The sequence below is a fragment of the Canis lupus genome, chromosome 13 (genome assembly GCF_003254725.2).
Source record: "Canis lupus dingo isolate Sandy chromosome 13, ASM325472v2, whole genome shotgun sequence".
NCBI lineage: Eukaryota > Metazoa > Chordata > Mammalia > Carnivora > Canidae > Canis > Canis lupus.
The window spans coordinates 10,397,524-10,541,702 of record NC_064255.1 but is presented as its reverse complement, the minus strand read 5'-3'; the positions used below and the strand labels follow the sequence as shown (position 1 = coordinate 10,541,702).

General features: G+C 37.5%; 1 long non-coding RNA gene across 1 annotated transcript; it reads left to right on the top strand.

The window, feature by feature from the left end:
* Nucleotides 1–45,347: 45,347 nt before the first annotated feature.
* On the top strand, nt 45,348–135,448 carry LOC125752419 (uncharacterized). The gene is made up of 3 exons (XR_007401908.1): nt 45,348–45,479; nt 106,764–106,812; nt 135,350–135,448. It is a non-coding gene; the product is annotated as an uncharacterized LOC125752419 (long non-coding RNA).
* The last annotated feature ends 8,731 nt before the right edge of the window (nt 135,449–144,179 follow it).

The window sequence follows — 144,179 nt, the reverse complement described above, 5'->3', positions numbered from 1 at the left end:
CAAGTGGTTTCATGATTTGTACAGAATTCAAAACACTGTTTACGTGTCTATTGATGTATCTTCAGTAACAAAGACAAAAATAATATTGAAGTTGTCTTCCTCAATAGTTGGGTTAATTTCAAGTTTCATATAAAAATGTATTTTTAATGGAATGCAGCAATCTTTAAATTTAATATCTATTTGTAAGCTTGTAAATATCTGCCTTGCAGTGCTGTGGCACTTTTTTAAAACAGAAATTCTAAACTTTTGAAGAATTGTAATGACTCTGATAGACTTTATTGCAGTGTCCATGTGTATGCTTTTATTTTGCAATAATTTGCTGACAGTTTACCGCCGGAGTGCCAACAGTTTCTGTCTTATTGCTGAAGCCAGGGAGTTACTATTCAGGCCCCACAAGGATGGGGTCTGGGGTCTAGGGACTAATGGCAAGCCCATTCTGCTCCCAGGTGGAGCCACAAGTCTTTCTTTCCTGGAGCTGTGGCAGGTGCCACTATTGCTGTCATCATTGCTTCTACTGCTTGCTGTGGCATTAAATATACTTTCCTTCTCTCCACACCATTCCACCTTTTTAAAATATCACTTTCATTATCTTACAGTCATTCTCAAATACAATGCACATAAATGAGAAAAGAATGAAAAATACCTAGCATTATACTTGGCATATGGTAGGTTCTTAATTCCTGGGATTTCTCAGCTCCTTCTTTTCCTTCTTGTGGGTTAGGACAACACTTCCTTTATTTTTATGGGAGTGAGGGTAGTAAACCAGTAGTGAGATGAGGGTGGGGGAAAGGGGCATATAGTGGGAATAAAAGAAATGGAAAATTTAAAGAACTCATCAATTGTCACTCAGCTAAAATAATATATAGGTCAAGCACAACGCTAGATGCTATGTACACATTGTTTCCTTTAGTCCACAAGTCGATCAGATGAAGTCAATCAGATCTGGGCTGAAAGACTCTACAACTTGAAAAGGGTATAATTGTAAGAAAGTTACCCAATGCCTTTTTCTTTGGAACTGTGTATCTCATCACTAAAGTGACAATGCACCCATTTTCAGGATTGTTTTGATGATTACAGGTACAAAGCGCCTGCCTTCTATCATGACCTCTGTGCACAGTGGTTATGGGAGTTAACTCCTGCAGCATCCCACACGGGATCAACAAGAAGCTGCATCATCATCCAGCCACATTGGTTTATACTTGCCATGCCTGTGTTAGGCAAATTTATAAGGATATCTTCCCATCCCAAGATTCCTGACACCTGGTTGTTCAATTAAACATTAACCTAGTTACTGCTGTAAAGATATGTTGCAGGTATAATTAAGTTATGGACCTGAAGATAAGATTATCCGATAGTATCCAAGTAGGCCCCATAGCATCACATGAGCCTTTTAAAGCAGAGAAATTTCTCCAGCTAGAATCAGAAAAGAGATCAGTAGAAGAGGAAGGCAGAGAACAGAAGAGAGAGAGAAAAGGTCAGGAAGAGAGGAAGCATAGAAAGGACTCAACTTTTCACTATTGTCATAAGGATGGACAAAGGGGGTTGACAAACCAGGGAATGCAAGCAGCCTCAGAAGCTGAGAACCACCAGCCAACAGCCAGCAAGAACATGGGACCTCAGTCTTATCACCCCATGAAATAAACACTTCCAATTATCCCAGTGAGTTTGGAAGCAGATTCATCCCTAGAGCTTCCAGAAAAGAATACACCTTGCCAACACCTTAATTTTGGTCTTGTGAAACCCAGATCAGAGAAACAGCTGAGCCACTCCATACCTGGACTTCTGACCTGCAGGACTAGGAGGTAACAGATGGATATTGTTTGAATACCCATTTGCGGCTAAATTCATGGTACTTTGTTATGGAAGCAATCTCCTCACAGAGAAGATTCAAAAGATTACTGGCAACAAGAAGTACTTGAATCCATTTAAAGATCCTGGAGTAATCTTTGTCTAATTCTTGCTATAACTATTGTCCATGTGCTGTCGTTAACAGAATGACATACAAATCCCCCATCCATGAAACTAATAAAAATGCAGCCTAACAAGATGATCACATGGTATCTTCCCTTCATTTTCACCAGTCTGCTAAATGTAGAAAAAGAAAAAATCCCTGAATAGATCTGTTGATACATTTAGTTTTTATGATTTGTCATTCCAGCAGATGAATCTTATAACATCCCCAGGTTTTCAGGAAACAGAAGGGAATTTTTACAGCTATATTTGATGGACATTTTCAGTCATATTATTAGGAAGCCAACTCTGGTATCTGCAAACAACAGGCACAGCAATTCCTGTGTGTGCCGAACAGGAGAAATTAACACAAATGTTCCTGACAGCTGAGACTGAACTATTAAAAACTGTGGGAATGCTCTCAGCAGAGACACTACCAAAATAGAATGTAATCTTTAATTGAAAAATGACAACTTGCAAGAAGGCTCTCTGTTTCCCCTCTGTCTCTAGTGACCCAATTTTTACTTTATATCATACATAGCAATTGTTCTCCCTCTAATCTGCTTATTAAGTATCGATTTTTAAATAAATATGCTGCAGGATTTGTTGATGATTTGCCATCTTCTTGTTTGAAAAAAAAAACAAAAAACCTTTCATTGGTGTTCTTATTCATCAAGCTAAAAGAAAAGCCATTTTATCATATCCCTTAAATTATAAAATGATCAGATCAGGAAACTGAAAGTGCCATGTCTTTGACCTAAAGCAATGTTCCTGGAGGCAGTTCTGAGCATGAAAGTGGAGAGGGCCTACTTGTCATCCATTCATTAATTCAAGAAATGATGATCAAGCAACTACTTTATGACAGGAACTAGGATAGGTGCTGGGAACACAAGGATAAGCACTGAAGACATAGTTCACTCACCATGCAGGGGAGATATGTAATGAGACAAGTATAATGAGACCTGTAGAGAGCTACATGAAGTTAAGATAGAATCCACAGTGACAAAAAAAAAAAAAAATGTTTTCTACGACTAAAGGGAGAATCACAATAAAGGTTAATTCCAAAGAGCGAGATAAAGAGGCTGACACCTGGGGAGAAGTCAAGACTGGTACAAGAAGCTTAGGGAGGGGGTCTTTGGTGGGATAACTAGAGATGCCAGAATTTCTACTCAAAGACATATAAAGTGCTTCAGATCTCTCCCCTAGGTGGGGAGAAAGCTACAGCCTGAAAGAGAACCATTGGAAATGGCCAAATGAAGAGAGGCTACTCCCAATTCAACTCTCTCCTCCTTTCAGGAGAAATAATGAGTATATCAGAGAGAACAGCTTCCTTACCTCACATTGACCTAGTGAGGTCACTGTAAATAGGCATTGAAAAAAGTTTTTCCCCAAATACTTTCTCTACTGTTTCTTCTTCAGAAAGCCAAAATTCTGTATCCCTAATCATAAAGAAAAGGCTCCCAAAAGAAGTGTCCTAAGCTGTGTTTAGCTAACATAACAGTGTTTAGTGAAAGGTAATTTATATTATAGCTCAATAGTGTAGAAAATTGGAAGCTGAAGCAATGAGATGTTGGGTTGGAAGGAGGATTGCTGGATTGGAACATTCCTAATCTCCTTCCAAATTCAGCCTAGAGTTGCCCACAGAAGCAGCCTTGAAAGAGAATATGTGAAGGTCATATTCACTACTAACAAGCACTTGCATCAGTAACTAGCCACCACTCCACTGGGAAGGGGTACAGTGAAACAGGTGTCACAACCATTCAAGTCATCCAAGTGCTGTGTTTCTGACCCCACTAAAGAAGACTTCATTGTGGACAAGGGCTGAAGGAAGAAGGGAAGTGATTGTTTGCATATTTTTAGCCCTAGAGCAAATTTTCTACAGCAAAGGATGCCAGTCTGAGTGTAATTTAGGAGGTTCCCAAGATCATGCTGGCCATCCATTGATTTGCTAAGAGAACTCACATTGTAGAAGTGAGTCCTATTATATTCAGAAAGTCATTATATCCACAGTTAACAGTTTATTTCAGTGAAATGATACAGATAAAAATCAACAAAGGGAAGAAGCACACAGAGCTGGGCTCAGGATAGGCCAGGGGCTGAGCTTACAGTTGTCTTCTCCTGAGAGTCTTGCAGATAGCATTTATTCTTCCCAGCAATAATATGTGGTAACTCACAGATATACTACCAAACAGGGAAATTCAAATAAACTTTCGTGTCCAAATTTTGTTGGGGGCTGGCACACAGACATGGATGACTTAGTCTCCAGACCCTCAAGTAGATACTGTGTGGTCCAAGGCCCTCCCCATCATAAATCACATTGCTGGCACAGAATGTCTGGCATGGTCCAATACCTTCTGGCAAGCAAAGACACTTTTATCAGGCAGGACATTCCAAGGACTTTGAAGCTTATCTCGCAGAAGCTAGTCAAGGGCTTAACCATTCTTTGGGCAAGGTTAATCTTTTACTACACACTAAATAAGTGAACAAGTGAGGTAGCATCACAAAAACTATAATCTTTTTTTTTTTTTTTTGGTATTTTAATAGTTAAACTTCATCTTGCTCATAGCATTAAGCCACTTGACAAGTCTTCAAGTCTTAAGTATTTGAAATGATGTATTACTTTTAATGTCAACTGTAGTGTAATTAGTATAAGAATATTTTACACTAAGAATCTCATATAACTCTTCTAAGAGTTTCATACATTCATAGGACTAAGATCTGGTCATAGACCTACCCTTCAAAGTAGATCCTAGGAGATCCAGTCTCTGGTCACATTCTCTAAGTGACCCATACTTTCCAGTCCTATGATAAACCAGTAGACCAGAGAAGCTGAAAAGAAGGCTGGATATTCAAGATCTACTGGATGTTTTGTCAAAGTGAAGCCACTTCAAAGTGAACCATAAATATGTCTTCCAAACTCAATGATCATGCAGAGTAAGGAAACAGCAACTTCAGCCCAACATTTAACGTATTGGAAACAGGGGAAAGAATTTGCATTATCAGTTAACCCCTAAGGAAAAAGAGAGCTATAAACATTAGCAGGCTTTGTATATTTCCATATTATTTAAGATCGTCAGGAAACAAAAAATGACTAGTGATTAGATTTTCAAACCAAATCAGAGGACAGCCCTCAAGTTTAGGAAAAACTGTTGCTGAAATGCCTATCTTCTCAGCCACCACCCCCATACATATGCTAAACACATTATACCATCAACGGAGGATTTTAAAGTATAAAAAGCAGCACTGATTTTGTATAATATACATCAAGAAGTCCAAATTAAAAGTGGAACTCTTCTAAAAAAGAGCATGCCATTTTAAAGACATTTATTTTAAAAAGAAGAAGGAGGATAAGAGCAGTACATGTGATTTCCCAAAAATGGAAAATATGAAAGAAAGTGAAAGTATAGTAATATGGATATAAAACTCAGAAACCCTATTATTTATTAGGATATTGGAACATATCACCAGTTGATTTTAAATCTCTGAAAGATCAATAAGGTTTGTACAATAACTGAAATCATAATCACTTAAGTCTTCAAAAATATGTAAGTCCCTCTAATATTTTTTTATGGAAGAGTATCATGAACAGATCAATATACTTCTCCTTCACAGCAAAAGGAAATGCTTGTATATGGGAAAAAGTGACTGATCAGATACATCTTGCCTCAGCCAGATTTTTGTTGTTTTTACTAAAGCCCCTATAACTGTATAACAGTTTTGGAAATGAGAACTAGCTCAAAAAATTTATGGGTTGGTATACAAAGTGGTACAGAGAATTATTCCAAAGGTAGTTTTCTATAGTTCATTATTGACTTGAAATGGAGATTTTGAGTTTATACCAATGGAGTTTGGCCTACTTATGACATTGTTTTCTTCTTTTGGAAAAGGACTTTTTTCCGATGGTGATTGTACCTTTGCTTGGAGCATACACTGTCAATTGCCTGCTTGCAATTCATTCTTCTTCCCAATTTCTGTTGAGGAGGCATTGTGTCCACTTCCACAGCTTCCCTTGTAACTAATGGAGCTCACTTAACTCAGTCTTGGCCAAGGAGATGTAAAGAAAATCTGAAGAGGTTCTCAGGTTTTTTGCCTTCTGGGTAAAAAAGAGTGATGTACCTGGTACACCCCTACTTATTGCTTCTCCTGCTTTGAATACTGAAATGATTCCTGGGGTTGTAGTAGCCATCTGAGAATATGACATAACAAGCATGGAGTAAAAACTGAAGATAGAAGGGATGCCTGGGTAGCTCAGGGGTTGAGCATCTGCTTTTGGCTCAGGGCATGATGCCGGGATCCAGGATCAGGTCCCACATTGGGCTCCTTGCATGGAGCCCGCTTCTCCCGCCGCCTAGGTCTCTGCCTCTCTCTCTCTCTCTCTCTCTCTCTCTCTCTTTCTCTGTGTGTGTGTCTCAAATAAATAAATAAATAAATAAATAAATAAATAAATAAATAAAATCTTTTAAAAAACAGAAGATGGAAAAATAAAAAAGATAAAGCTTGTGTCTTTCATGGCATCTGTATTAGTAAAGATATTCATTAGCTAGACATGCGGCAATGACAACTTCAAAAACCCAGTGACCAGTGAAGGCTCTGTTCCATCAGGTGATGGATGTGATATTTCACCAGTCACCATGCCAGGGAGAAGGTAACATGGCAGAAACACTAACTCTTAAACACTTCTGCCCAGAAATAACACAAGCCATGTCTTCTCAGGGAAGGTTCATGTTCCCTGGATCACTTCTCAACTTAACCACATGCATGAAAGTCTTTGTCTTAGGTTCTGTGTTCCAGTGAACCTAGACTAATACAGTCTGTTTAGAATTCCACATTTTCTTCCTATAAACAATTTGGAGTCCTTGAAGAATTTTGATCAGGAAAGTGAACTAATCATTTTTGCGAGAAAGAAAATACATTTTGCTAATAGTATAAAGGAAGAATTATAGAAGTCAAGGCTGATGATATAAAAGCTAGTCAGCAGATAAATCCATAAAGCAAGATAATAATGAGAAATTCAACTGCAGCAATGAAAACAGAGGGAATAAAACAAACTGAAAGAGAAAATATAGACTGTGAAATGATCGTGAGAATTTTACAAGGACTGTGAAGTTAAGAGTGGTAAGCTTTCACTGTTACATGACCTGTAAGTGCTAGAACAGCTATGGGGAAAGTACCGCCCATTTTATTGTGAGCATACTGTGACACATTGTCCACCACTCCTCAAAGAGTAGTGACATGATGAAATCCAGAAAGACTGTGGCACTGCCTCACAAGAAATTCCATAAAATAAGTACTTATTTTCCTGGGATACTTAAGACTTAGACTTCACAGAGATAAACTGAGAGCTCTAGAAAACCCTTCTAAATTTCAGAATCTATAATAAGACAATACTCTTACCAATTTTTAAAGTATTTTTCCTATTAAGTAATTTTTAATCTGTTTAATTTTTCAGTGCCATATATCATATGATGAATATGATTTCCAGTTTTATTTCACTTGTTAAGGACCTGGAGAGTGATTATGTTTTAAGTGTAACCCTATATATATGGATATTGACAGGTGCAAGGAAGAGTTGCAAGCTCAAAATGCCTAACTTTCAAAAGCAGTCCAATCAGGAAGGATGTGATAAATGTACAAGAAAGTCCACTAGAATGGCTTTTTGGCAAGAAGAAAGGTGGCAGAAGAACATAGGCTAACAAGAAACTGCAACTCATTGAATCTGATTGAGATCAGTAAGTGATGTACCTTCCATTCACCCACACCAAGCAAGGGTATCTTGGAGATCAATGAAAACCTCTTCCTATAAACATAACAGGAAAATATGCTAAATGGACTTTTAATATGAGTGAATGTTGACTATTACTTGTTGATAATCTCATTTCATTTGGTAGGAATAGCCAAATCTCAAAATAATATTGAAAAGTCTGACAAGAAAAGTCAATTATAAAATGTGGGAAAATATAGAGAAATTTTAGTGATGGATACAGTGCAGTGCTAGCTGACCTTTACATTCCTTAATTATATTGAATTAATAACTTCAGTACTAATGGTAATTTCTTAAAATGGCATAGTGAAAAGGCCATTATGTTACATAAAATCTCCATGGAAATGGAAGCCCACTAGTTTATCTTTTTAAAGGGCATTAATTTGTCATTATAAACACATTCATATTTAATAAATTCTGATTTTATTTGTGTTGATAAGTCTCCACACCAAGATATCCATTTCTCTGCTATCAATACAAATCCCTCGGCTAAGCTCCTGACTTGATCTTTAGGGTCAATAACCAGTCCTGAATTACACACAACTAAATATGAGCCAGTGTGTTTTATATCTGAGCTAGAGGTCTGGAAAATACTGACTGTGAGCCAAATCTACGAACTATTCTTGTAAATAAAGTTTTATTGAAACACAGCCATGCTCACCATTAGTGTATTGTCTATGGCTACTTTCATACTACAAATGTAAAGCTATTATGACAGAGAACATACAACCAACAAAATCTAGAATATTTATCCTTAGCCATCTACAGAAAAGGTTGGACTACCTCTTATCTTCACTAATCATCTAAAAAAAAACATTCATTACCCTCACTTGTGATCATTAAAGTAGTTACCAAGATGGTAGCAGGATTTTGGCAATATACAAAATGCTCTTTTTTTTAAATTCTAAGACTCTCGTCAAATCTTCAGATTTGAACATGGATAAGAGGTATGTATCCTTAAGAAGTAGAAACTCAGAACCTCCAAGATCTGAAGCATCATCGTGGGAAAATGACATCTTTATTCCTCCAAATTCCTAATTTTTTCCTCTTTACCCTACTCACTTTTCTGCTCATCATTCCACCAGTGATACCATTCATGGCAGGGCATATTGTGAGAAAAGAAGCAATTTCTTCAGAGTACAAATTTTAAAACATATAGCTACTCATATAAAAATTAAACCAACCTATCTAAAGGAAGAACAATTCCATTAAATCTTATGTACCTCTTATACAGAAAAAAATTACAATGAAATTACCATGTATATAAGTGCCAGTAGCCAAAGAGTGGTAAGGATTTCTGGAGAACAAATTGCAGCATCAACCTCTTAGAGGAATTATGGGTCTCTGTGGGGATTGCTGGGAAGAAATAAATCCTAATCTTTACTACAGAAATAGCTAGAGGAAAAAAACTATTTCAACCTCTCCCAGTGAGGAAAAGAATCTCCCAAAGACAGAGTGAGTTTAAATAGAGCTGGTATGAGACCAGGAATCTGCATTTTAAGCCAAGTTCTGACATATAATTTTTGAATTATGCCTTGAAAAACACAATGTTTATTTTCTCCACTGTTATTATACATTTTGCACACACATGCCCTACCTGACACTAATCATTTTTAATATTATAAAAACAATACACTCTGGTTTCTTGCGTGATTCAGTCAGTTGAACATCTAACTCTTGGTTTCAGCTCAGGTCATAATTGCAGATTCTGAGGATCTAGCCCTCCTTTGGGCCCTGCACTCAGGGGGGCATCTGTTTCTCTTTCTCTCCCTCTGCCACTCCTCCCACTCATATATTCTTGCTCTCTCTCTCTCTCTCAAATAACTAAATGAATCTTTATCAAAAAATATACACATATATGAAAAGAAAATTCATTTTTAAAAGACTTGGTAAGATTAATAGGATTTTTAAAATACATAGTATTTTAAATGACTAGGAAGTAAAATCTTAGTAGGTGTAAACTTTGCAAATCTCTTCTCCCATTGTATCAGCTATTAACTCTGTTCATGGTGTCCCTTTTATTTTAGTTTAGTTTAGTTTAGTTTTTAGTTTTTGTTAAATTCCAATTACATTTGGATGTAATTCAATTGATCAATTTCTTTGCCTTCTGGTTTATGCTTTGAAATTGTAAGGAGTTTTTCTTTATAACATAGGAGACTATTTTTTTTCTATTAACTATTATTGTTTTACCTTTCACAATTAGATTTAACCGAAATAAAGATTCTTCTTGGGTGAATGAATTTTTTATATAGAGTTAGACAGTTTCTTTGTAATACATATATTTCTGATTGATTTGTGGTGCTATCATTGATGTGTATGTGTGTGTGTGTCCACAAATTACCTAGATATACAGAAGAATTCAGTTCAGGTAAGATAAAAATACTACAAGAATAAGGAATAAGTTTTGCCCTAGGATTAACAAGAAGAAAAATCAAGGAATGACACTCATAAAATACAAAAAGAAATTATGAAATATGCATTTATGAATGACATAAGAAATAGATCTATAAAGAACCAATTAAAATCATTGATTGTAATGGGTCATAACCATTAATTTTTTGAAAAAAAATTAAATATATTAAGAGTTGTCAAAATAATATTTTAAAAGAAAGAGACCAAAATCTAACACAACCAAAACGATGTGAAAATTAAATAAGTTAATTAAAGACTAAAAAGGCAAAACAGAAAAACAGAAAGTGAGGGGAAATCAGAGCGAAATGCCCTTAAGGGAGAAATTTCTTAAGCTCATAGGGAATCCCCCTAGAGCATTTAGCAGCCCAGATCATTCACTTCAATTTTCTTTCTCGCTTGGAAGCTCACAACCCATCCCAATATCCAAATTTCCTATTTAAGTACCAGGCAAGCTCACCATCTGTCCACACTTGTTGAAACACCAATCCTCCCCACCTACTGCGTGTGCACATGTACACGCTCACATACACACACCATAACAAAGACATTCATAATAGTCATTTCCTTACACGTGTTAAATTACTCAAGTTTCTCTTGATTGTGAGAAGAGCAGGTGCTGAGTTAGAAAAATTTCAAGACTAGGATCTTCTTCAAGTCATTATAATTTTTGAACTTGATACCTTTAGTGGTTCTTGGCTCAGACTGGCACATCAAGAAGACTGGGGAAAGTGAGTATGAAGTAAAATATGCATTTTGTTGTTTGGTTTTTTCAATTATTTTTTTAATTTAAATTCAATTAGCCAACATATTACTTTCAGATGTAAAGTTCAATAACTCATCAGTTGCATATAACACCTAGTGCTCATTACCTCACATATCCTCCTTAATTCCCATCACCCAGTTACCCCCACCCACCCACTCGCCACCCCTCCAGCAATCCTCAGTTTCTTTCCTATAGTTAAGAGTCTCTCATGGTTGGTCTCCCTCTCTGGTTTCTTTCCATTCCGATTTCCCTCCCTTCCCCTCTGATCCTCTGCACTGTTTCTTATATTCCACATAGGAGTGAAACGATATGATCATTGTCTTTCTCTGATTGATTTATTTCACTCAGCATGATAGCCTCCAGTTCCATCCATGTCAATATAAATGGTAAGTATTCAGCCTTTCTGATACTGAGTAATATTCCATTGTATATGTATACCATATCTTCTTTATCCATTTATCTGTCAAAGGACATCTGGGCTCTTTCCATAGTTTGACTATTGTGGACACTGCTGCTATGAACACTAGGGAGCAGGTGCCCCTTGGAATCACTGATTTTTTATCCTTTGGATAAATACCTAGTAGTGCAGTTTCTGGGTTATCGTGTATTTCTATTTTGAACTTTTTGAGGAACTCCATACTGTCTTCCAGAGTAGCCACACCAGTTTGCATTCCCACCATCTACTTTCTCTGCGTCCTCACCAATATCTGTTGTTTCCTGAGTTGTTAATTTTAGCCATTCTGACTGGTGTGAGGTGGTATCTCATTGTGGTTTTGATTCGTATTTCCTTGATGCCCAGTGATGTTGAGTATTTTTTTCATGTGTTTGTTGGGCATTTTTATGTCTTCTTTGGAGAAATGTCTGTTCATGTCTTCTGCTCATAAAATATGCATTTTTTGGAACTCCTGGATACAAGTAGCCAGCAGGTTGTTGGAAGTGCTTGCTCGTTGCTAGTACATTCCTGATTCAAGCTGCCTTTTCTCTAAGAGTGGAATTGGTCGCTCTCTCTTCTGTTCCACGATGGCACTATTTTGGTTTTCCTAATGTAGTCATTAAGAAACATTGTAGGAAAATATTTGTTTTCATGTCTATCTTTTCTCTAGGCTCTGAGATAATAATGAGCAGGGATTGTGTTTTTTCATTTTTACTTCCTCATCACCTATGATAGATACATAGAAATTCTTTAAAATTTTTGATAAAAGAATGAATTCAAAATTGACAAAATGCATTATGTGTAGTTTAGTACAGCTTAAAGCTATGGAATTCACACTGTAACAATTATTGAGAAGAAATGTGCAGAAAAAAATAAAACACCAAAGAGTATCCCTAGGAGGGAGCCACATCTAAAACCCAAGAGAAAGAGGCACACTCTGAAAGGACATAAAAAGAGAAATGTGAAGGTTATTATAATAAAAATCATGAGACCTTCAGGCTTCCAGACTGAGGAGGTGATTAATGGTGTCAGTCAAAGTTATGGAAATTAGAAAGAGGATTTAGTGAAATCAGATATCTGTATGTGATTTCACTAACTTAGATTCATTCTTCATTATTGAGATAAAGTTTCCTAAGTAGAAATCTATTTAATGCAGTATTCTACACTAAACAATAGATGCTTATATCATTGTACTAGAAAATGTATAATCTCCCCAGATAGAATGAATATCTCTATATCTATATCGATATCGATATAGATATAGATATCTTCTTATAATGATCAAAACCCACGTACTTCTCTATATACTTACCTAGGAGAGCATTACATGCAAAGGAAACTGAGTAAATTACTTTTATGATGTTTAATATAGTCACCAGAAAACAATTTTAATTTTTCCATAATAGTAAGTATAGATAAAAAGAATGTCCTTTTTATTAAAGCTATAGCAATTCTTGAAGTGGAGAAATATTCAAACTTTACCCATGTTTACCCTATATCAACTTCATAAGTGTTCTTTCTTTTTTCCTTTATCATTTCTTGTGAAGACAATTTTCCATGATTTATGGTTTTAAAATATTATGTTAAAAGTATTCTGATGTATAAGACTCCTGGTGGCAGCAACATCTTTAGTGCTGATTCACTTTTATTTTTAAATTAAGGGTTGTTCTTCCTTGAAATTATTGGTGTTAAGACATTAATGATAATGTTGATTTTCATGATCTGTAGAGTCTTTGCCACATACTGGGCATGGCACCAAACATTAAGATGAAATACTGTTCCTCAATAGCTTTTAATACAATCTGTGGTTCTAATCTTAGTCTTTTTTGGGAGGAAAAGGAGGGTGAATGGAGAAAGCCACGACTGAAATGAAGCAGAAAGTAGCAAAGTTTAAAAGCCAAATGATTCTAAATCAATGCATTTTTATTTGTTTCAAATCATTGATGTTTAAATGAATAATACTACTACTGTGGCAGTAAAGATACATTTAAACTATCATTTCTGATACACAACAAAATGAAGTATCACATCCCAAAGAGACATATTTCTGGATATATAAACATGAGTTATGAACAATGGAATAAAAGAAGAATATGGAAAATATAATTTATGGTCCTTATACAATGTCAAATACTGGCTCTCTCTGAAGAGGTAAATGTATCACCATTTTCAAAAAATAATCTAAATACTTCAATTTAGGAACACCTGAGTGGCTTAGCTATTGAGCATCTGCCTTTGGCCCAGGGTGTGATCCTGGAGACCCAGGATCCAGTCCCACATCAGTCTCGCTGGATGGAGCCTGCTTCTCTCTCTGCCTGTGTCTCTGCCTCTTTCTCTCTGTGTTTCTCATGAATACATAAATAAATAAATAAATAAATAAATAAATAAATAAATAAATCTAAAAAAAAAAGAATTCTTTCTAAAAATAAATACTTCAATTTAAAAATTGTATTAATGTAACAAATTAAGAAGAAATAATCAGAATATTTATGATTACTGACAGATCATATTGTCTACATGGCAAACAGACATTATGCTTTCACATGTACAGCAAACTAATGAAGTATTTTGTTCCAAAATTATTAAAACACAGAACATGAAATACCCAAAGTGTTTACTAGATGCCCATAGAAGACTCTTGTAAGTAGAATAGGGTGACTCATTGTAAGTAGTCTAAGAAACTAAGGTGTTTTCATTCAATATCACCATTTGAAAAGCAGGCAGTTATCTTACAGAGAAACACAGATCTCTATATATCAAGTTTATGCATAAGTACTGAGAACTGGGGGACACAAGAAAAATGGTAAGAAGCACTTTTGGGGGAAAAATAGTGAAGCAAAGGAACAGAAAAAGCTTAAATAATACCTATATAGAAAAAAAAATCTAAGAGAAGCCAAGAAACCAATCAACACTGATGTGGAAATCCACAAGAAATAAGTAGTTAATCCTGATACAAGACTATTCTTAGATATTTTCTATTTCCCATCAAATGAGCAGTTTATTTAACAAATATTTTATTTTATTTTATTTATTTTTTTTAACAAATATTTTAAATTCACAAATAGTATCCAGGAGTGTGAGGAACTAAATGTTTGTGTTCTCCTTAAATTCATATGTTGAAATCCCAACACCCAATGTGATGGTATTAAGAGGTGGGACCTTTGGGAGATGATTAGGTCATGAAGGAGGAGATCTCATGAATGGGATTAATAAGAAAAGACACAAATACCAGAGAGCTTTCTGCCTGTTTTCGGTTTCTCTGTCTCTTTCGGTCTTTTTCTCTCTCTCTTTCTCCCTCCCTCCTTCACTCTCTCTCTCTTAATGCCAACACATTGAGAGGGATCTAGACATAGTCACAAAATCACCCAAAACAATCTTGTGGAGCATATTTCATGAGCTACTTATTCTTCATTGACTTTTAGTGAACAAACTGAAAATATAAGAGTATACTTCAAAAGGCCATATTTCTTTAGATGGTATTTATAAATTTAAAAAATGGCAGCTAACATGTGGGATCCTTGAGAAATCTTGCATACTATTTAAGAACTTAGACTCTGAAGCCAGACTGCTTGGTTTATTGACTCCTTCGCTTACTATCTGTTAGGTCCTGGGCAGGGTTTCACATCTTTTGAGTACTTCTTACGTTCAATGACTATTCTGTTTGTATTAATTAACCAATTTTTAAGAGATGAGGCAGTTGAGGTAGAAAGTAAAATAATATGCCTAAGGACACCCAACTAAGTAAATGCAGAACTGGAATTCCAAGCAAAACCACTTAACTCTGAGTCCAAAGTTAAGTTAAACTCTACATTGTACCTTTCATTTTAGTACTTTGAATATGATAATTATTTAGAAATGAGCAATTATGCATTTTAGGGCCAGTACCCAATTTTTCTTAAACAGAGAGGGGTCTGCTGAAGTGGTATAATGCTCTCTGTAGGGAATGTTTCTATACCTGTACCCTAACAACTTTATTAGGAGAAAGCTTTGCTGGAGAAAATGCTACAGTTTGGTGCCAAAATATATGACTAACTCTCATCTCCACAGACTTTTCATTAAAACTGCAAAGCAGGGATCCCTGGGTGGCGCAGCGGTTTGGCGCCTGCCTTTGGCCCAGGGCGCGATCCCGGAGACCGGGGATCGAATCCCACGTCGGGCTCCCGGTGCATGGAGCCTGCTTCTCCCTCTGCCTGTGTCTCTGCCTCTCTCTCTCTCTCTCACTGTATGCCTATCATAAATAAAATAAAAAATTAAAAATTAAAAAAAAAAAAAAACTGCAAAGCAGGGGCAGCCTGGGTGGCTCAGTGGTTTAGCACCACCTTCAGCCCAGGGCCTGATCCTGGAGACCCGGGATTGAGTCCCATGTTGGGCTCCCTACATGGAGCCTGCTTCTCCCTCTGCCTGTGTCTCTGCCCCCAGCCCTCTGTGTTTCTTATGGGTAAATAAATAAAATCTTTAAAAAAAAAACTGCAAAGCAGTATTCTACTGGTGTCTTTAATGATCTGCTACAATTACCAAGTCTCTTCTCCTCTTATGAAACCTACATGTGTATGCTATCCCCACACCTGCACCCTACAAGATAAGACACTAACTTGAACCTATCTGATAGGATCTCTTCCTCTTCTTGATTCCAAACATTCTATGTATACACAGAATTTGCATATGCTCTATCCTCCTCCTCTCCTAAATAAATGAACACTTATTCCTCCTCATAAGGCCTCTCCCTCCACCAGCATTCTGACTCCCATCCATTTACTTAGAAAACCTGCCTGTATTTGTGCCTTTTCCACCTTGTATTCTTAAGCATGCTCAAATTTCAATAATCTTCCCTATAACCTCACAGCCCTCTAATTAGCACTGTTCTTCCTCTCCGTCCTCAGGAGCCAAACTACTTGAGAGTGTTGCCTGTATTTTTTTATCTCCATTTCCACCTTACCACTCACTCTTTAGTCCAGGATTCCACTAATAAGATTCCATGGAAACCGCTTTTACTAAAGTTAATAATCTACAAATCGCTAAATTGAGTCCTGTCTTACCTGATGTATCAGCAGCTTTTTTGAAAAGATTTATTTATTTATTTATTTATTTATTTATTTATTTATTTGAGGCAGTGGGGGGAGCAGTGGGAGAGAGAGAATCTCAAATAGACTCCCCACTGAGCACAGAACCTGACAAAGGACTCCATCTCATGACCTTGGGATCATGACCTGAGTTGATATCAAGAGTCAGAAGCTGAACTAACTGAGCCACCCAGGTGTCCCTCAAACACCTACTTGTGAAACACAAATTTCAATCTCCAGCAAGGAACTTTTCTTGACTTCCATATCAATATACACAACTGCCTATATGATGGCCCTGCTGATATCTCAAAGACACATGAAGCTGAACTCATGCTTCCTCCAAACCCATCCCATTGTAATGTTCTCTATTTCAGTGAATGGTTCAATGATCCATCTAGGTTTCCTAGTTATTAATCCATGAGTCCCTCTTCAAGCCTCCCTATCCTCCATCCCACTCCCATTTTCCACTGCTACTAATTTTATCTCCTAAGCATCTAGTCCATCCACATTCATGGTATATGCTATATATTATGAAACATCCCTGGCAGGGTATGGGACATCACCCTCCAATCAAACATATTGATATTTTTACAGTGAAACATTAATACATCACTAAATGAGATAGATAATAACTATAAGTAGTTTCATGTCAGTTCATTTCAGGCTTTGCTGTCATATGAATTAATTTAGGTCAGATTTTCCATCAAGTGTACTATTAGAGCTTCCAGCTATCAGAACTGAAGATCAAAACTGTGGCTAAGCAATTGTGAACCTGTGCCACCATTTGTCAAGAAGTAATGTAGATAGTGGTTAAGAGCATAGATACTGAAGCCAGACAGTCTGGGTTCAATTTCATCTATACTACTTAGCAGACTTCAGACAAAAGACTTAACTTCCCTGTACCTTAGTTTCCTCACTTGCAAAATGAAATAAACTACCTACCTCATAGGACTGCTATGGAGATTAGATAAGCTAATACATGTAAAATTCTTGAAGCAGTGTTTAGCACAAAGTAAGCACTCAATGAATATTAACCTCCAGGAAGTTTTTACTATTAACAGACAATGCTGTAGAGTTCAATGTGCTTGTATGTGTGCAACCATGAATACTTCCTAGAAGTAGGATTATTGGGTCAATTAAAATTTAGATAAATAGAGAGCAGCTCAGGCAGTGGCTCCGCCAGTGGCTCAGTGCAGAGGGGGCTGTCCGCCCTGGGAGCGCGATTCCAGCGGCACAGGCCCTAGAGCCCAGGGCGCAGGGGACACAGCCCAGGATCCTGCGCTCCCCCGGGACAGGTGGGGCGGGGAGGGCCCAGGACAGCGGGGACGCTCCTGCCCCGGGGCCCCCGAGCTGTGCAGGTCATCACCCCTGCCCCAGGAGTATCCAGGCCCCTGCGGACTGGGAGCTCGGTAGTTACTGGGGAGCTGACTCCAGAGCTGGGGGGCTTGTCACCGCCACTGTTGTTCCTCCTCTGTTGTTCCTCCTCCTCGTGTCATTTGTGCCTGAGACGGAGCAGGGACCTCACAGGATAAACAGTTTCCACTGAGCCCTGCACATGGCAGGGGGCTGGGCAGCTCCCCCAGGTGCACCCACCTAAGAATAAGCACAGCAGGCCCCTCCCCCAGAAGACCAGCTGGAAGGACATGGGAAGAGCAAGTATTAACCAAGCAGCACTGGAAAGTTCCAGGGGAAGTCGAGGGATTTACAGTATATATAATCAGAGGATACTCTCCCTTGATTTTTGTTTTCTGTTTGTCCCCCCCGACTACCACCTTTTTTTTTTTCTCTCTCTCTCTCTTTTTCTCCTTTTTCCAGTACAACTTGTTTTGGGCCACACTGCACTGAGCAAAATGACTAGAAGGAAAAACTCACCACAAAAGAAAGAATCAGAATCAGTATCTCTTCCAGAGAGTTACAAAATTTGGATTACAATTCGATGTCAGAAAGCCAATTCAGAAGCACAATTATAAACCTACTGGTGGCTCTAGAAAAAAAGCATAAAGGATTCAAGAGACTTCATGACTGCAGAATTTAGATCGAATCAGGCTGAAATTAAAAATAAATTAAATGAGATTCAATCCAAACTGGAGGTCCTAACAATGAGGGTTAATGAGGTAGAAGAATGAGTGAGTGACATAGAAGACATGTTGATGGCAAGGAAGGAAACTGAAGAAAAAAGAGAAAAACAATTAAAAGATCATGAGGATAGGTTAAGAGAAATAAATTTCCACAGAAGGAAAAAAAAATCTACGTTTAACTGGGGTTCCAGAGGGTGCCGAAAGTGAAAGAGGTCCAGAAAGTGTATTTGAACAAATAATAGCTGAGAACTTCCCTAACTTGGGAAGGGAAACAGACATTCAGATCCAGGAGATAAAGAGGTCCCCCCCTAAAATCAATAAAAACTGCTCAACACCTCCACATTTAATAGTGAAACTTGCAAATTCCAAAGATAAAGAGAAGATCCTTAAAGCAGTAAGAGACAAGAAATCCCTAACCTTTAAGGGGAGAAGTATTAGGAAAACAGCAGACCTCTCCACAGAGACCTGGCAGGCCAGAAAGGGCTGGCAAGATATATTCAGGGTCCTAAATGAGAAGAACATGCAGCCAAGAATACTTTATCCAGCAAGGCTCTCGTTCAGAATAGAAGGAGACATAAAGAGCTTCCAAGATAGGCAGAAACTGAAAGAATATGTGACCTCCAAACCAGCTCTGCAAGAAATATTAAGGGGGACTCTGTAAAAGAAAGACGATGCCCAAAGAAAATACACAAAAACAGGGACTGAATAGGTATCATGATGACACTAAATTCGTATCTTTCAATAGTAACTCTGAACGTGAATGGGCTAACTGATCCTATCTAGAAGACGCAGGGTTTCAGACTGGATAAAAAAGCAAGACCCATCTATTTGCTGTCTACTAGAGACTCATTTTAGACATAAGGACACCTACGCCTAAAAATGAAAGATTGAAGAACCAGTTATCATTCAAAAAGTCCTCAAAAGAAAGCAGGGTTAGCAATCCTCATATCAGATAAATTAAAGTTTATCCCAAACTGTAGTAAGAAATGAAGAGGGACACTATATCATACTTAAACGGTCTATCCAACAAGAAGACCTAACAATCATGAATATTTATGCCCCTAATGTGGGAGCTGCCAAGTATATCAATCAATTAATAACCAAAACAAAGATAAACTTAGATAATAATACACTAATACTGGGAGACTTCAACACGGCACTTTCTGCAAATGACAGATATTCTAAGTACAACACCTCCAAAGAATTAAGGGCTTTAAATGATACACTGGACCAGATGGATTTCACAGATATTTACAGAACTTTACATCCAAATGCAACTGAATACACATTCTTCTCAAGTGCACATGGAACTTTCTCCAGAAGAGACCACATACTGGGTCACAAATCACGTCTTAACTGATACCAAAAGATTGGGATTGTCCCCTGCATATTTTCAGATCATAATGCTTTGAACCTAGAACTTAATCGCAAGAAGAAATTTGGAAGAAATTCAAACACGTGGAGGTTAAAGAGCATCCTGCTAAAAGATGAAAGGGTCAACCAGGAAATTAGAGAAGAATTAAAAAGACTCATGGAGACTGATAAAAATGAAGATGCAACCATTCAAAATCTTTGGGATACAGCTAAAGCCGTCCTGGGAGGGAAATACATCACAATATAAGCATCCCTTAAAAAATTGGAAAGAACTCAAATACACAATCTAACCTTGAACCTAAAGGAACTGGAGAAAGAACAGCAAATAAAACCAATACCCAGCAGAAGAATAAAGTTAATAAAGATTTGAGCAGAGCTCAATGAAATAGAGACCAGAAGAACTGTAGAACAGATCAACAAAACCAGGAGTTCGTTCTTTGAAAGAATTTATAAGATAGATCAACCATTAACCAGACTTATTAAAAACAAAAGAAAAAAGACTCAAATTAATAAAATCACGAATGAAAAAGGAGAGACCACAACCAATACCAAGAAAATACAAATGAGTTGAAAAACATATTATGAGCAGCTATATGCCAATAAATTAGGCAATCTAGAAGACATGGACGCATTTCTGGAAAGCCACAAACTAGCAAAACATGAACAGGAAGAAATAGAAAACCTGAGCAAGCCAATAACCAAGGAGGAAATTGAAGCAGTCATCAAAAACCTCCCAAGACACAAAAGTTCAAGGCCAGATGGCTTCCCAGGGGAATTCTATCAAACGTTTAAAGAAGAAACCATACCTATTCTCCTAAAGCAGTTCTGAAAGATAGAGAGGGACGGAATACTTCCAAACTCATTCTATTAAGCATCACCTTAATTCCAAGACCAGACAAAGAACCCACCAAAAAGGAGAATTATAGACCAATATCCTTGATGAACACAGATGCAAAACTTCTCAACAAGATACTAGCTAATAGGAACCTACAGTACAGTAAGAAGATGTACTTCATCCCACCATGACCAAGTGAGATTTATCCCTGGGGTGCAAGGCTGGTTCAACACTCGTAAAGCAATCAACGTGATAGCTCACATCAACAAGAGAAAAAACAAGAACCATATGATCCCTCAATAGATGCAGAGAAAGCATTTGAAAAAATACAGCATCCATTCCTGATCAAAACTCTTCAGAGTGTAGGGATAGAGGGAACTTTTCTCAGCATCTTAAAAGCCATCTATGAAAAGCCCACAGCAAATATCATTCTCAATGGGGAAGCACTGGGAGCCTTTCCCCTAAGATCAGGAACAAGACAGGGATGTCCACTCTCACCACTGCTATTCAACGTAGTACTGGAAGTCCTAGCCTCAGCAATCAATGACAAAAAGAAATAAAAGGCATTCAAATTGGCAAAGAAGAAGTCAAACTATCCCTCTTCACAAATGACATGATACTGTACTTAGAAAACCCAAAAGACTCCATCCCAGGATTGCTAGAACTCATACAGCAATTTGGCAGTGTGGTGGGATACAAAATCAATGCCCAGAAGTCAGTGGCATTTCTATACACTAACTGAAGAAAGAGACTGAAGAAAGAGAAATTAAGGAGTCAATCCCATTGACAATTGCACCCCAAAGCATAAGATACCTAGGAATAAACCTAACCAAAGAGGTAAAGGATCCATACCCTAAAAACTACAGAACACTTCTGGAAGAAACTGAGGAAGACACAAAGAGATGGAAAAATATTCCATGCTCATGGATTGGAAGAATTAATATTGTGAAAATGTCACTGCTACCCAGGGCAATTACACATTTAATGCAATCCCTATCAAAATACCATAGACTTTCTTCAGAGAGTTAGAACAAATCATCTTAAGATTTGTATGGAATCAGGAAAGACCCCAAATAGCCAGGGGAATTTTAAAAAAGAAAACCATAGCTGGGGGCATCACAATGCCAGATCTCAGGTTGTACTACAAAGCTGTGGTCATAAAGACAGTGTGTTATCTGCACAAAAACAGACACATAGATCAATGGGATGGAACAGAGAATCCAGAAATGGACCCTCAACCCTATGGTCAACTAATATTCGACAAAGCAGGAAAGACTATATACTGGAAAAAAGACAGTCTCTTCAATAAATGGTGCTGGGAAAATTGGACAGCCATGTGCAGAAGAATGAAACTAGACCACTCTCTTGCACCATACACAAAGATAAACTCAAAAAGGATAAAAGATCTAAATGTGAGACAAGATTCCATGAAAATCCTAGAGGAGAACACAGGCAACACCCTTTTTGAACTTGTCCTCAGCAACTTCTTGCCAGATACATCAATGAAGGCAAGAGAAACAAAAGCAAAAATGAACTATTGGGGCTTCTTCAAGATAAGAAGCTTCTGTACAGCAAAAGAAACAGTCAACAAAACTCAAAGACAACCTACAGAATGGGAGAAGAGATTTGCAAATGACCTATCAGATAAAGGGCTAGTATCCAAGATCTATAAAGTACTTATTAAATTCAACAGCAAAGAAACAAACAATCCAATCATGAAATGGGTAAAAGACATGAAGAGAACTATCACAGAGGAAGACACAGACATGGCCAAAATGCACATGAGAAAAAGCTCGCATCACTTGCCATCAGGGAAATACAAATCAAAACCACAGTGAGATACCACCTCACACCAGTGAGAAAGGGGAAAATTAACAAGGTAGGAAACAACAAATGTTGGAGAGGAGGTGGAGAAAAGGGAACCCTCTTGTACTGTTGGTGGGAATGTGAACTGGTGCAGCCACTCTGGAAAACTGTGTGGAGGTTCCTCAGAGTGTTAAAAATAGACCTGCCCTATGACCCAGCAATTGCACTGCTGGGGATTTACCCTAAAGTTACAAATGCAGTGAAACTCCAGGACACCTGCACCCCAATGTTTCTAGCAGCAATGTCCACAATAGCCAAACTGTGGAAGGAGCCTTGGTGTCCTTTGAAAAATGAATGAATAAAGAAGCTGTGGTCTATGTATACAATGGAATATTACTCAGCCATTAGAAATGTCAAATACCCACCATTTGCTTGGACGTGGAGGGTCCTGGAGGGTATTATGCTGAGTGAAATAAGTCAATCGGAAGAGGACAAACATTATATGGTCTCATTCATTTGGGGAATATAAAAATTAGTGAAAGGGAATAAAGGGAAAGGAGAAAAAATCAGGGAAAATATCAGTGAGGGTGACAAAACATGAAAGACACCTAACTCTGGGAAATGAAAAAGGGGTAGTGGAAGGGGAGGTGGATGGGGGATTGGGGTGACTGGGTGAGGGGCACAGAGGGGGCACTTAGCAGGGTGAGCGCTCGGTGCTATGATATTGTTGGGAAATTGAACTCCAAAAAATTTTTAAAAAATAAAAATAAAAATAGATAAATAGTAGAAATTGCCCTGCTTCAAATTTCCAACAATTAACAAGTAACATCCCCAAAATGATAGAGGAGCTTATCATCCTCCCAATATCCTCAAAGCACTGTCTCAATTCAACCAATTTTGAAAATCTAAAAGGTACAAAAAATATCTCATTGTTTTTATGATTCCTTTAATCACAAGAAATTCCTTTAAAATTCCTTTAATTATGAGAGAAGAACATATTTCATGTATGGCTATCTGTGTCTCTCTATTTTCATGTTTTCTGCTCATTTTTATTTGTGATGCCATGACTGTATTTTTTTGGTGGTATCTCTTCTGCTTATTTTTAATTGTGCCATTCCTAAGACTTTTTTTCTTTTATTGCAGTATAATTGACAGTATATTGAAAATGTAATTGAAGTATATTTTATTTTCAGGTGATTTGATACATAATGATAACAGAATGACGTAACAGAATGGTCACCACAATCTGTACATATTGCAAAATGATCACTTATAATCACTAAACCAAGAAACTGAGGTTTCACAATATTTTAAAAATCTTATTAAAGAAATAATAGAAACTAAGAGGTTTCTTTCATATCCATACATATGTATGAGTGTGTATTTACATATAAAATATTTTTAGTATGTCATATACTAAAGTTGCTCCACACCTCACTAGAATGAGCTTACCTTAGAAGGCCTGCCACACTCAGTCACTAAGCAGGAGCAGCCAGCAGGAAGCATGGTCTCAGTGCAAACACTGTAGCCTCCAGGGGCAGCAGCCAGGGCCATCAGTCAGCTATGTTTACTATAGGAGATCTCAGTAGTATATTCTGGAGGTAGACCATGGTCTACCTTTGTATCTTACAGATCTGCTTCTCCATGAAGGATCCTCTGGGTCTTTCTCCCAGAGGAAGTTTAGTGGGATAAACTAGAACTTCATCACTGCAGTTTGACATAGGGCCACAAATGGCATTCAGCCTTGTTCCCTTCTACTTTTCATTCTATGGTCCTTGTACCTTCACCTATTATCTCAGGAGGTGTGGGTGCCTCACGTGTAGTGTGACCCAGGACCTCCTTCCTAAGGAGTGTGAACTCTTACCAATTATGCTTTTTTTTTTTTTTTTTAGATCACACCACTATAACATGTCCATTCATGTTCCCAGTGGGTCAAAGAAGTACCCACAGGTTCGCAAGGATCACCTGAGTGCCAAACATATTCTTTCCTGTCCCATTATGGGAAACTGTCCTATGTCTTCCCACTACCCAATGTTGTTAACCCCTGCCATGCTGGTAATCACCTGCCTCTGGTCTCTGGGCATAAAATGTCCAAAGAGCCCTGACAGTAGGTAAAGCTTGCAGCTCAATGAGACCCTTGCTGTGTCCCCTGCAAGAGTCAACCTATTTTGAGGATTAAGATCTTCAATGAACCCTGGAGTTACAGGGACAGGAAGTACAAATTCCCCCAATGGGCCATTGGAAATGGTGGCTTTTATTACAGGACTTGCGTGTTCTTACTGAAGACATAGCACCATATAGAGGCCTCTGGTTTAATATATGTATTGTATCTTGAAAGATGGAATCTCATTCTCTCAGAGTGTTACTTCTGAAAGTATGCCTTTGCAAGGGTGTTTTACCTGCTTCTGCATGGTGTGATATATGACACAAACTGTATATCCCATGGACCTATTCCTCCACTTCATGGGAAAGTGGGTCCCCTGGTCAGACACTATGTTGTATGGGTCAATACCTATGAGTCATCTCATAGCCCTAAGATAGTACTGCTGGCTGCGGTCCTATAGGCAAGAAGAGCAAATTTATATCTAGAATATATATCTATCCCTATAAAGGTGAACTGCTGGCCATTCTAGGACAGAGGAGACTAGTGTAGATAATTGCCATGAAGTGACTTGTTAGTCTCCTTTTAGAATCATGTCATACTGGGGGCTGAGCATTGGCCCTCGATTCTTCCAAGCTTCTAAGAGCCATCTTATCAGAGAGTTTGTCTCATCCTCTGTAGTCTGGACAAGAGACTTGTTCAGAGCAAGTACCACCAAATAAATGAATTCCTGGTTCTATCTTAGATTCCAGGTCCTTGAAAAATCGCCCTGGAAATCCAATCCCAGGCATAATACTCTGGCTCCTGCCAGTACAATACAGCTAAGTCTTAGAATGCCTTTGGTATATAGTCTCTCCATTATCAGACCCACCAGCTGGGATTTGCTGGAGTTTAATTAGCCTGGAAGCCAGGAAAGTAACTAGGAACCATTCCTAAGGGGGACACTTGTCACCTTACATGTGGCCTCTACAGAGTCCTCCAGCAAAGGGTGAGCTATTTTTTGAACTTGGAGGATTCTAGAGATTTGGCAGAGCCAACCTTCTTAGAAATGTCCATCTAAATCTTAAATGCTATGTGTCAGGGCTCCAGGGTCCCAACATTGAATACTGAACTTAGCATAACAGATCTGTCTTAAATGGGGTGCATTCAAATGTCTCTGGAGCTCTGTGACTCTCAAATCTTCATTTTGTTGTCCATCTGTCTTTGATCTTCTTCTCAGAAGATGTAACTCTCTGTAAGTTACCAAAAAGACCCCCTCCTTCCCACACTTAGCTTTTACCAGCCGTCAGTTTTTCATTATCCCTTGGCAGGATGGCAATACCACTTAGTGCTAACAATCCAGTGCTGCCATCGTCATAAACTTCGCCCCCATATCTCTCAAATGTCTGAATCATCCCACCTCCTTGAAGGCATTTCCCTGTACTGGAACATTTTATCAGGTTACCACGGGTAGAACATTTAGTAGTTGGGCAACCAAGTTGTGCCAGGGTTGATCTATGGGGGGGGGGGGGGCATCTTCTTTGCTTAATGCACTAGTCCCATATCCTCACCCTTCCACCTGTTTTCTTGAGCCACTCTCATAACCACTTGTGTTACTTTAGATCCACTGAGAAGCATATGCCAATAAGAGATGATGCACACAAGAGATTTTTGTGAGGAGGGAGCCTTCAGACCATAACTCCTGTGAAAGGAGGTAGGGAACTAAGAAGTAAAAAGGATAGGGTAGGAGGAGCCATTGATAGCATAGTTCCAAGAAAGATTGAACCCAGGGCAATTCTTGATTCAAAAGTGTTAGGAAGAGTCCAGCATCTTTCAAAAATGGATTTGCTGTAATACCTTCACCATGCTCAGTCATTGGCTGAAAGCTGCTCACAAGAAGTATAATCTCAGCACAAAGGCAGTGTTGGATCCATTGGGATGTCAGATGAAGCCATCGGTCAATTCAGGTCCCTGCTCCCTACAGCTGGAGACCTGAGCAACAAATTTTCATGACTGCCACATCTGTAATTCTACTCTACTACAGTCTATGAAAAATTTAAGAATCCTAATTTTAAAAGATTGTATGCTTAACCAAATCTTTATTTTAAGACAGGACTAACTCTAAGTCATCAGAGTCTTAAAGCACAACTTCACATCTCTCCTTTCTGTTTCATAACAGTAATTTTTCTCTCCTCTGAATACATTATATCAAGATTATGTTTTGAATTATGGAAGTTAACCAGAGCTTAACTATAAGATTAATGAATATTTACTGTACATGGAGTACTCAGGACATATTATAAAAAACCAGAAATTTTCTAAAACAAAAAGGTAATTTGTTATATTGATTTTCTAACAGTGGTAGAATTCTGCAAGATTCACAGAGGGCTTTCTTTATGTTGATCTTCCACCAAACCCTGATCAGTGTTCATCATTGAGCACTAATTGATTGCCTTATTGAATTAATGTATTAATATATTGAAGTCAAATTTGTATTTGAATTTTGAATGGGTACATTCCTAAATTTTTCTACATTTTCAATTCTTTTCAGTCTCAGGAGCAGCTTATACTATATACTTCAATGGCATAAGAAGCACTGTTTATAACAGCTGTTGTTTTTCCTATTAATGCTTTTAAATTGGCTTCTGTTTCTAGATTGACAACCTCTATTACAACTCAGGTTGTTGGGGATTTGAATATAAAAGGAACTCTGGTGGATAATTAGCATACTATACTACCTCTGGGAAGAAGGTATATTTTTGATCAACGTCTCTAAGTACAGGCAGTGTATGCTTAGTACTTATTTTCTGCTAAACTTAAAATTAACTCATGTCATGGGAAGCACAGCTATTGAGGATTTTTGTTTTGTCAGATATTTTCTTTTGAACTTAACAGTCCTTTGTAACCTTAGATGCTCACTTACTCATAATTGAAAGGCTGTTTTAAGATCCAGTGACCAGAAATACAAAGGTCTGAAGGCTCCCTCCTCACAAAAATCTCTTGTGTGCATCATCTCTTATTGGCATATGCTTCTCAGTGGATCTAAAGAAATACATCTTTTTGGTTGACCCTTGGAACTATTGCACATGCAGGAAAACACTACTGGTGCCCACCCTGAGGCCCTTTGTCCATCCTGCAGCAGCTGTGAGCACTGTCTGCCCACAGCTGTTCCTATATCTGGAAACATCCTCAATCAATGGGAGCAGACTCACCCTGAGAGTTGCACTCTGCCTCCCCACTTCCCGCCCCCATGGGAAATCCACAGACAGTGACTAACATAGGGATGCAAACTTCTGGTCTCCTTTCCTCAAAGCAGGAGCATCTCTGCGATGCAATTCATGTCCCAGAACTCCCTAAGTAAGTCACTTGCCCATCTTCAACTGCATCTGGGGAACCGGACCTAACATGGCACATAATATGATAATCTTAATAATTCCATGAGCTTTATATACGATCCACACTTTCCTTTAAATAGCATGGTAAATTTACCAGCAATATAGTCCTAGGAAAAAACTCAGATTGTAGGAAAAGAGGAGAGACGATATGGAAACCTTTGCAGGTAAATTCACCTACAGGACATGGTCAATGTGCTGCTGCTCCTGAAATCTGAGAAAAATGAAACAAACGAAACAAAACAAAAGACACTCAAATTAAATATAAACATTTTCTTTTCCCTCTACCTGTGAAGAAAAGATTTGGTTAAAGACCCACGCAACCATCCATAGAAATCATCTTGTCCTCAATACAAAGCAAACAACTCTCTGTATGGATCAGATGGTGAATGGAAGACACTAGTCATTGGAAAGACATTGTTTCAACAAAGACAATGGTGGAAGAATGAAAGTAAACCTCTCTTACAGAATAAAGTTGCCACAAGAATAAGAGACAACTCTTCAAAATTCTAACTTATCAGAAAGATATGGGACACAATCAAACTAGGAAATAATGAAAGCAGAGTATTCTAAAATCAGGAATTTTTTTTCAACATGAAAAGCATAGTTGCTAATTCTAAATCTAAACTGAAACACACCCCCTCAGTCCCATCATGAGAAATGTATTAATCATGTCTTTTTATTTCATATTTTTTATGCTTTGACACTTGGGGGTCTTACTGACCTTAGAGGGCAACCCTTCCAGGGCTGGTCAATTCCTAGAGATAAATAAAGGACTCATAGTGCACTTTTCATATGAAAACTAAATAATCTAGAGCTCATATCCCCACCACCAACTTTATCAGTCTCTCACACTGGACCGCTGTCAACCAGCCCACTCATCCCAGAGCCAAATCACTAGAGACAGTCCCCATGCCCCAGAGTCCACTGAAGTTATTCAAAATAGCCAATCCTGAGCCTGCTTGCCCTGCATATCCTGTTCCTTTCCATGGGAACCACAATAAATTCTCTTGCCCATGTTTCTCCCCAACCCCCACTTCTTGGACTTACTTCTGCTGCCTCCTGACCAACTGGTGCTTCCTGCATCGTGTAGCCAACACTCCCTGGCATGCCACACATTCTATTTCCAGGAATCTAATAATAAACTTCTTCCTTCATAGCAGTCATTTCCATGTTTGCATGTCTTACCACACCTGATTAAAACTAACCCTGGCGACTAAAACAAGAAATCATCAGAAAAATCCAAATTGAGAGACATTCTGCAAACTACTGTTCTACAAGGTATTCTTCAAAACTGTCGAGGTCACAAAAGATAAGTAAAATCCAGCAAATCGTCACAGATTTGAGGTGCCTAAAGAGACATAACAACTAAATGTAATGCAGTATCCTAAATTGAACTTCGAAACAAAAAAAGAACATTAGTTTAAAAACTGAAGAAATTCAAATTAAATCTATAACTGGTTAATAGTATTTTAGCAACGTTAACTAGTTAGTTTTGATAAATGTACTATGGCTATGTAAGCTGTTAACATTAGTGGAAACTCAGTGAAGGCTGTACAGGAACTCTCTGTTACTATCTTTGCAACACTTCTATAATCTAAAATTATTTTAAAATGAAACGACTAAAATAAAAAAAGCTAAAAAAAAAAAAAAAGCCCTGAAACCCGAAACCCTAAATTAAGTCAATGAACATCTTGGATGTGGTAGAAAATGAAATTACTGACAGAAGATAAGCCAGAATGATTCATTCAGAGGTCAAAAGAAAAGTATGCAATATTAAAATAAGCTAAAAGACAAAAAAGAGAATAAGAAAAGATAAATTCATAATATGTTACAAAAGGAGAGGTAGGAGAGAATAAAATGGAAATGATAACAGAGGAAGTACTTGAATTTCAAGTAATGCATGTAAGTAGTTACCAAGGAAAACTAATGGAAAGAAATACACTTGAAAAAAAATTTTCATTCCAAGATCAAGGAAAATCTTTGCATCCAGGAAAAACATAGAACAAAAGTCAAACTGACTTCAGATTTCCAAAGTGTAACACTAAATGCCAAAGTCAAAAGATTTTGAATAGAAAAATCCACACCAAATAAAGTTATGGTAGGTATAAATAATTATGTATACATGTACTCTTGTATATCCCTAATACATTCAATATATATAATATCTTGTTACATAATACACTCAAAATATAATTTCTGTATGTAATCAGAAGTCTTTAAAAATGTGTATTTTATACTTCCAGGACATCTCAGTTAGATTAGCCACATGTCAAGTGCTTGATAACCACATGGGACTAGTGGCCATCATGTAAGCACAGAGGTCACAACATAAGAAACCATCATGATGACCTTAGAGTAAGAGATAGTTCCTTTTTTTTTTTTAAGAGATAGTTCTTAAACAGACTCCAAAATAACTAATCACAAAAGAAAGATAATTAAGTTACATTTAAATTATTATTTTTTGTTCATCAAAATTAACCATAAGAGAGTTAAAAGATCAGTCATGGATTAGAAGGTGTATGAAACACTTTTAATCAAGTGTTCCCCAGATTATATAAAGAACCCCCAAATCAATAATAAAAATAAAAACAAACAAAAATATAATCTCTCAATACAAAAGGATAAGTCAAGATTTAAAAGGACTATATTAGTCTACTAAAGCTGCCATTAACAAAATACTACAGACTGTATGGACTAAGAAACATAAACTTATTTTCTCACAATTCTGGAGGCTGGGAAGTTTAAGATCAGGGTGTTGGCCAATTCTATTCCTGGTAGGGGCTCTCTTCCTGGCTTGCTGACAGTTGCCTTCTCACGGTAAAGAAAATGAGAATGAAAGAGAGAGGGAGAACATGCACCAGTTTGAGCTAATTAACATACCATCTCCTCACATAGCTCACTTTTGTCTTTTCTTATAAGGACACTAATTCTATTGGATCAAGGCCCACCTTTATGATGCCATCTAATCTTTGTAATCTCCATAAAGGCCCTGTATTCTCCAAATACAGTCACAATGGGGGGTTGGAGCTTAATCAGATGAATTTGGGGGGACACAATTTGGTCCATAGCATTCTGACACTGGCCCCTCAAAATTCATGTCCTTCTCACATGCAAATATATTCATTCCATCCCAACAGCTCCCAAATTCTTAAATCATTCCAGCATCAATTCTAAAGTTTAATCAGTCTTGTCTAAATATCATGTAAATCAGATATGGGGTGAGATTTGCTGTATAATTCATCCTAAGGCAATATTCCTCTACACTGTGAACCTGTGAGACCAGACTAGTTATGTTTTTCCAAAACATAATGGTGAGACAGGCACAGGATAGACATGCTCATTCCAAAAGGGAGAAATAAGAACAAAGAAAAGGGTGACAGGTCCCAAACAATTCTAGAAGCCAGCTAATTCCATTACAATGCAATGGGGCCCTGAAGGTGAGTGGTGGACAGAGGGTTGTTTGTCATTCACAGTACAAAACGATTCCTTGGTTATGATTCAGAAAACAAGGAATTCAAATGCCGAAGTAAATCAGAAGCAGCGCGTCATGGATGAGAACGTTGCAGATTATATACATTACCTAATGGAAGAGGTTGCAGATGCTTACAAGAAACAATTCTCTCAATATATAAAGAACTATGTAGGGACACCTGAGTGGCTCAGCGGTTGAGCATCTGCCTTTGTCTCACGGCGTGATCCTGGGGTCCTGGGATTGAGTCTCACATGGGGTCCCTGCAGGGAGCCCACTTCTCCCTCTGCCTATGTCTCTGCCACTCTCTCTGTGTCTCTCATGAATAAATAAATAAAATCTTAAAAAAAAAAAAACCAACAATGTAGCTCCAGGCATACGGGAGGAGATGTATAAGAGAGCTCAGGCTGCTCTACAGGAGAATCCAATCTATGAGAAGAAGCCTAAGAAAGACATTAAAAAACAGAGGTGGAATCATCCCAAAATGTCTCTTGTCCTGAAGAAAGACTGAGTAGCTCAGAAGATGACAAACTTCCTAAGAGCTCTAGTGTGGGCTGCTAAAAGCTGAAAAGCCAAACACGATTTTCTTATGAAGATTTCTCAGCTAAAGACAATAAATCTATTGAACAAGCAGCTTAAAAAAAAAAAAAAAAAGCAAATTCCATTAGGTCTAAAGGCTTTAAAATAACCCCTTTGGCTCAATATCCTGCCTTCCAGGCTCACCAGTATGGCAGTATCACCCTCATGGTTCCGTGGGGGCCACACTATCTCTGGTTCAGTGAGGCACGTTAGCCAATGTGAGAGCCCAGTAAGTAGGGCTTTCTGAAGGAAACAGCCAGCAACCTGGGCCTGTGCTGAGTGGCAGCCCTGATGACCTCTGAATCATTCTGGAGGTCATTCGTCTACCTCCCTGAAGAATAAGGCAGGCACGTTGACAGCCAAATAGCTGTAGGGTCCAGTCCTGTAGAATTCAAGAAGTCTGACGGCTTTCCTGCACTCTATCCCATTTTCTCTCTCCCCTTTAGTTCCAACTGGCAGCATCTCGGCTGGTATAATTGCATCTCTATTTCTGGCTTCTGTTGGCTGAGTAAGTCCATGAGTCACACCCATGATGTCCTTATCAAATGGCTTCGTCCATACCTTTACTGTGTTCATCAGAACAAACTTCCTTGGTTTTTGCAATATGGAGAGGCGCAGAGAATTTTCTAAATCTTTGAGTTTGGTTCCTTTTTGTTCAACCATTCCTTCATTGATTCATCTCTGTGCTCTTGCTTTTTATTATAAGGAGTCAGAAGAACCCAGCCTGCATCTTCTACATTTTGCTCAAAAATCGCCTCTGATAAATATCCAGTCTCATATTCACAAGTTCTATCTTCCACAGAACAGAACATGTCAGTCAAGTTCTTTGCCATTTTGTTGTGAGGGTTGTCTTTCCTGCAGTGTTCCAGCCTGTTCTTCATTTCTATCCGAGACCTCTCCAGAATGACCTTTAACATTCATATTTCTACCAACATTTTGTTCAAGATTTTTTATTTTTTCTCTAAAAACAGGGAGGTTTTCTCTCCAGCTCTCCTCTTTTCTTTCTGAGGTCTCACCAGAATCACCTTCAGTATCCACATTTCTGACCATAATCCCTTCATGACAATCTCTGTTTCCTAATGTGCATCTCAAAATCCACCTCCATATTTTTAGGTGTATTTGTTCTAGCAGCACTCTGCTTCTTTGTATTAGTCAGCTAAGGCTGCATATCAAACACCACAAATCAGGTAGCTTAAACAAAAGAAATTTGTTTTCTCACTGTTCTAGAGGCTAGAAGCCCATGATCAATGTGCCAACTGATCCAGATTCTGATGAGACTGCCTTTCTGGCTTACGGACTGCCACCTTTTTGTTGTTCCTTCGTATGGCCTTTCCTCAGTGCATGGCATGTGGGCAGGAGGAGAGAGAGCCAGAGAACTTCCTTGTTTCTTTTTATAAGAACACTAATCCAGCAGATCAGGGCCCCACACTTATGACCTCACTTAACTCTATATCCATAAAGGCCCTATGTGCAAATATAGTCACATTAGGGATAGAGGCTTCAATATAGGAGTCTGGAGGCACACAAACATCCAGTCCACAATGAGGACACTTCACAATAGAATATCCAAATGGCAAAAATGCATGTGGAAATGTAATCAACATCCTTTATCTTCAGGGTGATATAAATAAAAACCCAATGAATATTACTATTTACCTAGCAAAAGGGCTAAAATGAAAAGGACAGACAATAGCAAATACTGACAAAGATACACAGCAACTGAAATTCTCCAGCACTGTAAGCAACTATAATTTTCTTTACAGTATGAATTGTTACAACCACTTTGAAAAATATTTTGGTACCCTCTACTAAAGTTGAGTATATTCCATATACTCTGACCCAGAAACTCTACAATCATACATTTACCAAGAGATATAAAAAAAAAAAAATTCTAGCAATCTTATTAACAGCAGCCATATTTGGAAATAACCCAAATGTCCATTGACATAATAACATATAAATTATTAAGGTATATTCATATAATAGTGTACCACAGAACAACGGAACTGATCAAATTACTTGTTATTAGATCAAGTTTCCCAGAAACAGACCCTGAGATGAGAATTCAAGTCCAATTCATTTATTTGGAAGTTGAGCTCAGGTAACATTGCTAGAGAAGTGAGGAAATGAGACAGGGAAGGGAATATAGCCAACAGAGGGTACACTGGCAAGCCACTTAGCATCGTGACTGGGTAAAGCTTAATCCCCCAGCAGAACTCTAAGAATCAGTGAAAGGTGCGTGCCCCAGAGTTACTCCACTGTAGGACTGAGGGAGCTTTCTTATGCACAAGCTTCTGTCAGCCATTGACTGAGATCTACTGGCCAGTTATTAATCTCTCTGGACTTTAGGCTCTCAGATGCCCCCAGAAAGCCTTCAGGCAAGCGGGATTCTGTCTTCTTAACGACAGTGGTAGGTAGGTCTTAGAGAATGTGGGGAGAGTACTGATGTCAGAGTCTGCCATCAACCTGCAATACAACACAGAGGAATCTCACAAATATTATGCTGAGAAAATAAAAGCCAGACACAAAAAAGTACATACTGCCTGTTTCCATTTACATAGAGTTCGAAACCAGGCAAACTAACTGTGTTAGAAGTCAGGATAGGGGTTGCATTTGGGGAAGGAGAGAGGGGAGACCACGAGAGGGCTCAGAAAGATTTGGGATGCTTATAATGTTATGGTTCACACGACAGTAATTCATTAAACTATATATACACTTATAATTTATGCACATTTCTGTGTGTATGCCATTTCCTATTTAAAAGTTTGGTTCTTTTTAGGGGCACCTGGGTGACTCAGTCAGTTAAACATCTGCCTTAGGCTCAGGTCATGATCCCAGGGTCCTGGGATTGAGCCCCGTGTTGGGCTCCCTACTCAGCGGAGTATCTGCTTCTCCCTCTCCCTCTGCTCATACCCCCTACTACCCTGCCCACTCCCACCACGGTTCATGGTCTTTCTCGGTCTCTCAAATAAGTAAAATCTTTTTTTAAGTGGTTTTTGTTTTGTTTTGTTTTGTTTTTGTCTTTTTTAAATAGGACAGGAGAGGAAATAAGGTCTGCCTTTCAACGTGGGCTGCCCCTATATGGACAGTCACCTATAGGTGAACATTTGTACTCAAAATAATGTCTGCAAATGGAGCTTGCAATCAGTGTTTCTGGCTTTTTCATCAAAGATAAAGCTTAGGGGGCAAAAATATGACATTCAATTCCTATCCAACAATTCAAAATGTATTTTCTCCTCAATGCCGCAATTCCTTTCCTGTGAACAAGAACAGGGAAATAAGGGGCTCCTTCTTTCCACTTAGACAGATGACTCCTCTGTACAAATTAATGTGAATGTCCTATTTATTGAGTAATTATCGTCTTTAAATGATGTGTATAATTTGTGACACACGCACATCATCAAAGAAGAGAAGGTAGGGAAGACAAAAAGATAAGTATATGAAGATTTCTCTCCCAACGTGCAATCTGCCAATCAAAAAGTGCAACTGATTTGCTTACTTTTAAAGCTTCAATTCTTTCTGCTGGACACAGTATCAATAAGGAACCTAAAGCTCTGACTTTCCTAGCTGAAAGGAACAGTGTTTAATAGCCACACTTAATAGCTATAGCATATTTATTACACAATAGATGTAGGCACCAGAAGGAGCAAGAGTATCATGGAGTCATATAATGTTTAGTCATGTTCAGCATCCAAGACCACACAAGCTGTTGCAATTTCTTGCTATGACAGGCTCCTTCGATTAATCTGATTTCGGTTTGTCACAGAGAACAAATTCTAACATAACCCTTGTACCTCCCACCAAAGCTGAACTCATCTCCCAATATAATAATAACAATGTGGAGAAAAGTCTTAATGTATTCTGAGTCAGAATGCCACAATTCTGGAGAACAAGGCACATGGTACCCCAAATGTTAAGCAACTAATTTCAAACATCCTTCCACATTCTCCTTAAAAGTTAAAAAAAAAATCAGTGGATCAGCTTGGGGCTGTCACATTTTCCTGGAAAAATTAATGGCTACCTCGGCAGTAATACAATTAAGAAGAAAAATAGCTGACAATTTCTGAGAATTTAGGAAGTGTTAGGCACTATTCTCAGTACTACACGAGATAATTTGGTTAATCCGCACAACAACTGTGTGGAATTATCTCCATTTGACATAAAAGAAGTTGCAGAGTGGAGATGCTAAATGACCTGTCAAAGATCAGAGTGAGTGGCAGAAACAAGGTTCAAACCCAACAGCCCAGGTCCCAAATCCCTGCTCTTAACTATTACACCCATTGTCTTTCAACTCTTCAGTTGCATTACTGTTACTGAAGTCACAAGGCAAGCAAGCTTTGAAAAGAGAAAAAGATTTAATATAAATTCATTTCCTATTCTTATTCTGGGGGGGGGGGAAGCAAAAGGGGTAAACAAAGAGCTAAGAAAGATGATAGAGGGCTTCTTTCTGTCTCATTCTTTGTATAATTTTCATAAAACCTCTTGCTCATGACCTTAGGCTTGTATTGAATAATCAACGTTTTTCCAAAACCTCTTGGACATACAAGTCTCACTCAGTTACATAAGAAAAGAAGTTAGGCAGACATTATAAACCCTTTTATTTTTTTGCAGATAAGTAATAATGTATCCATAAAAATATACAGAGATGAAAGGAACCTAAGATCTCAAGTTCACAATTCTTTCTTTAACTGTGCTTCCCTGCGGAAATAAAACACCTCTCAGTGTTGTGTATGCATAAAGAACAAGGAGAGGTAGAGAAATACTTATTAGCTGGGGTTTTCATTCTACACTCTAATTTAGTTCTCTAGTCTATTAGCTGGACCACAAAGAAAACTATACTTGTCATAGCTAGAGGTAGACCCACTGTTGGAAACTAAATCACACTAAACATCCTCCTTCATCCTGTTACTGCTAAATTCACACTCATATTTTAGATCTTACATTTGATGGGAAGGTGTGTTAGAGTACCCTCTTATGTTATTATTGTTCTTATGTAGTCACTGGGACAAATGACATGTGAAGTGTGCTATAATATAGCAGAAGTTCCCAAAATGTGCCAAGATAGAATAATTCAATTAAGTTTAGCCCAAGGTCATGCTATTAGGTTGAAAATTCACCTCATATTCTACTTCCCTGCTAAAAAAAAAAGCTCAACTAACTTGCCCAACCAAGCTTAGCAGACAGGGCGGTACAGTGAGTCAAATGACAAAATGGCCCAGATAACAGGATGTCTATAAAACAAAACACCCTAGACTTTATTACTCACTGTAAAATTTAACCATGTAAGCTCTCTTTTATTATAAAGCTCATCTGTATTTATACAGGGACTAAAATCTACTGTGGACCTTCTTTGTCTATAATTTCAAAGTATTCAGGAGAATCGCCTTTCATTTTTCCAATAAACTCCAGGTTACTGGATATCTTAATAATAAAAAATTGATATTATTTTTCACATGATAATTTCTGAAACTACATATATCCCAACCACATGTCCAATTAGGTGTCATTATTCTTATTTTACAAAATTAAAAAATTGAGAACCAGAAAGCTCAAATTATTTGTAAAGCCACACAGCTACTTTAATCTCACTCCAAAATCTTTATTATTTCCCTTTCATAAAACGTCTCATTTGAGCAACATAATAACTCCCTTCATTTACTCAGTTATTTCATCTTCTTCCTTATTAAATCAACGAATTGAAAAGCATGTTCTCAATCACAGCTTTCATAAAACGGAAGAAGCCCAGCCCCTCACCTTTGTGACATTAATCAGAAACACTTTAGGAAACAATAGAAAACTGGACTTAGCTGTTTTCGTAGCAAATAAAAAAACTATAATAACATTTGAAATTTTGAAAATGCCCAATAAGAGAATTCATGTAGTTTATTTAAATTGGTTCTAATCTGTCATTTCAGATTATTCCTCCAACCACTATTCTATTGTTTTCCGGGTTCTTCATTATGAACTCTACTTTGATATTTGGAAATTAATTCATTTTTTTAAGTCAGTTTAATTTAGTAAAGAAATGCATCACAAGTTTCCATTTCCTCCTGACTCCGTTAATGACTCATTTTTGGCATTATATAGGGCTTTTCCATGAAATACCTTTGCCTGTGTATTTTCTTGGGCCAGAAGCATTTCTCTCAATGACACCTAGTCATTTAATAGTTGACTTCCAATCTTGATAGATACTAGTTTTCCCCAATTTAGAATCTTCCAAATCTGGATTTATCTTCAATATGAAACTCTACTGACTTTATGTGGGTGGTTTTCTTCTTTCCATAACGGGGGAAGTATTGTTCTTAGACTTGGTTTTGCATTTCCTCTCATTCCATCCAAGACTTCTGAGTCAACTTAAGCACCTGCATTCATTCTCTAGTCACAGACAAGTAGTTTCAAAATATGAAGATGACTGAGATAAGATAAAATCTTTATTCTCTACATCTACCAACTTCTGTGTAGGTAGATAAAGATTTGCCTTTTATGGCCTCTAATGCTATTTGAAAAAAATAAAGTATCAGTATAGAGGAAGCACTTTCTGTCTTTAAAAAGTATTATCTCTCATAAATTGTAATGTTCCCGTGGGAATTGAAACAGAATTGGGGAGTTTCCAAAATCCCACTTAGTTTGAGATATCGTCAGTACAATCTACTCTCTTAAATGGAGATTTTGGATATGAATTTCCCTAATTGAAGGTCTATATCCAGGACATATTAAAAAAGGACTAAAGTTTGATGACATAATGTTATGCTCTCTAAGAAGAAACTTCTAATAAGAAATCTCTCTATAAGTAAGAGTGGGCTTAATTATCTTGAATCCTGCTCATTTTATGATGTTCCAGGATGCAATTGCTTTTCTCGAATTAATTCATAGAGTCTCCTTTAGCTTAAATTTGGTTAAACCAGTTTTATTTAAAAAATTCAAAAGGTGACTTTATATGCATAAAGTTAATATTAATGCATTCTAAAGCTCCTCTAATTCATTCCAAATTTAGCAGCAACAGTAGATCAAGTCTAACCTATTTAAAATATACTATAACTAACTTAACTTGTATAGTATCTAAGAATACAAAATTTTAATAGAGTCAAAACAACTATATTCAGATTTATGTAGATCCTGTATAATAAACATTTTTAACTGAAACAATAAAATGTATTAGCTCTGAAGAGGCTCTTCCAGTAATTATGAAAGAAAGAAAAGAAATTAAGCTCCCCAGCTTTAGAGTGGGAGGAATATATTGTTCTTGGAAATTGTCCATCTTTTTCCTGCTGTTCAATTAATTCTCTACTTTCTTTCACTTCTTTCTACCTTTATAACAGTCATATTTTTTCTTCACTTACTTGTTCTCTCTTTAGTTCTTGATCTTTCCATAATCTATATGTTTGGGAAATGTATACTAAGCTTGAATTGTGGTTCCAGGTAGCGATTGTCTTGTTATGTTACTTAGAGACACATGCTAGAGTGTTATATTTAAAGGCAGATGGCAACAATCATATGAACACTCCATGTGGCTGGTTCTCTGTATCCATCAATTTGCAGCTGAGGAGGTTAGTTCCAGCATCTGCAATAATTGATAGAAGAGAAAATAAAACTGGAGAAGACTAGACATTTTCACTCATTAAAAATGTGGTTTCATTTGCTCTGACACAAAATATACTGAATTTGAAAGTTCTTCAAATGGTTCGCTCCTACCAAAAAGCAACTATCTTCCAAATATACATTGCTTATTTCTTCAGAGTAGAAATTTTAACTGGGAGCTATGAATGTATACAACCATCTTAAAGTTTTATGATGCTAGTGAATGCAGCTACCTATCTTATAGGGTTGCTTCACAGCTTGACTCCAAATGTGATAGGTTAAAAACTAATACTGTCACCCAGAGACCCTTCCTTCCAGCTCTCCTCATCTTCATCTTAAAATTTTGCTACTGCTTTTAGATGTATATATCTGCCCCTCAAACCATGTGCTTTTCAAAAATCGAAGAATCTAATCCAAGAAAACAAACTTCCATTGTTTCTAAGACTTACCAAGTTCCACTTCATCTTCAGAAATCCTGTTCCATCTATGAAGTCCTAACTACAAGCAAAGGCCTCTCCAATAAACTCCTGCTCAAGTTACCAAGCTCCTTCCAAAAATAGGTAGGTCCTAGAATCATTTACTCTATGAGTCAGGTGATCCTGACTCCTCCATCTTGGAGTGGAAGAGCACATATACTCAAACACAAAAATGTAAGGACTAATAGTATCACTACCAAATATAATCTATTGTAATATACCAAGTTAATACACAGACATATAAGCATGTATTTACATAGACACACACACACACGCGCACACACACACACACACACACAGATTCAGTTATTGTCAATTACTTCAAAATCTTTCTTAAAAAAGAAAAAAGCTAATTTTAAATACTGTGGCAGACACAACTAAAAGTAACCCCCAATAAGTCACTTCAGGATATATGGTCCACTCCCCACTTGCATAATCCCTTCCTCTTGTGTGTGGGTGGGACCTGAGACTTGCTTCTTACCAATACAATATAGCAAAGGTAATGGATGCCATTCTTATAACTTAACTATATTACATAATGTGACCAAGCTGATGGATGTCATTCCCATTTTGACCCTTAACCAACTGAATTACTTAAGTCTCCAGATAAGATCACAGGTCCAACCGATATTTTGATTTCTATCTGGTTAGACTCTGAACAAAGGACCCAGATAACACATGCCTGAGTCCTACACAGGAAGATTATGAAATAATAAGTGTGTGTTATTTTTATCTGCTAAATTCATGGTAATTTTTTATATAGCAATAGAAAAACTAAAACACATATGTATATAAACTCATTCTGAATTATTTTATGACAACCTTCTTAATTTTAATCTTCATATAAAGCATGTTTTTAAAACACCCACATCGCACATCAAGAATATTTTTGCTGTGAATTTAGAAAGTATTTTCATAATTTTATTTATTCAAGGACAAATATTTCATTTTTGCTTTTTAACCTCTATCTTAAGATATAACCACTGAGTGAAGTTGCAGTCAAACAAATAATGTAATATTTTGTGGATATGTCATTAAGTATTAATTCCTTTTGACTTATAGCTATTTATTTCATATTCTAGAGCTAATAGGTCACTTTTTAGGTGGCATATTTATATTATTATTTATCTTCTGGAAATTTATAACCCTCAGAGTTTGCCTACATTACATACTAGATAAAAGGCTCTCCATAAAAGCAAATCACAAAAAAAAGAGACAAATTTTAGAATCAATTCTAATTCTACTTCAGCAAGGGTTTAAAGTTTTAGCAAATATTGAGCAAAAAAATTCCCTGCTGGTTCTGTTCTTATCCTCTTTTTTTCATGATCTGATTTGGTGTCTTTGGCAGATTTTCTTTTGTGTTTCCCCCTTGATCTTTGTCCCACACAGGTTTGTACTGGAATGATGGCACAGTTGTAAACGTAGTTCATTCTTTCTGAATATGATGCTCAAAAATCATCTCTCTAAGAATTCTCATGAATTATATGCTTATAGTTCCAGCTGCTTCCAATCCTATCAGTTAATACACAAACGAAGCAATAGATACCTTGTCTCCTTCAATTCTCTTAAAAATGACTGCCTGAAAAAATAAATAAATAAAAATTAAAAAAAATGACTGCCTGAGTTACCAGTTTTTCTGGAAATGACTTCCCTAACTGGATTGCATCTTTCAGAATTTCTGAACACTACTCTTCTCTCTTCTGAGAAGAATCTGTTCTGTGGTAGGAGGAGGGTTTTTATATATGGCTTTGCTGAAGAGGAACAAGCCTATTGGTCCAGAGCACTGCAGCTCCAAGATGCCCACTCCCTTCAATATGAACCTAGTTCAGAAGCCATTCACTCCATAATGCTCTCCTTATTGTTATATCAAACATCACCTTCCCACTAACCCAACCAAGATCTTGCTGTTAACCATTTTTTATTAACTATGTGTGACCCACACTTCCCCAACCATGTCTATGAAATTGAAAAGGAACAGATTCCTTAAGGACAATTACCATATAGCAAAAAGAAAGGGGACTAAAAAGATCTGAACTTAAACAAATCTGAACAGGAGGATATTGCAATGAATAATGACATTTTAAGGTTATGAAAAGGAAGACAGTAACAAAGGTATTTGAGGTATACCTTGAAAGAACAAACTCTGGCAGAAGATTGCTAGAAGTGCCAGAAAGTATTTGTTACCTTCTAAAAAAAGGATTGTTGGATATGTTTCTCTATATGCCATTATGAGGCATGGATTTCTCTTGGGTATCATACAACTTACAAAAGGAGACAGACATTGATATCATTTATGGCAGTAAAGGCAAGGTGTGGTGAAAGACCTCCTCTGTCAAATTCTCTATTGAATACAGATCTTAAAATACCTATTTTTTCAAGATTTGTTTATTTATTTATTCATGAGAGGTGCAGAGAGAGAGGCAGAAAGAAACACAGGCAGAGGGGGAAGCAGGCTCCCCTCAGGTAGCCCAATGTAAGACTGAATTCCAGACCCCAGGCTCATGTCCTGAGCTGAAGGCAGATAGATGCTCAACCACTGAACCACCAGGCGTCTCATAAAACACCTAATTTTTTTAAATTGTGGGTGCTTTTGATAAAAATGAAAGATTCTACTACATCAAAAATCTTTGATAATTCTACAATATTAGTCATTTGTCACATTATTATAATGAGCATGAAAAGGCAGTATAATGACTAATCAGCATGAATATTGGAGACAGATAAACCTATGTTGGAATTTAGCACCCTCCATTCATCAGTGGAGAGCCACTGGATGACTCAATTAAACTCTGTAAACCTCAATTTCATTGGTAAAATATAGGAAATAATAACACTACTTTCATGGTGAAAAATAAATGGCATCCTATTTATAGTGTTTTTCATAGAACCTAACACAATGTAAGTATTTAATATATGCTAGCAATTATTATTATCTTATAGAAGAAATTACTTTTTTATACTTACATACCACTTCATTCCAAAAAATCATGTCGTTTTCAAAATACATGTAGCATATGAAGAGGGTAAAATGAGGAAATTATGAAGAAAAGGAAAATAGAGCTAGAAGTAATACGTTAAATATAGTTGTGAGATAATATAAAGTCATACATACTTTGTTAGATATGAATCATGGACTTAACTCAGAGCTGCCCAGAAGCTACTGTGAAGGAAAACACAATCAGATACATGACTTGAAAAACAAAAATAGAAAGCTATGTTTAAAAGAAACCCAAATATTCTGAGAAAAATGTGTCACCTCTCTAGGACCTCATAAAAAGGACACTATGTGAGTTGTAAACAATTTCTTCAATTACTTTTTTATAGTAAAGCAGATAGAAAAAAAGTTTTGATTTTCTTATAGTAGCCCTCAAATTTGGCTAATGGAATAACGTCAAAATGGAGTTTAGTAAAAGCAATTTTAAAACAGTGCAGCTTGGGTGCATGGCTCTCTGATGCGAAATAATACACCAATGATTAAATCTTGGTAATAACCACCTGTGTGTAGCACTTTGAAATTTACGATTATTTTTCATTCCAAAAGCTGGGTATGGCAATTATAGCCATCCTTATTTTACAGATACAGAAACCAAGTCTCAAAAAGTCTCCATGATTTGTCCAGAGTTATATAGGAGAAAAGTAAGAGAGTAGAGACTGTTTCTTAATCTCATGTCCTTTTCTTTAACTCTGTTTCCTTTTTATAGCACTGCTATGAAACTGACTGACCATTGGGAAAGCATGGAAAGGACTCCAACCTCTGCCTTTCTTGGGGATAGCAATCATCTTTAACAGCCTTGTTTTGACATACAAAAAACAGACTGGAGGGGTGCTTGGGTAGCTCAGACAGTTAAGTGTCTGACTTTGGCTCAGGTCATGATCTCAGGTCCTGGGATCCAGCCCTGAGTGGCTCCCTGCTCAGCAGAGAGTTTGCTTCTACCTCTCCGTCTGTGTATACGATCTCTCTCTCTCCTTCTCTCCCTCAAATAAATAAACAAACAAACAAACAAACAAACAAACAAACAAATTGGAAAGTCTCCATGAAGCATAGCTGTTTCTATGATACTAAAAACTTGGAGGACTTCCCAAAGGTCATTCTTAAAATGCAAGTAATTTATAAGCTATAAGAAAATAATAACAATAATGTCTTTTATTTTTACAGCACTTTACATTTCTCAAGCACTTGCAAATAACAGTTTGTACTTCCCTAGAACCTGCCCTGTGAAGTGAACCAACTTGTTTACACCAAAGGAGTCGCTTACCAAGTACATCTTTGGGGAAAATTGCAGGTTAAGCAAGAAAAAATAAAATCTGATCATAAACATTCTGAAATGAGATCCTCTTGCACAGAAAAACGTTAATTGGTAGATAGATGGCACAGAAATTACTCATATGTTGAAAGAAAATAGTAGATAGAGCCTTATCAACTTGTAAGCTGATATTTTATAGCTCATGAATGAAGAAATGGCAGAAGCAGGCAGAGTAAAATTTTAGAAAGGTAGGGACCCTTTCTAAAAGGTTTAGCTCAGCGATTTAGCGCCGCCTTCAGCCTGGGTGTGATCCCGGATCGAGTCTCACATTGGGTGCCCTGCATGGAGCCTGCTTCTCCCTCTGCCTGTGTCTCTGCCTCTCCCTTTCTCTCTCTGTGTCTCTCATGAATAACTAAATAAAATCTTTAAAAAAAAATTTAGAAAGGAAAAAGAGCTAATAACCTATATTCAGACCTCAAATTAGATAGAAGTTCCCAATTGCAGTTTGAAAGGTTATACTGCTAGTTTTAAATGTAACCCACCTAGTGCAAATTTTGGCTTTAAGGAAAATATTTGCAAACAAACAAACAAACAAAGAAAAAAGGAAAATATTTGCTACATTCTTAAATTATGGAATACTCTGGTTTCCATAGGATGCAAATATTTGGCCTGTCAATTAAGTTTCTGTGTTTCCTGTAGGCAGTTGGCACAGGGATGAGAGGTGGTGTGAAATTCAACAGTTACTAAAATTGAGCAGCTCAGAATGAAAATGGGCTTTTAAATTTTATTATCTAATATAGTTCTGAATATGGCAATGACCTAAGGATTATGAATATGGAAAACATCTCATTTGAGTCTAACATTTTGATCCCAGCACCTCATCTTGTTCTATGAAAATAACATAATCAGGTTGAGAGAATATACGCAGAGCAAAGATTAGCCAATTTTAACTAATGCTTTCTGGAAATGGTGCACAGTGTACAAAAGGAACTTTCATCATCTGGGTGACGTATGCCTGGTGACAGAAACCTAACTTCTTTGATGACCACAGGCTTCCATCTGGTGGCAAAGCACACTCCTTGTTCATCATACTTAGGCTGAGTGAGATCTTAAGCCAGTGTCTGTTGGGAAACTATCTTGAAAATAATCAATCCACCAAAACCATGACTTCTCAGAACAAGACAAGGTAAAAAATTTCTTTATAGTCAATCAAAAAAAACAAGCAACGACCAAATTTTTTTTTGATTTTTAAGTTATCAAGCAAGAAAACAGAATTGCTTATAAAACAGCAGCTGGAAATTATTCTTTTACTATTTAGGGTATAGGCTCAACTTATTTTTTTAAAGATTTTATTTATTTATTTGAAAGAGAGAGAACAGGAGCATGGGGAGGGGCAGAGGGAGAGGGAGAAGTACCTAGCAGGAGACCGATGTGGGGCTCCATTCCAGGACTCCTGGGATCATGACCTGAGCCGAAGGCAGACGTTTAATTGACTGAGCCACCAGGTACCCGTAAGTTCAATTTTTAAAAAGATATATTGAGTTTGTGCTTAGATAATATTTAGCAAAATATGTACTCAGCAAATAGCAATTGCATGTAATAATATACCCTTAGCTACCAAAACTTGTTCCTATATTTAATATGGGATATATGCGAGCATCATTTGTTTGCTTTTTATATTCTTCTCCTGTGTTGTTCCTTTGTTCCTTTTACTTAGTTTATCCGTGAACATTAATTTTGTAATTAATAAGAAGTAAATTTATAGAAAATTTAGTATTTTTTCATCAAAAGGCTTGTTCTAGAGGTAATAGAAAAGCTCACTGAAACATATTTGGGTCATTTTTTACTCAAAATAATTTTGGTTGCCAAATATTCTTTTGACATATGATACCACTTCTTCATCTAAATGCAAACTCTGCCCCTATGACAACTGAAGCACAATGCCCTTACTTCTCCTGCCACTGAAACGAGTGCTGGGAACTACTTGTATGGCTGTATTCTTGGTCCTCACAGCCCATGGAAAGGAATGATGAAGCCCAGGTGACAACTTAAAGCTGGATGACATTTTCTAGACTTTATTTTTTGGAATCAATACGAAAAAAATAGAGGTAGAGGGGAACATATATATCCAGTTCTAGGTTCTAAGTTAGGAGAAAATTCATCCCCATTTAAAAGAATTGCAGGAGGTAAGTGACATCAAGGAAAAGCTAGTTTCTATTAGAAAAAGAAGATGAAGAGAATGAAAATGGACAGGAAGTTGGATGAGGATAAAGGGTATTTTTCCAATGGCAGAAGACACAATGGAAGGGTTTGGGAAGCCGGTGAGGAGAGGTAGATCGGGCCAGAAATGGAGGCAGATGGATAAGAGCACTCACTGGACCCATATAGTGATAAAAGTCCTGATGATGGATAACACAGGCAGCTGTTTCTAGTCTTGACTAATCAGAAGAGGTATGTAAATCATGATGGGATCGGTCCTAAGAAGGTCTGGGGAGACATCATGCATGCTCATGTTGGATGTCTTGAGGCCAGGGCATGAGTGAACTCCCTCTCAGAGGACTTTGATCAGAACTACCAGTTACTGTAGGATTTTTTCCCTCTTAACAGTGAAGCAGTATGTCAGTTGGGAAAGGGGCAAATCCTCATGGAGTAAGAATCCAGGATTCCCCTCTTTCCTTATTGAGCATGATGTGGTGGCTTAAGAACTTACATCATAGAAGTAATGGAAGACCTAAATTATTGTAGAAAGATCTATTGTATTAACGTATATATTAACGTATATATTATACTATATATATGTACTATATATATATGTATAACGTATACTATTGTATTAACGTATATATTATTTTCACTTAATACTGGATACTTAAAAGAATGTTACTATTTCCTTCCTTTTGTCCCAAAAGTATTCAAAATTTGGTACTCTGCTTCTAGGCCCCACTGCCTCAGAGAACCTGAGATTTGAAAGTAAAATGTGCTGTGCGTGAGGAATAACTTCCTCACAGGTGTAATATGAAGTGAAGAGCCTTGGAATGAACAGGGATAAAGGCTGGTACTGGGAACGGAGGCCAGTAGAAGAGTTTTCCACAACAGAGTAGGGTCCAGGGAGATCACATGAGTGCATGTAATATCTCTGATGGTTGCTCATTGCAGAATACTGATGGAGGCCAAGTACTGATCACCAAAGGTCTTCAGTGACCAAGCCTATAGTCCATGGACAGGATTTCTAAGGAATGCACTTCTGAGCTTTAAAGAGAGCATTAGTGCTCTCTGGAGGGTAAAACAGAAAGTAGCTTTTGCAAAAAAGAGGTGCTGTAAGAACTGGGAGGGAGGGCCATTCCACCTCCCACATCTTTCTATATGCACACAAGCATCCTTCTTTCCCCCCTCCAAATTTGGAATCCAAGGAGTGAGAAGACACTAAAACACATGACTGAGATTTAATTTCTCACCTCCACGGAGAGTAGGGGCACACAGAAAATTAAACCAAAATAACATTTCTTGTACTGATGTGTGAGGAGGAAATACTTACCTATTACACATACAAAAAGTCCTTGCAAGTTATTTATGTTGGTTATTATTTCAATTCCTCTCAATCTCCCAAGGTTCCTATCAAACCAGGATGTACTGAGAGCCATGTGCCAGTAGCAGTGCATACATTACATGATTTGATCTTCCCAACTTCCCTAAATAAGTAGCATCGCCCCCATTTTTTGAGTTGAAAAAAAAATGAGTGCAGACAGATTAAGGAACTTGACCAAGATCACACAGATGGTAAGATGTTAGCTGGGATTTAAGTCTAAGGTTGCCTAATTCCAAAATTCATGCTCTTTTTATTTTGCTAGGCTGCTACAAGAAACATTTTTTAATGCATTAAATGATACATAAATGCAAGCATCATTATTATGTTAAATGCTCAGGGGATCAGAGAACAGAGGCACAATATTCTCAGAGCTTTTCTCACTTCCAGGAATAACAAATGTACCTATGCTTTTGAAGCACATAACTTTGGGAGTAGGATGTAAAGAAATTATTATTCTGTCTTAAAATATTATCATGTAATGGTCAAATGTCAGGCATTCAAATAGGCTGTCATTAGAGTAGTTTCAATTCTCTCTTAAAAATGATCACATCAGAGACAGTAATAGAACCAAGGTTTATAAAATTAAATTTACCAGTAAAAATCAATTTTTGACCTAAGCTAAAGGAAAAAACAAAACATGAGAAAAATTGCTCACTTCTGATTGAAAGAAAGTAAATGGAAATGTGCATTGATCCTCATGGGGAATACACATAAGATCTATTATTGTTTTCACTTCAATCCTGAAAAGACATTTCGGACTTCAGAAAGGCTCATGAAATTGACACAACTTTAGTGAAGTAAATCTGAGTCTTAGACGGGGATTCAAAATTGTGTTCTACTTAAGTTTAGAAGTTAAAATTCAATGTTAGATAAAACAGATTTGTATGAGACATGAATGTTACTATGTTAATACTTCATTAACTCAAGTTATCTGATTACTGAACAAACAGATGATTAGAAACCTACAACATCCCAGAATGGAGGTAGAGAGAGAGAGGAAAGGGGATGAAATAATGACAAGGCTGGGACCCAAACAAGAAGGGGGGATTCTGGGGAACAGATTCCCGGATCATTCCAGAGAAGAAGTCCACATGGTCAAGACACAGTGTTTTAGGTCCCAATTCTCAAACAGAGGTTCTAAAACTAATTAGCATTGTGATCTACAATCAAGAAGGCAGAATAAAGCAACCAGAAGGTAGCTGTACACTTGACCATCAAACAAGAAATAGTTGATTTATAAGACATCTTAAAAATATGCTAACCCCAAGCAGAAAGATGGTCCAATCTCACAGGAACTGGTCCAGCTAGTCAAATAATACATAGTTAAGGTCAGGATTCCAGTTCCAGAGAGGACACCACACAAGGACACTACTTGAATGAATGAGATGGGAACCTGGGTCAATACCCAGACCTAGGACTGAACCAAAAGAGTGGGAAGAGGAAAACAAGTGAAGTGTGTAGTCTTCTGAGCCACTCACATACTCCCTTGTTTACCAGATCCCAAGTCTAGGGGTAGAAAAATACTTACTGAGGTAGAGGAGGGAACATGGTTCTGGGATAAAGAAGTTGAAATCAAGAGCCCAATGGTCATTACTAGAATATCAGACTTATTCCAATATCCAATCAGCCATGTAAAAGATAGAAGAGGACAGAGAAAGGGGAGACTTGTTGATGATGTATAAGTCATGCACAGGCCTATGAAAATTCATTCACATTAAGGGAGAGTACGATGGCTTATATGGTCTCAGCCTGGAATAGTTGGAAAAGACAAACGCTGACAGGAAATATATTCTACCAAATAAAATAAACACATTTTAAAGCATCTTATCTCCCCTTCAGAAATTGCTCGCATTAGATCCTAGATTCATTTAAATTAAATTTCTTTGTTTCCTCCCATTCAAACATAAGAGTCTGAAGAGAGTTAAAGGCCACCACTCACAGCTGCTGTGTTATTAAGCAGGTGTAACAGAATGGGCTCAGAGTTAGCTAAGAGAATAGAACTTTAAGAGGCTCCACGTGGAAATTGAGGTCAAAAGCTATGCCTATGGCCCAAACTCCTGACTTCGGTCGAGTTGTAGAGATCTGTTCATTACCAAGGCTCCTCCCTGCCCTCTATCTTGTCTAAAATGGATTAGCATCTTCAGGGCATTATTATGCCCTTTTTACTTTTTTATCACATTAACTTTCTTCCACAAAAGAAAACTCTTTCTGACATAAATGTTTGATTAGAAGCTTTCATATATTCCAATATGAAATGCTCCCTCTCAACTAGGGCTCATGAAATATATATCAAACAAGTTCTTTATGCAGCATAAAACAAATTTCACTACTCCTTTTCAAGTAAAATAATAACTGTTAGACTAGTCCTAATTCCTGTAATTAGCTGCCAGAGGTAATTATTATAGCCCATAGGTACACACGCAAATTCAATTTTTCAATAAACCTACCCTACCCTGAATTCCAAAGACCAAGGATAATAACTTTCTTTGGCTTTTGCCTGAATTATTATACCAGGAGACATTTGACTGGGGTGTTTTTCAATCATTTTACTTGTAAAGTTTTGCAAAAACAATTCTTCATAATCCATTTTATTAAAAATAACTTTAGTTTCCAATTGCGCTAAATCTTTTTAGCTCAGTAGGGTTCAGTCCCCAGATCTTATCTCTTTTCTTTCTGCACCCATTCTTAAGCAATCTCTTCCAATGTCAAAACTTTAAACATCATCTGTGGAAATATAATTGGGCATTTGTATTTATAGTCCAGACCCATTCTTGAACTACAGATTCATATAGCTAATCATTTACTCAATATGACCACTTTAGATACCTCAAACTTTACATGTCCAAAACTAAATGCCTGATCTTCTCCCCCCAAACTTCACCTTTCCTCATTATTCTCAAATTCAATAAACGGTAACTCCATATTTCCAGTTCAGACCCAAAACTTTGGGGATGTTCTTGACCCTTGACTCCTCTCTTTTTCTGTCATGCATTTGCAATCCATCATCATATCTTGCCAACTCTTACTTGGAAATTTTCCATAACCTTATACTTTCCCCCAATTCCACAGGAAATCCAAACCCCAACATTTCTTCATGAGTTTCAATAACCTCTTAACTAGTATTCTTGCTTCTCCTATTGCTTCCATTCAGTCTACACCCCACACAGCAAACAGGGTCAACCTTCTCATCTATGTCAGATCACATCTGTTCAAAATACTACCATGGGTCTTGATCACTCAGTTAAATTTAAAGCCTTACTGTGGTCAATATGCTCTGCGAGATATGGTGCCTTACTACAGCTCTTAATTCATCTACTTTACTTTCCTCCTTTTTCACTCTGCTTTAGCTACTGATATTCCTGCTATCTACCCCCTGACCAAACTGAGCATACTCCAACTCTAGGGCTTTTGTTCTGGCTATTCTCAGCCTTACTTCATTTGATCCTGAAAATAATACTATGAGATAAGTACTAAAATTACCCATGCTTCTTTTAAATTATTTACAAAAGCAAATTCTCAGGTCCCATTAGGGAGCAGGACCCGGAAATCTGTGTTTTAACAAAACCTAGAGGAGATTCTGATGTGTGCTAACACTTGAAAACCACTGCAGTGTCTGGAGACATTTTTTTGTTGTTATGACTTGGGAAGGAGGAGAAAAATGTTACTAGCATCTAATGAATAGAGACCAGGGATGCTGCTAAACATCCTATAATGCATAGGACAGCCCCACAATAAAGATGATCTAGTCCAAAATGTCAATATTGTCAAGGTTGAGAAATATAGTTGTAACATCTAGACCAATGTTTCTCAACCTTGTTTTTTTTCATTATCAGCTACCTAAGGACCTTCTTAGACATTTACCCTCACCAACATTCTTTTATTTTTTAAAAGATTTTATTTATTTATTCATGAGAGACACAGAGAGAGAGAGGCAGAGACACAGGCAGAGGGAGAAGCATGCTCCATGCAGGGAGTCCAATGTGGGACTTGATCCCTGGTCTCCAAGATCAGGCCCTGGGTTGAAGGCGGGGCTAAACCGCTGAGCCACCGGGCTGCCCCCTCACCAACATTCTGCTGGTAAATTTTAGTAACATAGATATACCATATATCTATTTGTTTTGTAGTCCCTTGGAGGACAACAAATAACTTGTAATATATAAGTTTTTTTTTCAAAAAAAAAAATCCATTTTACTCTGGTTTAGAGCACATGATCTAGACCAATAACTAGCATATCCTGAGCAGACAAGTATAGCCCTATGTGAAGAAATATCTTATCCACCAAAAACACTGTAGAATCTGGCAAATACATACTAGCAAGAAATGGGGATATGGGTTTGAATAGTTAGAGTATTGGACTGGGGAGATGAGAGTTTATTGGTATAGGAGTACTCTCTTTTAACGTTACAATGACTCTAAGGCTTGGCCTGATGTCATCAAAAGTGAGATGCAGAACTGCCTTGGCTAGTAAAGATTAGAAGGAACAGAGGGGTGAACAAGTCAAAATGAAATCAGGAGGCCATCAGCTATGTTCCCTGGGAAGGCTTGAATGTCATTCCCTTCACTAAAGAAATAAGGAATGTACTGGTGAGGGAATATCAACACTGCTGAGATGAAATTTAAAAAATTTTGTGACCTAGAATTTGGAAAATGATAAGAGGGAAAAATTCATTATGACTCCATTTTTGGCAATTGGATAGTATTACTTTTTCTGATAAGAAACACAAAAGAAGGCATGTTTGAGAATAAAGATAATTAACTCATCTTGAGACTTCATTGATTTGAGGAATCAATGATGCCTTCACCTAGGTTTCAAAGGACAGTGCCACCTAGCAGAGCCACTGGATCCCAGCAGAGATCCTTGGTATGAATGGGGCCCACCAAGATGTAGAAGTGACACTGCCAGCCCTGTGGACCTGAAAAGCAGAACACTGAGTCAAAGAGAATTCTTCTTGAGCCTATGGTCAAATGAAATTTGTCCCATTAAATTTCGGACTTGCTTGGGACCTGTCATTCCTTTTGTGTTGAAAGGTAAACTGAGACATATTAAAATTTAGAGAGTTAACAAAAACCAGTTTGAATCCAGCAGCACCAAACTGGAAGTGGTTAGGATAGGTCCATCAATGGAAGCTAGAGGATATGGAAACAAGCAATACAAGAAAATCATTTGATTGGCTACAATTTAAGTAGTTGCTTTCTTTGGTAAAGCCTAGATGGCTGCTCATGATTGGTTGTCCTTAGGTTGTGATTTTTTAACCATGAGGGATTACAGGTTTAGGTTTTGGTTCACTTATGTAAGCTACAAAGGCATTAAAGTCACCTCAGTGTAATATCTCCATTTAAAGTTAATTTAACACTACTTTCTCTTTTTTTTATTTTAAAGATTTTATTTATTTATTGATTGATTGATTGATTGATTGATTTAAAAGAGAGAAAGCACAACTAGGGGGAAGGGCAGAGGGACAAACAGACTCCTTATGGGCAGGGAGCCTGATGGGGGGCTCAATCTCTGGACCCTGAAATCAAGACCTGAGCCAAAGGCAGCCACTTAATTAACTCAGCAACCCAGGTGCCCCTTAACACTACTTTCCTACTTCTCCCCTTTAGAATGGGAATGCCTGTCCCATCAGTGTATTTTGGAAGCATCTAACTTGTGTAGTTTTAAAGGTTCACAGCTGGAGAGGAATTTTTCCTCAAGATACAGTGTATCTCAAGTCATATCTGAGTTTTCTTCATATCTAATTTAGACAATATATAAGTAAGACTTTGGACTTCAGATTTTTTAGAGTTGATACTGGAACATGTCAAGACTTTTGGAGTGAAATAAATATATTTTGTATGTGAGGTCACAAATTTGGGGGGAGGGTGCAAGAGCAGAATGCTGTTGAATGTTTACAGCTCCACCCCCCAGCAAAAAAATTCCTATGTTGAAACCTAAATCCCAATATGATGGTGTTTGGAGATGGAGCACTTTAGAGGTGATTAGGTCATGAGAGTGGTGCTCTCAAGTGTGATTCTATTTCTTTGTCTGAGGGCTTTTATCAGTGCCACAGGAGCTGGTACAACTTATACACAGGTAGCCCAAGATGTCAGGGAACCCCATACCACTGAGGAATGAGAGTTGATGGATAAATAACCCAGTTTCCTCTTCCATTGGTGATGCAATACTGAAGTACATTCTATATGATTTCTCAGAAGATCCCCAGCAGAACTGAACCCCAACTGATCACAATGGTAATCCACTTACTCATGCTTGCTTTAAGGGCTTTCTCCTTTTCCTTTCTCAGTTTCTCCCACAGCTTCTCTTGTGCTTTCTGGGATCATCTCCCAAATAAGATATATATAGTTATTTCCCTGTCTGAGTCTGATTTTGGGTAAACCCAAACTAAAAAAAGTGTTCTTCCTTCCTTAATACAACTTAAGTAAAATTTTTTGGAAATTTAAAAATTTTATTCTATCTAAATTCAATTAATTAACATATGATGTACTGTGAGTTTCAGGGGTAGAGGTCAGTGATCCATTGGTCTTATATAACACCTGGTGTTCACCCCATCCCATGACCTCCTTCATGCCCCTCCCCCAGTGACCACACGCCCCCTCCCCTCTAGCAACCCTCAGTTTGTTTCCTGTGATTAAGAGTCTCTCATGGTTTGTCTCCCTCTCTGATTTCATTTTGTTTTATTCTCCCCCCTCCCCCTATGATCCTCTGTTTTATTTTTTAGGACTAGAAGTTAAAGTTAAGAAAAATCATCTGGGACATACTCAGAAATATGTAGGCTTGATACAGCACTTAAAAGGAGATAGCTTTAAGTGAGAGTTTCGTAGACATTTTTGTGCAGATGTTACAGATAAGCTCAGTTCTTTTCAGTTATAGGGATCTTAATTTCTGACTTTTTGCCTTAGAATTTGTCAGGTTAAACCACTGCTAAGCTTTGGAGAACCAGAAGACTCATCTTGCTTTCTGCATGTCTTTGCAGAGGTGTGTCATTTTCTGTGGGGTGTGTCATTGCTCTGATAAACTTTTCCCAAGCCAATGGAAAATGGAGACCATTTTAAATTTTCATTAGCTTCATGATGCCTTATCCTGCTTGCCTGCTATTAGAAGGCAATTATTTGATGAGCTCTCTTAAAAGAATGAAAATGCTAAATGATGTTCACTTAGTGGAAACTTAAAAATCTGATCTCATTTCAGATCCAGAGTTCCTGCTACAGGAAAAAAAAACAGTAAAAGGTTGGAGGCACTTCATCAAAATGAAAAGAAACTAGTTCCTACTAGGACGGAACATTGTAAAAAAAAATCCTTGTGCATCCTTCTCTCAAAAATTTGACATTTGTTATTCTCATAGATCAAATGAGAGCTTTCATCAATTTCTAGATTATTTGAACCACCTTCCAATGTTAAAGTGCCAAGATTTCACTTTATAAATTAAAATAGCTAAAATACATCTTCATTCTATCCTGACTTCAAATAGATTTACTCTTAGGTTTGTGATGTTGTTTACAACATCATTTTTGACTTTTATATTATTTTCTGTGGCTCCTCCAGGGTATGATCCACAGTTTTTGCTGTTGAATCTGCATGCCTTCCTCATTTAAGACATAATAGAAATAGTTAAACCAAATGACAACAGAAAAATCAAACTAAAAACAGTAAGAAGATTCTTCAGAATCTGTTCAGCTAGAATGAAAACATTCCTCCACCAAGTTAAGATGCTGTAAACCATTAGCATGTTTAAACTTTGGGAAAACTTATTTTAGCATTTGCTGCTTGCTTAAACTTGCCTGAGAGAGTTGGAAACAAAAAAGAACATACACGATGAATAGCCATCTTTATTGGGAAATAGGTATTATATACTCAGAGAAGGAAATGAAATCAGGGTTAGATCACAGAACAAAGGTCATGTGCAAGGTGTATGTCACCAGTAGGGAGACTTCCTTACGGAAGATGTACTCCCAATTCCACACAAGGAAGAGGAATTATATTAACTACAGGCCTGCCTAACCTATCTGCTCCTTCCAGAATTTCCAGTCAAGCAAATACAAGAAGGATCATTCTATCTGGGGTAGGATTTCTGAACCAGAATCTCATTCAGAATGTTATTATTTTTTAAGGCAGTGATCCAAAAATTGAGTGTTAGAGTTGACTAGAGATTACACCAACAGCTTGAGCCAAGCTAGGGAGGAGGAAGTGAATACACATCTGCTCTGACTTTAATGCCAGCCTCCGTTCCTGACACTAAGCCCTCAGAGAGCAGAGAGTGGGAGTGCTGAAATTGGGTACCATATAAATTAATCAGAGTCAGCTAGTTACAAATAAATCCATCCAATCTGAAACATCTCCATTTTATTAGAAAATAAAAAATGAAAATAAATTAGCAGTGGAGCTCTGTCCTGTAAAATATTTTACTCATCCTATGAGTCTTTAATATTTTAAATATTATATAGATATTGTACAGATACTAACTCATTTGAAAAATGTAGTTTCCTTAATTAGATTAACCTGCTGCATTAATAGGTTAAAGAGGAAAAGAGTTGTGAGTCATGTTTCTTTCTAAGAATGAGCCAAAGTAGAGCTTCTATCTTGCTACCCCTTAGTATATAAACATGCACAAGTTGTTTTGCCTCTCTAGGTCTCATATACTTACTTTTAAAGGAAAGATATTGTCCTGGATCAATTGTAATGGCCCTGCTGGCTCTAATATTCAGTGATCATTCAATGATAACAAATTTTTCTATTTTGATATCAGATTTCAAATTATTTCATTTTATTCCAAGTCAGAGGCAAGAGTTTATAAAACTGAGAGCATAAAATTAAATGTTTACCCATAAATACTCTGCTCAGGATTCTCTCCATTTGGTTTTGGTACAGAACAAACCATTCAGATTTTCCACCTAGTTATAATTCAAGAGAGGCATTAACTAATAGCTGTATTTGTGCCACTCCATGGCCAGCATCCTCAAACTCTACGTATGTTCCCTCATTTGATCTGTATGGCAACTCTAAGAAAATCAACTCAGAAAAAAAATCAAAAGCCCATTTTCTTGGTTTTGGAAAATAAAGTTACTGAGGCAGGAATGGTTGGCTAAAAGCCCATACTCTTCAGCACTGCTTTATAGTGACTTCATTAAAAAAAGAAAAAAAAATACTTACTTTCAGTAGGAAAATCCAGAAGTTTGTTTGGAAAAGTGTGTGTTGGCATTTCCAGAGGAGCCAGGAATTACTAACAGGTGTGCAGCAGAATCAAGACAGACATCCTCTAGATGAACTACTATGTAGCATTCTCCTGATTCACAAAGTATAAAATCCATGGGCAGATCATAAACGATACATTTGAAATAGTCATTTAAGACATGAATTGTTTGAAAAGACAATCGGTTCTACCTGGTACTTTAAGATTCATTTGATTTCATAATAACTTCAGGAATACATATTTGTATTGATTAATCTCAGATTCTCTTTGAGAATGATAAAAGCATAGACTGCTTTTAGATCAGGCAATATTGCAATATATACAAATATTGGATCATTGTATTGTATGCCTGAAACTATAATAATGCTATGTGTCAAATAAATCTCATTTTTTTTAAAAAAAAAAAGGATCAGACAACGATAAAACAGCAACAAAATATTTTCTATAAAGCTTATAGCTAGGAACTAGAATTTCTAGTAGGATCAATTTATCTTTTAGATACGACTTTTTTGAGAATCACAGTTATATTAATTTCCTTTAAATCTGTGATAGGTTAACATACATTTTCATATGTGAAGAAACCTCAGATACTATGAATATCAGTTTGTTTTATGAGAGATGCCTGGGTGGCTTAGCGATTGAGCATCTGCCTTTGGCTCAGATTGTGATCTGGCATTCTGGGTTTGAGTCCCACATTGGGCTCCCTGCATGGAGGCTGCTTCTCTCTCTGCCTATGTCTCTGCCTCTCTCTCTCTCTCCCTGTCTCTCATGAATGAATAAATAAATAAAACCTTTTTAAAAAATTTTTGTTTTATGAATTTTGCCATTTAAATACATTTATCTACAAAATTAAAGATTTTATTTTGGCATTTCTTAATAGATGCACTGTTGTTCTCACATTACAATGTTTCAATGCACCAGTTCCCTACAAGCTCTTCATGAATAAGTATCTTATATTCTTTTTATTTTGTATTTCACATACTGAATAGAAGCCCATTAAATGTTTTAAGGCACATGATTATGTACTTAAGAAATAAAACCCAGGATTTATTCCTAGTGTACAAAATAATCTTTATTACCATTTAAACCAATTTTAGATAACAGAGATAAAAAATAAAAATATGAAAAATAGCCATGTAATAAGATACCAAGTAGGAAATCATCAGGATTTTTTATCCCCTGGTCGTAATCCAACAAATTCAAACAAGAAAGGAATGTACATGTTTTCCCTAAGTCTCTTAGCAAAGGGGTACTGTGATTTCTTCTACTTTCAGGACAAGATGAAGAGAGAAGAAAAAATCCCCCAAATGGTATAAAAGTCATTTGACAATGGAATAAGTTATCTTCCATGGATGCAGAGTCCACAAGATAACTACATAGGATGTAGCTTCATAAGCAGCAATGATGTTTATGTAGGATATTCATTTACAAAGCTTTTGTGTGATTTAATTTCATTCTCATAATGGAGCAGATAATATTCAAGGAAACCAAATGCAGGGACACCTGGGTGGCTCAGTGGCTGAGCGTCTGCCTTAGGCTCAGGGTGTGATTCCAGAGTTCCGGGATCGAGTCCCACATCAGGCTCCTTGTGAGGAGCCTGCTTCTCCCTCTGCCTATGTCTCTGCCTCTCTCTCTGTCTCTCATGAATAAATAAATAAAATCTTAAAAAAAAAAAAGGAAACCAAATGCAGAGCAATGAACTAGCTTGATCAAGATTACATGATAAGTGATAAAGTTAAAACTTGAACTCAGATCTTCAGAATTTGAGGGCAGCCTCAAATTTATAGGAAAGAAATAATACCTAATTATCAGGAATGATTGTAAATAGTATTGGGCTTTATCTTTAATGTCCATATTAACTTGAAGTAACATTAAGGCATTAGTTTTTAAAAATGTGCAATTTTTGATCAACAAATATATATTAAATATTAAACATGGTCCAGGTTTGATTCTAGGTATAGAGGATGATGCAAAATTAATAATACAGGTCTTGCCACTATGGTGCTCACATTTTAGTGAGAGAGAAAGACAATTCAAATATGAGTTATGACAATGTATAAGCAATGTATAATAAAAGTACAAAGAGAAGAGCACTAACTGCACTCAGAAATGAAGAATCCCTCACAGAATAGGAGATATTTATGTTGGATCTAGAAGAATAAATAAAATCTTGCTAGATAAAGTGAGAATAGGGACACTCTCAACAGAGGGAATTGTGTATGAAATGTTTGGATATGAAAAAAAAGAGAGAAAGAAATGAAGGTTCAGACAATGTCAAGCTGTTTGTTGTGACTGAGAATGGAGTGTACATTATCCTGGTGGCAAGCTGAGGCAGGAGTGGCTGAAAGTGCCAGTGGGAAGATGAGGTAGGAGGGTGTGGCAATGTTCCAGCTCATGCTGAAGACTTGAGTTAGAATGGTGACAATGGATTGAAACAGTAGATTTAGAAGTGTGTTGACTGGAAATATTTCTTTTGTAAACTCCCTAGATGGCATGTCACTACCTCCTCTGCAGTGTCCTACCCCTTTGTTCACACTACAATGATTATAATGTATTTGATTTGATGTCAATTTCTATGTCTCAGCCATGATTTCTTCAAAGACAGGAATTAGGTCTTACTTCTCATGTATCCACAGCAGCAAATATCTGGAACTACTAAGTTAATTAATAACTCAGGAAGTTGCTGCTAAGTGTTTACTGATATGCTCAGAAAATTGCTGAGAAATTGCATGTGTACAATGGTTACTTCTATGCATCAATTTGGTTAGATGAACAGTATCTGGTACTAGTTACTGAACAGAACTCCCCTAGTCTTCCTATAGAGGTTATCTTGTAGATGTGGCAAATATCTACAGTTAGTTGACTTTAAGTAAAGGATATTATCTCAATAATGAGGATTATGAGGTGGGCTTCCCCAGTTAGTTAAAAGATCATAAAGGCCTTAAGAACGAAACTGTAATTTCCCTAAGGAAAATTCTGCCTCAAGACTGCAAGCATCTCCAGCCTGCCATCCTGCTCTACAAATTTCAGACTTGCCAGCCCCCACAACTGCAGAAGTCAGTATGTGTGTGTGTGTATATATATATACATATATGCTTACGATTAAATGTTCTGGTTGAGGGAGAGGATGGACAGTTAAAAGAGAATAGAACCAGTATTTCAAACCTACCTAAAAGCCACTTATCAAGATAACACCTACAAGGAAAAGGCCAGTTCAAGTAGAAGTAATGACTTCCCTGTGAGACATGTTGAATTTCAGATATATGGAAAGTTCCAGCAGAGTAAATAGAGAAGGCAGATGGAAATATGAGTCTTAGGTTCATAAGAGAAATTATTATTGTTAAAATATATTATTCAACCAGAATAAATATAGTTTCTAGCTGCTTGAAAAGCATCTACAACATACATTTACAGTGAGGTTGAAATTTATACACTGTAACTCATACATAGAAAAGAAATATCTAGCTCGAGTTATTGTCTGAATATATTACCTTCTAACCTATTCCACTCAAAATGTAAAGCCTATTTAGTAAAATAACTCAGTGTCTTCCCACCTAAAGCAATTTCTTCTTGGGTAAATAACTTCTCAAGTCAGAGTTGAAACTCCCTGTCAGGACGATTTGTCCCCTCCACTAACTTTTCCTGCCCTAAAGGCATCTAAAGGTAAAAGTTTGCATATGCCCTGGGCAGTCAGATGGGGAAAGAATAAGGGCTTCTGTGTCCTACAAGCTGCCCTATGGTTTGTCATAGACCTTCACTAAGAAACCTCTTCCAGCCTAGTTACTGGATACTCTATGGTTTTGTGTGCTTAGTGAGCCAAATCTTGGGACAAATTTGGAGCCAAGTATATCAGGAATCAAATCTCATATAAGTCATTTAGTAGCTGCGTGTCTTTGAGAAAGTGGCTTACCTTGACTGATTTTTCCTTACTCATCTGTAAAATAGGGTTCTTTCCTACATTCCAGAATAAAAGGAGTTAGAAAGCAATTGCCCATAGAAGATCCCCTTCCTACTATAGCCACCTAAGCTGTTATAAGCTCATGTGCATTACACAGTGCTTTCCTTATCAGAATCCTAGGTGATAATGAAGTTTCGAACAGTTATTTTCCTCAGCTAAGCTTCCATACAAATATTAAGGTTTAGGCACTTACTCTGTTTAAAATTTTACCCATTGTTTTGTATGTCATTCCTGATATGCATTGATGGAGAGAAGAAAAAACTATACAAAGAGAAAATTAAGTCTCCTAGTATATAAAATTTTGTCCACAACCCCATAGGACTAAGCCAAAGGACCATACTTTTAGAATACAAACACTTTTAGGATGAAGAAACAATAAGAAACGTAAGATGTTTCATTGAAGGGTTTTACCTGAGTGATCCTATTGGCAGAGGCTGACCTCAGTGGTCCTTACCCTCCAAGTAAACCCAATATAGTTCAACCATTTAATGACAATACTGTCTTGCTCTTTGCCTCATAGCGTGTGCATAGATTGGGTAAGATTCTTTGTGTAGCATCCAGGAACCAGCAAGCCGTGCAAGAGACATCTGTGACATGTCATGAATTCACAGCAATAACATCTTCAAGGCAGCCCCCTGGTGCCTCTCAGTGTTTTCGTAAGGCCAGAGCAGGGCATCTGCTGTTGGTAGTTGAACATCTTAAGTTCTAAAACTCCTACAAGGGAAAGTAAGGAAATATCACAGAATAAAACAGGAGGCTTTCTTCGGGAGCATGATTCCTGCATATAAAAAAATAACCCAAAAAAAAAAAATTGGCAGAACTATGAGGATTGGCTGCTACTTAACTATTACTGCTTTCTCAGAGCAGGCCTGGCAATAGCGTCCACAGCCGACAAGGCATGTTGAAGCTATCCCTTTAGAGCAGTAAGTTTAAGAATGGGACTACGTCCTGGTCTTAAAAGAACCAAACCCACTGTGAGACACAATTCCAATTTCTACTGTGTTGACATTAAGCACTGTCTGAGCTTTTCTTGCTCTCATTCTATTTATATTATTTAGCCTAGAACCTCCCAAATGCAATTGGAAACTCCCACCTAAGTTTCTTGAAGGGAGAATCTTCTATAGTGATGAATGCATTTTCCCATATGTGAAAACAACCAAATATCTCCCACCAGAAAAACAATTCTGGTTGTGTTTTTAAAAACAGTGTATTCTTTTTTCTCTTATTCTCTACTGATCCTCTGCATGCTCTGAGTTACTTTATCTCCCCTCAAGCCATCAGTTTTATCAGTTCTCTCATCTCAATGTACTACTGTACCTGGCAGATTATAGCAAGCAAGGCAGAGAACATGGAGGGATAGTCAGCTATCTGATTTAAGCAATTGTACTTAGAGTCCAATTAAAATTGCATGCTCATATGCCTTTAATTGGTTGCAGGTTGTAACAATAAGAAATAAGAAAAACCAAAACAAAATCCTATTTTAAAGTAAAAGGAGACATGAACAAACCATTAAAATTAATAATCTAACCACAAAGCTATTAATTTCAATCTCCAGTAGTCAATAATACAATGTTAATTTCACTTATCTACTTGGCAAGAAAACAATTAAAATTCTCTGAATTGAATGCAGTGAAATACATACACTCATGTTCTTGGGAGTAAAAATTGTTACAACCTTTTTGGAGGCTAATTTACTACCATTATCATTATTATTTAGTATCATTTTTAGTATCATTAAGAGCTTAATGTATTCTAAACCTTTAGTATCCTTAAGGGTCATCTTAAATCATCTTTAAAAAAATAAATATGGGGATCCCTGGGTGGCGCAGCGGTTTGGCGCCTGCCTTTGGCCCAGGGCGCGATCTTGGAGACCCGGGATCGAATCCTACGTCGGGCTCCCGGTGCATGGAGCCTGCTTCTCCCTCTGCCTGTGTCTCTGCCTCTCTCTCTCTCTCTGTGTATGACTATCATAAATAAATAAAATTTTTAAAAAATATATTAAAAAAATAAATATGTAAGAAAATGATCATAATATACTCAGTAAAAAATATAGGCTATAAAACTATATAAAATGTTTATTCTCCTTTGAGAAATAAATTTCTTCTTGGAAAGTCATTCATCAATGTCTTGTGAAAATTTATGTTTATATTTATATGCATATGTACATATACCTATGTATGCACATACAAATGTAATGAAATATAAAATATATGTACCCACATATGCATATCTATACCTTTTAACTCAGTAAATCAATTTCTGGTCATCTATCCTAAGGCATTTATCCTAATGGATCAAAGACTTTACCATATAATTATTAGTGACATAATGCTAAAAATATTAGAAAAGCAAGATGAATGCTTAAGCAAACCATGCTAGGAAACAGCTACTAAAGCATCAACGAAGATAATGCAATAATATAAGAAATGCTTGTAATTTGAAAAAAAATACATTGAAAAAAGTTTATAGAATATGATTACAACTAAAAAACACATATGGGGGCACCTGGGTGGCTCAATGGTTGAGCCATTGGGCTATCTACCTTCGGCTCAGGGCATGATCCCGAGTGGGATCCTGGGATCGAGTCCCACATCGGATTCCTGGGAACCAGCTGCTTACCTTCCCAGGAAAGTCCTAATGTTGGTGTTGGGGCTGCTTTGGAGATTTTGAAGGCTCTGGCAACTGCCGCTTCCACTTCAAGGCTCTGGCTGCTTCCTTGCCCTCCTCCTCAAACCCCTTCTCTTACTGTGCCTCCAGCCCTCTCTCTCAGTTTCTCACATGTTGGTAACAGATCATAGATACTCTTGTATGCTGGTCTAGCTCTCCATATAGATACTAAATATGGCTACTGTATGTATTCAATGAGTCTAATGTACTTGACGTTTCAAGGTTATTTATTCTAGTTACTGAATCAAAGTTTTATAGTATATGCTTATTATTTTTCCATCTTTTATGCTCATCCTACAAAAATGTGGACTCATAAATTATAGTAACTAAGAATTTGCATTAGAATAATAATAGCAGTATCACAGATTTATTTGGGGGGGGAACCCAGACATTATCATGCCAACCTCTTTTAATTCTTACACATTATATTTTAGTTTTTGAAAATGTAATTTTTCAGGGAATATACTGTTTTGTATTCCACTTTTCCTAGTAATTATTATTTCTGTAAGTCTACATATTTATTATTTTTAATGGACTTACTCTTATGTATCATTTAGATATTTATGAGCAGTTCATTGATCATAAGCTATTTAGTTTAATTTTAATTTCCTTCCTTCCTTCCTCTTTCCTGCCTTTGTTCTGTTTTTCCTCTATAAGAGCTCCATTTGGAATGGATCTCTTATTAATGTAGGTGTTTGCTTTTGTTAAATGTATTTCCTTTGGAAACATTCCTATGAACAGGGCTGCTGGATAAAAGCATGAATATAAATGGTTTTACAAACAAAAGTAATTTTTAAACTTTAAGTGCTTCCAGCTGTGTAAGTCTGCATAAGTTTCAGCATGGTCTTCAGCATCATAGAGTATCATTTAGAACATATTTCATTACTTTGAGATGATTTAATCTCAGAGAGCTCACCAGTCTGTCCTGCTGAACCTGCTGCCCTCAGCGGGAGAGCTTCAGGAACCAGGCCTGGGCTTGTCCCACCATCTCCATGACCTGCTGCAGAGCTGTAAGGGCCAAACCTTCCCAGGTTCCTGCAACTCCTTGGTTATATATTCACCTTATTTTATGCCCTGTTCAGGTTTTCACTCTTGTTTAGGGCTGGGTTGGCAGCCTGAACGCTATGGTATGATTTCATTTGTTCCATCTAAACTAAGCATGATAACAGTAGCCCAAGGATTGGCAGATTTGGTTCTGCTTTTGATAATCTGAGAATAGGTATTTTATGGTAAAAAATTGATATTTTTTCCTGCATCTGCTGCTCCAGTTTTCCAATTTTAATTTTGGCTTCTATAACATTGTCTCTTGCCATCCCCCCCCCCGGCCTTTTTTTTGGTTCCCAGATGTTTTTTGGGACCTCATGTTAATCTCTTACATGGCATGTACTCTGGGGGATAGCTCTCTTCCTGCCATTAGTAGAAGACCTCAAATGTGCACTCTGTAAATACTAGACATTAGTTAAAATTGTCACCTGTACTCAGATTGGCATGTGTTAAAACTAGTAACATTAGTCTCCTCCCCATCACCCATTCCCAGTAGTAATCTCTGGGAAACCATCACATTCCTACTTTTCCTTCCCTCCTGGGTTCTCATTTCTCACTTGTCCTAAGCTGAGCCCTTGTGTTTCAATAAACCTTCTGTTACTTCCTTTTTTCCATGGTTTTAAAAGCATTTTATTATATCAGAAAAAAATTTGACAAACTAAAGAAAAATGGAAAAAAAGAGAAAAACCCAAAGGTGGTTTCACCCAAACATTGTCATGTATGTTGTTTTGAGTTGTTTATAACCTGCCATGCTTCTTTTGCATACACATGGTGTTTTTTGGTTTTTGTTTTTTTTTTAAGATTTTATTTATTCTTAAAAAAAAAAAAAAAAAAGATTTTATTTATTCTTTCGTGAGAGAAACAGAGAGCGAGGCAGAGACACAGGCAGAGGGAGAAGCAGGGCTCCATGCACAGAGCCTGATGTGGGACTCGATCCTGGGACTCCAGGATCACGCCCTGAGCCGAAGGCAGATGCTCAATCACTGAGCCACCCAAGCGTCCCCACACAAAATTTTTCTAAAGAAAATTTAGTTCCCTTATCAAGACTGAGATTTAGAACCCAGAAGGTCCAAGCTAAGGAAAGAAAAACGTTTAAGCTTCCAAATTTATTAAAAATTTTGGAAGATGTGTTTTTGATCTGAAGATTTGAAGATTTGAAAGCCACATAGGTGGCTGAGGTCATTTTTTTACTAGCCTCTTCTCGCTTCTTCTAACCTCTAATCATAGCTGTTGACTTCAAATGACAACATCTCCTGCAACAGGCCTTGAGTCACTCATGACAACATCTCCTGCAACAGGCCTTGAGTCACTCAGGTTTTGATAAAACTCACAAATAGGCATAAAGACATCTCCCCAAACCCCAAGTATGCCAACTCTAATACAAGGGCAGGCAGAAATCTATGGAGTTAAAATGGAATGATTTGTTCACAGTTAAGCATTTCCAGACTGCACAATTCCTTAGAATGGTCCATTCTCTCTGAATGAACATAAACGAGCTAGCTCCTAGCTCTACTTTACTCCAATATGAACGATTAAGCCCACGTAATCACTGATTTCCAGGACCTCTTTCTTCCTTGGAGAACATTTCAATAAATTTCCCAGCAGACTTCCTGACCTCAGCATAGCTGTGCCTGATGAAGCCATGGACCAGTCACAAACAATTCTTCCAAGCTTGATGCCCCCTGGATTAAAGCCCCTCAAATCTCAGAGCTATTTATAAAAGGGATAACATTAAATCTCTTTCTTGAGATGGATCCAAAGGGACCTCCTCTGCACCCTGCATCTGAACTCACAAGTAATCTGTGATCCATAGCATTTCCTCCTGTTCAGCCTCTCATTCCCCAGGCTTGAATGCCACACACTAGGCTCTCAAAGCCTTTGGAATCTATTAATTTGTTGAGGCACCTGGATTGACTCTGCATAAACGGAATCAGCTGGATACACAGTGGCCAGGAAGGGTGACTCAGGAGCCCTAAGCTATCCAGAGCCCTAAGCTATCCAGGAGGCTAGTCCTGAGTAAAATGCCCTTCTGTGGCCCAAGAGTTATTTATAGTCTGCACAAAAAGATGTTTAAAAAGAGGCCTTCTCTGGGGCACCTGGGTGGCTCAGTTGGTTAAGAATCTGACTCTTGATTTGGGAGATCCCTGGGTGGCTCAGCGGTCTAGCGCCTGCCTTCAGCCCAGGGCCTGATCCTGGAGACCCAGGATCGAGTCCCACGTCGGGCTCCTGGCATGGAGCCTGCTTCTCTCTCTGCCTCTCTCTGTCTCTCTCTCTCTCTCTACATCTCAAATAAATAAATAAATAAATAAATAAATAAATAAATAAATCTTAAAAAAAAAGAAACTGACTCTTGATTTCAGCTCAGGTCATGATCTCATGTTCATAAGATGGAGCCCCATGTTGGGTTTAGCACTCAGCACGGAGTCTGCTTGCGATTCTCTCTCTCTCTCTCTCTGTCTCTAAATAAGTAAATAAATAAAACCTTTTTTAAAAAAATAAAAAGAGATCTTCCTTCATTAAAAAAGCATTACAGCTGTTTCCTTATGTATGCCCAGCCCAAACTCATTATAAAATAATGGTTCCATAGAGCCTTATACAATCATAGGAATTAGGAAATCCTTGAAACAGAAGTCTCAGGAAAAAAAGAAATCCTGATAGAAGAGACTGAATATAAGCATTTCTTCTTCACTTGGTTTTCCCCTTTATAGACTGAAGTAATGGAAATTTTACTTCCAAAAGAAAAAGTGTGATCCATAGCCTTTATGGAATTGTACCATATTAGTTTAACAGCTTTGGGATGGATTTGATGTTTTTAAATTAGAACTCCATCCTAAACAGTAAGTAAATTGTTGAGAACCCTCATTTAACTGTAAAATATCATTAAAAAAGAGCTGATCCACTGACTAATTAAATAACTTGGATGAAATGGAAAAATTCCTACTAAAGCACAAACTACCAAAATTACACAAATCTATAACATGTAAAGATACTGAATTAATAATTTTCTCAAATAGTATAACCCATGCTCAAATGACTTCATTGGTTAATTCCATCAAACATTTAAAATTTTTTCAAAATTTTACAAAAAAATTTACAAAAAATACAAAAATTTTTAGAACTAATAAATGAATCTAACAAGATTGCAGGATACAAGACCAATACACAAAAACCAATCGTACTTCTACACACTACCAATGAACAATTCAAAAATTGAAATTAAGAAAACAACTCCATTTACATTGGTGTCAAAAAGAATATGCTTTGAAACAAATTTATCAAAAGAAATGTAAGATTTATAAAAAAAAAACTATAAAATATTATTGAGGGAAATTGGAGACCTAAATAAATGAAAAGAAATCCATATTTATTAATCAGAAGGCTTTATATTGTAAGGTAACAATATTCCCAAAATCGATCTATAGGCCCAATGTATTTCCTATAAAAGTCCCAGCTTTCTTATGAGAATTCACAAGCCTATCCTAAAATAAATGTGAAAATACAGTTACCTAAAATAAGTAAAACAATCTTGAAAAGTAAGAACAAAGAGCACACTTCCTGATTTCAAATTTATATCGAACCTATAGTAATCGAGACAATGTGGTAACAAGATAGATACATAGATCAATGAAACATTGGTAAGAGTTCAAAAATAAATCCTTAAATTCATGGTCAGGTGATTTCCAACAAATGTGCTAAGACAGTTAAATAGGCAAGAATAGTCTTTTTTTGTATATATATTTTTTATTAGAGTTCGATTTGCCAACATATAGCATAACACCCAGTGCTCATCCCGTCAAGTGCCCACCTCAGTGCCTGTCGCTCAGTCCCCCCCACCCCCCACCCAACTCCCCTTCCACCACCCCTTGTTCATTACCCAGAGTTAGGTGTCTCTTTTTTTTTTTTTTTTTTTTTTTTTTTTTTTTTTAGGTGTCTCTTATGTTCTGTCACCCTCACTGATATTTCCCACTCATTTTCTTTCCTTTCCTCGGTATTCCCTTTCACTATTTTTTATATTCCCCAATGAATGAGACCATACAATGTTTGTCCTTCTCTGATTGAGTTTTTTCACTCAGCATAATAGCCTCCAGGTCCCTCCACCTCGAAGCAAATGGTGGGTATTTGTTGTTTCTAATGGCTGAGTAATATTCCATTGTATACATAGACCACATCTTCTTTATCCATTCATCTTTTGATGGACAATGAGACACCTTCCACAGTTTAGCTATTGTGGACATTGCTGATATAAACACTGGGGGGCGTCCTGCCCTTTCATTGCATCTGTTACTTTGGGGTAAATCCCCAGGAGAGCAATTGCTGGGTCATAGGACAGTTCTATTTTTAACTCTTTGAGGAACCTCCACACAGTTTTCCAGAGTGGCTGCAGCAGTTCCCATTCTCACCAACAGTGCAAGAGGGTTCCCCTTTCTCCACATCCTCCTCCAACATTTGTTGTTTCCCGTCGTGATAATTTTCCCCATTCTCACTGGTGTGAAGTGGTATCTCATTGTGGTTTTGATTTGTATTTCCCTGATGACCAGTGATGTGGAGCATTTTCTCATGTGTTTGTTGGCCATGTCTGTGTCTTCCTCTGTGAGATTTCTGTTCATGTCTTTTGCCCATTTCATGATTGGATTGTTTGTTTCTTTGCTGTAGAGTTTAATAAGTTCTTTATAGATCTTGGATACTAGCCCTTTATATGATATGTCATTTGCAAATATCTTCTCCCATTCTGTAGGTTGCCTTTTAGTTTTGTTGACTGTATCCTTTGCTGTGCAAAAGCTTCTTATCTTGATGAAGTCCCAATAGTTCATTTTGCTTTTGTTTCCTTTGCCTTCATAGATGTATCTTGCAAGAAGTTGCTGTGGCCAAGTTCAAAAAAAGGTGTTGCTTGTGTTCTTCTCTAGGATTTGATGGATTCTTGTCTCACATTTAGATCTTTCACCCATTTTGAGTTTATCTTTGTGTATGGTGTAAGAAATGGTGAAGTTTCATTCTTCTGCACATGGCTGTCCAATTTTCCCAGCACCATTTATTGAAGAGACTGTCTTTTTTCCAGTGGATAGTCTATCCTGCTTTGTCGAATATTAGTTGACCATAGGGTTGAGGGTCCATTTCTGGGTTCTCTATTCTGTTCCATTGATCTATGTTTCTGTTTTTGTGCCAGTACCACACAGTCTTGATGATCACAGCTTTGTAGTACAACCTAAAATCCGGCATTGTGATGCCTCCAGTTCTGGTTTTCTTTCTTAATATTCCCCTGGCTATTTGGGGTCTTTCCTGATTCCACACAAATCTTAAGATGATTTGTTCCAACTCTCTGGAGAAAGTCTATGGTATTTTGATAGGGATTGCATTGAATGTGAAAATTGCCCTGGGTAGCACTGACATTTTCACAATGTTAATTCTTCCAGTCCATGAGCATGGAATATTTTTCCATCTCTTTGTGTCTTCCTCAATTTCTTCCAGGAGTGTTCTGTAGTATTTAGGGTATAGATCCTTTATCTCTTTGGTTAGGTTTATTCCTAGGTATCTTATGCTTTGGAGTGCAATTGTCAATGGGATTGACCCTTGATTTCTCTTTCTTCAGTCTCATTGTTAGTATAGAAAAGCCACTGATTTCTGGGCATTGATTTTGTATCCCACCACACTGCCAAATTGCTGTATGAGTTCTAGCAATCCTGGGATGGAGTCTTTTGGGTTTTCTAAGTACAGTATCATATCATCTGCAAAGAGGGAGAGTTTGACTTCTTCTTTGCCAATTTGAATGCCTTTTATTTCTTTCTGTTGCCTGATTGCTGAGGCTAGGACTTCTAGTACTACGTTGAATAGCAGTGGTGAGAGTGGACATCCCTTTCATGTTCCTGATCTTAGGGGAAAGGGTCCCAATGTTTCCCCATTGAGAATAATATTTGCTGTGGGCTTTTCATAGATGGCTTTTAAGATGCTGAGGAAAGTTCCCTCTATCCCTACACTCTGAAGAGTTTTGATCAGGAATGGATGCTGCATTTTGTCAAATGCTTTCTCTGCATCTACTGAGAGGATCATATGGTTCTTGTTTGTTCTCTTGTTGATGTGATCTATCATGTTGATTGCTTTACGAGTGTTGAACCAGCCTTGCATCCTGGGGACAAATCCCACTTGGTCATGGTGAATAATCTTCTTAATGTACTGTTGGGTCCTATTGGCTAGTACCTTGTTGAGAATTTTTGCATCTGTGTTCATCAGGAATATTGGTCTATAATTCTCCTTTTTGGAATTTTGGGGTCTTTGTCTGGTTTGGGGATAAGGTGATGCTGGACTCATTGAATGAGTTTGGAAGTATTCCGTCCCTCTCTATCTTTCAGAACAGCTTTAGTAGAATAGGTATGGTTTCTTCTTTAAACGTTTGATGGAATTCCCCTAGGAAGCCATCTGGCCCTGAACTCTTGTGTCTTGGGAGGTTTTTGATGACTGCTTCAATTTCCTCCTTGGTTATTGGCCTGCTCAGGTTTTCTATTTCTTCCTGTTCCAGTTTTGCTAGTTTGTGGCTTTCCAGAAATGCGTCCATGTCTTCTAGATTGCCTAATTTATTGGCATATAGCTGCTCATAATATGTTTTTCAAATCATTTGTATTTTCTTGGTATTGGTTGTGGTCTCTCCTTTTTCATTCGTGATTTTATTAATTTGAATCTTTTTTCTTTTGTTTTTAATAAGTCTGGTTAATGGTTGATCTATCTTATAAATTCTTTCAAAGAATGAACTCCTGGTTTTGTTGATCTGTTCTACAGTTCTTCTGGTCTCTATTTCATTGAGCTCTGCTCAAATCCTTATTAACTTTATTCTTCTGCTGGGTATTGGTTTTATTTGCTGTTCTTTCTCCAGTTCCTTTAGGTTCAAGGTTAGATTGTGTATTTGAGTTCTTTCCAATTTTTTAAGGGATGCTTATATTGTGATGTATTTCCCTCCCAGGACAGCTTTAGCTATATCCCAAAGATTTTGAATGGTTGCATCTTCATTTTTATCAGTCTCCATGAGTCTTTTTAATTCTTCTCTAATTTCCTGGTTGACCCTTTCATCTTTTAGCAGGATGCTCTTTAACCCCCACGTGTTTGAATTTCTTCCAAATTTCTTCTTGTGATTGAGTTCTAGGTTCAAAGCATTATGATCTGAAAATATGCAGGGGATAATCCCAATCTTTTGGTATCAGTTAAGACGTGATTTGTGACCCAGTATGTGGTCTCTTCTGGAGAAAGTTCCATGTGCACTTGAGAAGAATGTGTATTCAGTTGCATTTGGATGTAAAGTTCTGTAAATATCTGTGAAATCCATCTGGTCCAGTGTATCATTTAAAGCTTTTATTTCTTTGGAGATGTTGTGCTTAGAGGATCTGTCATTTGCAGAAAGTGCCGTGTTGAAGTCTCCCAGTATTATTGTATTATTATCTAAGGATGTCTTTACTTTGGTTATTAATTGAATGATACACTTGGCAGCTCCCACATTAGGGGCATAAATATTCATGATTGTTAGGTCTTCTGTTGGATAGACCGTTTATGTATGATATAGTGTCCCTCTTCATTTCTTACTACAGTTTGGGATAAACTTTATTTATCTGATATGAGGATTGCTAACCCTGCTTTCTTTTGAGGACTTTTTGAATGATAAATGGTTCTACAATCTTTCAATTTTAGGCCTAGGTGTCCTTATGTCTAAAATGAGTCTCTTGTAGACAGCAAATAGATGCGTCTTGCTTTTTTATCCAGTCTGAAACCCTTCGTCTTCCAGATAGGATCATTTAGCCCATTCACATTCAGAGTTACTATTGAAAGATATGAATTTAGTGTCATCATGATACCTATTCAGTCCCTGTTTTTGTGGATTATTTCTTTGGGCATCGTCTTTCTTTTACAGAGTCCCCCTTAATGCATAGCTGGTTTGGTGGTCATATATTCTTTCAGTTTCTGCCTATCTTGGAAGCTCTTTATCTCTCCTTCTATTCTGAATGAGAGCCTTGTTGGATAAAGTATTCTTGGCTGCATGTTCTTCTCACTTAGGACCCTGAATATATCCTGACAGCCCTTTCTGCCTGCAAGGTCTGTGGAAAGGTCTGCTGTTAACTAATATTTCTCCCCATATAAGTTAGGGATCTCTTGTCTCTTGCTGCTCTAAGGATTTTCTCTTTATCTTTGGAATTTGCAAGTTTCACTATTAGATGTCAAGGTGTTGGACGGTTTTTATTGATTTTAGAGGAGATCTCTCTATCTCTTGGATCTGAATGCCTGTTTGCCTCCCCCAAATTACTGATTCTCTCAGCTATGATTTGTTCAAATATGTTTTTTGGTCCCCTGTCCCACTCGGCACCCTCTGGAACCCCAGTTAACAGTAGATTTTTCCTTCTGAGGCTGTCATTTATTTCCCTTAATCTTTCCTCATGGTCTTTTAATTGTTTTTCTCTTTTTTACTCAGCTTCCTTCCTTGCCATCAACTTGTCTTCTATGTCACTCACTCTTTCTTCTACCTCATTAACCCTCATCGTTAGGACCTCCAGTTTGGATTGCATCTCATTGATTGATTTTTCATTTTGGCCTGATTAGATCTAAATTCTGCAGTCATGAGCCTCTTGAATCCTTTACAGCTTTTTTTCCAGAGCCACCAGTAGGTTTATAACTGTGCTTCTGAATTGGCTTTCTGACATTGAATTGTAATCCAAATTCTGTAACTCTGTGGCAGAGAGTACTGTTTCTGATTCTTTCTTTTGTGGTGAGTTCTTCTTTCTAGTCATTTTGCTCAGTGCAGAATGGCTTGTTAGAAGCGCAGACTCTTCTCTCTGTAGCGTTCCAGCTGTTCTCTCTTTAAATCTAAGGTCAAATTCATAGGTTTTTTAGGATGATTTGAAAGTTATGTCTCCTGCTGAGGCCTCCCAGATACCTGGGAACACGAATTTTGTTAAGAATTTGTAGTTTTGGGGGCCCCTGGATGGCTCAGTGGTCAAGCATCTTCTTCAGCCCAGGTCATGACCCTGGGGTCCTAGGATCAAGTTCTGCACTGGGCTTCCTACAGGAAGCCTGCTTCTCCCTCTACCCCTGTCTCTCATGAATAAATAAACACAATCTTTAAAATAATAATAATAATAATAATAATAATAATAATAATAAGTGTTCTTCCTTTTGCCAGCTTCTGTCAGTTTTCCCAGGTTCCCATGTAGGCTTTGCAGCCAGGCTGCTGCCCGGAGTGCCCTCCTCATCATCCTAGAATAGTCTTTTCAACAAATGGTGCTGAAAAACTGGATATGCACATATGCGAAAGAATGAAGTTGGACCCCTCCTTTACATCATACATAACAATGAACTTAAAATGGATCACAGACTGACTATAAGAGCTAAAACTATAAAACTCTAAGAAAAAGACAGAAATATTTGTGACCTTGGGTTAGGCAGTCTTAGACATAACCAAAAAGCAAGAAAATATCCTAAACCATAGTTTACCTCTTTTGAGAAATGCTTTCATGTACTTAAAGGTTAATTTTACTGTTTCATGCTAAAAGGCTTTATTTATCATCACCTTAATAGAAAGATTAAAACAATGAGAAATTCTCCTCAATAGCTACACTCCATTCTCACAGTGGTTGTCAATGTGACATTAGAAAATCTTTGTCTACACCTAAGTGGTGGAATCTGGAATCATCAGAGAAGCAAGTGTCCTGCATAATTTGGAGCTACAATTTCCTAGCACTTTCCAGAATTTATTTGGTACTGTGAAATATAACAACAAGTTCTAGAAGAATGGGATTTTTGTTTTAGTTTGTTTCTAAGCAATTAAATACACAGGGGAAAAGACAACTGAGAAACAGGTTATTTATAAAGTTGGTTTTTATGCACTAAATAGAACAGTAAGTATCTTCCATAAATACCAAATGTCCTATGTTTAGGACAAAGAAATGGAAATCTTTCTTTGTTTTCAATTTATCCATATATAATACAGATAGATGTTTCCTGCCGTTCAAAAACATAATAATTGAAAGGAAAGCAATAAGCCTTTTAGAAAAAAATATTTTCATGCTCTCAACATGAGAAGAAAATATTTTAAACAGAACTCAAAATCCAAAAGCATCCTGAACAAAAGTAAAAGACTGATATATTCAACTGCATTAAAATCAAGAACTTCAATTCAAAAATTATGTATATATATTAAATATAGTAAAAAATTCTATTAGTGAAGAATATTTGCAACATTCATAACAATTAATGACCAATATCAAGAATATTACTTTGAAGTCTATGAATCAGAAAGGAAAAAGACAACCTAATCAGGCACTTCAAAAATTAAGGCCAGGGACACCTGGATGGCTTAGCAGTTGAGCACCTGCCTTCAGGGCATGAACCTGGAGTCCCAGGATCGAGTCCCACATTGGGTTCCCTGCATGGAGCCTGCTTCTCTCTCTGCCTATGTCTCTGCCTCTCTCTCTTTCTCTCTGTCTCTCAAGAATAAAAAAATAAGATCTCCAAAAAACAACAACAACAAAAAAAAAACAAAAACAAAAATTAAGGTCACTCAAATGCCCAATAAATATTTGCAAAGAACTCAGTTTCATTATTAATAAAAGATTTGCAAATTACAGTCACAATGGCGTACACAGTATATCCTCCAGATTAGCAAAAGTTTTTAAATCTGACAATATCAAGTATTTGCAAGGAAATGAGATAAGAACTTTCATATATGGCTTATATAATTATTTTGAAAATGGTTGGTCCAGTGTAGTAAAGTTGCACATTCACATACCTTACAACCTAGTACCTCCATTTTTAGATGTAAATGCTGTCTTTTGTACCTGTGCACTGGTTGACATAAAAAAGTATTACTAGCCGGAGTACTTTTAATAGATAAAAACAAACAAGCAAAAACTAGAAGTAACCTAATGGTATACTAACAGTAAATTGAATAAATTATAATGTATCCATACAGCAGTAAAAATGAGTGAAACACTACACATATTCATGTGGATATATTATACAACATTGCATTGAACAAAAGCAACAAGCCATAGAAAAAGATAGAAAATATAACAGTACTTATATTTAGGCCCCAAATAGGCAAAACTAAGCAATATATTGTCTATGGATATATACTTAGGTAATAAAACCATTTTTTTAAAAAGTAAGAAAATAATTATCACAAAAGCTAGGACTTTTTTGGACAGCAAGAGGAGGTCTGAATCAGGAAATATACACAGTGGGGGAAGGGAGAGCTTGTTAGGGTGTTTCTGGCATTAATAATGTAATTTCTTGGGCAGCCCAGGTGGATCAGTGGTTTAGAGCCACCTTCAGTCCAGGGTCTGATCCTGGAGACCCGGGATCAAGTCCCTCATCTGGCTCCCTGCATGGAGCCTGTTTCTCCCTCTGCTTGTGTCTCTGCCTCTCTCTCTCTCTCTCTCTCTGTGTGTGTGTGTCTCTCATGAATAAATAAAAATCATTAAAAAAATGCATTTTCTTCAAATGAGTTATCTGAGATATATATTTGCATACCTGTATGTATACATATTGTATACAAAGTACATATTATATACATATTATATTTGTACTTAAATTTCACAAGTTAAAAAGTCTTAAAAATTAATTCATCATATAAAAAGACAAACCATTAAATATACCACACACTTTTTATTCTTATGTTTTTAAGGAATTCCTAGATTGACACTTGTGGCTAATTTGAATAATAAATATCATTAAACTTTAACTGACTTTGTTTTCTATTAGACAGATTGATTGAATTCAGTCAAGATGTTCAAAATAATCAAATAATTATCTCTGTAGAGTAGGAACCAGGAAAAAAAAGAAAACAAAAAGTAAAAAAAAAAGGGAGATCAACTCTTAAATAATCTTTCAAAATATAAGTGATTTCTAGGTTGTTGAGATAAACAAGGAGTGGCAATGACCTGAGCAATTAAGAGCGTATGATGTGAAAGGTCTCTTTTCATCTGAATCTGATATACTTTACAAATAATTAGACCTCAGATCCTCTAGGCGTACAAAACTCCCTATGACCAGTTGTGGTGTGTTGACAAATTCTTTTTTCATTTTATTTTCTCCCATTATGGGCTATGAAATTCGAGCTGCAATTAAAGATTAGTTCTCAGGTGTAATGATAATGTTTTTATTTATTATGAACCATACTTCCTATCAAAAGCACTGTGGCTTTAAGACAGAGCCCTTACAAAACAGCTTAATAATTACCAATATTATACCTAACTTTTGTGAATAAGGTGCCGTCTCTAAGCAACTATGTTCTAGGATAAGATTGTTGGAAATAATATGCACCAATACGCACGTCACGGGGAAATCTTACAAGATAACAAATTTTGAACGAAGTCTATATTTATTTGTAAATCAAAATATCTCAAGTCAAGATTGCAGGAATGCAAAGTGGTTCTGTTGTATCTGTGAGCCAATATTTTCTGCTCTACAACACTTACTTTAAGAACAGCAACAACAACAACAATAACAAAAAAGAACAGGGACAGACTGGAAAATATCCAGGAAAGTATTTGAGATGATTAAGAATATAGATAGCATCATCTTGAGGAAAAAACAACACAAAACAAAAAGCCTGCATGGCCGAAGGATATTTATCTCAAAGAAGAAAGACTACAAGGAAACCATATAGATGTCTTCAAATACTTAAAGGATTATGATAAGGAGAAGTGCACCTTTTTCTGTATGGCTCCAAAAGGAAGTCAATATATCATTAAGTAGATGTTAAAATGATAAGTTTCATCTCACCCCAGCAGAAGTCTGGGGTTTTATTCTCTGGAGAGGTCTCTGAACTTCAGGATGCCAGGCTCGCATCCTTACATGCATCCTAGCCCTTACTCTAAACCTAGCCCTAACCAGAGATCTGAGAAAGTGGGTTCCTGAACATATGATAAGAAAAGCTTGATTAGCAGCCTAGTATTCTAAAGAAGAGCAGATATTTAAGAAATGGTACTATCTCTGAAAATGGGAATAAAAACAGAAGTAACAGTTAAATATTTTTTTAAAAGACATTTCAATTCAAGAGAAAATAAATAAGAGAATTTTTTTAAAATTATAGTTGTCCAAGAATAAATGGGCTTTCTGATGAGGTGGTAATCCAGCCATGGAAAGGGGTTGGTCAAAAACTGGTAGACCATCAGGCACATTGTAGATGAGTTTTGCTTTGGGTGGTAGGTTGACTTACATGACTAAAAACATCCTTTTTAAAATCAAAGATTCTCGAGTTTCCTCCCATGATGATTCACTAACCTATTCTCAGATGTTGATTACCAAAGTGCTATGTTTATATAAAAACTATAGTCATGCTATCTGAACATTCATTTTGGCCAAATAAATTAGAAAATACATGTTTTTCCTTCACTTGATTATTTTGGTTGCACTCAATGGCATAACCATTATTACTAAATTTGGACACGAATAACCTGGAAACAACTTGTGCCTTTTAAATGAGCTGCCAAGACTTAAAAATAGCCCAGATGAACAAAGGAAATTGCAATTTCAATTCAAAGAACTGACACTAGCAAGTACCAGTGTGATGATGGAAGAGTGTGTATAATCATTGTCTGAAGGCAAATACTTCAGTCAAAGAGAACTGTAAGGACAGACTTCTTCTTTCTTTACAGTGTGAAATCTGAACTTTCCTGTCAGTGACAAGGTTAGAGCCATATACCACCCACTCAGAAAATGAATCAGACACAAAAAAGCCAGATTCTCCCAGAACTTAAAGCACTTCTGAAAGCTGCTTTAAATCTTTCAGAATACTGGGAAACAACAAAAAAGGCAAGTATCCAAAAATACCTGTGTAGCTGTAAAAAGATAATACATTTAATGCTACTACTAATGTTTAAATAATGTTTAGATAATGGAAAGCATCCCAAATGTCCACAAGTAAGGAATAATTAAATAAAATATAATTTATTAGGGTGCCTCCGTGGTTTGGTCGGTTAAGAGTCTGCCTTCAGCTCAGGTCATGATCTCTGGGTCCTCAGATTGAGCCCCATGTTAAGCTCCCCACTCAGTGAGGAATCTGCTTCTCCCTCTCCCTCCACCCCTCCACCCCTCCGCCCCTCCACACAACTTATGCTCTCTCTTACACACATATTCTCTCTCAAATAAATAAATAAATTATTTAAACACATACACACACACACACACACGGGACGTCTGAGTGGCTCAGTGGTTGAGCGTCTGCCTTCCACTCAGGGCATGATCTCTGGGGTCCTGGTATCAAATCCCACATTGGGATCCCTGTGAGGAGCCTGCTTCTCCCCCTGTCTGTGTCTCTGCCTCTCTTTCTGTATCTCTCATGAGTATATAAATAAAATCTTTAAAAAAATAATAAAAATAAAATAAACCACAGAAAACACAAAAAGACTTAAAATAGCTATTACAGGTGCTAGATAGACAATAAAGCCTTGCAAAACTTCATGTGTATTATATTTTTTTTAAAGTATACAAATATTAGGAAGCCAGACAAGATGGCAAACTAACATGAGATGTTGGATCTCAGAACATGAAACTATGCAGATGACATGATTTAATGTAGTAAACCTTAAAGAATACTGAAATAGTGTTACAACTAATGAATGAATTCAGTATAGTTCAGGATACAAAATCAACATACAAAATTCAGTTGCAGGTCCACACACTATCAACAAGCTATTCAAAAAAGACACTAAGAAAACAATCCCATTTACAATAGCAAAAAAAGAATAAAACACTTAGAAATATTTAAGGAGTTGAAAGATTTGTACACTAAAAAAAAAAAAACATAAAGGAAAGACATTGAAGAAGATACAAATAATCAGAAAGATATTTCACGTCCATGGATTGGAAGATTTAATACTGTTAAAAAGTCCATTCTATTCAAAGCAATCTATAGATTTGGTGCAATTTCTATGAAAATTCCAATGGGATTTTTCAGAGTGATAGAAAAAACAATCCTAAAATTCATATGGAATCACAAAAACTTCAGATAACAAAAGCAAGCTTGAGCAAGAACAACAAAACTAGAGACATCACACTTTCTGCCTTTAATCTATATCAAGAAGCTATACTGATCAAAACAGTGTGGTATTGGCATAAAAACAGACATATGGACTGATGAAACAGAATAAAGAGCCCAGAAAGAAACTCAGACATACACAGTCAACTAATTTTTAACAAAGGCACCAAGAATATACAATGGGAAGGAGAGATTCTTCAATAAATAGTTCTGGAAAAACTGGATATCTACATGCAAAAGAATAAAATTGGATCTTTATCGTACACCATATATATAAAACTCAACTCAAAAGAGATTAAAGACTTAAATGTAAGACCTGAAGCCATAAAACTCCTAGAAGAAAACATAAGGAGTAAGCTCCTTGACATCAGTCTTGGCAATGATTTTTTGGATTCAACACCAAAGGCACAGGCAACAAAAGAAAAGATGAACAATTGAGACTATATCAAACTAAAAAGCTTCTACACAGTAAAAGAAATCATCAACAAAATGAAAAAGCAACCTATGAAGTGGGGGGAAATATTTACAAACTGTATCTCTGCTGATGAGCTAATATCCAAAATATATAAGGAACTCATAGAATTCAATATCAAAAAACAAATAACCCAATTTAAAAATGTGCAAGGGACACTGAATAGATGTTTTTTTGAAAGAAGACATCCAAATGGCCAACAGGAATATGAAAAGAAGGTCAACATCACTAATTATCAAGGTACAAAACAAAACCACAATGAGATATCACTTCACACCTATTAGGATGGTTATTTCCAAAAAAGACAAGAAATAACAAATGTTGGTAAGGATGAGGAGAAAAGAGAACCCTTGTTGGTGAGAATGTAAACTGGTACAGCCATTATGCAAAACAGTATGGAAGTTCCTCAAAAACAGAACTACCAGATGATCCACCAATCCCATTCTGGGTATATATCCAAAGGATATATGTCTCAAAGAGACATCTGTATGCCCATATTCACTGCAGCATAATTCACAATAACTAAGATATGAAACACCTAAGTCAACAGACAAATTGTCAACACACAAATTGATAAGGAAAATGTGTGTGTGTGTGTGTGTGTGTACACACACACATATATATACAGTGGGGATAGTAGTATTCAGCCTTTAAATAGAAGGAAATCTGCTATTTGTGACAACATGGATAAACCTGGAAGACAATATGCTAAGTGAAATAATCCAGACACAGAAAAATAAATATTGCATGATCTCACTTATACATAGGATCTAAAAAAAAAAAAAAGAAAAGAAAGGAAAAAGAGGCCAAATTTATAGTTAATAGAGAGTAGAATAGTGGTAACCAGAGGCTGGGAGATAGTGAAAAGGGGGAGATATTGATCAAAACACATGAACTTTCAGTCATAAGATGAATAAGTTTGGAGACCTACTATGTGTTATGGTGACTGTAATAATAGATTGTATAATAGAAATTTGCTAAGACTACATCTCAGATGTTCTCAATACACACAGAAAAACAGTAATTATGGGGCAGGCCTGGTGGCCCAGTTGTTTAGTACCGCCTTCAGCCCCAGATGTGATCCTGGAGACCCGGGATCAAGTCCCATGTCAGGCTCCCTGAACGGAGCCTGCTTCTCACTCTGCCTCTCTCTCTCTCTCTCTCTCTCTCTCTGTCATGAATAAATAAAATCTTTAAAAAAAATTTTTAAAAACAGTAATTATGAAAGGTGATGAATATATTAATTAACTTGATTGCAGTAATCATTTCACAATGTATATACGTGTCAAAGCATTACACTGTACACATTATACACAATTTTTATTAACCAAAAGTAAATAAATTTAAAAAATTTTTAGAGCACAAAATTGTAAGAAAGTTCTGATTAAACAGACTTTTTTAAAATTTTTTTAAAATTTTTTATTTATTTATGATAGTCACACAGAGAGAGAGAGAGAGAGGCACAGACATAGGCAGAGGGAGAAGCAGGCTCCATGCACTGGGAGCCCGACATGGGATTCGATCCCAGATCTCCAAGATCGCACCCTGGGCCAAAGGCAGGCGCCAAACTGCTGCGCCACCCAGGGATCCTTTAAAAGACTTTGGTTAGGCCCAACCAGGTGGAAGTAATCAGGAAACTGGAGAAGGACAGCCCAGAGTGGACATTTCTCTCTGGATATGTGTGAAAATTAGAACTGCCCCCATCTGTACCTAAGTATTTAGAAACCACGGTTGTCCACTTTTCTTATTACAGTAGCTCAGTTCAAATGAATGTTAATCATTCCTTTCTTGGCCTTTGATCCTGTCTCACATGACCCGGGATTCCTATCTACCTAACTAGCTCTGGCAGTAAAATAGCAGGAGGACTAGTGAGTCAGAGCTAAACAGAGGCCTCCAGGCAGTGATGGATCCTGGAACTAGTAAGGAGGAGCAGAAAAGAATAGGTACAGGTATATGAGTCAACACCTAATTATTTGTTTACTGCTTCTATCCCATTATTCAGGTCAGTAGCTCTCAAAATGTGGTTCCTGATCAGTGGCATGGGCACTGGCTGGTAACTTGTGAGAAATACAAATACTCTCTACTCCAGACTTACTGTATCAGAAAATCTGGCCTAGTACTCCATGCTTTAACAAGCAAGCTTGATTATTCTGATGCCTGCTAAGGTTATAGAACCACTGGTCTAGGTGATTTAATTCAAGAGAAGCAGCTATCAGAGCAGTATAATGCCCTGGAAGAGAGAGTGGAACACTCAGAGGCATGGCCATGGAAAGAGGTCATGGGCTAGCCCAGGTGGTAACATCAGGGGCTCTCCACCTTGCAGTATCTCCCCACACTCTACTCTTGAAATTGAACAGGAGAAGCACAAGTTTTTTTAAGATTTTATTAATTTATTCACTGAACTAGACATCCTTGTAAGACTAGAGAGAGAGGCAGAGACATAGGCAGAGGGAGAAGCAGGCCCCTGCAGGGACCCTGATGTGGGACTCAATCCCAGGACCCCGGGATCACACCCTGAGCCAAAGGCAGATGCTCAACCGCTAAGCCACCCAGGTGTCCTGTGGAGGAGCGTTCTCTAGAAGGAAGACAATAAACTCAATACTCTATAGTAGAAGAAGCCAAATTAATGGAATGGCTAAAATAAAATTTTACGCAAAAGTTTTCAGATAAAACATGTCGCCTCAAAAAAGGGGGGGGGGGGGCGGAATATTACAAACATGAGCCAGCAAGAGAATCCTGAGGAGGCAGATTCTGGAGATTCTGAAAACAAAAAATGTAATACGTTGAAATACAAACCTCTAAAAAGGAGTTGAAGAGCAGAAATAATAGTATTTTGAAGAAAGCACTAAAAATATGGAATGAGGTGAGTGAGGTTTGTATGAGGCCTTTTATATAAAATAACAGCACAGATACATAAAATAGCACTATAGATCTTTCCAGAATGTCTATATGCATACATCACAATGAACACAGATTAAAAAATACCTGACTAATGCACATATGAAATTGGAGTGGGGATAAAAATGAAGGAAAAAAATAAAATAAAATGAGAATGGCCTTGCCCAGACCATGATGTACTCCGTTACAACAAAGAGTATAATAAACTCAAATCTCTGCCCCTGAGGACCAAAATTAAGATTCTTTTTTAAAGAATACCACTTAAAATAACTGTAAGGGAACACGCAAAATAATAATAGTTGTGCTAGTACAAAATAAATTATGGATGCATTTTTCCATAATTTAAAAACACTGTAATGTTTTGTTTTCATAATAATAGTTAAGAAAAGAATGAATGCTTTCCTCCAGGAAGTAGTTTATATGCTGATATACTGGACATTAATCAACTTACACATTTGTAATATTGAACTGACTTTTTTTCAGTTATGATTCACATGAAAAACAGTACTTCCAACAATGCAATGCCATTTTACATTAATCCTCCAGATAACAATACAGACTTTCCAGTCAGTAAATGTCATCAGAAGAAAAGAGAAAGTTCATCTTCATTTAAATTATCTAAGCTTCTGAAACTGGGTGTCAGTTGCTTTATTTTATTCATCAAAATTTCCTTTTCTGGTGTTCAACCAGGTTAATGATGAATAACCTTTATATTATAAGATCAAATTGCCTGACATTTCTCTCTGGATATGTGTGAAAATTGAACTGCCCCCTTCTGTACCTAGATATTTAGAAACCACATTTGTCCACTTTTCATATAACAGTAGCTCAGTTCAAATGAGTGTTAATCATTAGCATTCCCTAACTGTAAAATGTAAATTAGCATTCCCTAAATGTAAAATGTAAAATTCCCTAACTGTAAAGATGACACTCAGGTGGATTAGAAAACATCTGGTTTTGTCCCAGATCTTAACTCCTTTGGGCCTCATTTCTCTAATCTGTGAAGAGAACTAAACTAGACATCCTTGTAAGGCTCTTACATCTTGATGATGCTGGGTGGTGAAGACAGCAATGGATAATAAACTCAACTAATTCCCCACTCCCAGCTGGATCCTAATTCTGAATCCATCAGGAATATTCTGCTCCGTCTGCAGAGGGAAGATGCAGAGGATGGATTTAGGCACCAGGTATTCCTCAGGATTTCTTGAAATTATATACCAGAGCAACAGAATTTCAAGCAGATGATGTCTATGGTCTTATGTCCTATGAGAACTGAACAGAGAGACAACGTTTAGCTCTCCTTTTTTATTGTTTCCAATTTTCTCTTTTATCTTATTTCCTGGGGAAATTCCCATATCCTTTTCAATTTACAGACACTGCAGACTGAGAGAGCATTACTTCAAGGCAAGTAGCTTGCCTTCATTGCCACTTTGAACTCTTCTTTTCAGAAATGTATACAAGTCAAATATGAAAAAAAAGTCTGCATGATGAAATAAAAGGAGACCACTACTGCATATGCCCCTCAATATGTCTGCTATTAAATTTCTTAGAACATTTCGCTCAGAGACCTGTTGTATGTACAATAAGGCCAAAATGGTCATTTGTGATTAAAATAAAAACGTATTTTAATGGATGGAACTCAGCCTGCCTGAAAGTGATATGAATTCCTGATTTTCCATACTGATTTAGGACTTCTTTGAATTTAATCAACTACTATATCTTCCAAGAATGGAAGGATACACTTAAGAGCATAGATGCACTTAAGAGCAAAGATACATTTAAGAGCACATTATTTCACTACAAATCAAACTATCACAGTTACCCACTTTCTATACAACTAGTTCAGTTCAAATCAGTATTAAATAACATGGCACAATCCATCAGACACTTCTTATGCTTGAATGGTTACTCAACAAAGCAATCTAGCAAAAAGAAAACACATCTGGAATAAACCTTTGCATACAGCCCAAATGAAGTGAAAGGTTAATAATTACAGAGTCTTCCATATAGTAAATGCTCAGTGAACACTGCATATCTGAAGAACATGAGAGAGAATAACTATTAAGGAACTTAGGATCTGAAGAAACAAGACTATTACATGTTCATTTCAAAAAATGTTTCTGGAGTGTCCATCAAATACCAAGAGTTCCCATAGTACTGGCTGGATTTTTTTTTTTTAATCAATTTGGCAGGGGGCAGCCTGGGTGGCTCAGCGGTTTAGCCCCGCCTTCAGCCAGGGCATAATCCTGGAGACCCGGGATCGAGTCCCACGTCAGACTCCCTGCATGGAGCCTGCTTCTCCCTTATGCCTGTGTCTCTGCCTCTCTCTGTCTCCCTCTCTGTCTCTCATGAATAAATAAAAGAAAATCTTTTTTTTTTTTTTAGAACAACCACATTTATTGGGACAAATATTTTATATATGCTACTATACAGATTCTGCTGTATACATAACCAGTGCTGTCTTGTGGTTTCATAGATGAGGAAACTAAAACAGGCAGCTGCTAAGGGCTGGAGCCAACATTTGATGGGCCTGGTGCAAAAATAAGAACTAGGTCCCTGAACTTGAGCTTGGGGAAAATGTTAGAAGCGGGATGGAGTATCTCCTGGCCGATGTCAGGCACATCTCAACTGTACTCAGTGTGTCCTGCATGCGGCACTTTCTCCTCTATGACGCCAGGAATCACGGCTCCTGCGGTTATGAGGTCTGAGGCCAGGGGCTGGGGTACTGGACGCCAAGCAACACTTCCAGCCTGGCAGAGAAGGGGATGGAGGAGGGGGTGACATAGCATGGCTGTCACAGGGCTCCTGGGCAAGGACAAGCTCCCAGCTCACCCAGGACCCATCTACAAAGTGAAGCAGATTAGCGGCTTGCTTTCCATCAGGCTGACTTAAGAGCTCAGCAATTTGTGGGACATTTACATGAACCAGAAGATGTGTTATCTGATAAAAATTGCTCAATTTAATACCCTCACTTGACAGACAAAGACTTGTGCCTCTCTGGGAGAATCTGCCAGGGTGGACAATTTTTAAAAGTCCCCGGACGTGTTTAAGAATAACAACCACTATCCGATCCTTACCCATCAAGGAACAACAATACAGTTCTTGGTTCCAATGGGCAATCTGCCATTGGCCGGTGGGGCCAGGGAGACCTCAAAATATCCACTTTCATTGCAAGACCCAAAGACAGCCGTACTGAACCTCTACCTGGCATATGAGCCTTCTGGTTTTAGGCTGTTAGAGAGGAAGCCACTCAAGCACAGTTCTTGTGGGCTAGAAGCATGGCTGTTGATGAATTATGATTTGGCACAGAGTTAAAACCTTTTTACAGACGGCACCTGGGTGGCTCAGGTTGAACTCCTGCCTTCGGCTCAGGTCATGATCCTGTAGTCCCAGGATCAAGTCCCGCATCCGCCTGCCTGCATGGAGCCTGCTTCTCCCTCTGCCTCTGTCTCTGCCTTTCTCCCTCTCTGTGTCTCTCATGAATAAATAAATAAAATCTTCAAAAAGAAAAAAGAAACCTAATAAAAAAAATCTTAAAAAAAATATGGGAGGAACATTGCACTCCAGTAAATAAGCTAAATGGAGTGCTGTGTGAAATGCAATGGAAGTTGAGAACAGTTGTGGCTCACCCAGAATTTAAAGATCACCTAGACCCAGTCTTAGAAGTTAATTAAAATAAAAACAAGCATAAAAGGAGGAGATATGCAGATTCTAAGAAGGTGGAATCTCAACAGCAAAGCAAGGAAAAACAAGAGTGGTCAAAAACAGGAGGTAAGAAATAAATAATAGAAACACCAAAGTCCAAAGCTTTAAAAATTGTAACACAGTATTCAAATATTTGTTTGTCTGTTTCCTTAATGTGGAATGGGTAAAACGTTTGTATCCTTTAAGAAAAAAAAATTAAAGTAGCTTTAAATAAATAATGTGAGAATCTGATGAAAAATGTTAAGTTTAGAGTTTTGGATGTTATTTTGCTAGGGCTGCCATAACAAAGTCCCACAGACTGGATGGCTTGAATATGAACATTGATTTTCTGAAAGTTCTGGAGGCTAGGAGTCCAAAATCAAGATGTCAGCAGGACGAGGCTCCTCTAGTTCATAGATGGCCATCTTCTCCCTTTGTCTTCTCACGGTTTTCCCTCTGTGCGGACCTATTCCTCGCATCCCTTTCTTAAGAGGACATGAGCCATATTTGATTAGGGCTCACAGTAATGACTTCATTCTAACTCGGTACCTTTTTAAAGACCCTATGTCCGAATGTGGTCACATTCTGAGGTACTAGGGTTTTGGATTCTAACACATAAATGGTGAAAGGGGCACCCAACTCAGCACCTAACATATATGTTTATGATGAGTTTAAAAGTAAAATATCCAAAAAGAGATAACCTTAAATCTCTTTAATTGTTGGACAAGAATGTGTGTAAGAGGGCACATGCAGAAATTTAAAGCCGAGATGGTAACTAAAATTATGAAAGTGAAAAAGCCCACGGAAAGAAAAATCTATAGTGAAAACAGCAGTCAGCCAAGAAAAATGTATTCTTGATTTCTCTATGTTCTCCATGAAGTATCTAGAAACAATCTAAATGCAGACTGTAAAGTGTTGAAGTTGGAGAGACCTTTTCGGGCCACACTCCTCTTTATTCCCCTGAAGAAAGAAAGTTGAGTGTCTTTTCCCTGAATGGTTAATTTAATAGCTACTATTCCAGTTATCATGTTTAAAAGAAACATGAATTTCTTTGTAAGGATTTTGAATTTTGCATGGGCTTAGTATATGTAAGTTCTAAATATATGACTATAGATGAATTCTGAATATACTATTTAGACCTGTGCTGCCCAACTTGGTAGCCACTGGTCACATGTACCTATTTTAATTTAAATTACTAAAATCTAATAAGATTTAAAAATTGAAAATTCAGCCTATATTGCAATAGCCACATTTCAAGTACACGTGTATTTAGTGACTACCCTATCAGACAGTACAGATATAGAATTGTTTGGTATCTGCACAAAGTTCAACTGAACCATGCCCATCCAGAATATTCTAGAAATCAGGTAGATACTATGATGTGAAGTTTGAGGGAGTTCAGTTTTGTAACTCTCTCAAATTATAAAATACAGCAGGTTGTAGCTCATTTCAACTACAAACACCTTGTATATTCTTTGGCAAAATAAACAAACAAAAACTCCTTTCAAAATTTCCCTTGCCATTTTTCGACTTCATTCAAATGAGGCTAAACTTGAAAGACCGAAAGACCAAAAAAATAAAGACACATTAAAATAAATGAGTAACACTTCTGAACAACCTAAAATGGCCCAGCATAAATTCCAGTTTATTCTCAAAACTCTCCTTTCCTAAAGAAACACTGTAGATTCTTCTTCTACTTCTGAAACACTGCGGTCAGGTCTGTGAATGGCAGGTGATTATCTTGCATTTCATCTAAATGTTGAATTATCCATGAGTAATTCCTTCACTCATATGCAAATTTTAAACCAAGAAATTAAAGCTATTAAGGCTGTTCCTAAACTCACAAAAAATTACATAACAATATGAAAACCACAAAAATGAATCACTTTATTTTTGAGCAAGAATATACTTTGATGAAGTTTATATTTGTACAGAGGAAAATGAATATTATGAGAGGCAAGAAGGTAACAGTGAGCATTTGACTGAGATTTGCCTTTGGAGCAGTTTCAAAAGCCCAGAGTATTTCTCAAAGTGTGAATATCCCAAGAAGCAGCAGAGAAAAATGCAGACTCCAGAATCCAACCTCAAAGTTACCAAACCAGAATCTGCGTGGATGGAGGACTGGAATTTGCCTTTTCTTAAAGTACTCCTTGGGTAATGCTTCTGTCTACTAAAATTTGAGGGGAATGTGAATGCTGAAATCTATTTAAGGCTCATATGTTTTGTGAAATATCTGCAGAAATAATTAGCTGTTCTGGCCATGGAAATTTCATATCAGGTATGAAAGGGCCCCTTATAAAGCAGATATCATTAAATGTCTTTGTTTTTCTTTTTGGAAACAAGAATAATGACTTTAGTTTTCATTATAATTAGAAAGTCAGAGTACCTTACACTCTGCTTCAGAGCTATATAACCTGCACACCCAATTATGTGATTCTTTTGGATAAATGAAACTGGGATAAAAAAAAATCTGAAGATCATTTTGTCTTATTATCTTATATCCTCTCTTTTATTAATGTGCAATTCTTTAAAGATCAAACTGAAAGAAGTCTGGGCTAAAAAAATATGTCTAAGGAATTAAAACCATAAGTAAATGTTAACAATTAGAAAGAGCATCTAGGGGCTTCTGGGTGGCACAACTGGTTAAGCCTTCAACTCTTGGTTTTGGCTCAGATCATAATCTCAGGATCATGAGATGGAGCTCTGTGTTGGGTTCTGCACTCAGCACAGTGCCTGCTTAAAACTCTCTCTCTTCCCTTCTCTCTCTATCCCTCCCCCACTTCTCAAATAAATTAATTTTTAAAAAGGGCATCTAATTTTGAAACGCTAGTCTATTATTTAAAAAGAAGAAAAAAGTAGTAATATTTTTACTTGAGTTAACATGTACAAATCTAAAATTAATCTACTAATTTCATCTGGTGTTTGATCATATAGCAAAAAGAAAGAAAAAGGAGGCAAATCTATTGAATTTATACAATTGATCTCGTCCAGTGACTGTTATGCAGCTATGCAGAGAATGCACTTGAATTTGGAGAAAGATGACTAGTATTTTTTCAGTCTAAAATATTTTCACAGAAGGTACAATTTTATATACAAAATACATGCTATAAAGTATATACTATATATAATAGTATATGCCATATATACATATATATATAGTTAAAAGATAAACTGAGGCATATTAAAATTTTTAAGAGTTATTTTGAGTAAGAATATATTGGAATAGGACAACAGCAAACCTGAAGTGGTTAGGATCACTCCACCAACAGGAGTCTGGGGAAAGAGTTACATAGAGAAGATTTGGAAACAAAGAAAGGAAATTATTTGATTGGTTAGAGTTTAAAGGCTAGTTGGCTGTGCTTTGGTGATCATAGCTTTTATTTTTTTTATTTTTTAAAGATCTTATTTATTCATGAGAGACACAGAGAGAGAGGCAGAGACATAGGCAGAGGGTTCTCCCTGTAGGAAGCCTCATGCAGGACTTGATCCCAGGACCCCATGATATCATGTCCTAAGTCGAAAGCAGATGCTTAACCACTGAGCCACCCAGGCATCTCCATTGCTTTTTGATTTCATAAACCTGAGGCATTTATAGGTTTAGGTTTGGGCTTGCCTACATAGGCTGCCATAGCAATGGAACCACCACAGTCTAATTGTCTCCTTGTTTAATTAATATATTTAAATACACACACACAGGTGTATCATAAGACTTATTTTTCAAAGTTGCATTCAAAACCCCTGAAACCACACATGATGAGTTGTGCTTCATTTTTTTTTTAAGATTTTATTTATTTATTCATGAAAGACAGAGAGAGAGAGAGAGAGAGAGAGGGAGGGACAGAGACACAGGCAGAGGGAGCCCGACGTGGGACTCAATCCCGGCTATCCAGGATCAGGCCCTGGGCTGAAGGCAGCGCTAAACCGCTAAGCTACTCGGGCTGCCCTGCTTCATTTTTAATACAATATCTGTTTTGTTCTAAATGTCACCTTTTGTATATCTGCAATCTATGGTGGTCGATAAGAGAACCTACAGGGAAGTGAATGATGAAAACACACTGCACCCTTTCATAAGAGCTAACTGAACACCTACTATGTGCCTAGCACTCATCCATGCCCTTCTTACACACTTCAGCGCATCCTCCAAACCTAGCCAATGCAACACTGGGTTCCATCTTGTGCCAGTGAGCAAGCCAGCAAGAAATGCCTCCAGAATTTCATTTACACTCTGTGATACTGCTGGTGTCTAGGTCGTCATCTACTTTCAGAGAGAAAGGGGTGGAAATTGCACTTATAAACTACTTTCCACCTGCTAAATCACTTTACTTGGCAACTGCTCTTAGTACTACTGACAGAGCTCCAAAGACTGGTAAGTAATAAAGAAGCATTCTTTTCCTTTTTTTTCAGAAGTCTGAGCCCTCTTCATCAGTTGATTGCTGTTCCAATAAAGCAAAATGATGGCGCTAGTAGACTAAGAATGCTCATTCTATTCTCTTTTTTTACTCCTGGCAAGAGGATCTATCACCCATTTGAAAGACATTCAGTCCATGAAAACAAGATCTTAACACTTCATCAAAGCCAAGGAAACCTGAGGATGTTTTTGGAAGTCAGCCAATTAGGTGTGCTACAGGATTTGATGCTTTGCCCCTCTCTTTTCCACTTCTTTTATCCTTAGCTGTCTGAGTTCTTTTCTCCTTAGCTAAACAGCAGCCAAAGAGCCTGAGGCAGTAAATAGGATCTGAAAAACACCCTTAAATCAACCAAAGGCTGACTCTCTTTCATAGACGGCACATTACAGACCACAGACTTGACTTTAATCCTGGTCAGTCTAACTAAACACTATTAGCACAAACCCAAAGGGCAAATGAGGACTATAGAGAAAACTTATGTCACTATTAGGAGAAAAACAATCCTCTAAATTTATGTAACTATTAGGTTATATTTTTGTCACCCGTCTTAGACCATGAGCTCCTTGGAAGCAAAAATATCATCTCATGCATCTCTTAAATCTTGGCAGACAAAGGGTGTGGCACACGGTAAATGTTCAAAAATGGCTCAAAGAATAAACGGGAATTAATTAATGCATGCAAGCTTTTCCCTTCTATTACTTTAAAGAATTCCTTTTTTATTGTGTTTGATTGTGATCTGAGAGCTATAAATGTCAACTTTCATTCTAGTCTATCACTCAGTACCTCTCAATTAGACTACTGCAATAATCCTCTAATTAAGAGCCCAGAGTTTTTCTATCCTCAGTACCACATACTGGCACTGAATTCATCTTCTCCAATATTGCTTTAATCAGGTTAATTCTCTACAGAGAAATCTAGCATAGTTCCTTATTCTCTAGCAAATGAAGTCCAAAACTCCATATCCAGCATTCAAGACACATTACTCATCCAGCCAAGTTTCCTGTCTCCTTTCCCCCATTTAACTAATGTTCTTCCAGACATCGGCACTGATTTTGCATCAATCTGCAAAAAATGCGCTAAGATGTCCATTTCACCATATTCGTTCAGCAAAAAGAATTTACTCAATGCCTATCATTAGCAAAGAATTGTGCCAGATGTTAGTGTTCCTGAAAACTTATATTTACTTGAAATTTTCATCAATAAAATCATGTTACATTCACTAATTTGATTTAAAGGGAATCTATTGTGGGTTCTGCTATAGATAGAAAGTATATTCTATATACTATTCTTATATATTCATTATTTCTCTATGTATATGTCTCTTTTTTAACTTAATTTTTTACCTAATATTTGCTATAAAAAATCATTGTGAAGTAGATTTTATTTATCAAGAGTGCTTGGAAATTGGAATTGTTTTTATGCCAGAAACTGTGGATCAATAAAGATAGAGATCTACAAAACAGAGAAAGTGAAGACAGGGATAGAGATGAAATTTCCCCAGAATTCTCTATAAAGTTATATTATATTAGATTTCATAATGTGTAAACTTTGGGACCGTTTACATCAAATGTAAAGTTACAGTTAAGTCAGAAATAAAAACCTTTAGAACTCACTCAACAAACAAGAAAATGTTCAATGTTGAATCATTTAGAATTCTAAAACTTAAATATTTATTAGTAAAAGATACCATATGTATCAAACAAAAAAAAGTTTAGTATCTGTGCTTATAACAATTATTGTTTCCTGATTTCCAGGTGAAATAAAATGACTATAGATCTGAGAATAATTAAAAGCCCTAGATCAGAGTTGTAATCCTCTGCAGTAGTAGAGTATTTTTTTTTTTTAGTAGAGTAGTTATTATAAAGAAGTATTACAGATACCAATTATTTTCCTGCCAACCAACTTTATTATCAAATCTGTGGCTTTCATGGATTTTTGTAGGGTATAGGAAAACTCTGGATATAAGAATCTATTTTGGAGTACCTGGGTTGCTCAGTTGGTTAAGTTTCTGCTTTTGGCTCAGATCATGATCTCAGGGTCCTGGAATTGAGTCCTGCATTGAGTCCTGTATCAGTCCCCCTGCTCAGTGAGGAATCTGCTTCTCACTCTGCCCCTTCCCCTAATCATGCTCTCTCTCTTCATCTCTCTTTCACAAAAATAAATAAATAAAAATCTTTTTAAAAAAGAATCTATTTTCAAATTATAGACACTGCTGAACAAAACACTTCTAGAAGTTAAAAATATTCTTTATTTGTAAGTTTCAAAAATGCAAGGGATGTTCACTTGTCTAATTCATTTAGTAAATATTTTTTGATAACTTTATAGCCAGACTAGGCTCTAGTATGGTTTCCAGTTTCAAAGAACTGGCTATCTAGCATAATAATTAGAAACTGATGAGATCATATCTATAATCATATTTGAACAATGAGATTTTGGCCCACTGAGATTATCTATGCATCAGAGCACTATGATTAAAACCATTATTGATGCTCAGTTGTATAGGGTTCAAACATAGATTCTTAGTCTCACTCTCTATGTGACCTAGCAGGTCACTTAAACTCCTCATGTGAAAAATAAGAATTTAAAAACAATTACCTTGTAGGGTTGATTTGATGATGAAACAATTCCTAGCACAAGGTAACTGCTCTGTAAATAATTGTTTTTGTTGCTACTGTTAGTGGTGGAAGTGGTAGTATTTCAGTAGTGCTGGGCTCTGAAGAATGCATGGGATTTTACCTAACCAAGAAGGAAGGCAAGTGTATGTTAGATAAAGGAAACAGCAAGTAAAAAGAGATTTGAAAAAGTATATATTCAAAAATGGGGGGACGCCTGAGTGGCTCAGTGGTCTACTTCTCTCTCTCTCTCTCTGTCTCATTAATGAATAAATAAAATCTTTAAAAAAAATGGGAAAGCAATTCTGTATTCTCCTATTGAGTACCTGCTGGGACACTGGACTAAGAAGAGATGAAAGGCAAGCTAAGACAAGGCTATGAAGATTAAAACTGTCGCACTCTGTTCAATACAGATTGGGATATTCAGTTGGTAGACTAAGGAGACACTCGTGCCTAGAAAAGATGCTGAACACAAATACAAGCAACAAACTTTATTGGAGGGAAAAAAGCTTGTATCAATTCTATTCAATAAGTTACGAGTCACATGCACTTGGCATGTCATTATATATTTTGAAAACTCTCTCATGCACACACACACACACACACACACAAATTGCAAGAGAGAATATATCCATTCTCTTACCAAATGGGAACCTCTAAACTAAGGAGTATTTTTACTAGGTGTGCAGGTTTTGTTTTCTTTTTGAAATAATAAAAATCTGTTCCAATCTCATCATTTTCTTTTTTAAAAAAAGATTTTATTTATTTATTCATGAGAGACATAGAGAGAGGCAGAGACATAGACAGAGGGAGAAGCAGGCTTCATGCCGTGAGCCCGATGTGGGACTTGATACTGGGATTCCAGGATCATGCCCTGAGCTGAAGCCAGACGCCCAACCACTGAGCCACCCAGGCATCCCTCATCATTTTCTTTTTAAAGAATTGTCATGGGATCCCTGGGTGGCGCAGCGGTTTGGCGCCTGCCTTTGGCCCAGGGCGCGATCCTGGAGACCCGGGATCGAATCCCACGTCGGGCTTCCGGTGCATGGAGCCTGCTTCTCCCTCTGCCTGTGTCTCTGCCTCTCTCTCTCTCTCTCTCTCTCTGTGTGACTATCATAAATAAATAAAAAAAATAAAAAAGAATTGTCATTATTGTTGACAAGAGGTAAAAAATGAAAACAAAATCACTTCTGTCTGGTTGATGGAACTCTGTAGACAGACACATCAGTACATATTCCTTTGAACAATTAACATCTCAAATAAAAAAACATTGTGCCAATATATTTCATTTTCAAAACAAAACTTCTATCTACATCAGTACTCTAAAAAATATAGAAATCAAAAGGACTGTGTTGAAATCCTTAAGTGATTCTGTTTATTTCTTCTCCAACTATATTGAGATATAAATAATATAACATTGTATAAATTTAAGGTATATAATGTATTAATTTGATGTACTCATGTATTACAAAATGATTACCACCATAGCATTAGTTAATACCTTTATCACATCACATAATTACCATTTCTTTTTTGTTATGAGAATATGTAAGATTTATCTCTTAAAAGTATATAATAGGGTGTTATTAATGACAATCACCATGCCATATATCACATCCTCAGAACTCACTCATCTTATAACTAGAAATTTGTACTCTTCACTAGCATCTCCCCATTTCTTCTATCCCCAACCCCTTTTAACCACCATTCTACTCTCTGTTTCTGTGAACTCAACTTTCTTAGATTCCGCATATGAGATCATAAAGTACTTGTCTTTTTCTGTCTGATTTATTTCACTTAGCATAATGCCCTCAAGATCCATCCATCTTGTCACAAATGACAAGATTTCCTTCTTTTGCATGGCTGAATAATATTCTATTATATATACACACACACCATACCTTCCTTTATATATTCATCCATTGATGGACTCTCAGGTTGTTACCTATTCTTGGTTATTGTGAATAATGCTGCAGTGAACATGGAAGTGCTAATATCTCTGAGACACTGATTTCATTTCCTTCAGATATATAACAAGGAGTTTGATTGCTAGATTTGATGATAGTTCTATTTTTAACTTTTGAAGAACCATACACCATAGTATTTTCCATGGTGTCTGTACCAATTTACATTCCCACCAACAGTGAATAAGTGTTTGTCTATTTTTAAAATTGACATATCAACTGAAATTGGCCAAACAAATCCAACTCAAAAAGCCAAATGTATCTAAGAAATGAGATCTCTAAGCTGAGATTTACCAGAAAAAAAACAAAAAAAACTCCCAGGTGTGCGAAGTTTCATTAGAGAAGAGAAGAACATCCACTAGCCAGCATTACTACTTACTGATATTTCAGCCAGATCTCCCTAATATCCAAATAAAGTTTGATTTAAGCTTGGCTTATGGGTGTGTTAGGTGAGCTTAGGTAAATCATCTCATATTTTGGGGTGTTGTATCTCAATTTCAGACTACTTAGAATACTTATTAAAAACAATGATTTATGGTCTCCACCCCAGACCTATTGAATATCTGCAGAGTAGCCCCATAAATCTGAATTTTTTAATAAAATTTCTTGGATAATTCTTATGAACAACAAATCTGAGAACCAGCATGTTTGGATTTCCATTCAGTTTTCCAAAAGATAAAGAATTTTATGTTTAAAGTAGTTTTTGAGCATCTAGTAAGCACCTTATTCTGTGCTAAGTGATTAAAGAGATATCAGGTCCAATCCTTGCCCTTAAAAAGCTTATAAGAGTGGGGAAGTAAAAACCTGGGAGAAGCAATATCACACTGAGCACCTACTACGGACCAGGGACTATGCTATGTTTTTGGCAAAGGGGACTTCATGCTATTGCACAATAACCCTGAAAAAATGAGTTTTTAAGTGGAGCCCAATTCATGCATGCCCTTCCTACTAGAGGTGATAAGGCAAATCCATAAGGCAGAATAAGGTCTGAAAAATATGAGCAATATAAACAGTCCTGTAAGAAGTTACTCACACAAACTCCCATCATCAACACAAATTGCCATATGTGAGAAATATACGTTCCCAGGACTCTTACTTCCACAAGAATAACAAAGAATGTGGGAATCACTGCAGACTTAATCACACCAAACTTATAAGATATGACTAGGTATTCATTTAGAAGGACGGAATTTGCAAAGAACTTGTAAAAGAATATGGGTGACTTCAATAAATCTGAGCTCCAAAATAGAGAAGAAAAGAGCCCTAGGACCCCACTTTTCTCTCACTCTAAGAAATCTTTTTGGGCTCTCCTAACCCCTACTTAGGCCAGATAAAGGACCTTTCCAATGTACTCCCATATTTCAATCAATAACCTGTGCCTACCAGCATAAATATATAGATAGAAAGATAGATGATAGGTATTTCCAATATCGTAAACCTAGATATACCCTAACACATAGTAGATAATTACTTGCTGAATTTATATGTAAACATTACAATTGTATGATTTATCTACTATATATATAGTTATATATTTATTCGATTGAAAGAAAGAGAAAAAACAACCTATAGATGATAATTTTGGAAATAAACTTTGAAGTATAGTTAGGATTTTAAAAGGCAGAGATGGGAACAGAGAGAATTCCGTACATTTGGAAAAATATAAGAAATAAGAAATGACCTAGAAGCAATAAAGCAAGAGACACTCAATTTGGCAGTAGAGGAAAATATATCAGCAGGGAAATAAGGTTTGACTCTATGCTATGTTTTTCCAGAGTTCATACTCACATAGACAATGGTTAACTGTTGAGTAAACTTTTATGAAAATAAGTCTGGTAGCCAAGTATAGAATAGACTGGAGAACCCTGCCATAGTCGTCACATGCGGCTATCACAACAGTCAAGCTAAGAAGTAATGTACTGGTAGCAACAGGATAGAAGAAAGGGAGAATGGGTAAGAAAGACACTGCAGAGGTAGATTGTACATGATTTGGTAGTTGTTTGAGTATAGAAAACAAAGAGGAAGGGTCAAAGTTGACTGAAGTCTAGACCTCATGCACTAAAAGAACAGTAGCCTCAGGGTGAGGGTTTAAGTATCCACGAAAGATATAAGATTTCAAACTTAATTGTGAGCATTGAAAGGAAGGTCAAGCCTAGAGAAAAACTGGAAGAAATACTAATAGGGGTATAAAGTTATGGGAATGGATGAGACCTCAAAAGGAGAAAGAGAAGAAAAGCTCAAGGACAGAACTTCAGTGAATACTTACACTTAAGGGAACACGGGAAAATATCAACTGTGAAGATTTCTTTGACACACAGATAAGTGCTAAACATATTCTGTGCCCCATCATGTCTTCAATCTCTCTAATGTCTGCCTGCTGTTCCTGTCAGACTGCTTCCTTTCTTTTTGCCTATCCCCAGTGTTAGACTATAAGCATTTTAAGCCCTGGGTCATGAGCTATATTCATCTATCAATCATCAGCATCAGTTTCTAAAATCCGCATATCCTGGGTTCCCAAAGGATGGAGATATTAATGGATGGATAGATGGATGGATGGATGGATGGATGGATGGATGGATGGAAAAATGAGGGATGGATGTTTAGTGAAGGAGACAGAGTGGAGGGTGAGAGAAAGAGGGATCAAATCAGAACAGTGTTGAGAAGTAAAGGAAAGAGAATTTTAAAACCTACAATGTTCCTCCTCATCTCTAAACTGTATAAATCTAAATCAAAGGGCTCAAAGGTTAACTATCTCAAAAGTACCTCATGAAATCATTGTTTTTGGGTGATTCTTCCAGCTACTTCAAAACATATCCAGAATTTCAGAATCCAATCATTCGAATCCAATCAGAATCCATCTGATATTTCAGTTCAAGACATCATCATCTCTTACCTGTACTGTCAAACTTCTCCTAAATGATTTCCCTGCTTCCATCTTTGGCTCCCTATAGCCTATTTCTCAAAACAGCAGACAGACAGTCCTTTGTAAATAGAAGTCAGGTTTTGCCATTTCTCTGCCTGAATACTTCAAAGATTTTCCGTCTCACTCAAAGTTAAGCCAAAGTCTTTAAAATGGCACGCAAGGTCCCATACATGATCTGTTCACTCTCTTCAACCATCAGCTGCACAGTGCTACCTTTCCAACTTCACTTCCTTTGACTGTCCCCTGTGCTCTCTCCATTCCAGCCATACTGGCTCCTTGCCAGTTCTCCAACATTTCAAGCATGTATCTGCCTTAGGACCTTATACCTATAGTTCCCTCAGCCTGGAATACTGTCTCCCCATATACCCACATGGCTCACTCCTTCATCTTCTTTACTCAGCTAGCAATATCTCCTGAGGATTCCTCAGTGAGGCCTTCCCTATCTATACTATTTGAAGTCGTAACCCACCCCAGTACTCCCTCTGCCCCTCCCCTGTTATTTTTTCCATAGCTCATGTCACTATCTGATATACTTTATATTTGTCCATCCCAATCCCCACATCTACAAACTCTACTTATCCTTCAAAGCCCTCCAGGACTTGACTATGTCTATATGTCTTCCTCTACAATGGCAGCTCCCAAATTTTCTCCTTTGTCTAAAATCCACCAGACTTGATTATATATATTGCTTACTTCTGAAATTTGATTATTTCATATTGTTACATTAAGCAACCATGCTTTCACCCTTAACCTCTTGAAGGCAAGTGCCATCACATGATTCTTCTGTATAGTCTCTCTCAGCACTCAGCATAATGCTAAACAACATAACAGGGTTTGTTTTCAAGAAGTATTTTAAGGAATGAACCGGTAACATCAATAATACTAGTTACCATTATAGAATTATTATCACATGGCAGGCACAGTAATTCAGTTAACAATGTGAGATTATCACCCTTTTATACATGATGGTGGAGTAGCTCACTGGAGATCTGGCAGCCTTTAAGAGTGCACACCATTTAAACCAAGGTCTGTTTAACTCCACTGTCCACATTCTACTACTTCTTAATCTCTACCCCAAAATTAATAACTTCTATTCATTAAGCACCTACTGTGAGCCACGCACACTTCCAGACACTTAAAATATGTTCTCTCAGTTCACCCTCAGAACAACACTGTGGGGTAGATATTATCAACCTTCATTTACCAATGAGAAAACTACCTCAGAGTGTTAAGTACCTTGACAACAACCCATACCTACAATGTGATGGTATCAGAGTGTGAACCAGTCAATTCAGATAAAGCAATCATATTAATTATGCATGTGCTGCTTTGCAATTCAAAGGTAGAACAGTTGGAATGAACAATTATACCCTGAATTTGGAGTTTTGCTGGAGCTAATGTAGCTTTTATCAGTAAGTTTTAATGATTCCAGAAATTACCTCATTTTATAGCCTATTCCTCTCTCTTAACCTCCTATCAAGTCCTAATATTTAACTTCTACAACAGGGAAAAACTGAGTCAACAGGAAGATGACATCGAGAAGGGAATTTTCATAATCTCATTTGTTTTAGTCAGGTTTAATTTCAAACTGCAATAAGCATTTTTCCTTCTCTTGTTTATATGTTTGTTGAGTACAGTGTCTGTGTGTGTGTGAGAGAGAGAGAGAGAGAGAGAAACAAAAAGGCAGAGAAAGATGCAAGGAGCAAGAGAGGTCGACTGATGGGGGAGAGCCGGCTTTTTTGAAATTCTTTAATTCCCAGATTTCTGAAAAGCTATGACAGCTAGATCTTGCAAAACCCCTAGCCCACCAGCAGTGCTCCAGGAGCACCCCCAAGAGGTACTGCAAGTATCTAAGAAGCTCTCTGAAGCCTGCCTTTGAGCTCTTAGGAGATTGGGAGACAAAAATTCAAATTCTGCACTTCAGAAAGTAGAATCCTAGTCTTCAAAAGAAACCTTTGAGATTAGAAAAATAAATTAAAAAAAAAAAAAGGAAGATTTACTGAGCAGAGAACAATGACTCCAAGAAAGAAACAGAGCCTAAATCACACGTCTCAAACGTGGGGCTCAATTGCATGTCTGTTATTCAGACTGATGACTTCTTCTTTGAATGGTTTAGTAAACTGGTAGCTCTTTTTTAAGTGCTGCCTGCAGCCAAGTTGTGTTATAGGGTCGTGGGTTTGTTTTGAGGTGGCAGTGGTGGTGGTGGTGGATTTTTTTTAGGAATAACTTGAGCACAGCACCTTGATCATTATCGAACCACCCCTTTGATGGTATCACAGAGAAGTAATACAGCTTATCAGTTTACACAGAACTCCACAGTTCTTTGTGCTTCTTCATCTTCTCTTGTTCGATCCTGCTCATCTGCGCAACACCCCCTCACATACGCCACCTGCCAGTGTGAGGATGAGACCAAAACATGAGGCTTTCTGAGTCTCAGCAGTCTCTGCAGCTTTGTCTTCAGCTCAAATAGAAAGCAGTTATACAAGATATCCTGAATTAAGGAAAATAATTTCTGCTTTACTATTCAAATAACAGGTACCTGAGACTGGTTTTCAAATCTAATGCCTTAGAAACAGCTATGTGATTCTTGAGGATCAATTATTTAAAAGTATAACTAGAAATGCAAATACAGTGAGGGACAGAAAGAGGGAAAATGAAAAATGAGAAGATGGGAGCTTATAAGAAGTGGCGGGGCGGGGGGGTGGGGGGTGGAGATACATAAACTAGTTTATTTCGATTAGAAGCCATCTGTATTTTTTTAGGTTGTTCACTCCTGCCATCTAGTGGTTATCATACAGCAATGCTGAAGTCAGAATTGCTGGAAGTCCCAAGTTTTTAATTGTGAGGTCAGTCCTCCAACTCTTTACCTCATCAACAGGTTCCTTCCCTTTCTCTCTGGTCTAGATAGGATTGTGAACGTTCCACATGTGTTAATATCCACAGCATTTCAACAGAGAGCCAGGGTTCCAAATATCGAATGAATTTTAAGAAGTTCCAAGGTTCCACTCACCGTGTTCCACGTCTAGTGAGTTCCCAGAAAACTATCTTAAAATTCCAGCATTTCAACAAGTTCCTTTTCCTAAATATTAAATGAACCAATATAATTCTGTTTCTTGGAAGATACTATTAAACACAAGAATCAAATATACTAATCAGATATTACTGTAGTCTCTGGGTACTGATTCAATAACCATAAACATCATTTGCCTTTTTCATGTTTGATGTAAAGAGACTGAATTATTCTTGATGCAATGGCAGTTTTAAATTTCTTTAAGTTATAGTTTTAAAGAATTTGCTTCAAAACTTTTTCTCAAAGACAAGTGTTTTCCATTGTATAGGAGGGAAAAGCGATGTGCCCTTTACCCTTGTAGGTTCTTGACTGAGACCCCACCCTGGGATAAAAGACAGATTAACAGGACCAAAACAGAAGTTTAGTAACATATATTCCTCCTGGATACGTAAGAGAGATCAAGGAAAACTGAGCAATATCCCAGGGAAGGACCCACACTTTAAATAACATCTCCAGCTGAAAACAAATTTAAAAAATATGTTGGGGAGGGGGAGGGCAGTTATTTTAAGTTATCAGGGAAAGCATGGTAAACCAGGTAGGGTTGTCATGCAGATTTTAAGCAAGAGTTTCTGGAGATTTAGTCTTCCTTGTCTGCCTGTAACAGAGAGAAAGACACCCTTACAAATTCCCCTTATAAATGTAAATATCTCTTACAAAAGGGCAACATCTGCTCAGTTTTCAGTGCTTCTCCCAAGTCTGCAGCCTCTTAAAAATAACCAGCTCAAAATCATCAATATGCCAAAAAGGCATATCTTGAGGTGGTACATTTTGCTCCTCTTCACCCTGTCTGTGATCATCGGGGCATCGTAGGCGGTCCCGTTGCAAACTCAGGACTGTAGACTCAGTTGCTATGTTGGAGGCTTCCAGTTGCACTGGGAAGACAGCCTCGAGGCTTACTGGACTCTGAGATCAGAAAGTTTTGCAACAGTGGACACCTGCAGTGAGGGGCCTGATCTTCCCAAACCTAGTATCAGAGGCAGTGGTTCTACATTATTAAAGGGAGGAAATCCCAAGGGAAGCTTGATCTGAGAAGTAATGAGCTGCAAGCATGACTGGCTTGCTCTCTGGAAGACAGTTTTGAAAAAGCATAAAACATTCCCAGGTCTAGGCATTTGGATGACAAGCGCAGAGATGGAAAATGGCAGGCTGAAACAGAAGCCCAAGGCATGTTTTTAAAAAGGGAATTGGGGGAGCCAGGGTGGGGGATGTTTGACCTTGACTTTTAAAAAACACAATGCAATTTCTGAAAAATATAACTGAGAGATACAAGCAAGCCTTGTATTTTCCACTGGGGGAAAATTATTATTGATCTGTTGTCTTTCTGGAATCTCCAGGTAGGTAGGTGTAAAGGCCACTTTTAGGCAAACAGGCTTGAGGAATGAATGGAATGTAGAAAGGGCCCACGCAATTGCTTGAATACAGACCGGCCCATCAGGCGACCCACCTCAAAATATCTGTAGGCCCTAACTGACCCATGGGCTACTAGCAACGAGTCACGAGTCACGAGTCACGGTTCCCTAACGAGAGAATATTCTGTATGTTGCTGTACCTCCTCATCTTCCCCCTTTAAAAGCAGCCCCCCACCCACTGCCTCAGAGCTGGCAGTCTCTCCCCTGCTGTCCTGCCCACTCCTCCCTTGTGGTGTATTCAATAAACTTCTATCTCTTTTGTCCTGCTTCAAGGAGAATTCTCTTACCTCCAGTGCCCCCACCCCACTTAGATACTGCAATAAGGCAAAAAAAATCTGGTATGTGTAACAAAACATCTTGGAGCCTGTACCTTATTAACCAGATCTCTTAGCCATATTTTCGTCATTCTGAGGCATTCCTTGACACTTGGTCACTTTCAGGCTTTCCTTCCTTCCCATCCTTACAGTCTGAATTCATGGTGTCCAGCCACCCTGGCCTTCTCTGTATGTTCTTTGTTCTCTTCTCATTCCTATCTCAGGGTCTTGGCGCCAGTAGTTCTCCTCTGCCTGCACATTACTCTCCCTCAACACTTTGTCAATCTGATCTAACCTCCTAAAAAGTATTCCCCGCTAACCCACCTAACGTTGTACCTGGCCCAACACACTACTTTCTATCAAATAAACCTTTTTCCCCCACAAAAGTAATATCACTATTTATTAGCATTTTGCTTATTTTTGTTTGTTAATTATCTGCCTTCCCCTCTAGAGCGTAAGCTCCATGACAAACAAGGTCTTATATGTTGTGTTATTGCTTAAATCCACTAGGGACCAAACAGGAAGCAGATGAGTAACTGGAGATAGTTTAATAAGAGACTATTTACCAGGACTACTGGATGACTTCTGTGCAGGAGTCAGGGGCGTGAGAGTAGGGCATGCTATCGACACTCTTAGCCCTGAAGGGCATAGTGGAAGCATTACTAGATCCTAAAGAATGGAGAGATCTTTGGAGGGAACTGACAACAGAAGCAAGGACCTCCAGTGGAGAGGCACAGCCAGCCCACAGTCTCCCTTTTAGAGGGGAATAGGGTGGGGTGAGGGGATGTGTTACTGGGTGATGGGCATTAAGGAGGGCACATGATGTAATGATCACTGAGTATTATATAAAACTGATGAATCACTGACCTCGGCCTATGAAACCAATCATATATTATATGTTAATTAATTGAATTTAAGGTAAAAAAAAGAAAGAAACTATCAAAGTAAAAAAAAAAAGATATTCTTGCTTTACATTCACATAAGAAAATTTTTTTAAAAAGAAGGGGAGGAGACTGGAAGACACATATCTCAACTTCCCTCCCTCCATCCATCCCTCAGACTGCCTACAGATGCTTTCTAGAACTGAAACCAAAGAGAATCCAGCAGTCCCCACAGATCAGTTCCTGGGGGCACAAAGCAGAGAGAAGAAGGCTAGAGACCAGGTCTGCAGGGGCCAACAGAAGACATCCAGCAAGTGGCCATACCTGGTGCTAAGAACAGGTCCTGACAAAATAAGGCACAATAAATATGTGTGCAATCAATGAAGAGCATAATGACTAGGGATTCAAAGCTGAATGGTGTTTGGTTTCAGGAAAAGCAAGTTGTGCTTTCTCTGTAGACAGCCTTCAGCCAGCAGCAGACTAAAAAGACCCACTCCCCAGGAAGGCAGGAGGAAGCCACACTAACTAGTATGCCAGGGACAAATGTATGGTTGTGCAGTGCATTAAAGAAATAATGGAAGCCTATCTGAGATATTGGGTCGTGGGACATCAAAACTGGAAGAGGGAAAAGCACATACATAGGCGAGTAGAATAGGCAGTTCATTAATACTTTATAGGCTCCATGGGAGGTTTTACAGTCCACAAAGAGCTCCACATATGCTGCTTTATACAAGCCTCAAAGTCTCTATCAGATAGATAGCAAACTATGTCCTTATTTTATAGATGAGGAAAATGTGCCTTAGCAAAGCTCAATGTCTTGTACAAGGTCATACGGCTGTCCAGAACACATATTCAAATACAGAGAAGGAAAAAGGAACCTTTTGGGTATTATCTATATATATCTATATCTATCTATATATCTATATCTATATCTATATCTATATCTATATCTATCCTTTAAAAGATATGAGCGATGAGGCTCAGAGAACTTAGGGAAAGAACCAATCTGATCAAGAGTTTTAGTCAATTGTTACCCGACTTAACTGCAGTAATTGCCTACATTTGTGGAAGTCTTTAAACTGAGTATATTAGTCTGTGAAGCAAAAATGCTATAAAACACAGTATGAAGGGACAAAAATCAAGAATCTGGATAATCTGTCTGAATAATACAAAGCCTACAGAAATGACACCTAAATGAGCAAACTGCCTCTAAAACTATTGCTCTCCTTTTTGCAACCTAAATCTTGACTGGGAAAGAGAAGGTAAGGTACAAAAAATTTTTCATTTTAAATGACAGTAATCCCCATGAAATAGTGAGCAAACAGGGCTTTTACTTCACCAATATTAAATCTTCCCAGATAGTGGAATTCTGAATGAGCAGAAGCCAAACAATGAAACAAGAATTCATTTTTAAACTTTTTGTATTTATTCACCTGGCAATAGATTTAATCTCTCTCCTTGTTCATTTGCCATAAAGTCAGAATGTTATTTTTCATGGGCTAGCTGTAGAAGGAAGGAAAAATATTCTTACTAGCAATAAAAGTGATTAGCCTATACAGATGACTTTTAGCACTCCTTCCTGCCTCTTTGCAGATGTAAAGCAGCCCAGGAACAGTTCTAGAAAACCTGAACAAGAAAGGAAACAAGGGGTACGGTATTCCTGGAGATTTTGAAACTGCTGGCAATGAGCCATGTTCTTAGCCACAACAATTAAAATATTATCTTCAGAGTGGTCTCAGTCTCAAACCTCTTGCATTAGACTTCCAAAGCTAGACTCCAATTTTAGTACACCAGGCTTGTGGGTATATGGAGACACTCAAATGTTGAGCCATCAGTGGAAGGCAGTGGCTTATACTGAACAGGAATGAAAAAAAAAAAAATCTCCCCAAGATAGCTTTATTAAGACGCGCTTTCTTAGAAATCTGGAGGTAAATCTTTCAGGACATTGTTTAAACTCTACTTTTGAAAGGATCCATTAAAAATGTTTCCCCATGAGCAAGGCAACCGCTGACCTGCATTATTCAATGTGCTCCACTGCAATTAATCTGAAATCCTTGCTCCCTTGCTTTCTGTGTAAACTCAACAGCAACTGGATAAAACAACTGGAAAATGAACCCTCTCACTTTATTATTCACAAGCTGCATTCTGTAGTTGTTATTCATAGATAAGTTTCTTCCGAGACCAAAAACAATTAAGTACACAGAAATCTAATTCTGCAGAGTACTCTACAGAATGAAATAATCTCCCCCAGAAATGAGTAAAACCCTAATACTGGTGTGTTGGCTCAATGTCTTTACCATACAGACTGAAACTTAGTACCTCAGCCTCCCAATCTACTGAATGAGAATGACTTGATTTACCACAATGTTCTATATCTCAAACAGGACCTGAAGACTGAAATATGGGCCCAAGGGACTGACACACACCTTCCAGGTACTGACACTAGAAATACTGTTGTTCCCCTGTCCTGGTATGTGCATCTAACTGGTATGACAGCTCTAGGAATAACTTTGGATCTGAGCAGGATTTGGGATTAAATGCCTCTGCCAATTACCAGCAGTGTGATTTTAAAAATTTCTCTCTGGAGCTAGACTGTATTATGCTAAGTGAAGTAAATCAGTCAGAGAAAGACAAATACCATATGATTTCATTCCTATGTGGAATTTAAGCAACAAAACAAATGATCATATGAGGAAAAAAATAGAGAAGGAGGCAAACCATAAAGTAGACTCTTAACTCGAGAACACACTGAGGGTTGCTGGAGGGCAAGTGGGCAGGGGGACAGGTTAAATAGATGATGGGTACTAAGGAGGGCACTAGTTGTGATGAGCACTGGGTATTGTATGAAAGTGTTCATCACTAAATTCTACTGAAACTAATGTTGCACTGTATGTTAACTGGAATTTAAATAAAAACTTGAAACTATCCCCAAAAATCTCACATATTAGTCTTCACTGGGCCACAATTTCTTCATCTGTAAAAAGAGCATAATAATAGTTCGAGTCTCACTGGGTGAGAGAGAGGAGAGAATGAGAGAATGTGGGTAAAAGATGTAGTTCAGAGCCGGACACATAGTAGGTCTCAAGAACACACAAGCTGGCTATTTCTCCCACCATGTTCAGGGGTAAACCAAGCTACTGCTCCTCCTACATGACTTCTTTATGACCACAAACCACCATACCCTGCCACTCAGAATGCTCTGCTCTCTCTTCTCCACTCACCACTTGCTCTTCCCTAAATCATTGTTTATATCCTACTTCCTCCATGAGTTTTCAGGTAGAGGTTACATAGTCATCTAGAAGACTCACCTGCCTCTATCCCTATGCATCTTTTGTGGAGTTTTGCAGATAAAAGAGTGGGAACAAAGGGGGATACCTGGGTGGCTCACTCGGTTAAGGGTCTGGTCATGATCTCAGGGTTGTGAGACGGAGCCCCACATGGGGCACCATGCTCAGCAGGGAGTCAGCTGGAGATTCTCTCCCTCTCCTTCTGTCCCTCCCACCCCCTCACTTGTGTGCATGCTGTCTCTCAAAGAAGTAAATAAATCTTTAGAGTGGGAACAAAGGAAAAAACAAGTGAGCCCTAAGTGAGAAAGTGGAAGGAAGCCTAAAGCTTCAATGAAAATTGAAATCGCTACATAGAGTAGAACACTATGCTTCTCACTTCCTGAAGATTTCCCTGATCACACCCAACATTTTTCACTCAAAATGTCCCAGCTGCACTTTGCCACTACAATTGCTTGTGTGTCTACTTGATGTTAGTTCTCATATTTTCGCTCAGTTTTTGCCTCTCATTAAACTATGAAGATTTTTAAGCCAATATACACAATTCAAAACAACTATGCCCTGAAATAATTTATATGCTGCTGCTATGTTCTGCCAAAGAAACTCTCACTTCCTCTACTAGAATAATCATCAATCTTTGATCATTATTGCTTAAGTCACTCAAGGCCTGTCTCCCATCTTCCCAGGGTCCCTTCCTCCAATATGTACTATCTGTGCCCTGAAACAGGGGTCCCTGAAACTTGTATCTCTGCTTTACCTACCCCCGCCTCCTTTCTTCTCCCAAGCACTACCAATCCAAGGCAGGAGAATGGGCCAGACCAATTCTGAGAGTTTAGGAGTAGAAGATACCATAGAAGATACCAACTTCAAATTTAAATGGGCATTGGAGTTTCCAAAATGTATCTGCTATTCCCCATCTCTACGGGGAATTCCTCACTGACCTTGTTCTTCTGTAGGCTTTTTAGTATCATCAATCTCAGGGACCTGTCTGCCCCTCACTATTACCCTGCTGTTTATGTACACACCTCTCTATCCCCACAGTGTTGTCATTCAGAACAGTGGCAATCAGAACAGTGGCAATTTACTACCCTCCTCCCAGTCTAACCAAAGTTCCGAGTCTATGTTACAGACTAAAAAAGTTTTTAATGCTAAACAAAGACACAAGTACTTTATTGGGGTGTTTTCCAACTTTATTGAGATATGAAATAGCTACAGCCTTGTGTAGGTTTAAGGTGTACAATGTGATGATTTGATACATTTAGATATTGTGAAATGATTACAATAGAGCTAAAATTACCATTATTTTGTGTGTGTGGTTAAAACATTCAGTATCTACTCTCTTAGCAACATATATTAGATGCTCAGAACTTTTTTTCTTCATCTTATAACTAGAAATTTGTACCCTTTGACTAACATCTCCTCATTTCCCCCACCCTCCAACCCTTGGCAACCACCATTCCACTCTCTGTTTCTACGAGTTTGTTTTTTTAGATTTCAAACATAGGTGAGATCATACAATATTTGTCTTTCTCTGACTTTTTTTATTTCACTTAATGTAATGTCCTTGAGGTCCATGTAAGGTGTCACAAATGGCAAGATTTCCTTCTTTCTCATGGCTGAATAATATATTCCTGTGTGTGTATATATTATATGTGTGTGTATGTGTACCACATCTTCTTTATCTACTCATCCATCAATGACACTTGGGCTGTTTCCATATCTTGGCTATTGTGAATAATGCTGCAATGAACATGGATGTGCAGATACACCTTCGACATCCCAATTTCATTTCCTTTGAATATATACCCTGAAGGGGGATTGCTGGATCATATGATAGTTCTAGTTTTAATTTCTTGAGGAACCTCCATATTGTTTTCCATAGTGGCTCTAACAATTTACTTTCCCACCAACAGAACATGTGTTCCCTTTCCTCCACATCTTCAAGAATACCTGTTATCTCTTACCTGTTTGATGATAGCCATTCCGAAAAGTAAAAGGTTTTGATTTGCATTTTCCAGATGATGAATGATGTTGAGCATCTTTACATATACCTGTTAACCATTTTTATGTCTTCTTTGGGGGACTGTCTATTCAGGTCCTCTGTCCGTTTTTTAATTGGGTTGTCTGAGTTTTTTCTGTGACTGAGTCATATTAGTTCTTTATATATTTTAGATACTAACCACCTATCAGATGTATAGCTTGCAAATAATTTCTCCCAGTCCAAAGATTACCTTTTTGTTTTGTAATTTCTTCTGTTGTGCAGAGATTTTTTATTTTATTTTATTTTATTTTAAATATTTTATTTATTTATTTATTAATGAGAGACAGAGAGAGAGAGAGAGAGGCAGAGACACAGACAGAGAGAGAAGCAGGCTCCACGCAGAGAGCCTGATGTGGGACTTGATCCTAGGTCGCCAGGATCACACCCTGGGCTGAAAGTGACCCTAAACCACTGAGCCACCTGGGCTGCCCAATAATCATATTTCTTTCTTTCTTTCTTTTTGTATATTTTTTATTGGAGTTCGATTTACCAATATATAGCATAACACCCAGTGCTCATCCCATCAAGTGCCCCCCTCAGTGCCTATCACCCAGTCACCCCAACCCCCCACCCACCTCCCTTTCCTCTACCCCTGTTCGTTTCCCAATATTAGGAGTCTCTCATGTTCTGTTGTCCTCACTGATATTTCCCACTCATTTTCTCTCCTTTCCCCTATAATCCTTTTCACTACTTTTTTATATTCCCCAAATGAATGAGACCATATAAAGTTTGTCCTTCTCCGACTGACTTATTTCACTCAGCATAATACCCTCCAGTTCTACCCATGCCAAAGCAAATGTTGGGTATTGTTTCTGATGGCTGAGTAATATTCCATTGTGTATACACACCACAGGTTCTGTATCCATTCATCTTTCCTTGGACACGGAGGATCCTTCCACTGTTTGGCTATTGTGGATATTGCTGCTATGAACACTGGAGTGCAGGTTTCCTGCCTTTTCACTACATCTGTATCTTGAGGGTAAATCAGCAGTGCAATTGCTGGGTTATAGGGCAGTTCTATTTTTAACTCTTTGAGGAACCTCCACTCCTCCACTTTTCCAGAGTGGCTGCACCAGTTCATGTTCCCACCAACAGTGCAAGAGGGTTCCCCTTTCTCCTCATCCTCTCCAACATTTGCTGTTTCCTGTCTTGTTAATTTTCCCCATTCTCACTGGTGTGAGGTGGTATCTCATTGTGGTTTTGATTTGTATTTCCCTGATGGCAAGTGATGCGGAGCATTTTCTCATGTGCTTGTTGGCCATGTCTATGTCTTCCTCTGTGAGATTTCTGTTCACGTCTTTTTGCCCATTTCATGATTGGATTGTTTGTTTCTTTGCTGTAGAGTTTAATAAGTTCTTTATAGATCTTGGGTACTAGCCCTTTATCTGATAGGTCATTTGCAAATATCTTCTCCCATTCTGTAGGTTGTCTTTTAGTTTTGTTGACTGTTTCTTTTGCTGTGCAGAAGATTTTATCTTGATGAAGTCCCAATAGTTCATTTTTGCTTTTGTTTCCCTTGCCTTCATGGATGTATCTTGCAAGAAGTTGCTGTGGCCAAGTTCAAAAAGGGTGTTGCCTATGTTCTCCTCTAGGATTTTGATGGATTCTTGTCTCACATTTAGATCTTTCATCTATTTTGAGTTTATCTTTGTGTATGGTGTAAGAGTATGGTCTAATTTCATTCTTCTGCATGTGGCTGTCCAATTTTCCCAGCGCCATTTATTGAAGAGACTGTCCTTTTTCTAGTGGATAGTCTTTCCTGCTTTGTCAAATATTAGTTGACCATAGAGTTGAGGGCCCATTTCTGGATTCTCTATTCTGTTCCATTGATCTATGTGTCTGTTTTTGTGCCAATACCGTACTGTCTTGATGATCACCCCTTTGTAGTACAACCTGAAATCCGGCATTTTGATGCCCCAGGCTCTGGTTTTCTTTTTCAATATTCCCCTGGCTACTCAGGGTCTTTTCTGATTCCACACAAACTTAAGATGATTTGTTCCAACTCTCTGAAGAAAGTCCATGGTATTTTGATAGAGATTGCATTAAATGTGTAAATTGTCCTGGGTAGCATTGACATTTTCACAATATTAATTCTTCCAATACATGAGCATGGAATATTTTTCCATCTCTTTGTATCTTCCTCAATTTCTTTCAGAAGTGTTCTGTAGTTTATAGGGTATAGATTCTTTACCTCTTTGGTTAGATTTATTCCTAGGTATCTTATGCTTTGGGGTGCAATTGTAAATGGGATTGATTCCTTAATTTCTTTTTCTTCAGTTTCATTTTTAGTGTATAGAAATGCCACAGATTTGGGGGCATTGATTTTGTATCCTGCCACACTGATGAATTGCTGTATGAGTTCTAGCAATGTTGGAGTGGAGTCCTTTGGGTTTTTCTAAGTACAGTATCATGTCATCTGCAAAGAGGGAGAGTTTGACTTCTTCTTTGCCAATTTGAATGCCTTTTATTTCTTTTTGTTGCCTTATTGCTTAGGCTAAGACTTCTAGTTAGTACTCTTTGAATAACAGTGTTGAAAGTGGACATCCCTGTCATGTTCCTGATCTTAGGGGAAAGGCTCTCAGAGTTTCCCCATTGAGAATGATATTTGCTGTGGGCTTTTCATAGATGGCTTTTAAGATGCTGAGGAATGTTCCCTCTATCCCTACACTCTGAAGAGTTTTGATCAGGAATGGATGCTGCATTTTGTCAAATGCTTTCTATGCATCTATTGAGAGGATCATATGGTTCTTGTTTTTTCTCTTGTTGATGTGATCTATCATGTTGATTGTTTTACACATGTTGAACCAGCCTTGCATCCCGGGGATAAATCCCACTTGGTCATGGTGAATAATCTTCTTAATGTACTGTTGGGTCCTATTGGCTAGTACCTTGTTGAGAATTTTTGCATCTGTGTTCATCAGGAATATTGGTCTATAATTCTCCTTTTTGGAATTTTGGGGTCTTTGTCTGGTTTGGGGATTAAGGTGATGCTGGACTCATCGAATGAGTTTGGAAGTATTCCGTCCCTCTCTATCTTTCAGAACAGCTTTAGTAGAATAGGTATGGTTTCTTCCTTAACTGTTTGATAGAATTCCCCTGGGAAGCCATCTGACCCTGAACTTTGGTGTCTTGGGAGATTTTTGATGACTGCTTCAATTTACTCCCTGGTTATTGGCCTGTTCAGGTTTTCTATTTCTTCCTGTTCCAGTTTTGCCAGTTTGTGGTTTTCCAGAAATGTGTCTATTTCTTTTAGATTGCCTAATTTATTGGCGTATAGCTGCTTATGTTTTTAAAATCATTTGTATTTTCTTGGTATTGGTTGTGATCTCTCCTTTTTCATTCGTGATTTTTTAATTTGAGTCTTTTTCTTTTTAATAAGTCTGGTTAATGGTTTATCTATCTTATTAATTCTTTCAAAGAACGAACTCCTGGTTTTGTTGATCTGTTCTACAGTTCTTCTGGTCTCTATTTCATTTAGTTTTGCTCAAATCTTTATTAACTCTCTTCTTCTGCTGGGTGTAGGTTTTATTTGCTGTTCTTTCTCCAGTTCCTTCAGGTGTGAGGAGCTGCGCAATAAATTTTACTGCGATGTATTTCCCTCTCAAGACTGTTTTTGCTGTATCCCAAAGATTTTGAACAGTTGTATCTTAATTTTCATTAGTTTCCATGAATCTTTTAAATTCTTCTCTAATTTCCTGGTTGACCCTTTCATCTTTTAGCAGGATGCTCTTTAACCTCCACGTGTTTGAATTTCTTCCAAATTTCTTCTTGTGGTTGAGTTCTAGTTTCAAAACATTATGGTCTGTAAATATGCAGGGGACAATCCCAATCTTTTGGTATCAGTTAAGATGTGATTTGTGACCCAGTATGTGGTCTATTCTGGAGAAAGTTCCATGTGCACTTGAGAAGAATGTGTATTCAGTTGCGTTTGGATGTAAAGTCTGTAAATATCTGTGAAATCCATCTGGTCCAGTGTATCATTTAAAGCTCTTATTTCTTTGGAGATATTGTGCTTAGAAGATCTGTCATTTGCAGAAAGTGCCGTGTTGAAGTCTCCCAGTATTAGTGTATTATTATCTAAGTATGTCTTTACTTTGGTTATTAATTGATTGATATACTTGGCAGCTCCCACATTAGGGGCATAAATATTAGTGATTGTTAGGTCCTCTTGTTGGACAGACCCTTTAAGTATGATATAGTGTCCCTCTTCATTTCTTACTATAGTCTTTGGGATAAACTTTAATTTATCTGATATGAGGATTGCTACCCTAGCTTTCTTTTGAGGACCATTTGAATGGCAATGGTTCTCCAACCTTTCATTTTTCAGGCTGTAAGTGTCCTTAGGTCTCAAATGAGTCTTTTGTAGACAGCAAATAGATGGGTCTTGCTTTTTTATTCAGTCTGTAACCCTGCGTCTTTTGATGGGATCGCTTAGCCCATTCACATTCAGAGTTACGATTGAAAGATATGAATTTAGTGTCATTGTAATACCTATTCAGTAGGTAATACCTATTCAGCTTCCTTCCTTGCCATCAACTTGTCTTCTATGTCACTCATTCTTTCTTCTACCTCATTAACCCTTGGTGTTAGGACCTCCAGTTTGGATTGCATCTCATTTAATTGATTTTTAATTTTGGCCTGATTAGATATAAATTCTGCAGTCATGAAGGCTCTTGAATCCTTTATGCTTTTTTCCAGAGCCACCAGTAGCTTTATAATTGTGCTTCTGAATTGGATTTCTGACTTCAAATTGTAATCTAAATTCTGTAACTCTGTGGGAGAGAGTACTATTTCTAGTTCTTTCTTTTGTGGTGAGTTCTTTTTTCTAGTCATTTTGCTCAGTGCAGAGTGGCTAAAAACAAGTTGTACTGGAAAAAGGAAGGAAAAAAAAGAGAAAAAAGGGAGGAAAAAACAAAAGACAAAAACAAACACAAGGAGGGGTATCCTCTGGTTCTATATACTGTAAATCCCTCGACTTCCCCTGGAGCTTTCCAGTGCTGCTGGGCCAAGAACTTGCTTTTCCCCTGTCCTTCCAGCGGGTCTTTTGGGGGAGACGCCTGCTGTGCTGACTCTCAGGTGTGTGCACCTGGGGAGATGCCCCGCCCCCTGCCAGGTGCTGGCTCAGTCAGAGCTGTGTACCCCTTAGGCCCCTGTTCCCTGGCGGCCGCCCCTCCCAGGCACAGGGTGACACCAGGAGGGACACCACCACTGGCGGCGGCCGCCCCCCAGCCCTGGAGTCAGCTCCCCAGTAACCACCGCAGCAACCAGTCCGCAGGGGCCTGGATGCTCCGGGGGCGGGGGGGGCGGGGGCGCTGCCCTGCACAGCTCAGGGGCCCCGGGGCAGGAGCGTCCCCGCTGTCCTGGGCCCTCCCTGCCCCCGCCTGTCCCGGGGGAGCAGGGTCCCGGGCTGTGTCCCCCGCGCCCTGGGCTCCGGGGCCTGCGCCGCTGGAATCGCGCTCCCGGGCCACGGCTCCCGAAGGCAGCAGGTGCAGCCCCCTCCGCCCGGAGCCCCCGCCCGCCCCCCGGCTCCTCCCCGAGGCCCCCCGGCGCGGCTCCGGCCCTTCCCCGAGCTCGGCCCGCTCTCCCCCGGGCGCCCTCCCGCTAGTGGCCCCGGGAACCTGGGGGCTCCGCTGCCTCCTGCGGTCCCGCCCTAGCTCCCTGCGAGCGCCCTCCCGGCGGGAAGACTCCGGGGATCGTCGCGGCCCCGTCCCCGCTTCTCCCGGGCCCTCCCGGCCTGAGCCCCGCTCCTCGCAGCCCCGCCCCCACTGGATGCTTTTTTATCTTTTTCCACCTTCCTACCATGTTAGAAGTGAAAACCCTTCTCTCTGTAGCGTTCCAGCTGTTCTCTCTTTAAATCTCAGGTTGAATTCATAGGTTCTTCAGGATGATTGGAAAGTAATCTAGGTAAGTTGGTGGGACCAGGTGACTTGGGGACCCTACTCCTCCACCATCTTGCCCACCCCTCCCCTCCCTTATTTTATTTTATTTTAAAGATTTTATTTATTTATTAATGAGAGACACAGAGAGAGGCAGATACAGACAGAGGGAGATGCAGGCTCCCTGCAGGAGGCCTGATGTGGGACTCTATGCAGGACTAGATCCCAGGACCCCAAGATCACGACCTGAACCAAAGACAAATGCTCAACATGAGCCACCTAGGTGTCCCTGTGCAGAGACGTTTTAGTTTCATATAGTCTCATTTATTTATTTTTGCTTTTGTTGTTTGCATTCGGTGTCAAATCCAAAAACCATTGCCAAGACCAATCAATGTTAAGGAAATTACCCTCTGTGTTTTCTTTAAGGAGAATCACAGTTTAGAAGTCTTATATTTAAGTCTTTAATCCATTTGAGTTGATTTTTGTATAAGGTAAGATAAAGATCCAATTTCATTATTTTGCATGTGGATATCCAGCTTTCCCAACACCATTTTTATTAAAGAGACTATCCTTTCCCCATTGTACATTCTTGGTGCCTTTGTTGAAATTAGTTGACTATAAATGTGTGAGTTTATTTCTGGATTTTTTATTCTGTTCTATTGATCTATGTGTATGATTTCATGCCGATGCCATAATGTTTTAATTACCATTACTTTGTAATACAATTTGAAATCAGAAAGTGTGATGCTTCCAGCTTTGTATTTCTAAGGATTGCTTCGAATATTCAGAGTCTCTTGTGGTTCCATACAAGTTTTATAATTGATTTTTCTCATTTCTGTGAAAAATGTCATTGGAATATTGATAGAGATTGCCTTGAACTTATAGTTGGCTTTAAATAATACAGACAAATTAACAATATTAGTTCTTTCAATCCATGAACATGGGATATCTTTCCATTTATTTGTATCTTCTTTAATAATTTTCATCAGAATCATGAAATTTACTGTATAGATGATCACCTTCTTGATTAAAATTATTCCAACATATTTTGTTTTAATGCTACTAACAGGATTGGTTTTTTGTTTGTTTCTTTCTTTCTTTTTCAAATATTTTCTTGTTGGTGTACAGAAACAAAACTGATTTGTATACATTGATTTTTTTTATCCTGTAAGTTTACTGAATTTGGTAATTAGTTCTAACCATTTTTTTGGAGGAGTCATTAAGATGCTTTTCCTCTTACCCTCTCCAGTGCATCAATCCAAGACTTTTTGCCCCAGCAGCATACTGGAACTTCTCCACTACACTCCTGGACTTCCACAAAGGCTTCTCATCTGTGGATGATTAAGTTAGTTTTTTCCAGGGGTTTCCAGACTGCAGCTGAGAGGGGCTGGAGCTGGTTCAAGGGTTGTTTTAGAGTCTACAGCTGGAATGGAGATCTGTTTACCTCTTTTTTTTTTTTTTTTTTTTGATCTGTTTACCTCTTACAGGTGAGCGAGACTTCTCCTAGGTTCCTTGTTATAAGGTGCTAGTGACAGAACAAAAGTTAAAGAGCTGTAGGTGAGTCCTCAGGAGTATAGAGCTAATTTTGGGTCTATAGCTAAGACCATAGTCAGTGAGCCAACTGCCTGGGTATGGACCTGTCCTCACAAAACAGCTCTCCTCATTCTTGGACTGCATCAGGCTTTCACAATCTCCCACCTGGATCCCACAGCCCCCTTCAAAGTCACTTTTGTCTGTGGATGGAGGCCAAATTGTTGTCTAGGGGATACCAATGTTTTATTTGGCCAATTTTCTGACCTCATTCTCCAAGAGTCATCTTCTTTGGATTTGCACATTTAACTATTCAAATATCCAACAGAATATTTGAAATTTCACAATTTTATTTATGTTCCTCAAGGTTAAATTCTTAGTTCTCCCATTCTCCTCTCCTTCCAATCAGCTTTGATCTTTACTTCTCCTCTTGCTTCCAGACCTGCCCATACACATTTGTTCTCCAGAGTATGCTCAGTGATCTTTCCAAAACTGTCCCAATTCTGGCTACCCATTACTGATATGCTTTGGGACACAGTCTGATTCTCTCCCAAGCTTTGTGCCTGAGAGGCTGTACCTGGTAGTGGTCAGAGCACACTCTGTACAGACTGCTTGAGTTCCTCTTCAACCTTTGCTAGCTTGACTAGTCACTAGTGTGTGACTTTGGGTAAGTTACTGCATCATACTATATCTCTCTTCTATGTGATAGAAACAACAATACTCCCTACCTTAGAGAATTTATAAGAATTAAGTGAATTGTTATGCATAAAGCCTGTGACTTGCAAGTGACTTCTTTACTTGTTTGTATGTATCCTAGTTATATCAGGCTGCAAATCCTTTGAAAGCAGGAAACATTCCTTGCCCACCATTCTATTCTAGTGCCAGGAATACTGTTAGCATCTGGTAAATGCTTCCTAAATGCTTCTTCAATAAATGTTGAAAGCAAAAAGAATAAGAAAATAAAGGTAAATTTTACCATTTATACATACCTTTAACATTTAGTACAAAGATTCAGAAAACCCTAGTGGTTCAACCTTTAATATTTTAAATTAGAACATCTACCGAATGGGTTTTTATGATCTTCATTATTCCTGAACATGGTGTCAACTTGGTATGTGGAATGAAAACAAATTTTCCCAGATGAACAAAAAGCTCTGTACTTTCTTCAGTTGTGTGCATCCTATCTAAGGCATACCAGACTAAACTATCCCTTCTAGCCAGAGTTTGAGACAGAGCAGACAAGACAAAAATGATGTTTCTTTCTGGCACACCTTATGTGATTTGGAAATTTAAATGCTTCTTGATGATGCCAATGATGACGGTGATGAAATCATGACAATAAGGTTTAGTGTAGTGAGAGTCCTAGATGTTCCCATCAATATTATGAATTGAGATTTGACAGGAAAATGGAGAAGGAAAGGCAAGAATTTCATCCTCTCCTACTTCCCAAGAACTCTATATTTATTATCTTTTATTTTTGCTTGATCTTCCCCTTCAAAATATTTTTAATTCTCTACCTTGAGAAGGAAAGAGAGAAAGATAGGAAGGTAGAAAGGGAGGAAGGAAGGAAGGAAGGAAGGAAGGAAGGAAGGAAGGAAGGAAGGAATAGAAAGAAAGAATCCCTCAAGCTTACTCTAACCTTGCTTGACATTCCACTTTCTTCTCCTTCACAACACAATTTCCCAAATGAAACATCTATAGGTCATCACCTCTCATGCACTCTTTGGCCATCTATGGCATGATTTGTTCCATCTCTTTGCCATGTCAATTAATCTAGTGGGTATTTCTCAGTCTCCTATCTGGTATCTCAGTAGCAGCTGTGAAATTTTTGTGTCCACTTGACTGGGTCATGGGGTACCCAGATATTCAATCAAACATTATTTGGGTGTGTCTGTCAGGGTGTTTTTGGAAGAGATTAATATTTAAATCAGTAGACTGACTAAAGTAGATTGCCTTCCCTAATGTGAATGGGCCTCACACAATTAGTTGAAGGCCTGTGTAGAGCAAAACAGGATGACCCTCCCTGAGCAAGAAAAGAATTCCTCCTACTTGACTGCCTTTGAACCAGAACACTAGCTTTTTCCTACCTTCAGATTCTAACTGAAACAGCATGTCCTGGGTCTCCATCCTGCCAGCATTTGGATTGGAGGTATACTATGGTTCTCTTGGCTCTCCAGTTGCTGACTCATCCTGCAGACCTTGGGACTTGTCAGCCTTCATAGCTATGTGAGCCAGTTCCTTATAAATCTTTTCATATATATATATGAATTGTATATATATATATATATAATATGTGTGTGTGTATATATATGTGTGTGTGTGTGTTGTGTGAATTATATATGTGAATTATGTATATGAATTATATATATATAATATATATTTTTTAGTTCTGTTTTTCTGGGAACAGACTAACTTGACTAACTCAGCAACCTTTCTATTCTCCCATCTCCATCTCCTTATCTATTCTCTCTAGCACAGTCTAATCTGGCTTCTATCATGCCAAGACCATCTAAGACCTTCATGTAGTTAAATCCAATGAACATTCTCAGTTTTACTTCTCTTGGCCTTTTAGCATATTTGATAACTGATACTTAGTTCCTTGTGGAAATGTTTGTTCTGCATCCTCTATGACACCACTCCTTAGTTTTTCTCTACCTTTCAACTCTTTCTTTGTCTCTTTTGCAAGCTCACATTCCTTTTTCTGGCCATTAAATAGTAGAGTTCTTTCAGACTCATCCAGACCCTCTTCTCATACACACCCTAGGCAATCTCGTCTATGACCATTTGTACTTCAGTGATGCTCACGTTTTATTCCCTGCTGTCTCTTATAAACTCTAGTTTTGTGAACTCAAATACCTCCTTGGATTTAACACTTGAAGTCCTAAAAGGAGCTCTGCTACCACATTCCCCATCCTTCGGTATTCTTTATTTCAACAAAGGGTGGCACCATCTGTTGAGTTGCACTCTAAGAAACCTGAAGGCTTCGGTAACAATCTCCTCCTGTCATCTACCTTATCTAATCCATTACCAAATCCTGTCTAGTTTACCTCCTAAATATCTATTTAATCCACCTTTTCACCTTGCCTCTATTTTTATCCAAAACGTTATCTTCCCACCTAGTATGGAAAGGGCATCTCCTAGTCACACTCTCACCAGTGTTTCTTTTCAATCCATTCTTCAGACTGTTGCAAGACTGAAACATCTCTTACTCCACTCACTGCTCCGCACACACACCAGCTTGAAGCCCTTTAATCATTCCCCACCACTCTTGGGAGAAGGATCAAAAAAATCATTCACTGATCCGAGAGAGCTTTGTATGATCTGTCCATCACCTCTATTTCATCCCACCTGGAGCCTCCTGCTCTCAGGTGTTCCTACCACAGTCATTTCTCAGTTCCTTACTGGGGTCATCTTCCATCTTGTGACAGTATTTTGCACACTCTATTCCCTCGTGAAGTGCTCTTCCTCCTGAAATGTTATTTCCTTAGGAAACCTTATCTAACTTACCATATTAAAATAGATCACAGTGTTATACTCTGCCATATATTCTTCCTTTTTACAGCAATTATTACATTTGCCCTTGTGATCAATTAAGTGACACTCAATTCCTCAAGAATGTAAACACCTTGAGGGCAGGGATTCCATCTGCCTTATTCAAAGTAACCTCAGCCTTTTGCTAAAAAGACTGGCAGTAAACATAAGTTGACTTTCTAATGAGAAAGGAGACACTTTACATTATCTCCCCTCTGGCTTTAAGAAGAAAAAGATCCTGGCCATAGCTCTTTCTCCACTATTTAATTTAGTAGAAAACTAATAAAATATTAACTCTTCTGCTGTAACGCTTACTTCATTTTGATAATATTTGGACTTTCAACAAAGTTACATTGCTCCTGTCTAAAGAGATCTGAGGCCTCCTTCAATTTTCCAGCATAAGATACAACCATGCAAAACAGAGAAGATACAGTGTGTTATGCAGTAGCCAGAAAAAGGGCTTCTAGCCTGAGCACTTGATGTCATTAAATGTAGTTTAGGGAGACAGTAAGGCTGCCTATAGTCAAATCCTGGATCTGCCACTTAAAGCTGTGTGATGATAGCAAGTTACTTAACCTCTCCAGGCCTCAGGTTCCTAATAAAATGGGATTAATAGCAGAATTTACTTCATAGTGTGGTTGTGATGACTGAAAGAATTAGTATATGTAATACACTTAGGACAAGCTAAGCATATAGTGGTAATGATTATTTAAGATGCATTTATTCCACCAATAAGTTGAGTGGACCAAAATGACTTTTTAAAGACCCTTCTGAGTTTTGCTATTTCAGTGATTTTAGGCAGACTATGCTACAGATATAAATCACACTCTACCACAGCCTCTCTGCTATATCATCTAATAATTCTGCTTCCTTGTATTTATCCTGAATATTTCTCAAAGCACTCCCTGTGAATTATCTCATTTGGTGCTCATACTTTTTAAGAAGAAATCTAATGGAAAGACTATGGAGTCCAGTAGCAAAAGCCAGGGCTAGCAGGGCAACCGCAAGTTCTGTGTCATTTATTGGAGTTTTTACTTGGGAAAGCCACGTAATTACCCTGATTTTCAGTCTCTTCACTTGCAAAATAAAATAATTAGGCTAGACAATCTTTATTGTTTCCTCTGGATATTTTTCTCTCTCCCTCTCTCTCATCATGATGTAGATACAGATATAGATATAGATATAGATATAGATATAGATATAGATACAGATATAGATATATAGATTTTCAGTCAAATATTCTTCCCTCCTTTAAATCAGCATTTAAGGACCGGCCCTTTCAGAAGACTGCTTCTCAAGCAATACCACCAATTCCTAATCAGCAGAAGAATTTACTTGCTCCCCTACAGATCTGTTGTAGGTCATTTCTTCAGTAATGTTGTGGATTTCAAGCCTAAATCATTCTTATTCTTTGAGTCTATAAAACTAATACTGAGGTTCCCACTCTCTATTTGAAAAAAAACAGTGGCTGACAATGCATTAAGCACAACATTCTAAAAATAAGCTCTTGAGAAAGAAAAAGCCTGCCCTAAAGTTTTAAGATTTACCACAAGAGGGCAGAGCTGATTCAATTCTGGACAACTCTCTTTTCTTTTTTTCCTTCTTTGTTTCTCTTTCTTTTATTCCATTTATTTAATGTGTTAAAAGCGATACACAGATACAGTGATGATAAGAATATAAATTGGTAAAAACTTTTCCCAAAAATAGCATGGTTCCTTTCCTGACAATCATAAAAATGCTCATATCCTACAACGCCAATTTCATTTTGTTGAAATGTGTCCATAAAGTATGAGTCCTAAAGAAATAAAAAGCAATATATAAAAAAGCCTTTGTAACATTTTATACATTATCTTTTAAAAATTGAAAAATCTAAATGTATAATATTATAGATTTAAATAAATAAAACAATAAATAAATATCAAACTGGTGGAATCAACTGCAGCTTTTTTTTTTTTTTAAGATTTTATTTATTCATAAGAGACACAGAGAGAAAGGCAGAGATGCAGGCAGAGAGAGAAGCAGGCTCCACGTAGGGAACCCAATGTGGGACTCAGTCCCCGGACTCCAGGATCACACGTTGGGCTAAAGGCAGGCACCCAAACGCTGAGCCACCCAGGCGTCCCAACTACAGCTCTTTTAAATGAATATTTAGAAAACTGGATAGCAAAGTATTAATATACTTACATTAAGTGAAGAGGCAAAAAATATAACATTTAATTTATTTTAGACTGTATGTATGTAGAAGGTATGCAAGAAAAAAAAATCACAAGTGCTTATTCAGTGAGACCAGAATAAAGTGTAGAAAAATGAAAAACATTCTTTTTCTAGAAAGGTAGAATAAGTAATTTCTTATTTGTGAAACTATTATTACAGCGTTATATATGCCATGCATTTTAAGGCCTTTACTTAGAATCAGTGGTGAGTATTCCACGTCCTTAGGGCTTTGTTCAAGACATTTTCACCTGAATTGTCAAGGGTGGCAGACATTGCTAGCTTCTACCCAATCTCCATTCTTCCCTCCATTCTTATTAACTAAATACACAGTTTGGTCACAAAGTACCCTGTTTTAATGCTCATCTCCCCCCTAAAACTTTACAACCAGAAAAATCATCCCAGTTCTGACATGTAGGCAGAGGCCACTGGTTGAGGCTTCTGGGAAAGCTCTTCTGACACCCTCAGCTGACATAAAGCTTTTGTCTTTGCCCTTTACCCATAGCCTCCCCCATATTCTTCTAGTACAGGATGCAGATATCATGCCTACAGGCAAAACAGCCATTTTGCAGCCATGATGATAAAAGAGACATGCAAAAGGTGGCAGACCAGGAAGACAGAGGAAGCCCAGTCTCTATGGGTGTCATGGAGCTGTCATGCCAGACCTGTACAATGGCCTCTGGATTTCTTGTATAAGCAAATTGAATCTATTTGGGAAAGTCACTGCAATCAAGTGTGCTGTGTTGTAGCCAAATAAAATCTTAACAGATACACCATGAAAAGAAACAATAGAAATATGAAGTTAACCTAGTAACATGAAGAGAACCACAATCAACTTCAAGGGTGGCAATGGGCATGTTGGAAGGATTAGTAGATGAATTCTTCAAGACATACCTCAAGGAGCCTCTTGATAAAGTTCAGTTACCAGAAGGCTTTATCTATGTTATAATATGAACTCTGGCTGCAGACTTTAAAACTTCTGAGCTCTCAGAGGGGCTCCCTGACTCAAATCTGGTGTGGCACCAATCTTTCCATTTTTGGTATAGTGGAAAGGGTATGCCACTTTAAAAATCCACCCCTAAACATATATAGGTGCACAAACATTCAAGCTACATGTAAAATATGCTTCTTATAGCATTGCCTTAATAACAGAAAAAGCAACATTTAAATGTCCAGTAGGGATTATATTAAATACCCACATTCGGGGATACTATACAACTTTTTATAAGTTCAGATCTGTAACACCTCTAAAGTTCTGTTTATTTTAAAAAGCAAGTAGTCAAGGGACACCTGGGTGACTCAGTGGTTAAACATCTGCCTTTGGCTCAGGTCCTGGGATAGAGTCCCACTTTGGGCTACCCGCAGGGAGCCTGCTTCTCCCTCTGCCTATCTCTATACCTCTCTCCCTGAGTCTCTCATGAATAAATAAATAATTTTTTAAAAAGCACGTAGTCACAATATGATCCCATGTATTGAAAATAAAAGTAAATATATTAGATATTTATGTAAAAATGCATAAACAGAGGACTGAAAGGATGCACCCCAAATTATTCACCATTCACAGTGATTACCTCTAAGGAAGGAATGCCCTGTCTGCAATTGTATTGTTTGAATGTGTACAATTATGACTTGTGTAATTTAAATATTTTGCAAAGATACTTCTGCACTCCCCTCAAGCAAACTTGTTTAGGCAGAATGTTTTCACTACACTTTGTTAAATCTAAACATATTATTCTTAGGAAATATTATAAACATTTTAATATAAAATTTCATTTTGTTTTTTGTTTGTTTTGTTTTGTTTAATATTTTATTTATTTATTCATGAGAGACACAGAGAGAGAAAGAGAGAGAGAGGCAGAGACACAGGCAGAGGGAGAAGCAGGCTCCATGCAGGGAGCCTGATGTGGGACTCGATCCTGGGACTCCAGGATCACACCATGGGCCGAAGCCAGACTCTAAACCGCTGAGCCAGCCAGGGATCCCCAAAATTTCATTTTGAACATAATGTTTTTAACAAACATTTTTGAAAAGGAGAAATTTTATTTATAGCTGAAAAGTAATATAAAAAGTTGTTTGAATTTAAATAAAATCTGGTGGAACTAATAGTTCTTAGAGCTGTAGTCCTTAGTGCCCTAGGAAAAATCCTAGCATAGAGGCTAGAGGCTGAGCTGCCACACCATCCCTGAGCCTGAGGATTCACCTCTCTGCAACTCTGAAGAAGGACACTGGATTGGGTTCTGTGCAGATTGCAACACTGGAAAGTCACTTCCCCAAGACTGGGAAATGACTCCAGCCTCCTAGACAGAAGGAAATCTTGCTAGCAGAGGCCTCTGACACAAGAGCTGACAGTCAACAGCAGCCAAGGTCATGAGACATTGACCCATCCCTGTGAGGCGTGCACATCAGCCTTCCCTCCTCATCACCTTCCTGCCGGCTTCAACAATAAGGGAAATAAATGTAAGTGTTGAGCCAACCTAGAGTGTATGCCTGTGTCATCAGTGATTTCTCTTGGTATGGTCTGCTCTTTGAATTCTGAACACAGGGGCTTTACATTTAAATGTGACTCAGAATAAAGCAACAATGCAAATGTCTCAGGGTATTACTCATTATTTAGGGATAGAGGGAGAGAAGAGACAGACAGATTCTCAGATCAAATAGATGCAAACTCAAATCCAGACTCTACTCCTTAATGCTTGTGTGTCCTTGGGCAAAGGAACTTAATCCCTTTTTTCCCAAATCTGTAAAGTGTGCTTTGGTGGGGTGGAAAATATTCCCTGCACAAAGAGATATCTGTGTCCTAATCCCTGGAGCTATAATTTTTACCATATGGCAAAGTCTTTGTAGATATGATTAATGTTAGGATTTTGACATGGGGAGATTACCCAGGTGGGCCCCACATGCAATTACATATATTATTACAGGAGAGAAGCAGAAGGAGATTTGATACAGAGGAGGAAGAGGCACTGGGACCACAGAGATAGAACTTGGAGTGATGCACTCACAGGTCAATGAATGCCAGCAGCCACCAAAAGCTAGAAGAGGCAACGAATGGATTCTCCCTTAGAACCTCCAGAAGGAGTGTTGCTATCTCTACTGACACTTGATTTCAGCCCAGTGATAGCAGCTTTTGAACTTCCAACCTCCAGAACTTTGACAGAATAGGTTTCAATTGTTTCAAACCATCAAGTTTGTGGTCATCTGCTACAGTAGACATAGGAAACTAATACAATGGAAACATAACAACAGTGGAAACAACAACAATCTTGTAAAATGGCTATGAGAATTCATGATTATCTGTACAAAGCTAACAGCACAGTGATGATCACATAATAATCAACAAATGGTATTATTTTTGTTCTCAATATATTATTTAAATAACCTGTAAAATAAATAATTTCAATTGAGTAATTTGTCTACTCCCTGCCTAACCCTACATATACTCACACTGTATCTCATAAAGTATTTAAAAAAAAAACTGTAGCATGATCCACAAAGGGAGGCCAGAACCATAAGAAGCATAAGATGATGTCCTGGTCATTCATTCATTCATTCTTTCAACCAAATTTATCAAAGACAGTCCATGAGGATAATGGTGTAGAAACTGTAATACCATGTGTTAAGCATTCTAATAGAAGGATTTCCAAGGGGCCGAGGACCTCCTATTTCTCCCCAGAATTCCCAGAAGATGTGGAAGTGGAGTCTTAAAGAATGATAAGGAGTTGACTGGGGAGAATCTGGATAAAACATTAAGGCCGAGCAATTATTTGGGAAAGACACAAAGACAAATAGCATCCTAACAGCAAATGTTTCTGTATGATTCCGGTGTAGGGCTAGGGGAGGGGGAAGGAGAGGAGAAGCAAGAGACAAAACTGAAAAAAGAGTTAAGGAAAAGATAATGAAAGGACTAACGGGCCCTGCAAAGGCATTTTCTTAAAACTTTTATTTGTTCTTATAAGAGATATGTGTATATATATTCAAACCACTCAGGAAGATACAGATAAAAAAGAAACCCCTCTCCCATGGGCTGGGCCCTACTCCATAGAGGCTAAAGGAGCTGATGCTTACCATTTCCGATATTTGTCTTTCTGTTGGTCATCCTGAAACTGAAAGACTATGTATTTATACCTATTTCTCAATCAACTTTAAACATTATTGAGTGATGCCTCACTATAAAAGATGTACAAACCAGCACTTTCACACTTGTTCCCTCCACTGCCTCCTCCATACTCCCAGGAAACACATTTTTTAGTCATTTTATTGTGGGTGTTTATGCATTTTATAATATGCTTTGACCTCTTTCTCTTGATCTATTGATTTAGATAGTATCTGTAGACTACTTCCTGTATATGATGAATTTAAGCTCCAAGAGATAAGAGGCCATCTGTCTTCAAGATGTTTTTGTTAGAAGCATATCACAATTGCCTGGCTTATAAAAGCAGGTGAGCTACATGTACAATTAAGGACCTACTCCCCTTTCTTTACTCCCTCCATTATTCATCTTTCCCTACTATGCCATCTCTTTACATTGTCTTAGGTATATAAAATCTGTTTTGTCACTGAAAGATTTTTAACTTCTTCAATTTACTCATCAAGGCATGTTTAAATGAAGATCTACTTCAACTTACTCTGCTTGGCACTCAGTGGTCTTCAAACTGAAAACTTTTCCCTTATGCCAGTGCTGAGAAACTTCCTCATTTTGGTTTGGTTTTATGTTTTATTTGTTTGCTTATACTTCTGGAATATTTCTGTCTTTTCATTTTATATATTCCCTTTTGACAATTATTATTCAGCTGTTCTATATTGATACTCTATATTTTTTCTTTAATTTTTTTCTCATGTTTTCAGTGTCTTTCCCCTTTTTTTAAAGATTTTATTTATTTATTCATGAGAGACACACAGAAAGAGGCAGATACATAAGTAGAAGGAGAAGCAGACTCCCTAAAGGGAGCCTGATGCAGGACTCAATCCTAGGACCCCAAGATCATGATCTGAGCCAAAGGCAGATGCTCAACCACTGAGCCACTCAGGCATCCTGTCTTTGTCTTTTTGTTCTACATTCTAGAAAATTCCTTGGCTGTTTATTCCAGGCCTTCAACTATTATTATTAATTTTATTTTTATGAATTCTCTTCTTGATCCCCATTTTTTTTCATAACAGTCTGTTCTTGTTTGGTAGGTATGAGCAATCAAAATTACTTAAAAATGTTCTCTCCTAGAAAATGAGTGAAAATATAAGTGAGGGTGATAAAACATGAGAGATTCCTTACTCTGGGAAATGAACAAGAGGTAGTAGAAAGGGAGGTGGGCAGGGGGTTGGGGTGACTGGTAATGGGCACTGAGGGGGGCTCTTGACAGGATGAGCACTGGGTGATATGCTATATGTTGACAAATTGAACTTCAATTAAAAAAAAAAACTTTTCTCTCCTACTATGAATTATGTTTCCTTAGAGACCAAATTTTCTGCTTCTTTTTCCCCCTTGGTGCTTCTTTTTCATACTGCTGGATCTCCTCAAAGGGTTGCTAAACTTTGACTGACGACTTATAGTTGAGTGATGGTTAACTGATGCATGGACTGTGCTGTCTTGTTGCTGAAAAAGCAAGATGGATGCGAATTCTATTTAGGTGAGGTTGATGTGTGGGCTTCAGCTAGGGTGTACAGGAGGAAAGCAAGAAGGCAGACTGCTCTCAACCCTCCCACTCTCAAATGTAAGATAAAGAAGATACTATTCAGAAGCACTACTCCCTGATCTGAGAAGCTTTATTCTTCCCAGGAAGAGTGGTACTATTTCTCTGAAGAGTACCTATCTGGCTTCAAACTACAGACAAATGCCAGAACTGCACACACAGTAGCAGAGGAAGAGGGTGGCATAAGCCAGGAGGAGCTTCTGGTCCGTAGTTCTTAATGACCTTGGTCATCTGATTCTGTGCTTCTTTCCACTGCTCAATCTAATATATTTATCGTGAAAAAAAAAAAAACTGGTTTGCCTTACACTAGTTTCTTCTACATATATTGAGCCATGAGTCTTCCCTCCTTTCTGCTTTACCTATCAATGTGAACCTATCCATTTTTAGTCTCCCAGAAACTGGTTAAAATTTTTGGTTTGCTGATATTCCTCCTCCAAGTCTCTGTATCTGTTAGACTGCATTACCCTTTGTACTTTCTATCATCATTTCAGTGGGTTTTTTAGAAGGAGGAGAGATGAACCCATATGCTCAATTTACCAGCTGAATCGTAAGCAAGCTTGGAATGATCCTATGGGCAGCTGAGTCCACTCACATATATTAATAAGTATAACTAGATATGTGTCTCTGGTTTAGTGTGAAGAATAAGTTAAAGATAGGAGACATGGTGGGGAAGAGGGGGACACACTCATTACTTTCAAAAGATTGCCATGCATTTATTCATCAACTCAGTAAATAGTAATTAAGAGCTACTAAAGGCCAGGAAAAATGCTTAGTGTTTTCTTTTCTTTTTTTTTTTAATATTCTATTTATTCATTTGAGATAATGAGTGGAGGGGAGAGGAAGAGGGAGAAGCAGACTCCCTGTTGAGCAGGGAGCCCCATGCAGGGCCTGATTCTAGGACCCCAAGATCATGACCTGAGCCAAAGGCAAACACATAGCTATCTAAGACACACAGGTGCCTTGGTGCTTCGTGTTTTCATACAGGAAATGAAAGGCAGTTTTTGCTCACTAAGAGCCAGAGCTTTGTGTCTCCTGCAGTTAAGTAAGCTTACAGCAACATTATGTGAAGGTATTCAGGAAGCTGTGTAGAAGTGACATTTGAGTATGGCCAGCATAATGTGAACATAGTCCTAATGGTGAAGATAATACTAACATATTTCAAGTATGGAAATAATATGAGCAAATTTCTTCAAGTGTCACTACAAACATTTTTTTGGAGAATACTTGGAAGGGGGCAGATGATGTGTGATTTGATGCTGTTGAGAAACTCTTAGGAGTAATCTGTCTGAATGATAACTCAAGGTAGGTGATACTCCCTTATTGTTGCAACAAGGGATAACATGCATGTGAAGTACTCACTATTGTAATGAAAACAAACAGTCGTTTAATAATGATAGGACTGTACAAACCTTATTCTATTTGGTTCTCCTAACAATCATGCAAGGTGTTATTTAAAAATGTATTACAGTGAGGAAACAAAGGCTCAGGATATTTAAGTGACTTATGTAAGAGTTCACAGCTAGTAAATGGCACAGTTGAAAATCAGCTCCAAATTGGTCTGACTCTCCATTTGGAGCACTTTGGAACATTGGCCCATATTGTTCACTGTCTGAACAATTCTGGGATCCAGAAATCCACTTAGAGATACAGACAGAATTCAAACACATCAGTACAAACACCTCCAAAATCTTCAATTCTACATTTCCACTCTTCTCCAGAATAGAAGCAAACCTACAGAACCTGTGCTAATCCAGAGCAAATCTGACAGAAGGGAGTAAGAGAGGTGATGAGGTACTGCAGGTTCCTGAGATTATTTGACTTCTATTCCCATTTATGGGCAGCATCTACTACATTATTTAGGATAATTAACTGTAGTCTTAAAGGAATATGTCCATTCCCACTATATTGTCTCTCTGATGGACATAAGGACAAGGCTAGGAGAAATGACAAAATATCTCTATGAAGATGAATCCTTTGGTCTGAGCTCCAACTATAAATCTATCTTTAATTTTTTTTCTCCTATCTTCCCACACCTAGTTAATGTCATTGCCTTAATATGATTGCTAAGGATAAAGAACTCTGGAGGAACTTGTATTACCCCAAGGACCAGCAAACAAAAGCTCATGATATTTATTTAAAATTTTCAATTTTGTGGATATGTCAAGGTCTTTATAAACAAAACTGACTTTTTCAGGGTTGGCAAATTAGCACCGTGTCCAGAATAATTATTTCCACAAGGGGAATTACATGTCTTTATTTCCCATCCCTATTCATTGGTGACAGGTACCACTCTAAGTAATTTGCAAAATAAATTCTGAAAATTGTAGGGAAATGTGTCTAGGATATCTTTGTCATGAAATAAAAAGTTCTCTGTGTCATGAATGGTTAAAGAAAACAGGATCTATAGAATCTATATATTTAAGGGAAATTATAAACTTGTAAAGAAACTGTCTTCTTCTTTGATGAATTTTGTTTCCAAGTGTTTCACAGGACAATACCAGGGTGACCAAGAAGACAATCTAGATGGATTAATATCAGAGAACTTACATATAGCAAACTGATTAGGACATAACATTGGACTTTGAATGCTTTGGTGGCAAAAACTTTTCTTGATGGTGAAAAGAAGAAACTAGACTTTTACTCTAATAAAAAGAGGTCTACTCTGCAATTCCACTCCTAGTAATAAACCTAAAATAACAGAAAGCAGACTTGAAAAGATATTTGTACACCCATATTCACAACAGCATTATTCACAATAGCCAACAGGTGAAAACAACCCAAGTGTCCGTCAATGGAAGAATGGATTACAAAATGTGGCATATACACATAATAAAATATTATTGAGCCATAAAAAAGAATGAAATTTTGATGTATGGTACAACATGGATGGACCTTGAAAATATGTTTAGTGAAATAAGCCAGACACAGAAAGACAAATATTACACAATTTCACTTATTCGAGGTACCTAGCTAGAAATGGCAAATTCACAGAGATAAAAGTACAATGGAAGTTAACAAGGGCTGGGGACAGAGGAAGGAAGTTACTGTTAATGGGTAGAGAGTTTTTATTCAGGAAGATGAAAATGTTTTGGATATAGATAGTAATGATAGTTACACAACATTGTGAATATATTTAATGCCCCTGAATTATGCACTACAAATGGTTAAAGTGATAAATACTATGTATATATTATATTATTTTTAAAAAAGAAATTTTTATCACTATCACCATAAAAAGATTTAGAGTCTATATAATGTGGAGACAGTTGCTCTAGGACTATAAATTACAACAAAATGAGGTATTGCAGGAGTAGTTTTCAAACTTTTTAAAATTAATGGACCCTTGAAGAACCTTCTGGAAGCTATGGAACTCCTCTCTGAGGAAAAAAAAACCAACACACTGTTGTGCATAATTTGGGGGACGGGTTATGACACTGAGAAGCCTCCCCATTGACCTCTATGACATAGCAGTCATGAGAGACTCACCAACGCTCTCAGGCCTTCTATTGAGGATGTCAGATGGTTTTCACTGAAGGAAGGGAAATCTCATTTGCCTGGGATCTCCAGCTTCAGCTAGAGGTCTAGGAAAACTCTGAAGTCACAGTTGGAATAATAGAACAAAAGGACACAATTATCAGTTCAATAGCTCATGGACTCATGAGCTATTGACAATGCGCAATTTCAGCATTGTCTAAACTAAATGCCTTTCTCACAACCAATGAATGGTGAATGGCAATACAGTCAGCACAAAGGACAAAGAATTAAACAGTATGACTTCATCTCATTAAAATATAGAATCATGTTAATAAGCTATTGCATTCATCTTTTGGGCCCCTCCTTTTTTTAAAGAAAACTTAATAACATCCTTTCTGAATGAAAAGAGGTTTTTGTATCCGGTTGTAATTTGAAAAGGAACAACTAAAATTATACATTTCAGAGAAATAAACACCCTTTCATTACTGGTCACAAAGTTCTATTTTTATACTACTAGTTAAGGCTTACTATTCTCTCTAAAATTTCTTGTATTGGCAGCACTTTTATGCATTTAGTAAAAATTAGTACTTTATAATCCTGAGATATGAAGTATAACAAATTCAAAAAGTTTTAAATAATAATTTTCTTTGTTTCTAGCTCTCAATTTATTAAATATTCAGCTTCTATGTTGACTTATTCTCAACAAATTCAAATAGTAAAAGCATTTGAATGTGGACTACTGCTATTGCATTTCTAACAAATGTACAAATCAGCACCTACTAATGAACAAGAGAGAGAATAATGAAAAGCACTGTGAATTGCATATTTAAATTTTTAAGATAAATAATGGATCTTTTTGAGATTTTTGTGAATATAGAATGCCACAAAGTCAAATGACACGTGTAACTAAGTCTAACCTAGCAATAGTCCTTGACCATGTCCAAATCTAAATATAATTTGATGTTTTATTCGAAGTTCATATTCATCCTACCATATAATCTAACAAATTCAGCCTGACAGAGTTTTCCATAACGATATCTGTCCCCTGAGGCACAACATCCCATTTTCATTGCCCTGCTGATCCCATTTCCTTTTATCTGTATTTAATACTTTCCCTCCTGAATTAAGACAAAGGCCATAGGAAAGATGGGCTAAGAAACACTTTTAAGGTTTTCCACCACACTCTGTTTAGAATTCAGTCAGTGTATAGTCAACCAAGACTTACTCCATTCACACAGATTAAGAGTAATGCTTTTTACTGTGGTGATAACTAGAAATAAATGTGATTATTTAAAGATTTGTTTAAACCCTCTTAAATTTCTATCTTTTTTATAAGCCATCATCATACTAAGGCCTATAAATCTTTGGATAATTTGATAAGTGGTACAATTGAGCAGCATGCTCCAAAAGGTAGCATGTGTATTGCCACTGATGTGTGAGATGATTTTACATGGGCAATTGATAGATTTTTGTAATAGTTATATTTTTTATTTTTATGTTTTTCTCATATCTACTGCAAATAACACTGCATGTCCATGAATAGCAGAAATAGAACATTTCCTTTTTGGATAGTTCTATTTAAGTTAAAATGGATATATGTGAAAGAAAGCTATTAAGTAAGTAAGACTACAGATACACTGTTACAGCAAAAATTGGGAAAACAATACAAAAGAGGAATATACAGTGTATGGAGGCATAAAGAAAGGAATAATCAATTGTGCTTGAGCCTGAAATGAATTCCTTTAGAGGGAATTCCTTAAGAGGACAAGGAAAGAGGAAAGGAATTTCAGACAAAGGGGACTATGTACAAAGGCTCTGACATGGTATATGTTAGCGCCGGTGGGTTTCTGTGGCTAGTTGGGATGAGTGAAAGCCTGTAAACCAGAGAGACAGCAAGGTACCAGATCAGATCACAAGAGATCTACTTTGCTGTACTAAAATTAACATGCACTTTAAAATTAATGTAGACAATGGAAAGCCACTGAAGGATTTTAAGCCACAATTAGCAGGTTGATTTGTGTTGTGAAAGTCACTCTGGAATAATTTGAAGCCCTGAAGAAGGCAAGGAGACCATGAGAGACAGATTAGTTAAATAACATTATGAAGGCAGAAAGGAAAAGACCAGGAGACTAACTCAAACTGCATATACCAGTTATAAGATACACAAATCATGGGAATGGAAAGTAGAGCAAAGGGAATATAGTGAAAAATACTGTAATAATGTTGTATGGTGACAGATGGTAATTATTTGTCATGGTGAGCATGGTGTAATGTATGTAAAGCGTTGAATCACTATGTTGTACACCTGAAACTAATACAACATATTTCAACTATATTTCAATTAAAAAAAAACTACATGGAAAATATTTCTGAGTGACAAGGGTAACATAAACATCCTTAAAAGGCAAGTGGTAGAATAAAAGGAAAACCTTTGGCCACCATCCCAGAAAACGTTCATATGCTTAATACATAAAAAGTTCCTCCAACCCAATAGAGAAATATTTGCTATTACATTATCATGATAAAAATCATGAGAACAGATAGTTCACATAAAACATGTTTTAATTCACATAAAAACAGAAAAGCATAGCAAATGTATGAAAAAACTGGAAGTTATTAATAATCATGAAAATGTGACTTTAAGAGAATGAAGTACAGCACATTGCCCATCAGACTGTTAAAAACTGATAATAAAAAATTAAAAATAAATAAATAAATAAATAAAAAACTGATAATATTTAGAGTTAGAAATAGTGTATATAAAAGAGCACTTTCATATGTTAGTGGAACAATAAATTGATGTAGGGAATATACCATCAATAGGTAAATGGTTTGTCTTAGTTAAAGTCATTTAGAGTTTTAAAATTATATTTACAAAAGCTATAAAAGAAGAAAAATGGGAATGTTAATATGTTCAGTGTCTAACCCACCCCAGAGAGTGTGTGCCATATTTATGAAAAAACACTACTCACTACTTCCCTCCTCCACAAAATAATAAATACATTTACTAATTGATATAATGTAGTGGAAGTGGTCAGGAAAAACAGAGGAGAAATCTGAGATACTCAAGAGAGGAAACTTACAGATTTTAGTGACCTGGTATGTGGGAGGTAACAAGAGAAGATAATACATTACTGTTCCATTTTTGGCAGTTTGGTGGTATCATTTCCTCAGATAAGAAACACAAAAGAATGTTTGAAAATATAGATAATTAGTTCATCTTGAGACCTGATGGTTTTGAGAAATCAATGGTACACTCAAATGAAAATATCCAATAGACTGTTGAATATTTGAGTCTGTATCTCAAGAGACGATCCAGGCTGGTGATATATTTTTCAGAGTCAACAGGAGATGATGAAAGCCTGACTTTGGTGAAATTACCAGGGAATTTATGTATCACGAAGAGAGGACAGCTAAGACAGGAGCTTTGAGAATACTGGTGAGTAAAGGAGTGTAGAGGAAGGAAGTACACTGCTATGGTTTGAATGTCTGTGTCCCCCTAAATTCATACATTGAATTCCAGCTCCCAAAGGTGATGGTATTAGGAGCTGGGGTCTTTAAGAGTTGATTAGGTCATGAAGGTGGAGTCCTCTTGAACGGAATTAGCACTCTTAGAAGAAACCCCACAGACATCTCTAGCCTCTTCTACCATTTGTGGACAAAGCAAGAAGATACCTGCTATGGACCAGGAAGAAGACTCTCAATAGAGTGCAACCATGCCAACACCTTGATCTTGGACTTCCTAGCCTCCAGAACTATAAGAAATAAGTTTCTGTTGTTTATAAGCCACCCAGTCTAAGATATTTTGTTGCAGCAGCCCAAACAGACCAAAACACACACCATAAAGGTGTTTGTGGGGTGATTTCATGGACCCATACCCAGATTCAGACAGAAGGTATGTCCTTCCCTTGGTCAACTGGCCTGGATACCCAGGCCTCAGTTCTGCCACCCTGATAGCCAAGTGGGAGCCTATGTCTGTGCCTACCAATCCCTCATCACTTCTAGAAAAAGGGTGTAAGTGAAGATAAGTCAATGCATCTGCTTTGTCTGAGTTAAGAAATGCACCCTTGGTTTCAGAGGAAACAGAACGCAGTTCCTAAGGAAAAGTCTTGGAGCTTGCAGCCACATGGGTTCTTAGCCCACAGACACCGTCTCTGGATCCAGATGTAATGACGCTGGCAGGGAAATAGTCATCTCTCTTTTCTCATATATTATTGAGCAATCTATGCCCTTTTGCATATACACACAAAAATAATCATATTAGTCCAATTGGATTAGTTCAATGCATATCATTTGTAAGCCTCCTGAGAAAAGATGGAGAATACTTTCCTTTGTTTTCAGAAATCTGATTGAAGCAGATCATACATATGTTTACAAAGGATAAAGAGCCTGATTAATTTAAGTAGGTTAAGCTACAAGGAGCATTAGTCACAGACATCATTCATTAACAAGTGCCATCTAAAAAAAACTAGCATAAAAAATCATCAATGGCTAGTTGAAATTCACTAAAATATACTCCAATCTATAGTCTTTACTTAGCAAATCTCAAGGTAAATTTATTTATAAAATCAAATCATCTTCTACTGCCCTGTTATAGAAAATCTCAAGGTAGATTTAGTCATAAAAATCAAAGTCCAGTGTAAGAAAAAATAAACACATTGAAAATTAAGTGTAAGTTTAGAAAATATGAAGTAGTATGAGTAACAGAAATGAAATCAAATATTCTGACCACTCTTAATTTATTCTTTTTTCCCCCTGTTCTTAAAAACAAAACCCAAATTTTTATGGATTCCAAATTCAGTATTTGCTGTTAAATTAAGTAATGTCTCAAAACTGAAATGTTAGCATTAAAACCTCTCTGTCTCATCTAGCTCTTTTAATAAATTCTAGTAAAACTATAACTATGGGATCTTGAATTTGCTAGGTCTTTGGGTAGGACTTTGAAACCTTTTATTACACAGGGATATTTGTTGTAATGCTCTTTATTATAATTGTATTTAACATATGTTTTAATTCTTCATGAAAACTAAGATTATTCCTTACCTAGGAATGTATTGAAATTCTATGACTAATTAACTATACATTATTTTTTCTCAGAACACCAATATAGAATATTTTTAACCCACTTGAACAACAACAACAAAAAAACCTGCAATATTGCTAAATTTCAAGAAGGGAAGACAATGGATTTTCATCTATGTTGGATGACATTTAAAATCTGCGTCCTCTTGGCCTTCCAAATACATGTGGATCACAACATGAAAGAAAGGAATCAGAAAAGAAAGAGTATAGGGAAAAAATTGAGGCCGGATGACAGGCTCATTAAAATGTGCAGAAAGCATCTCTAACTCCCTCGAGAAAGCTGTTATCGTGAAATAATCACATTGACGAACATGGAAAAGAGTGGACTCCGGCAGGGGCCTTATATTGCACCCAAGAAGTTGGTGATTATATCCTGGAAATGTGACCCCCGTGAAAGCCTGGCTGCTTTGTTGCTTAATAGAGTTCACAGAAAATGCTTGTCTCCAAAATGAGATTTTTCCCCCATTCACTGTGCAGCCGGGGAGTCTTGACAGGATGAGCAGGGGGCCATTTCTCCTAATCAAGGAGGGGGATGAGAACCCCTGGGGGCAGAAGATTGTAAGCAATCAAGCTCAACGTTGCAGGGAAGAGCTCTTGCCTTCTGCTCAGTTGTCAAGTGGTCATAAAGGAAGAGTTTAAGGAAGCTGCTAGAATTTGGCAGCCATAAGGGATAATAGGTTAGATGGACCCATTTTTCTTAGCAATTATCCCATTTCCATCTCTGAGGCTATGAGAAATATTCCCTTGCTGCCTAAGCAGCCTATCTATGTATACTGTTTAGCTCTAATTAGAATCTTTGTTAGTCTTTCCATTTTCTCACCCTGTTGGTTCAAAAATCTTAAGTATATTTTAATCTGAAGGTACTGAATGGAACATTTTTCCTCGATGCAGCTGGACTGTGGGATAATAGAAAGGACAATGACAGGGTGGACAGTGAAATGAAATAGTAGTCAGGACCACAGGTGAGAGAGGCCTTTGGAAGACTCCAACTCTGGGTTTGTAAAGAGGGACGCATTCCCAAATCCTGATTTCTGGTTTAAACACAATTAATGTAAATTTTTTGATGAAAAGGCAAATAGCAAAATTTAAAAAAAAAATTTGTATTCTATGATTCCTTTAATATTTGCTAAAGTACGTGCTTGTATGTTTTCTTCACATATCAACATAAATGCATTAAAAAGAATAGAACATGCTACTCTGTTATTAATGGTAACTACTTCTAGGGTTGTCAGGAGTGAAAAGAGACCAACCCTTCAATCATGAACACTGTTCTTCATTGTTTGGAATGTTCCCACAAGAATGAATTCATATATTACCTGTGTAAACTCATAAGTACCTTTCAACAGATGGGAGGAAAGATGGGGTTGGTCCATAACTGAATCTGGGCATGGATGTGGAACAGAATTTTATCAGAGATTCAAGGATTTCCAGGTAAAACTATAACTGAGGGATATTCTAAAGTGAATATTCACACCATGGAGGTTCTGTCCCCATTCTAGAGGTTTTCTGAGCAAGGTCAGAGACTACTATGTGCTTGAAAGTCACATGTCTTAGATATGTGTTTATCAAAATAATCACATCTTCTCTGGAATATCCCAAAATGTTCCTGACAAGAACAAGAACAAGAGTTCTTCCAATGGTCCCTAACTCTGTAAGTAACATGCCAACCTGGCCAAAGAATGAAAATTGAGGCCCAAGCATGACATGCTGATTGAGTTACCCCCAGAATTGGTGTGATTTCTCTGCTGTGGGTGCACACCCTATGTATTAGAGACTTGAAAAAAAGGTCCATTGAAATGTCACGGACCAAAACGTTTACAAACGAGAAACTAGCACAATATGCTGCAGACCAGGACATATCCTGGGAATTCGGCAACAGCTCACTTCCTAACATAAGACTTAGAACTGCCTAACAAATCTCATATAACACGTGGAAATGCAAGCTTCAGGAAGGCAAATGAAAATATTTTTGATTGTGAGTTTTCAGTCTGAGGCTCAGGCTCTGGTTTTAATGCATCCTGGAGTCAGTAACTCCCTCCATATGTTGCTTTTTGTTAGAGGTATGCTTGCTTTAATGCAGGCAGGGATGCGGGGTTGGGTGGCTGATGAGTCAGGAAATGTTCAAAAGGAAAGGCAAGCATTCATTCAGTCATTCACATCATCTTCTCTCCAATTTCAAGGGGCACGTTCATCCTGTGCCATGTGCAGCTTCTAGAACAGAGGGCCAAATTGGCCCAAATGTCTAAAATCCTTTTAGTTGAATCCATTATACTAATATCTGACAATTATGAACTAAGTCTCATTTAACATGCTTAGATGCTCTCACTTAAAAGGCAATAATTACTGAAAAAGAGTGAGTTGTATAAACCTGTTTCCGAGCACGTTGGTTGACAAGACACCCCACTGGTTATAATGCAACCATCAGGCAGAGCTTTTTATATTTAATGTTGAACAAATTATCCTTCATAAATGGCAGATTGAGGATTCTCACTGTCAATCTTGCTTTCCATTCGGCTACATTTCCATTTCACAGAACATCTTGAATCTAGCTGAGGGAGGTCCCTAAAAATATAGAGCAAAAATAAATGCAAAAGGAAGAAGTCTAATAAGAAACTCTATGCTAAGTCAATAACAATTAGGTATCTTTTCCGTGAAAATTCCCTCAAATGATGATTTCCAAAACCCTATGGTCAGTGTGTGCCTCTGCATCCATGGCAAGAGTAGCAAGAGGAATGGGGTTGGGAAGACTTGTGTTTGCACTATATCATGTGTCTCTCATTGCAAAAACATATAGGATATAAAGCTGCAATGCATTGTAAAGGTCATCTAATCTGACTCACTGTGGAAATTTCCATTCAAATGGAAATTCAAACTCCATGTGATTACTCTTCATTAATGCATCACCCAAGGCCTCCTGAAAGGAGTCCTTTGCATTGCTGGGCCGCTGTCTCCCCAAATTCTTAATTAGGAGCCCCAACCTAGAGACCTTTAATTTCTATCCATTTGCCCCTCCAGAGAAACTTACCCCAACTGATTTTGCACTATAAACCTCTTAAAATATAAAATTAAATCATAACATCATTTTATGAAGAATAAGATAAAAAGTAATTTTAAGTGGCTCTTCCATTTTTTAAAATGGATATTATTAAACATTTTGTTAGAAAGTTTGTTTTATTATAATCAGAAATACAGAGCAAACATGTAAAGACAAATTTTTATTTTTTCCCTGTTTATCAAGTTCTAAACATGATTTACTTTAATCATGTGAAAAATGCATTCAAGTTAGCTTGTATATAGTTTGCAAAAGAATGCATCTTGAACTAGATTCAATTTTAGTATCTGTTTCAATATCAAGAATATTGCTTCCTAGGGGCTGGAGATACAATGATGAACAATTTGCAGAGCCAGTCTTCATCCCCAGAGATTCTGATTCAGTTTGTTCAGGAATGAGGCTCTAGTGCTGGTATCTTGTGAAATCTACTCAAGGGATTTTATTGTATACCAAGTTGACACCACCAGTCATTGGTGCTATTCACTCTGAATGGACTGTAGGTTAAAACTGTTCACCCACAAGACATCTGAAATACCTATTCCTGACAAAGAGCACATTAACTAGAATATATAAAGAACCATCACAGAATTTTTTAAAAGATTTTATTTTATTATTTATCCATAAGAGAAACAGAGAGAGGGGGGAGAGAGAGAGAGAGAGAGAGAGAGAGAGGCAGAGACACAGGCAGAGGGAGAAGCAGGCTCCATGTAGGGAGCCCGACATGGGACTCGATCCCAGGACTCCAGGATCACTCCCTGGGCCGAAGGCGGGCGCCAAACCGCTGAGCCACCCAGGGATCCCTATCACAGAATTTTTTAAAGAAGGAGACCCCATTAAAATTGTGCAAAATTGGGCAGCCTGGATGGCTCAGCGGTTTAGCACTGCCTTCAACCCAGGGTGTGATCCTGGAGTCCTGGGATCGAGTCCCACATCGGGCTCCCTGCATGGAGCCTGCTTCTCCCTCTGCCTGTGTCTCTGTCTCTGTCTCTGTCTCTCTCTCTGTGTCTCTCATGAATAAATAATAAAATCTTAAAAAAAAATAAAATGGTGCAAAATCTTGGGATAGGCACTTAATAAAAGAGAATATCCAAATGGCTAATAAAAAATGTCTTTGTTTTCATCAGTCATCATAGGAATGCAAATTCAACACATTTTAATACTACCAGACACCCACCACCAGTTCATGGCTAACATGAACAAGCTAGACAACATTAAGTCTTGTCTAGGATGAAAATACAACTGGAATTCTCCTATGTGGCTGATGGTAGTGTGACTAGGTATAAATTCTTTGATAGATGGTCTGGTAACATCAGCTAAAGCTGAATATATCCATACCCAGAGGCATTTCCTCTTCTAGGTATACGATATTCAAAAGAAATATGTACATATCTTCATAAGACATGTAGAAGAATATTGTACTATTCATGCTAGTCAAAAACTGGAAACAACCAAGTCCCTCAGTAGTAGAAAGGATAAATAAATTAAAATATATTCACACAGGTATACTATATAGCAATGGGAATGAAAAAACTATCACTACGTCCCAAAATATGAAAGGGACAGTGATGGGAAGGGAACATAACGGGGCTTCTGAGATATTGGGCTTTTTATTTGGGGGCTGGTTATTTGGGTTTCTTCACTTTCTGGAAATTCACAGTATCTTATCCTTTCTGAATGTAGTCGTGTTTCAAAAACTTTTAACAATTACTCACCATCAAAAATAATAGGGTGTGGCTCAGTTGGTTGAGCATTCGAATCTTGGTTTCAGCTCAGGTCATGATCTCAGGATCCTGAGATCAAACCCGGCAATGGGCTCTGCGCTCAGCATAGAGTCTGCTCCAAAGTGTCTTTCCCTCCTCATCTGCCTCTCCCCTGCTTGCACATGTACTCTCCCTCTCTCTTTCTCTCTCCTCTCTCTCCAAAATAAATAAATAAAATCTTTAAAAAATAACAGTAATCTCTTATTAGGACAGCATTTTATAATTTGAAGCTGTTTTCACCCATGTTGTGCCATTTAATTCTCTCTTTAATTAATTGATTCATTTATTCACCAAAATTTATTATATCTCATTTGTGCAAGGTGCTGTGCTAGGTGGTGCAAGCAATACAAAGGCTAATAACACATGGTTATTGGCCTCTGGGAGCTTACAGAACTAAAAACCTGAAGAGAAATACGTTGGGATGCAGCACTAGCAGCAATAATTTATCGTCTCCTGTATATGAGGCACTGTGCATTACCAACATTCTCACATTTAAAGACTTCAAGAAAATATTCTAATATTATATTTATTTTCTTCTGTAAAGATTTAGTATTGTATGAAGGAAAATATGAGATTTTTCTGGGGAAAGAAAAGAAATTTGCTTCCAAAGTCCATGTCTAAAGACTCTACAGAATCTATAAGCACACTGATCTACTTTCTCCAGTGATTTCATCAATTACAAAATATAACTACAAATTCCATGCCAATATTTGTTCCATTTGATTATTTCACATGGCATCACCTAAGAGGGACTGTGTACTAGTTTAAGCTTATTTCCTGAAACCCAAGAAATTTAAATGTTTCCAAAAAAGTACCAGTCTGAAAGAAATATGAGCAAAGTTGTAATGGTGGACTGTAAAAATAATAAGATGGCATAAGTATTTCCAAGAAAAGTTTAATGCCTCCATTTAATAGGATGCGGGCTTTACAAATGAATAAATCTCCCATGAGTTAATGTCTAGTAATATATGTGACCATTCACATACATCAATTATATAGCATGATAAATAGCACTTTTAAGAGCATGTGAATATATTTTACAGGATTAATCCTGTACAACCCATGGAATCTTATAGATTCCCAATTCAGTAGCTTTTGTTTGATATTTAAGTGGGTTTTTCCTCTATCTGATCCATGGTAACATTTTGTGGACTTTATCCATATTTAGTCCATTCTCAAAATATACATCTTTTACTTGGCTTAGTCCAACACCTTGAAACAGAATGGCAGCCAATAGATTTTGACATATGAAATTATCTGCTGTAGCTAAATCATTCATTCAACCTTTGTGGTGTCATCTTCCAAGTGCTGTGTGGTCCAGGCACTGTGCTAGGCACAGATAAAGCAGCTGAATAACTGTAGGCCACCTGTATATGAGCAGGGCAGCTTGGTGTGGTCATACCATGGAATGCTCATACTTGTGAAGAATGAAAACGTTTCTTTTTTTTTTATAAATTTATTTTATTTTTTTGGTGTTCAATTTGCCAGCATATAGAATAACACCCAGTGCTCATCCCATCAAGTGCCCCCCTCAGTGCCCATCACCCAGTCAGCCTCACCCCCCCACCCACCTCCCCTTCCACCACCCCTACTTTGTTTCCCAGAGTTAGGAGTCTCTCATGTTCTGTCTCCCTTTCTGATATTTCCCACTCATTTTTTCTCCTTTCCCCTTTATTCCCTTTCACTATTTTTTATATTCCTCAAATGAATGAGACCATATAATGTTTGTCCTTCTCCGATTGACTTATTTCACTCAGCATAATATCCTCCAGGTTCATCCACGTCAAACCAAATGGTGGGTATTTGTCATTTCTAATGGCTGAGTAATATTCCATTGTATACATAGACCACATCTTCTTTATCCATTCATCTTTCAATGGACACCGAGGCTCCTTTCACAGTTTGGCTATTGTGGACATTGCTGCTATAAACATCGGGGTGCAGGTGTCCAGGCATTTCATTGCATCTGTATTTTGAAAACAACGTTTCTGACACTGTGCTTATTAGCACTGGGTGTTATAAGAATGAATGAGATAAGGTCCCTACCTCGGAAAAGCTCACAGGCCTTGGAAGTGAGAAGCATATAAGTGTATCATAAGTGTAAGATAAGTGTATCATAAAAAAGGTCTGAACTGAATGCTATAGCTGGAGAGGAAACCACATGTTCTGCATTACAAAAATCAGAAAGTTTTAAAGAAGCAATACAGAGCTGGTGGTAAAGACAGAAAAGGTCACTCAAAGCAAGGAAACTACATATGAAAAGTATGGGGGGGAC